Source organism: Nicotiana tabacum, chromosome 4 (assembly GCF_000715075.1).
Source record: "Nicotiana tabacum cultivar K326 chromosome 4, ASM71507v2, whole genome shotgun sequence".
NCBI classification, from domain to species: Eukaryota; Viridiplantae; Streptophyta; class Magnoliopsida; order Solanales; family Solanaceae; genus Nicotiana; species Nicotiana tabacum.
Genome location: NC_134083.1, coordinates 104,352,551 through 104,496,729, shown reverse-complemented (window position 1 = coordinate 104,496,729; position 144,179 = coordinate 104,352,551). Strand labels below are relative to the sequence as shown.

Here is a 144,179-nt window from a genome sequence, read left to right as displayed (position 1 = left end):
CAAACACTAATCGACTTCCCAAAGACCCCACAAGTATTATCTAAGTACAAAGTCATCCTCTTTAACCTTAAACCATTATCATAATCATTCATAACTCACCCTCAAGCATTAGGGTATCCACCTGTTAGAGAGCATTCATAACCCTGTTAGAGAGTCACATAAACCCAAATTTTTAAAGGTTTCAGCAGAGTCTCCTTTGTATATAGGGTATCCACCTGTTAGAGAGCCACATAAACTAACCAAAGAAACATATCCATATTCCATACAAGGCACCATAAGTATAAGTAGCACCAAACACACTATTTCTTACCATTTCATTGTTATAAACATATGTAACTGCTCCAAGCCATGGAGGGGCATATAAATGAGCATAAAACATAATACTCGATAGAAAAGAGCTACCAATAGCATTTACATACTATTACCTTGTTCTCAAATAAGTGAGGATATCTCCTCTTCATATCTTCTTCCGCCTCCTAAATCGCTTCTTCCACATGTTGGTTCTACCATAACATCTTGACGGAAGCAACTTTCTTGGTTCTCAACTTTCGAATTTGTCTGTTAAGGATGGAAACAGGAACCTCAAGGTCAATCCTTCATTAATTTCAACATTCTCCACAGGGACAAGGAGTGACAGATCCCTAATCACTTGCTTCAACATAGACACATGAAACATGGGATGCATGGAGGATAACTCTCGAGGTAATTCAAATTCATAGGTTACTTGGCCTATTTACATCAAGGTTTTATAAGGAGTAATGTGTATTGGACTCAATCTACCTTTCTTAACAAATAACATAACGTCCTCATGGAGAATATCTTGAGAAACACTCATTTATTTTTCTCAAACTCCAAATATCTATGTCGATCATCCGAATAGGACCTTTGGCGACCTTCAACCTTCTACAACCATTCCTTTACGATCTTGACTTTCCCCATAGCTTAGTGAATGAGCTCTAGCCCTATCAACTTTATTACACCAACTTCGGACCATCTGATGGGAGATCTACCTCTCCTACCATACGAGGCACAACACATGATAAAATTCTCGACCACGGCCTTCATTGGCCCTATACTCCTCAAAACATATTATTATATTCTCTCCTTGACCCGGTTGCGATTCGATATACAAAAGTACATGTTATGAACACTATATAACTTCCTTTGTCATATTAGGACATCTATATTGAAGAGACAACATAATCATTATCTTAACATGACCTTGAGTCACAAAACATTGCACGTACATACCTTTGAACCAAATGCATCATTCTTGGAACATCTTTATCACATTTCTCTTAAATGTAACCTCTTAGGAATTGTGCTCAAGATTTTGAGGCTTTATTTATATGGCGTATATTGTGAGGTGTATACAGATCATCAGAGTGTTCAGCATCTATTTAAACATAAATAATTGAATTTGAGGTAGCGGAGGTGGTTAGAGCTATTGAAGGATTAAGAAATATCTATTCTCTATCATTCGGGGAAGGCAAATATGGTTGTAAATGCCTTGAGTAGGAAGGAGGAGAGCAGTAGGTGTTTTCATTCATTCCAGCTGTGGAGAGACATTTAGCTATGGATGTGCGGGCGTTGGAAAATAGATTGGTGAGATTGGATATTTCAGACCCGAGCAAAGTATTTATTTGTGTTGTATCTGGGTCATCCTCATTTGAGCACATTAAGGCTCGCTATTATGATGATCCTCACTTGCTTGTCCTTAAGGATATTATGTATCACGGTGATGCTAAGGAGATTACTATTAGTGATGATGGTGTACTGTGACTCCAGGGTCGAGTTTGTGTTCCTAATATCGATGTCTTGAGAGAGTTGATTCTCAAGGAGGCTCATAGTTCGTAGTATTCCATCCATCTAGGTGCTATGAAGATGTATCAGGATTTGAAATAACATTATTAGTGATGGAGGATAAAGAAGGACATGTTTGGGCATGTTACTCGGTGTGGATTTGAAATAACATTATTAGTGATGGAGGATAAAGAAGGGCATGTTTGGGCATGTTACTCGGTGTTTGAATTGCAAACAAGTCAAGTCTGAGCATAAAACACCGGGTGGTTTGCTTCAGAATATTGATATACCGGAGTAGAAGTAGGAACACATTACTATGGACTTTGTGGTAGGATTTCCATGAAACTTGATGAAGGTTGATGTCATTTGGGACATTATGGATTGGTTGACCAAGTCGGCACATTTCATGGGTCGTGGCTTCCTCCACTTCCGAGCAGTTGGTTAGGATCTACATTAGGAAGATTGTTTTCCTTCACGGTGTACCTGTTTCTATCATCCCATACTGCAATAGTCATTTTACATTGCACTTTTGGAGGGCGGTTCAGCATGAATTGGGCACATAGGTTTGAGTTGAGTATTGCATTCCACCCTCAAATAGATGGGCAATCCGTGTGGACCATTCAGATTTTGGAGGATATATTGAGGGCATGAACTATTGATCTCGTAGGATAGTGGGACTCGTTTCTACCTTTACTATAATTTGCCTACAACGACAGATATCAGTCGAGTGTTCAGATGGCTCCATATGAGGCCTTATATGGGAGGCAATGTCATTCTCTGGTGGGTTGGTTTGAGCCTAGTGAGGCTAGGTTATTAGACATAGACCTGGTTTGTGATGCTTTGGAGAAGGTGCAGTTGATTCAGGAGAGGCTTCGCAATACCCAGTCCAGGAAGAAGAGTTATGCTGATAAGAGAGTCCACGATGTGGCATTCATGCAGGGTGAGAAGGTTCTTCTTGGAGTTTAGCCTATGAAAGGAATGATAAGGTTTGGGAAGACGAAAAAGTGGACCCCGAGGTTTATTGGTCCTTTTGAGGTGTTGGAGAGGGGTGGCGAGGTTGCCTATAGATTTGCCTTATCTCCTAGTCTTTCAGTAGTTCATCCTGTATTCCATGTTTCTATGATTCAGAAGTATCATGAAAATAAGTCACATGTCTTGGATTTTAGCATAGTTCAGCTAGAATAGAATCATGCTTATGAGGAAAAGCCGGTAGCCATTTTGGATAGGTAGGTTCAGAAGCTGAGGTCAAAAGATATTGCATCAATAAAGGTCTAGTTGAGAGGTCAGCCAATTGAGGAGGCGACTTGGGAAACCGATCATGATATGACGAGCAGATATCCTCACCTTTTTGGCACTCCAAGTATGATTCTAAACCCGTTTGAGGATGAATATTTATTTAAGAGGGAGAGAATGTAATCATTCGGCGTGTTGTTTCATGTATTTGAGCCCCGTTTCAACATTTGATGTTTCTTTTAAGCTTGGTTGTTGTTTTGTGACTTGCGGAAATGGTTGATTTGGATTCAAGATGGTTTAGGACTAAATTGGAACCCTTAGTTCCTTTTTTGGCTATTTAAGTCATAAGAGTTGAACACGAGCTGACTTTGTATAAACGACCTTGGATTGGTGATTTGATGATTCCAATGAGTTCTTATGATGATTTTGGACTTAGGCGTATGTTTGGATTTGGATTTGGAAGTTCTAAGGGATTTTTGGCACTATTTTCCAAAAGTTGGCAATTTAAAAGTTCGGAGGGGGATTGCGCGGTCTATTCTGCAGCCTCATAATAGCTCTGCGGATTGGAGACCTACCGCAGACCTAACCCAATCAGCCCAGTTTTTAGGACCATTTCTGCGGTCCACCTTACGGACCACATATCTCTTTTGCGGTCCGGTCTGTGATCGTTGACCCGTTTCAGAGGCTTAAATTTGATGGAATTTTTACCCAAACCCATTTTTATAAAACGACTTTGGGGATTATTTTGGCTGGTTTATACGACCGTTTTAGAGAGAGAGGGGAGTGCTTTAGAGAGAGAGAGGGGAGGAATCCCCAAGTTCTTTGCTTATCAATCCTTGCCCCAATCTTGACGATTCAAGGGAATCACTCACCTGGCCACCATCTACCCGGGTAACTTCTTGTCCTACATCATCCATGCAAGTTTGTTTTGGGTCTAAGTGGATCGAGAGTAGATGATATCGTATGCATATTTCGATAGAGGGGTCTTGGAGGTTGTTGGATTACCCATGATGAATTGTTGGTTGTTATGGGTTGTGGTGTGAAGGAAATCTTATAAGAGAACCTTGTAGTCTAATTTGCACACTTAGTGTTTGATGAAATGCTTAAATGAGCTGAACCCATCAATCTCTTCCTAATTATGGTTCAACTTTGTCATGTCTCTAATGCAAGGGGGTTTCAGAAGGTTGTAGTAATTTAACAAAAGCTCAAGCAAGGTATGTTGGCTAAACATCTCGTGTAGAATCGAATTTCATGATGTGCTCATAAGTTTCAAATATGATTGGCCCAAGTTCTTATTCCTCATGTTCCTAGTCATTCCTAATAAATTCGATTATTCCAAATAATCTTTGTCTCGAAAGATATATATTCAAAATGTGTTCCAAGTGCCCCTATCATATTATGTTCTCCTTGGGGAATGCATTCAAGTATGACCAATGTGTTAAAATGTTATGATTTAAAGTCATGTTTCAGTTGCAAGTTTATTATGCCTAGTTGTGGAAAAAAAATCCAATGTGCTTAAGACTCATATTTTTCATATACATATTTAAATTCTTGATTTCAAATGTTCTTGTTGTTGATAACATATGATGATGCTTGAAACTGAAAGGAGTGAGTATGAGGTATAAATTGTGGCCATCTATCATGCCCTAACCTTGGGGAGCGCGACCGGCGCACAACCGAGATATCCCAGTCAAGCAAGCCTACTCGATGCCATCTACCCGACCTTACCCATGAATAAAGTGAAGATGTATTCCATTAATTAGACAATGAGAAGATCACATGAACAACACCAATTTCATTACCATCTGTAACTTCACTCACGATTTTCCATTCTCACATTCGTAGTTTAGAAGTGGAAACATGTGTTACATGAACAACATTTCTAGTTTAACTTACCCAAAAAAAAAAATACTACCCACACAATGTCTACGAAGCCTCTAATTGATACAAAAGAGTAAAATGATGGTTTAGGTGACAAGGCCCCGGCTATATGTTACACCCTATATTTTCGTATGTAAAAATGCGTCGTAAGCAAACTAATGTAGGACAAAAAAATGAGATAATATTTAAAAGTATATAAAGTAAGTTAATCATGTTACCTCTGAGGTTACAAATATTGAAGATCATGAACAACAAGTACAAAGAGGGTTGGACAGTTCAGAAGCTAAAGCAATTAAATAAAACAATGTTTCATCGAAAGTCGACAAGTTGGGAATGTTATAACATGTACCTTTGGGGTGAGACTAGGGTGATTAACATGATAAAGATATTATGTTATGATTCATATTAGTCGTATTACATCCGTGTGTTATGTTTTTAAGTCAAGCGAGTTGTGGAACAAAAGTCGATGAAAGTCATCACAAGTTACATTCATAAGTTTTACTGAAACTTTGGGTCAAATGTAACTGCAATTTTCTCCCAATATACTTAGAGTTATGGTGTGTTCCACACATCAAATTAAAGATCTATGAGTCTATTTTCCAACGCATTAAACCATTTGTCAATACGACATCGGAGTAGAGAGATATGTGCATTTTTGCAATACTGCGCAAGCTGCTAGGTGACAAGTAGGTGTGTCACCTACTTGCTTAAATGAAAGCCCAAAAATGGGCCATTTCGGGTCGTCCAAAGAGGCCTTTTAAGGGCCTATTTTCTTCATATATTAGACTTAAAATAGAGCATAATAACCAGACATAAGCTCTGCAAAGAATCCTCCCAAAAATTTCCCACAAACCCTAATTGATTTTCTCTCCCTTTCAAGTTCCAATTGGAGGTAAAACTTAGAGTTTGAAGAACCAAGATAGGAGCTGAGTTATCCAACAAATAAGGTGAGTTTACTGCTCTCTTTCATCCATTTTTTCTTCTGTAAATTCATGGTAAGTCGTTCTATACTTGTAAGAACTCACGGGATGGTGATCGGAAGCCGTGAGTTCGAGTTATTCACTTGTAGCGGACTGTTTTGTGGACTGTTTTGTGTTGCTGTTGGGCTGCGTGTTTTATTACTATTTTGTGGAGTTTTGGAGGAGGAAGGGGGTTTATAAACACCATATAAATGTAGGGTGGTTGGCTGGTCGTTCGTCATAACATTTTCGGGTCGTTTGACACTACTACGGTGGTCGTTTTGTGTACGAAGAGATTGGGGTGTGTTGGGCTGTTTTGTAGTATTTGATGGTGTATATAGGGCTGGAAAATGATGTATATATGTTGTTATTGTTCTGTCCTTGTATTGTTGGTGTTATCTTGAAGTTGGAGGAAGGGCATATTATAGGGGAGATGCTGCCCGTTTTAATACAAAATAGGTTTGTCGTTCGTTGTGCGATAGTTGTACCTTTCGTAACTTAACGATAGTATTATTATCATTCTTGTAGATTAAGGTGCGAAGAGGTGAGTTCAACTTGGTGATTGAAAAGATTGTGATAAGGTATGTTAAGGCTAAGCCTTCCTTCATTTTGGCATGATCTCGTAGCTACATGTGTTAGTAATGAGACAAAAAGAGAAGTTCATATTCATGAATTTATTCACACTATTCTAGTCTCATAAGTTACAATATTATTCCTTATCGAGATTCTATATTCAATATAGTATTGTCTTCTTCCATTCCAGAGAGCAGCAAGCCTATATATACAGTATTACAGTATTTTCATTACCATCGAGCTATAATCGATGGGCAGGCCCCTATTGGGCAACCTCTGATCAGATGGAAAGTTATATACCGAGCCTACTGTGGCCGAGCGCCTATGAGCGAGCCCAGCATGGTCGAGATACATAGCCTAGTATGGCCGAGCGCCTATAAGCGAGCCTACTATGGCAGAGCAGTTATATATACCGAGCCTTATAAGGCCGTACAATTATTTTACTTACTATATTGAAGGAGTTGAGTCAGTATCAGCAGGTAAGTATATCTCCAGATCATCTTTGACTCCCAGTTAATTTCAGTTATCATATTATCAGTTCAGTTTCAGATTTCAGTTATTTTATTACCTTACATACTCGGTACATTATTTCGTACTGACGTCCCTTTTTTGGGGGCGCTGCATTTCATGCGTGCAGGTTCAGACAGACAGACGGGTAGACCTCCTCAGTAGGTGTTTTCCGAGTTCCGCCTGATCGGTAAGCTCCACGTCTTTCGGAGTTGCCAGGACTAGAGTTTTGTGTACATCTTATGTATATCTGTATATATGTTATGGGTAGGTCGGGGCCCTGTTCCGATCACAGTACATCTATCAGTAGAGGCTTGTAGGCATATCCTGTTGGTTAGTGCAGTATGTTGGGTTTGTATAAATTGGTGGTTTGTCAACTGTAGTAGCTATGACGGCCTTGTCGGCCTAGCTTTATATTGATATTTAGTTAGTGCTAGTTTCCATTCAGTTTTATATTTTGCTTCGCAAATTGTCTTGCAAGGTGGCCCCATGGCCAAAGTATGACATTATGTGTTCAGAGTCCCTTAGTCGCAATTTGGTATGCCAGGTTAGGTGAGGCACGGGGTGCTTGTCTCGCTCCTAGGTTCGGGGCGTGACACTATACCTCAAAACACTATACATAAGGAACAAAAGACACAAGCCTCCGATATGAAGTGGGGCTCACCAAGTCAGCTGAGAAGAGGGTGTACTTCTATCATTGATTGATGCCGCATGCTGTGGAACCACCTGCATCCATTAAAGATGCAGCGACCCTGGCAAAACGGACGTTAGTACATATGGAATAGTACTAGTATGTAAGACAAAACACCCTCTCGATGAATCGAGTAACAATACAAGGAGAAACAACACGGGATCAATGAGAGTTTTGAACAATATAAAAGTGTCAAGTTAAGAGAGAGATTAATTTCAATATTTTTTAAGTTGGGAGATATTTAGTACCGATACACCACCGTGCTTTTAGCATGGAGTCCGATCTCGAGCCGGTTGGCTAATCCGTCTCAACAAAGACATCCAATCATAGCACCACCATGTGCGCGGCATGGCATCCGATCTCAGCTCAATCGGCTAAGCGGTTTCACCAAAATGCCGTGTGGGTCGACATCACCAAGGGGAATAATCTCAACACATCAATCTCATATCAATTAAGTGGAACAATCTCAACACATCAATCTCATCCCAATTAAGGAGAATATTCTCAACACATCAGTACGGGGATTTACCCCTTAATCACTCCTACACCGGCACATGTAGTTTTGGGGTAAGGTTATTCCAACCCACCCTTCCTCAGTGACTAACGATACTCCCAAACTTTTATTATATAAAGGAGTTAAAACTCATTGCATAACCTTTCGCACATCCTTTCATTCCATTGGCACTATTGTCCATAAGTATAATTTTCATTCTTGGCACGAAGAGCAGTAGGAGTCTTAGGCACATTGAGTTTTCTTCAAAAATTAGGCATAATAAACTTGCAATTGAAACATGATTTTAAATCATAACATTTTGATACATTGGTCATATTTGAATACTTTCCCAAAGGAGAACATAATGAGATAAGAGCAATACATTTTGAGTGTATATATATATATATATATCTTTCGACACAAAGCTTATGTTGAATAGTCGAATTTATTATGACTGACTCGGAACAAGAGAAATAAGAACTTGGGCCAATCGCACTTGAAACTTACGAGAACATCATTGAGTTAGATTCTACAAGAGAAGTTTAGCCAACATACCTATCATATTATGTTCTCCTTCGGAAATATTTTCAAATATGACCAATATATAAAAATGTTATGATTAAAAGTCATGTTTCAGTGGCAAGTTTATTATGCCTAATTGTGAAAGAAAAACCTAATGTGCTTAAGACTCCTATTGGTCATATACATATTTAAATTCTCGATTTCAAATGCTCTTGTTGTTGATAACCTATGATATTGCTTGAAACTGAAAGGAGTGAGTATTAGGGATAAATTGTGGCCATCGTGCCAAGAATAAAAATTACACTTGTGGCCAATAGTTCCAATAAAATGAAATAATGCGTGAATGATTATGAAATGAGCTGTAATTCCTTTATATAATAAATTGTTTTGGAGTATCGTTAGTCACTGTGGAAGGGTAGGTTGAAATAACCAAACCCTGAAACTACATGTGCCAATGTAGTAGTGATTGGGGGGTGACTCCCCGTATTGATGTGTTGAGATTATTCCCCTTAAATGGGATGAGATGATTGCAAGTGGAAGGTGATGTCGGCCCACATGACATTGTGGTGAGACTGCTTAGCCGATCGGGCCGAGATCGGACACCATGTCGCACACATGGTGGTATTGTGATTAGATGTCTTTCGAGACAGCTTAGTCGAATGGGTTGAGATCGGACTCCGTGCTAATAGCACGATGGTGTATCGGTACTAAAGATTTCCCAACTTAATATAGACATTTACTTGAAAATTTATCTTTCTCTTAACTTGACGCTTTAATATTGTTTGAGGCTCCCATTGATTCCATGTTTCTTTCTCCTTGTACTGTTGCTCGATTCATTGAGAGGGTGTTTAGTCTTACACAATAGTACTATTCCATATTTACTAACATCGCTTTTGCCGGGGCACTGCATCTTTAATGGATGCGGGTGGTTTCATAATAGGCAACATCGATCAGTGATAGCGGAACGCCCTCTTCTCAGCTGACTTGGTGAGCCCCACTTCATATCGAGATTTTGTGTCTTTTGCTCCTTATGTGTAGTGTTTTGAGGTATAGACGGGGCCTTGTTGTCAGCAACATCATACTACTCTTTTGTATCAATTTGCGGCTCCGTAGACATAGTGTGGGTTGTATTTTGATTTGGGTAAGTCAAACTTGAAATGTTCTACTTGTAACACATGCTTCCACTTCTAAAACTACGAATGTGAAAAGTATTTTGGGAATTTGTAATGAAATAACTTTTGGTAACAAAATTGGTGTTGTACATGTCATCCTCGTATTATCTAATTCCTGATGTTCATCTTCACTTTATTCATGGGTAAGGTTGGGTAGGCTTACTTAACTGGGATATCTGGGTTGAGCGCCGGTCGCTCTCCCCAAGGTCGGGGCATGAGAAGCTTGGTATCAAAGCCTAAGGTTTTTTAAGTATCCTAGGATGTCTCAGAAGCCGTGTCTAGTAGAGTCATTCTTATCGTTGTGTTGTCGACCACATCTATAATTAGGAGGCTACTTGGGCATTAAGGAATGTCACTCTTCTTTGATGTTCTAGATTGTGCGATAGAGCTAATTATAAGAGTGCTCCCTCTTTAACTCGTGCATTGTTCTAATTTAAGTATATGGAGCATAAAAGAAAACAAGAACTTGCCATGGAGCTAATGCCACATCAAGAGTGGAAGTTGATTCTATACATGATGAGGCAGTTGAGCACCCTAGGGGTGAGGATATTCCCCCAACCACAACACCGCATGATTTTACAATTCTTGCTCAGACTGCACCAATTGCTACACATAGTGAGGGTTAAATGCTTCCTCCTCCAACTGATATTCCAGTTCCACGTCCAACCTCAACTCCCAGTCCCAGTGTTTCTGATATGGACCTTAGGGGAGCCATATAGATGTTGGCTCAAATAGGTGCTTCCCAATCCCAGTGATCGAATGTTGCACCTACTTCTTCCAGCTAACAACGTGATTTTGCTAGTTCTAGGGTGAACAATTTTCTTAATTAGATCCTCTAGTGTTCTCGGGTATTAATCCCGAGGAGGACCCCCAGGACATTATTGATGATATGCACAAGACTCTATGAGTTATGCGTGCTATTGAGATGGAAGTAGTGGAGTTGGCCTGGCACAACCTGAAAGAGGTGGCATGTTCATGGTTTGAGCTGTGGGAGGAGTCCCATGAAAAAGGGGGAGCCCTCCGGCAAGGTGGAGTGAGTTTGCCGATGCTTTATTGATCATTTCTTTCCTACCAAAACTAAGGAAGCCCATGCGAGTTTGAGAGCTCGAAACAAGGTAGTATGAGTGTGTGAGAGTACCATATGAGATTCACACGCCTGTCCAAGTATGCCATTTACATGTTGCCACAATGGAGGCTAGAGTGCGTCGGTTTGTGCAGGGCCTCAGTCTCTTGGTTATTAATGATGCCGCTATGGGTGCCTTGGATTTTGATATTAACTACGGGAAGATGGTGGAATTTTCTTAAGCTACAGAGACCCGCAAATTGAAGAATATAATGGAGCGAGAGGGTAGCAATAAGGCCCTGTACACGGGCAACTTTGGTGGATTTTCAAGTGGTGGTGTTTGTGGAAGTTCAGCATTTAGGGGAGGGTCATCTGAGCCATCCTAGTCCTTTGCTCAGTCTTCAGTTAGTGCACAACCATCAGGGCCCGGTCAGCAGCATTGGAGCCGTTTGAGGCCCAGTATGAGCAACATGGGATCCAACCAGCAGGGTCGGCCTGGTGGGAGATTTCGGCAGCAGCGGAGACCCCCATGCCCTAGGTATGGGAAGATGCATTTAGGGGCCTGCTAAATGGACCTACCCATATGCTATGGGTGTGGTATTATGGGTCACATTCTGAGGGATTGCCATTTGTCCTGCTAGAGTATGGTCCAGGTTAAGGCACATCCAGTCAGTTCTGCAGCTACTACATTCACGGTACCTCCTCCAGCTTGAGGCACTCCAGCACCGGAAGGGCGTGATAAAGCTAGGGGTGGTGCACAGAGCTCGGGAGGACCTAGCCATTTCAATGCTATGAGGGGTCGCCAGAGTTCAGAGGCTTCTCCAGATGTTGTCACATGTATATTGACTGTCCAACCTCATGATGTTTATGCTCTCATAGATCATGGTTCCACTTTGTCATATGACACTCCATGTGTCACTATGGAATTCGGGATAGAACCGGAACAGTTTCATGAGCCGTTCTCTTTATCTACTCCAACTGGTGAGTCTATTATGGCTGTGCGGGTTTATAGGGATTGTGTTCTCATGGTGCATAGCCGGGACACCATGGCCGATCTTATTAAATTAAGGATGGTTGATTTTGATGTAATAATAGGGATGGACTAGATTTATTCATGTTTTGCCAAGCTTGATTGCCGAACCAGAACCATTAGGTTAGAATTTCCAAATGAAGCAGTCATTGAGTGGAAGGGGGAAGACGTAGTGCCGAAATGTAGGTTTATTTCTTACCTTAAGGCTGCGAAGATGATCAACAAGGGGTGTATTTACCATTTTGTCGGGGTTATGGACACCGATGCTGAGGCACCTACACTTGAGTTTGTGCCAGTTGCGAATGACTTTCCAGAGGTCTTTCCTGATGAACTCCATGGGATCCCACCAGACAGGGAGATTGATTTTGGGATCGATGTGATGCGAGGCATGCAACCTATATCTATTCCACCCTACAGAATGGCGCCGGCAGAATTAAAGGAACTAAAGGAGCAGGTGAAGGATTTGTTAGAGAAGGGTTTAATCCGTAGGTATTGTTATATTCTTATTGCTAGTTATTTGATATATTGCACTAGTGCTCTTATTAGTGAGTATCACTCGACTTGAACCTCATTACTACTTCACTGAGGTTAGTATTGATACTTACTGTGTACATATTGTCCCTTACTTATACTACACTTTGGCACATTTTTATGTGTTGGCTTGCCTACCAAGCATGTTAGGTGCCATCATGACCCTGTGGGTTGGGATTTTGGGTCGTGACATGCATAGAAGTCGCAGACCCTTGGAGTTCCCTTCCCTTATTTTCATAATGTTGTATTACTTTCAGACAATATTGTACTTTTTGAGACTCGTTATTTATTCAGTTTAGAACTCATGACTCCATAATACTTAGTTTTAAGAGTTTGACTTATGTACCACTGTATTGGCTTTGTTGGAGCACTTTTATAATATTTATGTTAAATTCAAACTTATTATATCTCATTTCGTTATTTTTATATCATTTTGTGATTGGCTTACCTAGTCTTGGATGTTAGGTGCCATCACGACCATTGGTGGAATTTTGAATCGTGACAATTTTGTATCAGCGCCCTAGGTTCATAGGTTCTACGAGTCATGAAAAAGTCTACTAGAGTCTTACGGATCGATATGGAGGCGTCTGTACTTATCTTAAAGAGGCTACAAGATAGTTAGGAAAATATACTTTTTTTATTCTTTATTGTGCATATTTGTTTATTCTAAAGATTTAATCTTTACTCTTCTATTGTCTCACATATAATGAAGACACGTTCTGCAGAATGAACTGAGGATGCACTAGGGCCCCTTATTAGAGCCGCTAAAGGCCGGGATCGGGGTAGAGGCTGAGGTGGGGCATGCGTCGCACCTAGAGCCCCTGCTAGAGTAGTAGTGGTGGAGCTACCAGTAGCTCTAATTGAGGAGTATGAGGCAGATCACATTGAGAAGGTGGGACCCGTTCGGGCACCTAAGGGGCCTATTGTTACACCGGTGCTTCATGAGATTTTGGCTTATTTTATGAGTATATTCGAGAGCTTAACTCAGGATGGACTGATTGTGGTTGCACCAGCTACATCACAAGCTGGAGGAGGAGTCCAGACTCCTACCGCACATACACCAGAGCAACTAGCTTATGTTTATCTGACACTGGGTGGTATGCTTGTATAGCCAGTAGTTGTAGTTCAGCCCGAGATAGGGCCAGTTGTGTCTGTTGCGGAGCAGATGAGTTTGAAAAGGTTTCGGAGACTTCGTCCTCCTTATTTCAGTGGAGGAGCGTCTGAGGATGCATAGGTTTTCTTAGATCAATATCGTCAAATTCTGCTTACTTTGGGTTTGGTAGAGTTGAACTAGGTTAACCTTGCTACCTTTTAGTTGATGGGGCCGACATACAGATGTTGGCAGACTTATGAGGTAAGTAGGCCAGTTGGCAAATCACTAGTTTCATGATCTCAGTTCTCAGATCTTTTCTTGAGGGAGTTTGTCCAAGATACCCCCAGGGACGAGTTGCGTAGTGCGTTTGAGCATTTGTGCCAGGAAGGTATGATTGTAACCCAGTATGCTATGAGATTTATAGAGTCATCACTCTATGCAGCGCCTTTGGTCTCTACTAAGAGGGAGAGAGTTCGTAGATTTTTTGAGGGACTCACCAACAACCTTTTATTTGGGATGGCATAGTAGATGGAGACTGAGACTGCATTTCATCAAGCTGTAGAGATTGCGAGGAGGCTAGAGTGTATCCATAGACAGAAGAGCGAGGATAGGGAGGCTAAGAAGCCTCATGGTTTTTGAGGATTTAGTTGCTCCTACTATAGGGACAAGGGGTTGAGCTCCTCGACATAGGCTATCACTTTTAAACTTGTCAATAGTGTCTCTCTTTAACACCTCTCTCTCCACCAGAATCAGGTAAGTCCCCTTCCTCTTTTCTCTAATTTTTCTCCTTCTTTTTATTCTCACGCTTCCTTCTTCCCCTATTATTTCTTTATCCTCATATCAGATCATCGGATATGCCCCCCATCTTCCTGTCTCTTCATATTCTCCCTGAATCTGCTTCCTCTTTCTTCCTCATCCCCTATCTTTCTTCTCTGCTACCCCCATTTTCTTTTCTCCACTTATTTGTGTTTTTTATTTTTTATGTCATCGTGCATCACCGCATAGCAGTGTCGCTCGTCTTGGGTAGCTAGGTCTTATTGGTCTTCTTCTTTCTTGTTCGTGCTTACTGCTTGTCAAATCTTTGGATTTGGCAGCGGCGACAGAGGATTCTGTACTGGTGCAATTTTTCCGACGAGCCTTGTGAGTAGCATGAAGCCTATGCGTGGGCAGGTAGAGGCGGGTGGCGCGTAGGAACTTTTAGATTGTAGTTGCTGTTGGTCAACATCACTGTGGCATTTTTATACATTCCAGGTTCTATCATTCCTGCTTAGTATTTGTATCTTTCTTGTTTATGACTTTGTTGCCTGCCTTTTACTCTTGAGTATTGCATTAGTTGCCTGTCTTTATTGCGCGTTTACCGTTCTCTGCCATTTGTTGAGTCACTATATCTCTTGTGCGATTAAGATAATTTTCTAGTTTATATTGAGGCTTTACCATTTGTCTGCATTTGCAGTAGTTGTAGTCTTAATATATATTCCTTAGTTTCTTTATTCATGTAGTGTCTAGTCGGAACGATGGTTGAGTAGGGAAATGTCCTCGGGCGGGCCAGGGGACGGGGTAAGGTATCTAGTAGGCTGAGAGTGGGGTCTTGGAACATAGGGACACTAGGTAAGTCTATAGAGTGAGGGAGGATTCTTCAAAGGGAAAATGGTAAAAAATTGTCAACATTTAACCTTCGTTATGCTTTATGTATATATATACCCCTACCGTTAATAAACATATTACAAATATCCCTAACCCTAATGGAACCTCCATCATCATCAAGTCTCGCCACTCCAACCTTCCTTTCTATTGCCTCCTCCGTTCACCACCCATGTCTCCACCTTCTGACCACCTAAAATGATGAACCGCCATTGTATTCACCTCCAGGGCTCCATCATTTTAGACAGTTAGGCTTACCTCTAGCACTAACTTAATCCTTCAGTTAGACTAAAATCCTTCAACAAACACAGTTAGACCAAAATCCATCATTCTTATTCATCTTCAACCCACATGAGAGAAACTTGACAACCCTCTTCATAAATTCCAAAATCCATAGTCGAGAACACTGTCAACAACCTTCATTTGGAGGGTTTTCTGAAATTTAAAATATCATTTAATCTTGTACGCTATTAAATAAACTCTGAATTTGAATCCAACCCAAATCAAATTTCCGCAAATTTTGATACTTTGAAGAAATTAAATTGTACAATTTTATAGCACTAGTAATATTGGAAGAATTAGAAACAAACGGTGAACAAAACCATATTCACTATAAATTCCTACAATCTCATTTGTCTCTTGAATATGAGAAAAAACTATCAATATGATGCTTATGGACAAGAGATATAAGCATGTAGGGGTATATGCATGTATACAATGTATGTGTAATGACCCGGCGAGTCAAGTTATGTATTACAGCCTCGTTCCCTTATTTGATGTCTCCAGTACATTCTTTGATGCTTCATGAATTGCGGAGATGGTTGGTCTATTTTTGGAAAGGTTTGATAGTGATTTGGAATATTTAGTCTTATTTTTTAAGCTTAAATTGTTATAGTTGACTAAGGTATAACTTTTGAGTAAAAAAATCGGATTGGTGATTTGATAATTTCTATAGGTTCGTATAGTAATTTTGGAGTTGGCTGTATGTTCGGATCAACATTGGATGTTCCTAGAAGATTTTGACTCTATTTGTCGGAAGTAGGATATTTGAAGAATTAAAGAGTTCTTATGCTTGACTAGTAGTCAACTCATGCGCTAAGAAGCTTTGATTATGGTATTGAGAGCTTGGATAGGTCTTAATGGTTTGTATGAACTTGTGCGCAATGTTTGGTTGTAATCCAGAATGTCTAAGTGTGGTTCCGACATGTTCGACGAAGTTGGAATTTTTGAAAGTTTAGAGATGGATTTGATCTTTGATTCTTGGTTTTATTATTATTTTTATGTTTCGAGCCTTGGTACTAGTTTATAATAAGTATATGGACTTTGTGGAATGATTGGACAGGGTCCGAGGGTGCTCAGGTGAGTTTTGAGGTGGTTTCAGACCATTTTCTTATGTTTTGTAATGGCTGATTTGCTGGTGTAGGTCAGTGCTTCGTGATCGCGGACCTGAGTATTGCGATCACGAAAAAGGGGCTTGGCAGGTGAGATTTTTGCACTTCACAATCACTAAAGGGGAGCACGGTCGTGGAGAAGGAAGTTTGGTCGGCTATATTTCTGCAGTGCGTTTGCTGATAGAGCATCGCGATCACATAGAGATTTGAGGCTGGACATCACGTTCGCATAGGTGAGTTTGCGTTCGCAAAGAGGACGGGCCTGGCTGTGGGTTTTTGGCCTTCACATTTTTGAAGGGGTGCTCGCGTTCACGGAGGGTTGTACTATTGGCTTAAATGATCGTGTGGGTACTGTCGTGATCGTGTAGAATGATTTTTAGGTAGAGTAACTTTGTGCTTCGGGATCGTGGTGCAGTGCATCGCGATTGCAAAGGGTATCACTTGGAAGGTCATTTAAGTTGTGAATTTCACAATTTTTGCCCATTCTTTCATATTTTAAACAATAGACTTTCGAGAGAAGAAGATTTTGAAAAGGGATTTCAGTAAAATAATGGAGGTAAGTAATTTCTACATGGATTTGATTATATTTCTTTCCCATGGATTTCTACATCTAAAATATGGAGTTTTAAAGAGAAATTTGTGGTTTTGTCTACAAATTAAGATGATGTATTTAAGGAATTTGAGGGTCGATTCGGACTCGTTTTTGAATATAATTATATATTTGAACTCGTGGGGTTATAGATAGTTGGGATCTACCCCAAGACTCAGGCTTTGACCATGTGGGTCCGGCGTTGATTTTTATTGACTTTTTGAGAATTTATGAAAGATTGAAGCTTTATTGTATGGAATTGATTCCTATAGCTTTATTTGACGTTATTGAGTAATACTTGACTAGATTCCAGTCATTTGGAGTTGGATTTGGATGGATAGGTGGTTGCTATTGATTGAAGATATCTGGTAGAGGTAAGTCTCGTGTCTCTCATTGTAAGAAGGTATGATCCCCATAGGTGACATTATATGCTACTTGTTTCTTGATTTAGGAGCCACATATATGCGGGGTGACAAGCATATATGCATAGTTAGATTATGACCGTATCCAATAGGGTTTGAATTGTGATATTCCTTGTTTGGATTATGTCATAATTATGTTTTTGAAGCATGCTTAAGGTTATGACTTATTGCATTGGGCATAAAGAATTATTTTGTCATGATAAGTTTTATTATTAATCGTAGTCATACATTTGTCTTATTTGCTGATAATTTTGTGGTTATATGGCTTAATTTTCTCATGTTAAGTAATATGATTACACTTATGCATGTTGAAATAGATTATTAAGTCGTTGTGATAAAATTAATTTGTCACGCCCCAACCTTGGAGAGCGCCATCGGCAATCAACTGAGATATCCTAGTCAAGCAATCCTACTCGATGCCTTCTACATGACCTTACCCATGAATAAAGTGAAGATGAATATCATGAATTAGACAATGCGAGGATGACCTTTACGACACCAATTGTTTTTACCATAAGTTGGTTCATTACGAATTCCAAAAATGTATTACACATTCATATTTTTAGAAGTAGAAGCATGTGTTACAAGTACAACATTTGAAGTCTGACTTACCCAAATCTAAATACAACCCACTATGTCTGTAGAGCCTCTAATTGATACAAAAGATTAATATGATGGTGTTGGAAATAAGGCCCGACTATACCTCAAAACACTTTACATAAGAAACAAAAGACACAAGACCCCGATATGAAGTGAGCTCACCAAGTCAGTAGAGAAAAAGGTGTACTGCTATCACCGAGCGATGCCGCTTACTGTGGAACCACCTGCATCCGGCAAAAGGGACGTTAGTATATATAGAATAGTACTAGTATGTAAGACTAAACACCCTCTCAATGAATTGAGTAACAGTACAAACTAAAAGAAACATGGAATCAATGAGATCCTCAAACAATATTAGAGGGTCAAGTTAAGCGCAAGATAAGCTTTCAAGTAAATATCAATATTTGTTGGTTGGGAGATCTTTAGTACCTATACACCACTGTGATTTTAGCACAGTGTCTGATCTTGACCCGATCGGCTAAGCCGTCTCACCCTAAGACATCCAATCACAACACCGCCATGTGCGCGGCATGGCATCCGATCTCAGCCCGATCGGCTAAGTCATCTCACCACAATGTCGTGTGGGTCGACATCACCTTCCGCTAGCAATCATCTCATGCCAATTAAGGGGAATAATCTCAACACATAAATCTCATACAATTTAAGGGGAATAATCTCAACACATCAATACGGAGATTGACCCCTCAATCATTCCTACACTGGCACGTGTACTTTCGGGGTAAGGTTATTTCATCCTTCCCTTTCTCGGTGACTAAACGATACTCCCAAAAAATTTATTATATAAAGGAGTTAAAGTTCATTTCATTGGCACTATTGGCCACAAATGTAGTTTTTATTCTTGGCACGATGGCCACATTTTATATCTCGTACTCACTCCTTTTGCTTTCAAGCATCATCATAGATTATCATTAACCAGAGCATTTTTAAACAAGACTTTAAATATGTATATGAGCAGTAGTAGTCTTAAACACATTGAGTTTTCCTTCCAAGAATAAGGCATAATACATCTTGAATAACTGAATTGAATATATTAGGAAGGACTCGAAACGGGGGAATTAGGGACTTGGTCAAATCATACTTGAATTATATGGGAATATCATGAAATTCGACTCTACAAGAGCAATTTAGCCAACATACCTCGCTTGAGCTTTACTTAGATTACTAGAACGTCCATATACTCCTAGCAATTTCAATCTTTAGGAAGATGATAAAAATCGAGTCATAATTAGAAGGATTCTCATGATATAAGTATCTTGGGAATTTCGTCAAACACTTATTATGAAAAATCGAATACAATGCTCTACAGTGGTAATCCCTTCTTCCCTCAACCAATATCATCAATAATCTACCTGAAATAGTTCAACAAACCCGCATACTACCTTCTATTGGCACATGCATGGCCTATCTCCAGCTCCACAACTTACATAAACCTATAACAACCACATGAAGGTTTTAGGACAAAGTCTTACCCGGATAGTTGATGGTCTAGTTGGTGGCTTCCATTGAATCTTGAAAAGAAATGATGAGTCAAGGGGTTGGAATTTCCTCCTCTCTCTCTAAGATACTCTCATATTTCTAAAACAATAGGTTTTTGCCTTAAAATGAGCCCCAATGACTTTTTATCAAAAGGGGTTGGGTTATAAAAATACAAAATGGACCCCCAGAATTCAAATCTGCAGTCGCATAATGCACCACAGAAGAGGTATGAGGTCCGCATAAGGTACCACAAAATCTTCCTCCAAAACTGGGCTGGTTGGGTAAGGTATGCGGCAGGTCTGCGGTCCGCAGACTAATTTTGCGATTGTGAAATGGACTGCAGAATCACCCTCAGGAATTTCTCATGTTGAATCTGTGATGGAATTGCAGCCCGTGAAATGATTATGCGGTCTCATAATGGACTATGAAATGGCCTCCAAAAATTGGCTTTATTTTTGTTGCACTCTGCGGCGGATCTGCGGTGCACGAAGTAGTTATGCGGCCGCATAATAGACCACAGAAATGCCATGTTCTGCAAATATTATTTTTCCAACTCCCCAACGGATTACACAACCCAAAATTTCCGTACTACGAACCTTCAAACACGTAGAGTACCTCGACACCACAAAACCCCGGGTTCTAGGTAAACTTTTACGGGGCCTTACATAATTACATGATTAGCCAAAGCCATCTTTTAGCCATGTGATCTTTTATCCACATTTCTATTGTTATGTTACAGTGCCACTTAATTATATTATTTCAAACACATATGCATGAGTTAGAGAGTTATATATTACGGAAAGTTTAGGAGTTTAAGCATAATCATGATATTTGGTTGGATTTTGGGTCTTGACAATTTGGTATCAAAGCACTAGGTTCTAAGGGTCTCACGAATCACGATCACGGCTAGTAGAGTCTTGCAGATCGATACAGAGACGTTAGTATCTATCTTGTAGAGGTTATAGGGATTTAGGAACTTCCCTTTTCTTGATTCCTTGTTGTACGTTGATTATGATTATTGTTTCCTCATTTAATCGGTTTAAAAAGATACTTTTAGATTGATGAATCACAGAAAAAAAAACATATAAAGCAACAGAGCCATCATACTATTTTTTAATTCCTTCGAAAGGAAGGATGGAAATTTGATCATTTACCCATTTGAGTATGATAGATTCTATTTTTGTCTTTATTCAAATGAAAGGAGGGGAGTTCAATTTTCTTGTAGAGCCGTATGCACAAAAGATGCTTGTACGGTTGTTCAATTCTATATTTTTTCTTTTCTTTATCTTTCTTTTCTCTTTGCTCTATCATGCGAGATATGGGAAGCTTTTTGTTACACCTCATACTTCAGACGTCAATGTCTTTATGAGATTATCTACTGTAAGTTTAGAAAGGATGAAATCCCTCTACAAGGCTAAGGAAGGTTTATCAAAGTCTTAAGTAAGTTAAAGTGAATGAGACTTGGAAAGACAAATGAGATAATGGATATATAAAATTGAGCTCCTTGCTTACCATGATACTTGCTTACCCGTACTACTAGATTGAGCTACTTAACACATGTCTAAGTGAATAAGGGTAGCATGTGACACCTATTAATTGACCAAAGAGGTGACAAGTAGGAGTGTCACCTACTTGCTGAAATGGAAGACACAAATTAGTCCACCTAAATGGACATGTGTAGGTCAGCCAAGAGGGCCTTTTAGGGGATGAATCAAGACATCTCTCCTCATAATATCCAAGCAGTATAAACATAAATAGAGCAACGAAACTATCTCTCAAATTGGTCTACTCCAAACCCTGAAGAAGATTGTTGATAATCTTCTTCTTCTTTCAATTCAAGTTAAAGGGTAATCTCCAGTCTTGAAGGATCTGAAGTAAAGAAAGTTAGTGGTCATCAAAGTCAAGATATTGCCATTGTTTCATCCCTACAAGATCTGATCTAGGTAAGAAAATCCCCCCTTCTTCGTGTATTTTAGTTTATCTAAGTGCTAGCTAGGTTGTTTGGTGAAGGACTTGTGAAGTAGGGGCTGGAAATGGAGTCGACGTTATTGTGATATTATGAACTATTTGGAGTAGTTTCATTTTATTACTTTTCTCTCATATGTGAGTATTCTCTTGGTCATATTGTGTTTAATTTTATTGGTGCCTTAACTAAGTTGTGAGAGTAATAATTGAAGAGGTAATAATCTAAAAATCAATTTTGAGTGGTTGTAACTTGTGGAACTGTTATGAGCTTGTTTTCATGTTGTGTTATGGCTTAAAATTAGTATGTATAACTTGATTATAGTGTGGCTGTCATTATTGAAGTGTATCAAGTTCTAGCTAAGTTATATGGATGGAAAAGTGCAAATTAGCACTTAGTTGTTGTGTGAGATTGTGTGGACTATTTTGTGATGTATTGTGATGGATATAAGGTTGGATATTGATGTAATATGTTTGTTGAAATTCTTGTCATGTTGGTCTTGTTGTTTGATTTGAGGGAAGAAAAAGAATAAGGGGAAGTGTTTTCCAAATACTCGTGGATGAGCTAGTCGCTCATCTGTGTTGAATTCTAGCTTCCGTAAGCTTAACAATGCTCCCTTATCATTTGTTGTAGATTGAAGTACTAACAGGTTGAACCAATGCCATGAGGTTAAGTAAACAACAAGGGTATATTAAGGCTAAACCTTACCTTCATTTTGGCATGATCCCGTAACTACATGCGTTTGATAACGATACATAACGAGAAGTTTATATTCTTGAATTTATGTACATTATCCTAGTCTCATAAGTTATAGTATTCTCCCTTATCGAGACTTTGTATTTAGTTAAGTATTGTCTTTTACACTCAAGAGAATAGATGGTCTATATATATATATATATATATACAGTATTACAATACTTTCACAACCACCTAGCTATACTCGGTGGGCCGGTATAAGGCCCCGTAAAATTTTACCTAAAATCCGAGGTTCCATGGTGGCGAGGTAGGCTAATATGTTTGGTGATGGTAGGCTAATATGTTTGGTACAGAATTTTGGGTCGAAAAGTGTGCTAAGGAGTTAAAGGAAAATATTGGCAGAAAAAGACATTTCTACGGCCCACTATGCGGCCGCAGAATCACTCTACATGAAATAGAATGGTCGTAGAATCAAGCAGGAACTTGAGCAAAATTTGTGGGCCATTGTGCGGTCTGTTATGCGGCTGCATAATTGCTTTGCGGGCCGCAATTGCATCGCAGGATCGACATGAGGAATTCTGGGAGGAGATTCTGCGGTCTGCTTTGTGACCGCAGAATGACCGCATACCTAGGCAAGGCTGCCCAGTTCCGGAGGGACATTCCGCGGCCCCTTTTGCGGACCGCAGAAGCATTATGCGTCTCATATGCGACCGCAGATTGGGTTCTAGAGCTTCATTTTCCTAGTTTTTATAACCCGACCCACATTATATAGACACTATGGACCATTTCTTAAGTAAAAACCTAGTATTTTGAAAGTGAGAGAGTGCTCTGTAGTGGGAGAGGTTTCCTCAACAATTTGTTCTTCAATTCTTGCTCAAATATTTGAAGATTGATAAGGGAAGCTCACTAGGTCTTCATCCTAGAGGTAAGATTCTACACCCTAACTCTCAATTTCGAAATTCAACTTAAAATAGGTAATTAGTAAGGAAATTCTTGGGCGACAAAGTTGTTCATTTTGCATGCATCTGTTATCAAGGGGTGTAGGAAGATTGTTGAGCTAAATATGGTAGATAATGGGTTGTGGGATAATTGAATCCACCATAGGAGGACCTTGAAACCTTAATGCACACCTAGTGTTTTGATAAAATGCGCAAATGAGCTGGAACCATGATCATCCTCCTTATTTTTGGTTCAATTTGTTATATTTCTGAAATAGATCGAAGTTGCTAAGATTTATGGAATATTTTAGACTTTAAGAAAGCTCAAGTGAGGTATGTTGGCTAAACTCTTTCCTTAAAACTGAACCCCACAATGTCATTGCAAGTCCCAAGTTACTTATTATGAATCGATTATTCCGAATAAACTTTGCGTCAAAAGACTTTTGTGTTCAATATGTATTCCAAATGCTCTTGTTAGGTTATACTACTATTTGGTAATGTGTTCAAAGTATTGGTTGCTTAGTTAAAAGTTATGACTTCAAATTACGTTTCAAATGATAGCTAATGCCAATTGTGTAAGAACTCTTGTTTGCTCATATGTATGGTTATTGTCTTGAACATAAATGCCTTGTTGTTGAAAATCCATGATGATGGTTGTAAGCAAAAATGTGAGCACAAAATATAAAATATGAAATACGGCCAACATACCACACAAAAAGGGGATATTACAATTGTGACCACGAGTGCCAATGAAATAAAAAGATGTGAAAGAGGTATGGAATGGGATGATTGATAGAAAAGGAAGAGGCGGCCTAGCCGATCGGGTCGTGATCCGAGGCCATGTTGCACACATGGTATTGATTGTGTTGGAAATTGAAATTGAAATTGAAATTATGATTGTGGTTGATGTCTCGTATGAGACAGCCTAGCCGATCAGGTCATGATCGGACGCCATGCCGCACACATGATGGTGACTGTGTCGAAAATTGTAATCGAATCTATAAACATATCGGTACTAAAGATCTTCCAACTTAAAATATGGAAATCACTTGAAAACTTGTCTTGTTCCTAACTTGATGTTTTGGGTATTGTTTAAGACTCCCATTGATTTTATGATTGTTCATTCTTGCCTTATCATTCGTTCTATTGAGAGGGTGCTTAGTCATTCATACTAGTACTATTCCACATGTACTAACGTCCCTTTTTTCGGGGACGCTGCATCTTTAATGGACGAAGGTGGTTCCACATCAGGAGGCTTTTTTCACGACCTAAACCGATGGGCTACGACGGGAACCCGGTACCTTACTCAATCGAGTACCAACGTAACGTATCTTTCTTATTACATCATCATATACACGTGACATACGGGCCTAATAGGCCAACATGATCATTTATAAAATCAAAACATAGGCCTACAAGGCCGTACAATCTTCTACGTACACGACATATGTCTACAAGCCTCTAAGAGTACATAAATGTTATAAAGGTCTGGACAGAGCCCTGCCATACCAAACCATACACATATAAATCATACTGACCAAACAAGCAACTCCAAAGCAAATGGAGTGCACCAATATCTTCTACTGAGCTGATTACCTACTTGGAGGACTCTCGACCAGTCTATCGAGACCTGCGGGTATGAAATACAGAGTCCCCAGGTAAAAGAGACGTCGGTACAAATAATGTACCGAGTATGTAAGGTATGAAAATCAATAAATAATAAACATGAGAGAAACATGGAGTAAAAGACACGACATGTACGTCTGCATAGCTTTGTGAATCATTTCATCTTTATAATGTCATGCATATGCGTATAAATATCATACCATGCATAGGTATATGTGTTCATAACATCATCAAGCCTCTGAGGGCATCCCATCATATCATTTCGGCCATTGTGGGCAAATCATCAACGTATATCAGCTGATCAGCTGGTGGTGCGTATATAACGCCATAACCTTTTCCCATATCCCATATACATATAATATACATATATACGCGTATATAACAGCATCTGGTCATGGGTCAATGTATATGTATGAATGCATGAAATGCATAAGAAATACGTTAATAATATTTTCTCGGAATATCATAAAACTAATATGCCTTAAGAAATACGTTAATAAGATTTTCTCAGAATGTCATAAAAATAATATGCCTGTCGGATAAATTTTATCAAATACGTATTTTTCTGAAACCCATGAACAGAAGATATTATAATAATTCACATGGGGAATCAAGAATATAGACACCCCTAATATTTATATGAATAGAGTCATTTATGGAAACTGTACGTTTGCCCATTTCTTTCAGTATCATTTTGGTCATGTCAAAACGAAAGAAGGGATAGCCTTAACATACCTGAGTCGATTCTCTTGAGAAAGATTACACCGTATTCCCTTAATATTGCAAAATCTCCCGTTAATTAAGGTGTTCTGAAATCTCGGGTTTTTTAAGTGTTGAAGACGTTATGGAATATCATACTTTGAATTCCTGAAGATCCATGAAAGCTCACGGGTATTGAATTCTTGATGATCTATGGAAGCTCGTGTTATTAAATTCTTGATGATCCCTGGAATCTTACGTTATGGAATTCCTTAAGATCATACTTTAGCATTTGATATATGCTAAAGTAAAGAAGCCATATATTAAATGGGTGTGGGCCCCACTTCATGTGGTTTATTTTATCCAAAATTGCCTACACATGCCACCTAAATAACAAGACCCAAAGAGTCACAATTACTTCAAGGCCTTGCTGCCACGTTGGAAGATTTAATTCTTATCCAAATATTTGAATTAATTATCCACTAATCATTTGATTAACTTGTTAATCTCCCATTAACCAATAATTAACCAATTACCTATATAGTTAAGAATTATCTCAAATTACTTAAAATACGACCCACCTTTAACATACCTTATACACCTTACTATCATGGTCATGTGGTACCTTGTATGACACTAGTCCATAAATACGGGGTACTATAGCTTGGACCGTATTTTATCCCAAATTGTCAAACTTTGACCAAACTCGTTTTCTTCAATTTGCTTACCCTCTCACCTTCACGAATTTACTTATCACTTGTTTGAAATACCGTAATACTTATAATCCCAAGGTAATCTCATTCCCAAACTTTCATCAATTTACTTATGGCGTACTTTCACGTACAAAAACATGGGGTGTAACATAATTCCCCCCTTTAGAACATTCGTCCTCGAATGTTGACTGATGCACTTATCATTTTCATAACTTATGCCTTCCGAATACTTTAATATTCTCCTTGCCATTTAGGCAACTGTTCTTTGAATAAATCTAAAGGCCAGGGCATTCCCCCGTTTAAGCCTCTTTCTCACACCACGACTTGTAGTCGGAATTCTTCTAATCTCGTAACTGTTGCTACCTTCTATCATGCAGCCTGTACGACTCTAACTTTGTATGTGTGCCTATGTGACTCTTCTCTTCTCTTTCCTACAGCTTTTAGCCAATCTCTAGGCTTCACATTGTGTTCATATATAAAATTACGTCAAGCTATCTTTCTGGGCATCATTAGCTTTACTTCATCTAAGTAGGCCATACTATACCATAACTCTTACCTCGATTTATCGTTACTGAGGTCTGCTATCAAACTCCAGGTTACTTTTGTTGCTTATCCCAAATGCATAAATCCAAGTCTTTTAATGCTTCTTCATTATTGTTCATCTCAAGGATGACAGTCTAATCTCATCTCATACTTTGTGAATTTTGTCCATCCATTGTTGATTCACCTTAATATTAATCTACAATATACTACTGATAACTTAAAACTTTTTACGTAATACCTTGCCACTAGGGCTTATGTGCATCGAGTAATATTTGAAGTGATTTTCCTGGTCCACTTAGCCGATATTGTACTTCAATAACCGTATCTTATAGCTTCCCAATGCAATTCACTTATGTGGGTATTTCAATCCCGTACAATTCATGAAATCCTCTTCAAATTATTACTCAATCGAAGGCCCAAACGTCATCCTTTATCTATCACAATTACACCCTCATTGGACTGTCAGGGCAGCATTCCATCTCTTCTAAATGCCATTAGTCTTAGACTCCTTTGAGCTCACTCAGGCTATACTCAGCTTTCTATAACTTAGAGAGACTATTAGCTCCCTTGTTTTCATGGGCTTAATCCTGAGGACTTATCAATTCTCGCAACCTTCTCACTCGCCCTTTCTTATCCTTACTCCTGCCTTCCTAAAACCTTGTCGCTTTACCATACTTTAGCTTGCGACCTACACATATCTATTCATACTACTCGCAACCTTCCTTCAACTTGCTCGTACCATAGATTTCCTCGTGTTATTCTGGAACATCAAGCGAGACATCATATCATATCTAACTCTTCTTTACTCTTTTAACTAGACCTCTCGATACATAGAAACCATAGGCTGGAAAATATGCCACTGACGACGCCGCTACTATTCCTGTCTACTGAATCCAAGCGCTTCTAGCCTTCTATCTACAGTATGGATTGTATGCAACCTTCTACATTTGAATATCTCATACGTTGTTTATTTTTACCTTACTTACCTTAAAATCTCGCATCACATCTTCTATCTCTTTCATGACCTCCCTTCCACACAGGTATATTTCATATCCACATCTTGGAGTTCTATTATAATAATTGCACCTCTTGTGCATACATAATCCGGTGGGAGCTTCATACTGACTTTTTATGAGGCTGGTACTCTTCTAACTGGCTTTCTCATAGAGCTGTTATAGAATATGGTTGTTGTACTATCTTTCTTGTACCTCTGATATTAAGAGTGATCCTGCAATGTTCTCAATCACGAGGTCTATAATTTTCTAGATCCAATAATCAAATTATTGGTTTACTTAGCTGATGTAACTCTTTAGTTTTATATTTCCTCTGATCAACCTTTATGTAGGCTTACGCTATCTTCTAATCTGCGGCTCATGGTGTTAGTTATTACTTTAGCCTTTCATGGGCGCTATGGAAAACCACGATACAATCTTCTAATGATTTAATCCTTTGTCTATGATCTGGACCCAATTCCTTCTTTTAACTTATACCGGAGACTTCTACGGCTGATCATTAATTGAATAATTCCTTTCGTTCCATCTCCGTTTTCTTCAAACGTAAGCAATTGCTTTTCCTGGTCTTTGCCTATTGTTGCCTGCATACTTAGCTTATCTGAGTTCTCATATATGCTGAGATTTTTGTGCAACTCATATGCTCTCGAATATTAATTTTAGTTTTACTCCCCGCTCATTGGTCATGGTAGGTGCCACTTTCTTATGGAGTGCATACAATGTTGTTGTGAGACTGTTGTTATAAAACCATTCCGTCCTTAGGTCACTGAGCTTAGGTTGAAGCCTTCTTCCTTACTTTCTCAGCTAGTCGTTCATTGTAGTATTTAGGGAGGACCCTCTGACTCTTGTAAAGATGTGAGCTTATTACGGACCTTTTGATGTCCTTCCTTGCTTATAATTATTCGTAGTTACTTATCTCCACGCGCTTGTGCTTGTAGGGTTTCCTCTAAACTAATATTTTGACTATCTTCATAGGGGCACTCTCTTTTATTCCCGTAACATTCGTACGATACCTTTAACTACCCCGACTCCTATTTGAATATATCTCAAGTATTACAATGGCATTACTGCGAGGCTGAATTTACTGTATTGGGTTTTACTATGCTTATCTTGCACGATCTGCTAATTTATCTGTAACCTCCTATCTAGCCATAACTACGCTATTCCTGATCAATTACTAACTACTCGTTGGCCCATTCTCATCTCAATATTCCGCGTAATCTTTCTTGGGTTATTTCCTTTGCCTTAACTTACGCCTCGTATTGGCTCCTTATTTATTAATAACAGCTCGGGCAAGAACCCTTACTTCTCCTCCTTGACGTCGTGCTTGCACAATATTCTAGAATCGTAGCATATCTGTAGTATTTGGATAAGTGCCATATCATTCCTCTTTTATTTTTATCGCATTCTTCCTTTACCATTCCATAGTCACTAGAACCAGTTAATTCTGATTTAATGCAACATTACACCATATTCCCCCCTTTAGGGGAGCACTAAGATTTAGTGCTATGATAATCTACGTATAGATGTTTTACCCTCTCATCTTTGGCAACTTTTCACATCATCGATGATCCTTACTTGCTTCGCGGTAATCCTTCAGTACCAAGGATAACGAAATTCCTCACTCGTGATGGTGACACTTAGTGTAACTGGCACATATATTCCTTTAGGCTTAACTTTACTCACCTTGCTTTCTTTAGGGAAGTGTCTTCCTGAATGACCATTCTCTGAATTTTTCATGAATCTTCTTCTGTTGTCCATTCTATTATCGCCGGAATGAAATCTGAAATGCTCACGATACTGACTATTATCGAATCACTCAGTCACTAATTCATGTTTAGTTTATCTTGTTCACCAGCTCATACTGATTTCTATTGTTCTGGGGTCTAACTTTTCCTTCCGGTAGTCGCGTTGGAGTCACGAACTTATTTCTTGAAATGAGGATATTACTTTATGGCTTATATTCTTTTGTTGTCTCAAGGCCTGTCACCTCTCGTCTTTTCCTTCAATTGACTATAGACTCTATAATACTGTCATCTTTTTGATCCACCGTTGTCATCCATGTATCGTATCTTACTCATAATGCTTCATTAACTATTTTCTTATTTCCCGCTAACATTTATGTCTATCACTTTATTCTGAAAACTCGAACAAGACATTCTTTTGCTTTTAGCCCCTCTTGCTCCATCCACTGGCTCCTCGAATTGCCTAACATTCTCTTTCTACCAGGGATGGGAGCCACACTAAGGTAATAGTTATCCCTTCCAGGCTTCCAATGCTTATCTTTATAGTACTCATATCTAGATGTACTATTTTAGGGTGCACCATCAAGGTGTCTCACGAGGAGATCCATCACCACCTTTGCACTATCCATCGGAAATGTCAACCAACTCTACCAATCTATCAACTATTTTGGGTTACTCTATCCCTAGCCGGATCCTGATAACTTGTCCTTCTCTTAAACTATGTCTGTTAGCTCCCATAAAGCATAACTGAGGTTGGTTTGGCCGATTGTACATACATTTGTCACTGTTAAAGGTAACTCAAAATGGTTATAGCTCTCTTCCTGAATGGTAAATAATGATAATCTTTATTAACTGGGTACTTCGTACCCTTCTTCATCTTACTTCTTTTACTTCTTGAAACTTGTATTTATCTTCTAAATCTCTCATTGCCTTTCACCATAGAGGTGGATAGATATTCTTGCCTTAAAGCTCGTTAACAAGAAGCTTACACGTAAGCTACACACATGTTCTGCTGAAGACCTCACATTTATCCATCATAGGAATGATGCAAACTCGAGCTCCTCTAACTCAACTCTTCCACAACTATATCTCTTACCAACCATCTTTCTGGATGTAGGTATCATCGTATTATGAATAAGATAGAGTTTAGGAAATTGAGTTCTTACAATTGAGCTCTACCACACGATCTAGAGTAAGAAGAAAGAGTGACAATCATATATTCCTTGCATCCTCCTGCTTATAAGTGTGGTGCATGACACACCCATAAACAAGACTCTACTAGACACGACTTGTAGACTCCCTAGGACAGAACTGCTCTGATACCACTTTTGTCACGACCCAAACCGATGGTCCGTGATGGGAACCCGGTACCTTACTTAACCGAGTTCTAATGTAGCATATCTTTCTTATTACATAATCATATACACGTGACATACGGGCCAATTAGGCCAACGTGATCCTTTTATAAACTCAAAACATAGGCCGACAAGGCCGTACAATCTTTCACGTACATGACATATGTCTACAATCCTCTAAGAGTACATAAATGTTATAAAGGTCGGGACAGAGACCCTCCATACCAAACCATACACATCTAAATCATACTGACCAAACAAGCAACTCCGGAGCAAATGGAGTGCACCAATAGCTTATGCTGAGCTGATCGCCTACTTGGAGGACTCTCGACCTGTCTATCGACACCTGCGGGCATGAAACGCAGCGTCCCCAGGCAAAAGAGATGTTGGTACAAATAATGTACCGAGTATGTAAGGAATGAAAATCAGTAAATAATAGACATGAGAGAAACATGGAGTAAAAGACTCGACATATACGTCTTAATAGCTCTGTGAATCATTTCATCTTTATAATGTCATGCATATGCGTATAAATGTCATACCATGCATATGTATATGTGTTCATAACATCATCAATATCTTAGGGCATCCCATCATATCATTTCGGCCATTGTGGGCAAATCATCAACGTATATCAGCTGATCGGGTGGTGGTGCGTATATAACGCCATAACCTTTTCCCATATCCCATATACATATAATATACATATATACGAGTATATAACGCCATCTGGTCATGGGTCAGTGTATATGTATAAATGCATAAAATGCATAAGAAATACGTTAATAATATTTTCTCGGAATATCATAAAAATAATATGCCTTAAGAAATACATTAATAAGATTTTCTCAGAATGTCATAAAAATAATATGCATGTCGGATAAATTTTATCAAATACGTATTTTTCTGAGACCCATGAACAGAAGATATAATAATAATTCACATGGGGAATCAAGAATACAAACACCCCTAATATTTATATGAATAGAGTCGTTTATGGAAACTGTACGTTTGCCCATTTCTTTCAGTATCATTTTGGTCATGTCAAAACGAAAGAAGGGATAGCCTTAACATACCTGAGTCGATTCTCTTGAGAAAGATTACACCGTATTCCCTTAATATTGCAAAATCTCCCGTTAATTAAGGTGTTCTGAAATCTCGGGTTTTTTAAGTGTTGAAGACGTTATGGAATATCATACTTTGAATTCCTGAAGATCCATGAAAGCTCACGGGTATTGAATTCTTGATGATCTATGGAAGCTCGTGTTATTAAATTCTTGAAGATCCCTGGAATCTTACGTTATGGAATTTCTTAAGATCATACTTTAGCATTTGATATATGCTAAAGTAAAGAAGCCTTATATTAAATGGGTGTGGGCCCCACTTCATGTGGTTTATTTTATCCAAAATTGCCTACACATGCCACCTAACTAACAAGACCCAAAGAGTCACAATTACTTCAAGGCCTTGCTGCCACGTTGGGAGATTTAATTCTTATCCAAATATTTGAATTAATTATCCACTAATCATTTGATTAAATTGTTAATCTCCCATTAACCAATAATTAACCAATTACCTACATAGTTAAGAATTATCTCAAATTACTTAAAATACGACCCACCTTTAACATACCTTATACACCTTACTATTATGGTCATGTGGTACCTTGTATGACACTAGTCCATAAATATGGGATACTATAGCTTGGACCGCATTTTATCCCAAATTGTCAAACTTCGACGAAACTCATTTTTTTCAATTTGCTTACCCTCTCACCTTCACGAATTTACTTATCACTTATTTGAAATACCGTAATACTTACAATCCTAAGGTAGTCTCATTCCCGAACTTTCATCAATTTACTTATGGCGTACTTTCACGTACGAAAACATGGGGTGTAACAACTTTGACCGTTTATAGATGAACACCATCTTCCTAGCTGACTTGGTGAGCCCCACCTCATTCGGGGTCGTATATATTTTATCCTTATGTATTATGTTTTGAGATATAGCCGAGGCCTTGTTGCCGGCACTATCATCGTACTCTTTTGTATCTATTAGAGTCTCCGTAGACATTGTGTGGGTGGTATGTCGGTGTTGGGAAAGTCAAACTAGTAATTTTGGTTACTGCATCACACGTTCCACATCAAACTAGGAAAGTGTATGTATTCTGAAAAGTATAGATGATGAAACTACTGATAATGAATTGGTGTTTTTGTTTGCATGAATCTCATAACTGCCTAATTAATGAAATAAATCTTCTCTTTATTCATGAGCGAGTTCGGGTAGAAGGTATTGTACATGCTTGCTCGGCTAGGTTATCTTGATTGAGCACCGGTCGCGCTCTCCGAGGTCGAGGCATGACAACAGACCCCTATTAGACAACCTCAGATCAGATGGTAAGATATATACGGAGATAATTGTGGCCGAGTGCCTATGAGCAAGCCTAGAATGGCCGAGTTACCGAGCCTAGTATGACCGAGCGCCTATGAGTGAGCTCACTATGGCTAAGCAGTTACACGTACCGAGCCTTATAGGGCTGGACAACTATTTTACTTACTATATTAAGAGAGTAGAGTCAGTATCAGTAGGTAAGCATATCTTCAGATCATCTTTGGCTCTTATTTACTTTCAGTTATTATATTATCAGTTCAGTTTCAACTTTCAGTTATTATACTACCTTACATTCTTGGTACATTATTTTGTACTGATGTCTCTTTTGCTGGGGATGCTGCATTTCATGCCTGTAAGTTCAGATAGACAGATGGGTAGACCTCCTCAGTAGGTGTTGTCCGAGTTTAACTTGATCGGTAAGCTCGACGTCCTTTGGAGTTGTCGGGTCTAGGGTTTTGAGTACATATTATATACATATATAATTATTATATGGGTAGGTCGGGGCCTTGTTCCGACCACAGTACAACCATCAGTAGAGGCTTGTAGACATATCCTATCAGTTAGTACAGTATGCTAACCTTGTATGCCTTGTATGTATATTCTTTCTTTGTCAGTTGTAGTAGTTATGACGGAAATAAATTTATCAACTCGGACCAATACATCTTCAATCACTCCCAGTGGCCTTTTCATCATGTGACCGGCCACTTGCAAGACCATATATATGGGTCTTTGTTTCCCAATCCCTAAAATTTGAAAACTGAGTAGGGCATTAAATTGATATTCACCCCAAGATCACATAAATCCATAGCAAAGTCGGTACTTCCAAAAGAATAAGAAATTGTGAAAGCATTGGGAGCCTCCAATTTAGGAGCCATTGAGTGAACAATAGTACTAACTTGATGAGTGACCTTGATTATTTCAAAGCCCATTGACCTCTTCTAGGGCACAAGGTCCTTCATGAACTTGGCATCATTTTCTCCAACGCTTCCACCAATGAAACATTAATAGAAAGACCCTTCATCATTTCAATGAACATCTTGAATTTATTCTCGCCCTTTTGCTTAACAAGCCTTTGAGGAAAAGAATGGGGACTTTTTGACAAAGTTGCCTTAGCCTTTTGCACTACCAGATCCGACCTTTCAATTATATATTCCCTACATGGGGTCATCTCCTCCTGAGTCTCCACCACATTATCATCAATTTCAATCTAGACTTCATCATGTACTCGAGCATCATCTTGTGGAACTTCCTCCTCCTGGATCATTTGGTCATCATCTACAATTCTTTTTCTACTTTGGGTGTGTACATGCCCACCTTTTTCACTTCTTGTGGTAATCTCCATGGCATGTCCCATGTTGTCACCACCCTTCAGATTCACTACCTTGTCACTTATTAATGCACCCTTAGGCCTAGTATCAAGAGCTTCGGATATTTATCCCATTTGAACTTCAAGATTCTGAATAGATGTGGTATGAGAAGCAAGTTGAACATCCGAATCGGTATTCTTTTCCATCATTTGCTTGAACATATGCTTAATATGACCCATTTAATTACTTGTAGAACTCGAACCTTGGGAAGGGTTAGGAGTTGCGTTGCTTTATTGTTGATGCATTGGAGGTCTTTGGAAACCCGAACTCGAATTGGAATGCTGATAGTTTTTCCCCAATTGTATTGACTATTACCTCCCCAATTTCCTTGGTTATTATTGTTGTGCCAACACTCTTGGTTTTTGGAACCCCAATTACCATGGTTTTTTTGACATCGCCATTGGCTTTGAATGGAACCTTCCAAATTGCCCCTTTTTCCCTTGATAATTATTCACATATTGTACCTCTTCATCTTGCTCTCGATAAGAATTAACTTGGTAATAACTACCTTCCTCTTGTGCATAACTCTCCACCTGGGGTTGAAATTGGGGACCTTTAGTCCACTTCTTTGTGCCAAATACACGCACTCTTTCCATGACATGGACTTGCTTTAGATGTTGACTTTAATGTAGTTGTGCCTTAGAAAGTTGAGTCATGGTAGTGGTTTGTTCCGCAATAGCTTGCCCATGATCTAGCAATTCTTTATGAAGGTGAATAATGTTTGGATCACCTTGAGGAACACTGATCCGGGATTGCCAAGCCGAAGATGTCTCCGCTATCTTATCAATAAACAAACATTAAATCTAATAAGAAAACAAAGAAAAGTAATTCTACACTAAAAAAAATGAAGAAAAATAAAAATTAAAAGAGCTCAGGTTACCTCCGAAGAAGCACCTTATTTAATGTCGTGGCATGATTTTGAAGTAAAGGACCGCCACCACGTGGCTCTTACGAACATTTCCCAAGTAATGCTTCACTCGATCACCATTGACTCGAAAGATTTCATTGTTATTTTTCTTTAAGCCTAGTTCACCAAATGGAGTCATGCTACTTTAAATGAACCACTCCACTTCGATTTACGTTTTCCGAAAAACATTCTCAACGTTGAATTGAACAACAATACTAGATCACTGGCCTTGAACTCCTTGTTCCAAATATACTTGTCATGAAAGTATTTCATCTTTTCTTTGTACAAGGTCGAACTCTCATGTGCATGATAATAGAATTCATCCAACTCATTCAAATGTGCAACACGCAAGTTAGCGGATTTATCCCAATCAAGATTTAGCTTCTTCAAGGCCCACATTGCCTTGTGCTCCAATTTCCACCGAACGATGACAAGCATTTTCGAACATCAAGCGATATGGGACATTCCGATGGGTGTTTTGTAAGCCATTCTATATGCCCATAAATTATCATCTAGCTTCTTGGACCAATCCAACCGATTTGCATTCACCGCCTTTTACAAAATACTCTTTATCTTCCGGTTGGAAACTTTCACTTGACCACTTGCTTGCGGATGATAGAGGGATGTCACTTTGTGAGTGACACCATATTTTCCAAGAAAGTGTCAAAAGTCTTGTTGCAAAAGTGCGACCCGCTATCACTTATGATTGCCCTAGGAGTCCCGAACCTTGTGAATATGTTCTTCTTCAAGAAACACATGACACTCCAAGCTTCATTGTTAGGTAAATAAACAACTTCCACCCACTTAGACACGTAATCCACCACAATAAAATTATAGGTGTTACCAAAGGAACTTCCAAAAGGGCCCATGAAATCAATACTCCAAACGTCGAAGATGCCAATCTTCAAGATAGGTTTAAGGGGCATCTCATATTTCGTTGAAATCCCACCGGCTTGTTGACATTCATCACACCTTTTTACTAAATCATTTTCATCCTTGTAAAGAGTAGGCCAATAGAAACCACAACTTAGGACCTTTTCTGCTATTCTTGGTTCCCCATGGTGACCACCATAAGGTGAAGAATGTCAAGCCCAAGAATGTCACTTTGCTCTTCATCTGGTTCATATCACCTAATCACTCCATCTGTGCAAATCCGATAAAGATATGGTTCATCCCAATAGTAGTCCTTGCAATCCCTCTTGATCTTCTTTCTTTGGTTTGAAGTGAACTCTTCCGGAATGATACTGCTAACACGCATAGACTTGCACCGATGAAATACTACTTTCTCTTCACAAACCCGAAAAGTGTGTTCTCTGGCCTCTACATCATAAAGGGCCTTGCCCGTAGCAAGGAATGGCCTTCCAAGAATGATAGGCACTTTATAGTCCACCTCACAATCAACAAACTGAAAAATAAATTTATCAACTCGGACCAATACATCTTCAATCACTCCCAGTGGCCTTTTCATCATGTGACCGGCCACATGCAACACCATAAATATGGGTCTTTGTTTTCCAATCCCCAAAATTTAAAAATTGATTAGGGCATTAAATTGATATTCGCCCCAAGATCACATAAAGCCATAGCAAAGTCGGTACTTCCAAAAGTATACGAAATTGTAAAAGCATTAGAATCCTCCAATTTAGGAGCCATTGAATGAACAATAGTACTAACTTGATGAGAGACCTTGCTTATTTCAAATCCCATTGACCTCTTCTAGGGCACAAGATCCTTCACGAACTTAGCACCATTTTCTCCAACGCTTCCACCAATGACATGTTAATAGAAAGACCCTTCATCATTTCAATGAACTTCTTGAATTTATTCTCGCCATTTTCTTAACAAGCCTTTGAGGAAAAGAATGGGGACTTTTTGGCAAAGGTGTCTTAGCCTTTTGCACTACCAGATCCGACTTTTCAATTATATGTTCCCTAGATGGGGTCACCTCCTCTTGAGTCTCCACCACATTATCATCAATTTCAATTCAGACTTCATCATAGACTCGAGCATTATCTTGTGGAACTTCCTCCTCCTGGATCATTTGGTCACCATCTACAATTCTTTTTCTACTTTGGGTGGGTACATGCCCACCTTTTTCACTTCTTGTGGTAATCTCCATGGCATGTCCCATGTTGTCACCACCCTTCAAATTCACTACTGTGTCACTTGGTAATGCACCCTTAGGCCTAGTATCAAGAGCTTCAGATATTTATCCCATTTGAACTTCAAGATTCTGAATAGATGTGGTATGAGAAGCAAGTTGAACATCCGAATCGGTATTCTTTTCCATAATTTGCTTGAACATATTCTCAATATGACCCATTTCATTACTTGTATAACTTGAACCTTGGGAAGGGTTATGAGTTGGGTTGCTTTATTGTTGATGCATTGGAGGTCTTTGGAAACCCGAACTCCAATTGGCATGATGATAGTTGTTCCCACAATTGTCTTGACTATTACCTCCCCAATTTCCTTGGTTATTGTTGGTGTGTCAATTCTCTTGGTTGTTGAAACCCCAATTACCATGTTTTTTTTGACATCGCCATTGGCTTTGAATGGAACCTTGCAAATTGCCCCTTTTTCCCTTGATAATTGTTCACATATTGTACCTCCTCATCTTGCTCTCAACAAGAATTATCTTGGTCATAACTACCATCCTCTTGTGCATAACTCTCCACCTAGGGTTGAAATTGGGGACCTTTAGTCCATTTCTTTGTGCCAGATACACTCATTCCTTCCATGGCATGGACTTGATTTGGATGTTGACTTTAATGTAGTTGTGCCTTAGAAAGTTAAGTCATGGTAGTGGTTTGTTCCGGCCAAGCTTTATATAGATATTCAATTGGAGCTAGTCTCCATTTAGTTTTATATTTTGTTTCATAAATTGTCGTGCAATGCTTCCTTGCCGGCTAAAGTATTACATAGTATGTTCGGAGTCCCTCGGTCTCATGTTGCTACGCTCGGTCAAGTAAGCCATCGGGTGCGGGTCTAGCCTCCCCACGTTTGAGGCCTAACAAACTTGGTATAGAGTAGTTCTGTCTTAGGGAGTCTACAAGTCATGTCTAGTAGAGTCTTATTTATAGATGTGTTGTGCACGACATTATATAAACAGGAAGCTACAAGGCCTTTAGGATTCCATTACCCTTTCTTCAGATCTAAATTGTGATGTAGAACTACGTTATAGGGAATTTGAGTTAAACTTAAGTATTGGTATATTCATACAGAGATTCCACTGAATAAGAAGACTACGACTAGTCAGAGAAGAGTGCAGCAATGGGTGAGGGGACCAACAGGGTACCCCCAGTAGATGGGGCAGTCTTAGGCCTAGGGTGAGACCCCTTATCAACCATTACCGGCTCCTTCATTACCTGGGGAGATTCTTAGGGATACCACACTTCTAGTTCCCCCTCCACTTCCATCTGATCAAGACTTGAGGAGTGCGGTGCATTTGTTGACACAATTGGTAGCTACCCAGCGACAAGTTAGGGCAACAGCTAGTGCAGGATCTTCTGAGGGGTTAGGGAGTTTGACAGTCCAAGAGTTTATTGCTTTGAGTCCCCTAGAGTTCACGGGGAAAGATCAGAGAGAGGACCCGCAAGATTTCATAGATCAGCTCCAACAGATCTTTTGGGTTATGCATGTCATAGAGAAATAGGCGGTTGAGCTGGTAGCTTTTCGACTCAGAGATATAGCCGTCCTTTGGTACGAGGGATGGGAGAGGTCTGAGGGATGTGATGCACCTCCATTTATTTGGGAAATATTTAAAATGCTTTCCTGGACCATTAGTTACCGTGGGAGGCAGGCTCGTGTCGATCAGTTTCTAGCCTTGAGGCAGGGCAATATGAGCGTTCTAGAGTATAGTCTCCTTTTTGACTCATTGACCAGATATGCTCCATCCATAGTTGCTACTATGCAGGACAAGATCCACAAGTTAATAGTAGGGTTGTCCCTACAGTTGACCGAGGCTTGTGCCACAACTGCATTGCAGGATAGTATGGATATCTCCCGGACGATCACACAAAATATAGAAGAAGGCAGGCATCGGTAGTAGGGTACAAAGAGGATTGAGCGAGGGCTTCATAAGAGGATGAGATTTGCTGAGTCTCAGGGTAGTTATAGGCTCCAGTACTTCGGATAACCACCTAGGCCTCCACCATCTCCATCACAGAGTTACATATTCGACCGATATGCTCAATTGGTGTCGGGTTTCCATTGACAACGAGGTTCAGGGCAGATAGGGTCATTTCCAATGTGGTGTGACATTTGTGGTAGATGGCACCTGGGCCAATGTTAAGCACTACCTCACCTTGGGGTGCACCGTTACTATTTGTGAGGAGGAAAGACTGCTCGTTGAGGATGTGTATCAATTAGAGGTAGTTGAATAAGGTTAATATTAAGAATAAGTATCCACTTCCGAGGATTGAAGACTTGTTTGATCAATTGCAGGGGGCTAGATGCTTTTCAAAGATAGATTTAAGGTCGAGGTACCATCAGGTTAGTGTTCAGGAGAAAGATATTTCGAAGACAGCCTTCTAGGCTTAGCAGGCTTTGACCGGAGGTTCGTAGAGGGTGCTTCTTCCCTTTTGGAACCATTGACGAAGCTGACTCAGATAACAACTAAATTTCAGTGGACAAAGGCTTGCGAGCAATGTTTCCAAGAGCTTAAGAATAGGTTGACCTCGGCGCCAGTTCTAACACTTCCAGAGGATCTAGAGGGTTATGTCGTGTATTGTGATGCCTCAAGTGTCGGGTTAGGATGTGTAATGATGCAACATCTTAAGGTAATTGCATACACTTCAAGGATGTTGAGGAAGCACGAGAAGAATTATCCGACCCACGACCTTGAGTTTGTTGTGGTTGTCCACACACTTAAGATATGGAGGCATTATTTATATGGTGTTCATGTAGACGTATTTACGGATCATAAAAGCCTGCAATATATCTTCAAGGAAAAGGAGTTAAATTTGTGATAGAGGCAATGTCTAGAGTTATTGAAAGATATCGACGTAAACATTCTCTACCATCCAGAGAAACTTGGTGAGAATTAAAGTGAAGAAGCTCCTGATCGTTTCTACCATCCAGAGAAACATTCTCTATATATTTATTATACTGATTTTAGAGATTCCTTGGAAATAAAGATAATCACCATAGAAGCGCAAGAATTCAGGAAGTGTAGCTAGCTCTTCAACAAGGTATGTAAGACATCCTTCTTTTTTGGCATGACTTGATGTAAGCATTTCTTTTTTTTTAATGATCCTTATGTTATGAGCCTAAACTGTTCTAAGTCTTTCTTGATAACGTTATTCATATTCTTGTATGTTCTTTGCCGGTGGCATTTTCATTCCAGTCTATGATGTTCCCGGATGATATCTTGAGGATGTGGAATGTAAATCATTATGAGTCAAATATTAATATTAATTGGAAGATGATCTTGCATTGCACTTATCTATATATGTATCTATTTTACTTTACCGAGGCACGCTATAGTCGACCGGGTACGACACTTATTGTGAAACCACTGATAATTTGGGTATGATGAGACATGATGTGTGATGTGAGGCTACCGAGTCTTCTTGAGGCCAACTATGCCGAGTCCTCTTAAGGCGGTTATAGTCGAGACTTTTTTAGGCCGGATATGTCAAGTCATCTATGAGGCTAGGTATGACGTGATGATATGATATATTACCGAGCCTTTGTGGACCGGGTATGATCGAGCCCTCTTGAGGATGGTTACGCCGAGTTCTCTAGAGATCGGGTATAGTCGAGGCCTCCTGAGGTTGGGTACGATGTGGTGAAAGCATGAGACTTTACCGAGTTCTCTATGAGGCCGGGTACGATATGAGATGATATATCCCAATTAGTGGCTTAACCTTTACAAAACTTGTATACATTCATGATTCATGGTTACTGCAGTACACGCCCCTGATGGCTTGTCTACGGTACTTAGGTCAAACTTATGTATTCGTATCTCTTTTGTTATGCCTTTTGTTTATATACATTATCCTTCTTACAGACTCACTACATCTGTCGTACTGATGCTCCTTTATTCTGTACGTTGTGTATATGCCCACAGGTACTGATAGACCTAGTGACGTCCCTCCTCAGTAAGGTGCTCGTTTCAACTGTTGGTTGTCGCACACCACTTCTTTGGAGTAGCTATACATAAGTCAATAGGTACCGAAGTATATGTTTCATTCATTTTGGGTACGGTGGGGCCCTATCCCGACCAAGTTATGTATCATGGTACTCTTAGAGGCTTGTAAACTAGTATTTGGTGTGTATGTAAATGTTGGTTATAACTCTATTGGCAACAGTTGTGTATATACATAAAATGTTGAAAGTTTCTTCCATAATCAGTTGTGAGAATGTTTTTAAAATTTTAGTATTATACTTCGAGGCCTTGTTGGACCAGATTTCATGTTGAGAGGTCTAAGGATGGGCATTGGTTCGCACGGGCCTTCAGGCGTCTTGTGCCGGTCGAACCTCCCTATGTTGCGGTGTGACAATATCTTCAGTTCTTTCCCATTCATTCGTATGCGATATTGAGTACTCGATATCAGCTAGGCACCAATGAGTTGTGATGATGATACAGATGTGGTGCATGATATTTTTCCCCTATGTTATGAGGATGTACTATTAATGTCACCTTGCGGATGGGCTACCATCTATTGCATACCTAGCGTTGGTGTCGCCTACGGATTGAGGGCCTGATACAGTATATTGTGAGGATTCACGCATTGTTCGTGATGAGGTGTTGGTGTAGAATGGTAGGGTGATTGCTTATTGTTACGACAGTCGCAACCCCATGAGAAGGATTAGTAGGTTCGTGATTTGGAGTTGGTATTTGTTTAAGCGGAGGAGAGGCATTTGGGCTATGGATGTTCAGGCTTTGGCTGATTAGATTTGCGAGATTGGGTATTTTTAAGATTAGTTGAGTTCTCCCTTGTGTTGTTGCAGTCATCCTTGTTTGCGAGATTGGCCTTATACAGTCATCCTTGTCCTTAGGGATGTGGTGTTGCGAGGTAGTACTAAGGAGGTGGTCCTTAGTGTTAATGGTGTGTTGGGACTTCAAGATCGGATGTGCGTTTCCAATGTTGATGGTTCAAGGGAGATGATCCTTGAGGAGGCTCGTAGTTGTGGTATTCTATTAGTCCAGGTGATACAGAGATGTACAGTGATTTGAGGCAGCACTATTAGGTAGAGGATGAAGAAGGACATTATTGGGCATGTTTCACGATGTTTGGTTGTTAGCAGGTCAATAATGAGCATCAAAGATCGAGTGGTTACCTAGGGAGATGGTTATACTAGTATGGAAGTGAGAGCACATCATTATGGGTTTTGTGGTAGGGTTGGCACAAATTTCGAGAAAGTTTGAAGCAATTTGGGTCATTATTGACAATTGAGGGCATTTCATATTAGTGGGGACTTCTCACATTTTGAGAGTTTGAATTTGACGGGAAGGGTTTGTTTGACCTACTAAGGGATTGTGAATGCTTGATTATCATCTTGGTGTGCAATACTATCTTGAGTTGGGTTGTGTTGATGTGTTTTCTAGATTGTCATTGGTGGAATGGAGCACATATTTGCAGCTAATGGGCAAGTATGGATTCAGGAGGATTAATTTATTACATAGCAGTTGCACCCATGGCAGGTCATAGAAGGGTGTTGATATGAGGTCACACATATGGGCTACCTCCTGTGAGAAAGTTAGGGTTTGCATGATATTTTATGAGATTCCTATGAAGAGTTTTACCTTCTATCCAGTGGAATGTGTGTGCTAGGATATGGGTTTAGATCACATGAGGAAGATGGCATGACTATCACAATATTGAGTTTGTATTTGGGCTGATAATTTGGGATGCGTCATGGTTAGTGAGACATGAGCTTATGAGAAATTCAGTTGAGTAACAGTGTGGGATCATGGCCGTTAAAGAGGAACAATCGCTATGGGTTCTTGGGTTATGTGATTTTGGCTTAAATCCAAGTGGGGGAATCTAACATCGACAATTGGGTTACCTAGTCATGTGTTGTTATAGATTCTGGAATAAGGGATGCTTGTGGATTAGATAATATTTAAGAATGATGATTTCAAGTATGATTCGAGCAAGGAATTGATGGGCGCATATTGTATTTCAGTTTTGAGATATTTAGAGGTTGTGGGAGGACTCAAGTTCAATATTCTTTTGTGGGGGTAGTGTGCAAAGGAAAGGATTCAATCGATTATTTTCATGTTTCATTTTCCTTTCTCATAACCCGTGTAAAAACAAATGCATCACTATGCCCATCTGTCAAAAATATGTGAGAAATCATGAATGATATGAGCATGTTAGATTTTTTTCTACCCAAACTCATCCACGAATGAAGATAATACATATTTTCATTAATTAGACAAAAAGGTGTTCATGTTCACAATACCAATTCATTACCAATAGTTCCATCATTTTTAGTCGTCTTAACTAGAACAAGTAATACAACCATAACATAACGTAGTTTGTCTTTCCCAGCACTAATACACAACCCACACTATGTCTACGGAGCCTCTATAGATAAAGAAGAGTACAATGATAATGCCGGCAACAAGGCCCTGGCTATACCTCAAATCGAATACATAAAGTACAAAAGATACATGACCCCGGAATGAAGTGGAGCTCACCAAGTCAGCTGGGAAGAAGGTGTACTGCTATCACTGATCAATATCTCCTGTTGTGCAACCACCTGCATCCATTTAAAGATGCAGCACCCCCGGCAAAAGGGACATTAGTACCGTCGAATAGCACTAGTATGTATAACTAAACAGTCTCTCAATAGAATGACTAGGATGAAAACCTAGTGAGCTTTCCTTCTAAATCTTCCAAAACTTGAGCAAGAATTGAAGAAAATTATTGAAGAACACCTTATCTCTCTAGGGCACTCTCTCTTACTCTAAAATATCAGATTATGGCTCAAAATGGCCCAAAGAGTGTATTTAACGAAATAGGGTCGGGTTTTAAAAACTCAAAAATGGAGCTCTGGAACAGTTATGCGGTCACATATGCGACCGCATAATGGATATGCGGACCGCATATCGGTCGCATAATTCCTGATAAAATGATCAAAAAAGTTATTTGTGTATGTGGTCGCATATATGACCGCATAACTGTTATACGATCGCATAATGCACCACATAACATTTATGCGGTCGCATAGTCGACCGCATAATTGCTTCAAACTAACCAAATTAACTGTCTCACTTTGTGGCCATTATGCGGTCCGCAGAGCGATTCTGCGGTCGCATAATGGACCGCAGAAATGTACTATTTCACCAAAAAATTTCTTTTACTTTCCTATGCATTGTTCAACCCGGCACCATGAAACATTATTATCTTTGCTAATTTTACCGGGCTTTACACTTAAGTTCTTCAAAATTTTCCGAGGTGTTAATAAAAGATTGGCTATGTATTCAGGACTAGGACTGAGTGGCTAACTCTCGAAAAGGTTCTAATGGAATCAAGATTTAATATGTGATATCTAAAAAATTTCAAATTTGTGTTTGACTAAGGATTCGAGATTTGCAATGGATTGTGGAAGAGACTTGGTGCATCTATATCATTATCAGTTTCTACGAAGCAGTATTTGAGTGATGAAAGAAATAACTTCAGATTTATTGAGGCCTTTTCAAAGCAGGTATTTCAATTTGAGGTACTATTGGATGTAGAAGAAGGAATAAGTGGCCTACGAGTATTGGGATAACGGGATCTTATGTTGGGATCACTAGGGATGAGTTTTGATTGAGGTCTATAGTGTACTGGGAAGGAGTAGTATTGTCGTGAAGGGGGTTCATAAGTAATTTGATGAAGTTGGGTCTTCTTAGCAGCATTAGATCAACATGGTAATAGAAATGATTGGTTCCTTAGATAAAATAGGACTTTATAGGTGTTTTTATGATAATACTTTTGGGTTTCGTTGTCTGTATGACTTGGTTTATTAGAGGGATTCAGTTCTGATGTACTGGGTTATGTGCATTATGGTTCCGAAGAGTTGCGATGATTATGACCACGACTTGCATTTGGTGTCTTCTGCGAGCATGGAAATATTATTGCGTATTGTGGTTTTCTCTTTAATTGGACTAAGTTAAAGGTTTTTGGTTGAAGGAGTGTGTATCCTAGTCGTGATTCAGAGTTGATATTCGTATTGTCAAATATTTTCATATTAGCATGATAGTTGCAGTGAGCTATGTGAATTTGGGATTGTATGGACAAGGTTGCAGTGTAGTTTCGAATGGAATATCATGAGTTTTAGATAGTGTGAGGGATTTTAGATATTTAAGGGTATGCTAGTGCTAATTTGTATCTCCTAAGAAGGGTGTGTTTTGTGAAAGATTCATTATGTATTCATTTGTTTATGGGTGACGTGTCAGTCATATATGTGAGTGAGTTAGAGATCATAATGAAGATTCGGGTACTCTCGCAATTTGGAGATTTTATTTTTCAGTGGCAGACTATCCCTCTGGTTGCGGACTATGGAAGTGTGTTCAGGATTTGACAGTTGATTGTATGTGTCATGGATAGGGTCACTATAGACTTTTGGAAGGCTATTGACCTATTTTGGAATGATTCGTTCGGTTTAGAGGTCCATTAGTAAGCCTAATGAGAATGTGTGATTTAAACTAGAATGGATTTTTTTTATTCAACGCCGCATTTATCTATGGATGTATCATCGATCATAATGGATATTATTAATGTCATGATATATTTCATGTGTTACTCTCCTATGCCATGATGGGTTGTGAGACTACTTGATTATCCATACTCATATTGTTGTTCTGTATAGGCCTTGCGGCAATATTTGAGTGAGATGGCTCTTGGATGTTGACTTGTTTATTGCACCATACTCGTGCTTGGCCTTTTTTGTAGCGCATCATGCGATCTATCTCCCCATGGTTATGTTTATGCACTTTATGTGCTTATTGGTGGTACACATGTGTTTAGTGAGTATTAGCATTATGGCTCGAAGGGTATCCCCTTGTGGATTATTATGTTTGGATCTGGTTGCACGTCGCAACAGTATTATTTGTTGATCGGTTGCATGCCCCAACAGGGTTATGTTGGATACTATTCCTTGTTCTTGTTTTGTTTATCCTTTGTGGGATGGATTCATAGCATTATGCTTTTATTGTTTTATCTATTAAACATGTTGGGTAGTTCCCTTTTGGTTATCTTTCCATTATTGATCATATTTGAGCAATTTCTCATTGGCGCACGGATCGCGTCGTGTGATGTTCTTGATGGTATTTGATGTGGCCTACAAGTCGAGCAGCTTGTACTGGGTGTGATGAGGTTACATAAACTTGAATCAGTGTAATCAGATTTGTATAAGGTATGTTTGGAAGAAGAATATCACTGATCAGCTCAGAATTTGGTGATGGTTCTTTTCGAGCGAGAGATTTCCACGACTTGTTGATTTGACGGGTGGTTATGAATTTCTACATGTTTCTTACATCAATAGTAGTGTTGCAAAGTTTTGGAACAAGGTATTATTTGTCATAAGGTATATTCCTGGCACCAGGTTTGGTAGTGAGCAACTATTACAGTCGGAAGATAGTGTTATGGGCAAACGAGCAATGAGGTACATCGCGTTGCTACATCTAGGGAGTATATTTATGGTTTGATACAACTTGTTTTCTTGATACAATGTATATATATAAGAGTTGAATCTCAGAGGATCTTTTGAAAGTTGGAATTTGGATATAAGGATTGTAAGAAAAGGTTGAAAAATCTTCAGTCGGGATTGTGTTAATGGGATTACATAGATTGTGATGACGTGAGACCACCCATGGGTATTTGTATGATGAGTTATATAGTGTTTTGGTAGCTTTGAAGTGAGTCTTGGATTGTTCAAGGACGAACGTATGTTTAAAGTGGGGGAGAACGTAATGACCCAACCAGTCGTTTAGAGCTTTAAGATTCTGTTCAATGGTTTGAGACTTTGAAAATTGTCATAATATTCATTATGATTTGTGTATATGGTTGGTATTGATTTTTGTAAAGTTCAGAGTTGATTTGGAAGAGTAATTCTCAATTCGAAAGCTTTAAATTGAAAAAGTTGACTAAGGTTTGACTTATAAATAAATGATCTTGGAATCATGATTTGATGGTTTCAGTAGGTTCGTATAGAGATTTTGGACCTGGTCACATGTTCAGATTAGAATTTTGATGTTTCTAGGAGGTTTTGACCCTATTTGTCGAAAGTTCTCAATTTGAAGAATCTGAGAGTTCTTAGGTTTGGCCGGAAGTTGACTTCGGTGCTATTGAACTCCTATTGTGTTTTTCAGAACTTTGATGTTTATTTAGTTGATTGGAACTTGTGTGCAAAGTTTGGTTGTGATCCGGAGTGTTTAAGTGTGATTTGGACGCGTGCAGAAAAGTTTGAAGTTTTGAAAGTTAAAAGAATTACTTTGATATTTGATTCTTGGTTTGGATGCCATTTGTAATGTTTTGAACCTTTGAATAAGTTTTGATTATATATTTTGATTTGTTGGTATGATTGGACGGGGTCCCGTATGGCTTGGGTGTACTTCGATGTGGTTCCGGACAATTTCAGTTGAGTTTTCCATAGTTAATGTGCTGGTGTGTTACAGTACAATGCGATAACAGATCAAGGATCGCTGTTGTAGAGAAGGATTTTGGGCAGTTTGGAATTTGTGCATCGCGTTCGCGCGTTAGAGCTCGCATTTGCGGCATGTTTGGTAAGTTGGCTACCCCATTCACACAAGTGGCTTTGTGTTCGCAAAGACTTGGAGGTGGTCGGGCAGTAGAGTTTCGCGTTCGCATCTAGTCCCTCGCGTTCGTGGAGTGGTGAGGCCAGTTGGTCTTCACATTCATGCGATATAGGACGCGTTCGCAAAAAAGTGGCCAGCGGCAATAATTGTATATGTGCCGCGACTGCGATGACTTGGTCACTACTACCTCGGAGATAAATGATTTTCACTTGGATTTGGTTTTATATATTGATTACCCATGGATTTTTACACCTAATACTTGGAATTTTGAAAGGAAATTTGGGATTTGTGTCTACAGTTTAAGAAAGTGTATTTTGGAGGTTTGAGTACCAATTAGGACTTGATTTTTGAAACTAATTATCTATTTGATCCCAACGGGTTATGGGTCATCTAATTTTCATATTGGTTTCGATATTGGGCACGCGGGCCCGGGTTGACTTTTGGAAATTTCTTCAAAGATCGACTCTTTATGGAGGGCTAGAACAAGGTTTTGACACCATTTGAGGTTGCAGACTAGCCCAAATAAGGTAAGTATGTTGCCTAGGCTTGTATTGAGGGTATTAACCCGTTGGCTATGATATTTATTATACGTTGGGGGTGACATATATGCGTGCACCATGGTTATTAATGATCTAGGTAGACCTTAGCCTATTATATTCCTTATCTAGTGATTGTGCCTCTTTGATATCATGTTTCCTCCACTTGTATGACTACGTGAGCCATTTTTCATAATAGAAATCATGTCTAGGTTATTTGCTTATTAGTTTAGACACGATAGAGCTATTTTTGTTATGCTGGGTTATTTGCTTTAGCCGTAGTAATATTTTTCAGTCATGATATTAAATCTGCATGTTAATCCTCTATCTTTGTGCACTTTTATATGTTATCTCACATGTTTTTAGTGTCCTTGTGTGTGATACGATTTGAGCTGAGTTCTGGCACATTAGTATATTCTGTGCGGTATATTGATTATGATACTATCAAATGTTGGCATATTGAGACTTGAGGAGATTAATGATTGATTTTTGGCCATAAAGCCATATTGAGCGGATTGATGACTGATCTTGGTCCATATAGCCGTGTTGATATTGAGTGTGAGGTGACACTTGCGTCAAGGACCCATAATAGGCTAAGTGACATTCATTGTGGAGTATTGATATTGATTGTGAGGTGACGCTCGCATCATGTGCCTTATTGGGCTGAGTGATATTGATTGTTGACTTTTGATCCGATCAGCGTTTGGGCTATATCCGCCCCTCCAGAGTCAGGCGATAAACCATATTACTTTGGGCCCTGTCGGTGTAGACACACGATATGTGCATAGTGAAGGGCTTACAAGCACCCATACAGTGTTGAGTGTGTGTGATGATCCATGTGCATTATGCCAGGCATCGTGAGAGTGTTGAGTGTGTGATGGGCCATTGTGCCTGGCACCGTGAGAGCGTTGAGAGTATGATTGAGGTGTACTTGTCCTAGGCACTATGAATGTGCTGAGATTGGGTATACTTGATGATTAAACCATGATATTGTTGATTTGACATATATATTTGATATGCAGGCATAAAGTTATATTTTCCTCGTGCTAATTGGTATTGATGTCTCTACTTGATGCTTAGAGTTAAAATCAGTGTTTACCTTGATAAGTCTAAGTTATTTATGTGGAAAAACAATTTCCTTGGCTAATATTCCTAAAAAAACATGCCTATTTGTCCTCTTATTGTGTCAGAGTTGAGCTTGTTATTATTTTAGCTGCTTTTCCTTATATGCTATCATCCTGTTGTTACTGCTGTTGGATATTTTTCCAAACTCGCCACTGCTTTATCTGAGGTTAGGCTTACTACTTATTAAGTACATGGAGTCGGTTGTACTTATACTACATTGTGTGCAGATCCAAGTGTTGCTGATATCTATTGTTACTTCTATTTTTTCATTTAGACAGTATTGTATTTTGTTTAGACTTTGTATTTAGTACTTCATACAGCTCATGCACTCGGTGACACCATATTATTGGTGGTTTAAGTTTTATTGTCATTATGACCTACGTTATTTATACTATTCTGTTGTTTAAGACTATTCCTTATCATTGTTAAAGTTTATTTCTATATATGTGTTGTTGGCTTGATTATCAATCGGTGTAAGGCGCCATCATGACTCCGGTGGAATTTTGGATCGTGAAATAAGGTCGAGTTTTGTGACTTATTATATTATTTCCTAACTTTTGTAACTTGTTTTAAGGAGCTTGAAGCTACGGTTTCACTCACAAGCTTGGGGTGACTGATTCTAACCTAAATCTATAGATTATACTTGGAAATATCACTAGATCTAATATCCTAACATGGAATTGAACATGTGAAATTGGGGTTTTGCCTACAATTTAAGAGAATAAATTTGGGGATATTAAACATTAAATTGAAACCCGGTTTGGAATCAATATATGTACTTAAACTCGTGGGGCTATGGGTAGTCGGTATCTACCCCAACACTAGAGTTTTCACCATTTGAGACCGGGCTGACTTTTGTTGATGTCACGCCCCAAACTCGGGGAGCGCGGCTGGTGCTCAACTGAGAGAACCCGGCCAAGCAAGCCTGTTAGATTTTCTTCTACCCAAACTCATCCATGGATAAAGAGGAGATGTACTCCATTAATCAAACACTGAAAATATTTTATTAACCACTTCCTTATCATTCCCATTTGTAGCTTCATTCATAATTTCCAAAATATTACTAGTTATATAATTAAGGAAAAACATGATTTCCAAATACCAACATTTCTAGTTCAATTCCCAACATCAACCACAACCCACAACCTGTTTACGGAGCCTCTAAGTACAATAGAAGAGTAATATAGAAATGTCGGCAACAAGGCCCCGGCTATACCTCAAAATACAGTACAAGGAAAACAAAAGATACATGACCCCGAAATGAAGTGGGGCTCACCAAATCAACTGAAAAAAGTGTACTGCCATCACTGTTCCATGCCGCCTGCTGTAGAACCACCTGCATCCATTAAAGATGCAGCGCCCCCGGCAAAAGGGACGTTAGTACTATCGAATAGTACTAGTATGTAAAGCAAAAAGTCCTCTTTCAAAATAGAATGACCATATAAGAAAAGACAACACACAGAAATAGCAAGTCACAATCAACAATATCCAAATGTCCAGTTAAAACATAATAATTTTCAAAATACAAACTTCATATACAATTTTGGTTGGGATATCATTAGCACCGATATACCACCGTCTTTGTTAGCACGGAGTCCGATCACGCTCAATCGGCTAGGCCATCTCCCCACGAACAATGTGGTTTGACGAGTGATGCGAACGAAAGTTGTTACCAAGAGTAGTACCACCATATGCGCAGCATGGCGTCCGATCTCCACCTGATCAACTAGGCCGCCTTCTCACATATGCCGTGTTGGTTGACTTTTCCAATCCACAATTGTTACCAGTTTCATCCCAATTAAGGGGAATAATATCACAATTTATCCAATATTTCAATTTCATCCCAAATAAGGGGAATAATCACAATCCACCCCTGCACCGGCACATGTAGTTTCAGGTGTGGGCATTATGACCCACCATTCCTCGGTTTTGCTAATGATGCTCCCAAAACATTTTTGATTTGATTTGCACACAAAGGTAACATAAATATAATTGTACTCACCTCAACATCTTTCACATTGTATAAATTCTTATTAGTATTTCTAGTCACTCACAATAACAATATTTCCTTGGCTCATTTGTCCATTCACAAGATTCTTTATTCCTGGCACGGTGGCTGTATTTCATATCCCACACTTTCGCCTCTTTCAATTTCAAAGGTCACCATCAAATATCAACATAAAGAATATTTTTGCAATCAACCTCAAATTTATTAGTAATGGAAACTTTAAACACAAAAGGTTTCTTCCCAAATAATGGGGCATACCGACCAGCAATACAAGCACACATCAAAATCATAAGCAATCAATACACCATTTATTCTTGCAATACTCTTTCCCGGAAATGACAATACACAATTTCAACACCAGAGTATGTAAGAACTCGAATCACACTAGATATATTTGTGAAGCAAAGCATTAGTTAAATCAGTCACTTATGGGCATGAATTGAGTACACACGTTTTTAGGCAAATCTATTTTCAAAATTATTTTTAAACAATTCAGTTGAGGCTCATTTCATATTCTTTATCGCATCCTCTCAAATCATTTGCACTACTAGCCACAATCATAACTTAAATCATTTGCACTACTAGCCATATACTATACCCCCAATTCAATTATTCCATTTCCAATCAACTTTATAGATTATCAACATTAAGACATTTTCAATCAAGACTTTAGGTACACATATGAGCAATTAATAGTGTTAAGACTATTGAGATTTTCTCACACAATTTGGCATACTAGCTTTCATTTGAAATACGATTGAAAGCCATAACATTTTAATGCGCAACGCACACCTTGAAAAGTACGGGTACATTATAGAATTCAATTCTAAGAGATAAAGTTTAGCCAACATACCTCAACTGAGCTTCCTTACACTCTAAAATATTCCTAAAATCTTAGCAACTTCAATCTATTTTGAAAATATAACAAATTAAATCAAAATTGGGAAGATGATCATGGTTCTAGCTCATTTGAGCATTTTATCAAACACTAGGCGTGCATTAAGGCTTCAAGGTCCTTTTGTGAAAGATTCCATAATTACTCAATCCATTCTCTACCAGTTTTAGCTCACAACCTTCCCACATTCTTTGATAACACATGCATGCAAGATAACAACTCCCCACACCCAAGAATTGTCTTTCTAATTACCTTATTTTTGCAAATTTTCGAAATTGAGAGCTAGGACATAGATTCTTACCTTTAGGTGAAGACTTCCTTTGTTAATCCTCAATGATTGAGCAAGAATTGATGGATAATAGGTTGAAGGTTACTCCCCCACTCTAAGAACTCTCTCTTTCTCACTCTAAAAATATCAGAAATGTGCTCAAAATATGGCTATGGCATATATTTTAATGAAATAGGGTCGGGTTTAAAAACCTCAAAAATAAAGCTCCGGGACAGGATATGCGGTCGCATATGCAACCGCTGAATGGATTTGCGGTCCACATATCGGCCGCACAAATTGGGTGCCACAACTTGAAAGGAACTGACTGGGTCTGCAGTCACTATGCAGACATGTCCTGCGGACGCATAATGCACCGCAGAACCTCCCTCCGCAAAACTCCAAGGTTGATTCTGCGACAAGAGTTCTTCCCACAAAATGGTTATGTGATCGCATAATGGATCGTGAAAATGACATCAAAATGACCCAGAAAACTGTCTCACTCTGTGACCATTATGCGCTCCGCAGAGTGATTCTGCGGTCGCATAATAGACTGCAGAAATGCCTATTTCTGCCCAATATTTTCCTTCAACTCCTCAGCGTACTGTTCAATCCAAGAAGTCCGAACCGCGATGAGCAAGCTCACCGTGAAGAATTTCTACTATTATTAACCTCTACGCCTGCCCCGACATCACGGAACCCCGATTTTTAGAAACATTTTTATGGGGCCTTACAGTTGACTTTTGGGGATTTTATTAAAGATTGAAGCTATATTGTTTGAAATTTATTCCTATAGATTTGCTTGACGTTATTGAGTTATATTTTACTATATTCGAGTGGTTTGGAGTAAGATTTGAAAGGAAAGGCGATTATTGATTGATCAAAGCTTACCGGGTGGAAGTAAGCCTCTTGTCTATCATTGTAAGATGGAACATTCCCCATAGGTAATCTATTTGCTACTTTTTGCATGATTTAGGTGCCACGTATATATGAGGTGACGAGCTTATATTCATAGTGCCATGCCCTAACCTTCGAGAGCAGGATCTGTGCTCAAATGAGGTAACTTTCTCAAGCAAGCGTGTGTGACGCATACTATATACCCTTGTCCATGAATGATTCAAGAAAAAATAATACGGGGAGTTCTACTAAGAATATAGAGAAATATGCAACAATGATTTTTCTATTAATTAAGGAATCCGATTAATAGTTGACCAAATGTTACAAGTCAATAATTTTAAATGGAAGCAAAATGACACATAAGATTTTTAATTCCTACATATGTACATGACCCATGATGTGTCTATGGAGCCTGTAAACTATCATGAATAAAATAAAGAAGTATCAGTGACAAGGCCCCGACTCTACCAGAAATATTATTCAAAAGATCAGAATATAACATGAGGGCTTCGGTGTACAGTAGGGATAACCACAATCAACTGAAGAGAGAGTACACTCCTATCGGGAATCTTTGTCGACTGCTGAGGTACCACCTGCATCCATTAAAGATGCAGCATCCATGGCAAAAGGGACATTAGTACATATGGAATAGTACTAATATAAAAAGCTAAGTACCATCACATGAAATGGAATGTCAACATAAGGAGAGAGCATATGGGAATGGGGAGAAATAAATTATTAGAAATAAATATGACATGTTAAAGCATAAGGAAAAAGTGTAAACATGAGTAAATACTTCAAATAAACATTAAAAGTTTAGTTGGGAGATCATTAATACCGATATAGGAACATATAACCACCATGCGTGCGGCATGGCATCCGATATCGGGCTGATCGGCTAAGTCGTCTCACCACAATATCGTGCGGATCGATGTGACTTTGCTAGCAATACATTAATCACAGTTAAGGGGCTATAATATCATCATAGTACAAAGGGGACTTGGTCCCCAATCGCCTTCCTTTGTCGGCATTTATAGTTTTGGGTATAGGTCTTTACAACATATACCATCTCAGTTATATAACAAAACTCCCAAAAATATTTCTTTAACGCATTTCATATAACCTTTCTTTTCATTGTCCATTTTGGACATACATCATCATTCTCATTTTTGGCAAAAATTACCGCATATCATCTTCATTCTTTCATTTCATTCACTTGCCATGGATTTTCGAAAGTCATAGGAATGTATTTAAAACATTGAATAGCTATAGCTACAAACACATGAATACATTAAAGCTTAAACATTTGCTATAAATTTCAAAAAGAAGGGCATATAACATGGATCGAGTTCATAAGCATTTGGAAATTCAATCAATTTATGCAATTCAAAACAAAAAGGAATAAAAACTTTAACATAGCATACTTGGAGTTTATAGAATCTAATTATATGTGAATGGTTTAGCCAAACATACCATAATAAAGCTTACTTAGGGTTCCTACTAGGTTTCACTACTTGTAATACTTCAATCTATTTCACAAAAGTTCAATTGAACCAACATTTATACGTCTTTTAGGCATTCTATTTTTACCACCTCTAGTAATGGTGTTTCTTTATCCTTGACACCTTTTTCATAACCACATTTATACCATAACCATCATTGAGTAGTATGTGACCTCCAACAATACATGCATGATCACCCATCTACACCCAACCCACAACTATATCGAACAACCACATCTTCCTATTCTTCACAACACCCAAACTCAAGTTTAGGAGCTAATGCCTTCTAATCACCATTCCACCATTCTATAAGCTCAAATATCAAAATTCTACCTACAATTACATTATTGAAAATTTCAGGAGAGATTGGGATGAAGCCTTACCTTGATAGAAGAAGACATTGTAAATTTCTCCCCTCCTCCCCTCCCCCAAGAATCTCCAAGAATTGAGCAAGGAATTGATGTGTAGGAATTTTGGAGCCCCTCCCTCTCTCTCTCTAGGATGTTTATCTCTCTAAAAATAGATAAAATCTCCCTTCTAAAACTAACCCTTAGACCCTTTATTATAATAGAGTCGGGTAAAGGTTTTTCCAAAAATACCCCTCTGAATCAAATATGCGGTCGTGAAAGGGACCGCATAAAACTTCGGCAGTATGCAAAATGGACTGTGAAATAGTCCTCTAAAACTTCAAAGTTAACTGATCGAATATGTGGTTGGTCTATAGTATGCATATTGGATGGTAGATTCTCCTTCAAAAATTCCCCAAGTGGCCTGACCATTTTCACGACGGATCTACGATATGCGAACTTTTATGAGGTCCACATAATGCACCGCAAAAATACCCTCAAAACGGACATGCTTCTGACCAATTCTTTGATGATTCTGCAGCCAGTGAAGCTGATTCACGCTCCGCACAATTGACCACAGAATCATCCTCTCAAGTAGCTTCTTCTGCCCACTTCACGACACATTCTGTGGTCGATAAATTTGTAATCCTCCAACCTTCCTAATATCTTATCTTGTTCTTGGCACCTTAAATCCTTAGATCCCTGGCAAACTTCTCTGTGGCCTTACCATAGCTAGGTTATGACCGTAGCCAAATAGAGTCGGACTTATTACATGCCCACATGGACTATGTGATTTGTTATTCATCAAGCTTATCTATGATTATAAACCATGTTAGGATTTATAGCTTATTTATTTGACCAAAGTCATATTCTGGCCTTACTTTATTCCTAATTTAATGGCCATTGGCTTACCTTGCTCATGTTTGATATCATGATCAGATTTAAGAATATTAAATAAGCATAATGAACTTTTATGAGAAGTTGAATTACATAATTAGCCATATATTTCTCTTGTTTACGTAAACATTCATCAACAATTTATTATTAAGTCCTGGTGCGCTTTGATCATGTCATCTCTTATGCATATGCATGAGTTAGATATTGAGAATTGTTGAGGATTTTGACACCAAGGACATTGTGAGAGGATATTGGTTATTGATTATTGATGGTATTATGATTGGATCGAGTCACACACTGCAACGATATTATGATTTGATTAGGTTGCACGCTGCAATGATATTATGATTGGATCGGGTTGCACGCTTCAACAATACTTTAATTTGGATTCATCCCTCCAGAGTCAGGTGACTACCCATGTTACTTGGGGCCCTGTGAGCGTAGGCACCCAGATTGGTGCTTAGTATGGAACTTGGCCAATATCAAGTACATGGATTGAGCTAAGACGAATTTGGAGTGGATCATGAGCATGCATTTACATCTTAGTCTCGTGTCGTAGCTTGTATGTAGTACGTTTATTGACTCATATCACGATTTGAAAGGAATTTAGATATTTGACATCGTATTGTATTACATTTGACTGAAGAGCTTGCCTAAATTTCCAGTTTTTGAGTCCCTTTACCTTTATGCCTATTTAATTATACCATACCTTATTTCTAGTTCTACTTATGCCCTCAATGCTTATTGGACTATTAGTACGTGTCATTGTCGATCCCTTGCCACTACTTCTAGGCTAGACTTGATAATAACAGAGTACCGTGGTCTTGTACTCATACTATACTTCTGTATATTTTGTGCATATTGTTAGGCATGTGCTAGCGGTACCATCTAGCTGCTTAGGAGATTTGATTGGAGACCTCATAGTGAGCTCTCTACTTGATTCAATCTGCAACACATGGAGTCCCCCTTCCTTATTTATTCAGCCTGTCTATTTACTTCCTTCCAGATAGATGTTACTGTATAGTTGAGACAATTTACTCCTTGTTAGATGCTTCTGATATTATGACACCGGATTTTGGGCATTTGAGAGACATTTGTGGTCGTGTTTGGACCCTGTCCTTGACTTATGTATTCATGATATGATATTTAGACTTACTCTTATTTCATGTTTATATCATAACTCTATTAATTGCTAATAATTTTCTTCTATTGTTGTTGTTGAGTGTTGACTTTCCTAACAAGCAGGTTAGGTGTTATCACGACCTTGGTGGAATTTTGGGTCGTGACAAAGGTTCAGGCTCCCCCTCCAACATAGATGTAGTTGGGACCGCATGAATCATCCAGCTTGTGCCAAACCCTCAAAGTAACTCATAACTCAAACGACAGCCTTCTAAAGCATTAGAGTAATAATAAAACACTCGAGAACCTTTGATGGACTCTGTGGAACAACCTGATCTCATACATGATCTACCACTGGAGCTATAGGTTGCTCCACTAAAGCAATCCTAGTATGACCATGAGAAGCTGCGGGTTCTCCCCCTCTCTCAAATGCTACCATATGTGCCCTGGTCTGAGCTCCAGGCGTACCCCAGCCCTTGCCTCTCTTGCCTTTGGATTGGGGTACTGACTCCTGCTTAGCAACTACCGATGTGCGTGTCCTCAACATCTGTAAGAAAATAGAAAAGTAAGGATTCAAACTTCATGATGAAAGAAAGTTGTGTGATAAGGAAAGAAAGAAGGGAAGTTTCCTAAATTCCCTATATCTTCTCGAAGATAAGTATACATGTCTCCATATAGATTCAAAAGACTCTACTAGATATTTGCATGACCCATAGAACCTATAAACCTAAGGCTCAGTTACCAGCTTATCATGAACCAAATCTTACCATGAACATGATAGCACCTAACCTAACCCTCTAGGCGAACCAACATACATAGACAACGGCAACTCGACAATATGATGTAGGTCCGACTGTCAAAATACAAAAAAAATATAAGTAAGTCTAAAATCATATCAAAGTGCAAAAATATGAAGTAGAATACAACAGTCTCAAATGCAATAAGTATTATCCAGAACATAAAAACAGTATAATAGAAAGGAAGGGGACTCCATAAGCTACAAAGATATCACCAAAAAGTCTCCATTGGAGTCATAAGCTGACTAATACCTAGATCTATACAAAAATATGCAGAAGTATAATTTGAGTACAAAAGACTATGTGTGTTTAGTAAGTATGATGTTTAGCCCCAACTAAGTAGTGGTGAGGTTTGACAAAGGATACTAACTTAACTTGGCCAGTTCATAAGCATACACAAACCTAGAGAAATAACCAATAAATAGTGTATGAATAAAACACGGTTTAAGTAGAAGATAATAGGCATGCTTTTTAGATAACATGATCAAAAGTATAAATCAAGGAACCAAATCTACATATAAAGATGATATGCAACATTGGCATTTATTAAATCATTGCTAAATTAATTTTAGTTGTAGTCATGTCTTATATATTGAGTTCAAATCCGCACGTTATTATTTATGTGTTCTTGTGCACCTTATCGATGAATTGTGAGAATATATCTCTTGATGATAAATTGTTATGTTGAATTTGTTATGATTATGGCACATATAGACATGTTGGACGGATTGATTGGGTGTTGGCACGAGGTCTATTCTGTGCGGATATTGTTATTTTGAATATGTGTGGGGTATAAGGGTGGCATTATCAACTATGAAGATATTGCTATGATTATGACATGTGGTTTTTGCCGTGCAGCGTGTGGATTTGGATCCATCTCCTAGGGTTGCCCTCTCATGTTTCTCTCTTGATGGCATACACGCAGATTGTGATTTTGTGGTTGGTGTGAATAATTTTTATGGAGTATAAAGGTGGCATTATTTGATTATTTTCATATTCTTCTACTTCTCAAAGTTTGTGTGACCAATATACTCTTACTCTCGTCAAACTCACCCTTTCTCTCTCTTCAATTCCTAACAGTCCCTTCACAACTGGTGACCAACCAATCGTCGGCGACCATCGTCCCACCGCAGGTAGGTTCTTCCCTCTCTCTACTCTCCCTCCTCTCTTCTCTCTTTCCCATCTCTCTCCTCTTCTCTTTCTTCTTTTTCATGCCTTTTCTTCTTTCGGCCCACTGATCCCATCGCCGCTACCGGGCCTATGACGACGACAATCACCCTATTACTACTTCTCTCTCCATCTCCCTCTCTCCCTCTTTCTGCATCTATTGGTGTGGGGGGTGGGGTTGTGTATAATGAACATGTCCAATTATTTCCAGCAAGATCTAGGCATGCAGCAATGCGTGAATACCACTACAGCTAGATTATGGATCGGGTTCTGCCAATTCGGCGTGTCCCAACACCTTTGGTCAGCTCTCTGGGCAAATCTCCCCTCTTTCCAGCGACTGTAAAACTAGGTTCTACTGTTCCTGTTTGTTTCACTATATTTTCTGTGCTCATTAATATTGATTTTTGTTCCCTATATTTATTCTGCCACATACTATTGTTTTGTGTTTCTTGTTATTCGTCGTTGGGATATTCTCTCCCTGTTCTATTTATTTTAGTTTTTCTATTTTACTATATTTTTTTGTGATCCTCAATATTGTCTTGTGTTCCTTATACTGGTTCTGCCCTTACTAGTGTTTAGTGTTCCTTAATATCATGTTGTGTTTTTCTATATTGTTGTGTGCTCCTCAAATTTATTTGGTATGTCCTATACCTGCTCCACTCCTTACTATTGTTTGTGTGTCTTAGTATTCCTTGTTGCTATACTATGTTCCTTATTATTGTTATTGTTCTGTATCAATGATAGTACTAGATTTGTATCCCTTAGACTATAGTGGTTGGGGTGAATAATGGTAGAGTAAGGTCATGTCCTTGGGTGGGGCAGGGGGCAAGAGGGGTAAGGGAGCCTCGAGCCTGAGAGTTAGGTCATGGAACTAAGGACTTTTAGGAAAACCTATAGAGTTATCGAAGATCCTGTATAAGAGGAGAATTAACATAGCTTATGTCTAGGAGAATATATGTAAGGGGTCTAAGGCATGGGATGTTGACGAGTATAAAGTGTGGTATTCAGGAAGCGTGAGGGGTAACAATGGGGTGAGTATTTTGGTAGATAGGGAACTTAGGGAGCTAGTGGTAGAGGTTTGGAGGGATAAAAACAGGATGATAGTTATTAAGGTAGTTGTTGGAGGGCTTAGTTTAAAAACTATAAGTGCCTACGCACCTCAGGTGGGCTTGGACGAGGAGGTCAAAAGGCGTTACTAGGATAATTTTGACCGGGTAGTGCGTCGTATTCCGCTTTCTGAAAAGATTTTGATATGAGGGATTTCAATGGACACATCGGGACAATTTCTGGGGGTTATGATGATGTGCATGGAAGCTTCGATTTTGGGGATAGAAACCGGGGTGGAACCTCGCTGTTGGATTTTGCTCAAGCTTTCGATTTGGTGATAGCTAACTCGAGTTGTTTTTAAAAGGGAGGAGCACTTGGTCACCTTCTAGGGTGTAGTGGCCATGACCAAAATTGATTACCTACTCCTTAGGAAGTGTGATAGAAGTCTTTGCATGGATTGCAAGGTTATCCCGAGTGAGAATCTCTCGATCCAACATAGGTTCTTAGTGATGGACTTAGAGATAATGAGGAAGAGGAACAAGAGGGATGTGTATGGTCAACCTAAGATCAAGTGAGCAGGCTTGACTAAGGATAAAGCTTTGGAGTTGCGGGATAAGTTGGTGTCTATGGGAGCTTGGCGGAGTAAGGTAGATGTGAGTTATATGTGGACCTCAATAGCGAATTGCATTAGAGAAGCTGCTAGAGAGGTGCTAGGGGTCTCAAAGGGTTACACTGGTAGGCACAAGGGGGACTGGTGGTGGAATAAAGAGGTTCAAGAAAAAGTAGAAGCCAAGAAAGAAGCAAATCTAAAGCTAGTGGAGAGCAGAGATAAGGAGGGGAAGAGGATGAATAGGGAGTGGTACAAAAAGACCAAGAAGGAGGCGAAGTTTGTGCTTACGACAGATATGACTGCAGCATTTGGACGCTTGTATGAGGAACATGGGGACAAAGGCAAGGACAAAATGATATATAGGCTACCCAGGGTGAGAGAAATGAAAGCTTGTGACCTAGACCAAGTGAAGTGCATCAAAGACGAGGATGGCAGAGTATTGATGGATGAGGCACATAGTACACGTAGATGGTAGTAATACTTCCATAAACTCCTAAATAAAGAGGGAGTCAGGGACATTGTGTTGGGAAATTTGGAGCACTCCAAAAGTCGTCGTGATTTTGGATATTGTAGGCATATTAGAATTGAGGATCGAGGGGGCTATGCAAAAAATGATTATGGGGAGAGCGACCGAGCCAGACAAAATCCTAGTGGAATTTTGGAAGAGCGCGAGTAGGGTAGGCTTGGAATGGCTCACTGGGTTGTTTAACATCATTTTTAGGATGAAGATGATGCCCGAAGAGTTGAGGTGGTGTACGATGATTCTGTTGTACAATAATAATGGTGATATCCAAAATTGCAATAATTATAGGGGTATCAAGAAGCGAAGGTGAGGAAGGTGGTGGAAGCGAAGGCGAGGAGGAGCGTGTCTATTTCCAAAAACCGGTACGGATTCATGGCAGGTCATTCGACTATGGAATCCATTCATCTTGTAAGGAGGTTAGAGGAGCAGTATAGGGAGAGGAAGCGGGACTTTCATATGGTGTTCATTGATCTAGCGAAAGTGTCACCCCCCAAACTCAAGAGGCGCGACCGGCGCTCAATCGAGTGAACCCGGCTGAGCAAGCCGGTTAGATACTTTCTATCCAACTCACCCATGATAAAAGAAGGCATATTTTTATTAGCTAAACAGTAGAAGGACCATATGCATACACATTACTAAACCATTTCATTTTTGTTATTTCCTGTTAAGTTTCAAAAGGCATACATTTAGTGATTTAGTGGAACAAAAATCCAAAATACAACATAATCCGTTTGACCTTTCTTGCACCAATTTACAACCCACATAGTGTCTACGGAGCCTCTAAAGATACAAAAGAGAGTAAAGATGGTGCCGGCAATAAGGCCCCGGCTATACCTCAAAATGTGACCACAATATAAATAAAAGGTACAATACTTGACCCCGGAATGAAAGGGGGCTCACCGAGTCCGCTGAGAAGAGGATGCAACACTATCTGTGATCAACACTGTCTGCTATATAACCACCTGCATCCATTTAAAGATGCAGCGCCCCCGGCAAAAGGGACGTTAGTACCATTGAATAGCACTAGTATGTAAAGCTAAACACCAACTCAATAGAATGAATAATAATACAAGAGGAACAATCAAGAATCAATAAGGGCTTCAAAAAATATAGAAACAACAATGTTAAGGATCATATACATTTTCAAGTCAATTTCCGCATTATTAAGTTGGGTGAACTTTATTACCGATATTCCACAATTCACAATACCTCTGTATTCTTACACGGAGTCCGATCTCGGCCCGATCGGCTAGGCCATCTCATTTGAGATATTACAATAATTTTGTTATGATTTCCAGCACAGTACCACCATCTGTGCGGCATGGCATCCGATCACGACCTGATCGTCTAGGCCATGTCATTTGAGACATTACTACAATTTCATCCACAATACCATTGTGTTGTTATACGGTGTTCGATATCGGCCCGATCGGCTAGGCTATCTCATTTGAGACATTACCTTCTTCAGTCAATCTTCTCACATCGTACTTCTTAACAATTACAAAGTCATTCTTGGCACTTGGCCGTATTTCATAGTTGCAGTCCCCTTTTCCACATTCAAATATCATTATCATTATCAACATCAATAGGGCTTCCCATTCAAGACATTAATTCAAAAATGGGCATTTTGGGAAATCTTAGGCACATAGAGGCCTTTCATACAATTTGGCATAACAACCTTTATTTTGGTCTTGACATGAAGTTTTAACATTCCTAACACATATTCCACATTTTGAACATATTCTCAAATGGCAAGATGATATGATGAAGTATTTAGAATAAATATTGAACCAACATCCTTCAACACAACCATATTAGGACAAGCCAATTCAATAATGATCAAGGACTTACTCCAATTACATGAACACCATGGGATTCGATTCTAAGAAGAAGGGGGTTTAGCCAACATACCTCAATTGAGCTTCTCAAACTCTAAAATGATCCGGAATCCTTAGCAACTTCAATATATTTTAGAAATATAACAAGTTGAACCAAAAATTAGGAAGATGATCATGGTTTTAGCTCATTTGAGCATTTTATCAAACACTAGGTGTGCATTAAGGTTCTAAGGCTCTTTTGTGGAAGTTTCCATCAATTCCCAACCCGCTCTCTACCATTTTTAGTTCACAACTTTCCCACATACTTCAAGGATGCATGCATGCAAGACAACAACCCCCACACCCAATAACTGGGAGCTAGGACATAGATTCTTACCTTTAGGGTGAAGACTCCCTTTATTAATCCTCAATGATTGAGCAAGAATTGATGGATAATGGTTAAAGATTGCTCCCCCACTCTAAGAACTCTCCCCCTCACTCTAAAATATCAGAAATGTGCTCAAAATGATCTATGGGGTGTGTTTTAACGGAATTGGGTCGGGTTTAAAAACCCCAAAATTGAAGATCCAGAACGAGTTCTGCGGTCGCATATGCGATCGCATAATGGTTATGCGGTCCGCGAAATGATCGCGAAAATGGGTGCCAGAGCTGGAAAGAAACTGACCTGGTCTGCGGTCACTATGCGGCCCGCAGACCTGTTTTGCAGTTGCATAATGCACCGCAAAACGGTTCTGCGGTCACATATGCACCGCAGAACCTCCCTCTGAAAAATCCCAAGGCGTGATATGCGACAAGAATGCAGCCCGTGAAATGGTTATGCGGTCGCATAATGGCCACGAAATTGGGCATATAAAATGCCCCATAAATCTGCCCCACTCTGCGACCAGTCTGCGGTCCGCAGAGTGGTTCTGCGGCCGCAAAATGGGCCGCAGAAATACGTACTTCTGCCCAATATTTTCCTTCAACTCCCAGTGTATTGTTCAATCCAAAAAGTCTGAAATGTGGCAAGCTTGCGAGCCGCGAAGAATTTCTACTACTATTAACCTATACGCCTACTTTGGCATCACGGAATCTGGGTTTTTAGTAAAAATATTTACGGGGCCTTACAGAAAGCATAAGACAAAGTCCAAGGGGAGGTTCTATGGAAATGTTTGGAGGGTAGAGGTGTTCCTTTGACTTACACTAGGGTGATTAATAACATTTAAAATAGAGCTAAAACTCGAATGAGGACAGTGGGAGGGAACTCAGATCACTTTCCAGTTGTGACGGGGTTGCACCAGGGGTCAACTCTTAGCCTGTTTTTATTTGCATTGGCGATGGATGCACTGACGCGTCATATTCAATGGGAGGTGCCATGGTGTATGTTATTCGCTGATGATATAGTACTGATTGACGAGATGCGTTGTGGTTTTAACACGAGACTCGAGGTTTGGAGACATACCCTAGAGTCTAAGAGTTTCAAGTTGACTAGGACAAAGACAAAATATTTGGATTGCAAGTTTAGTGAAGGGACCAATGAACTAGACGTAGACGTGAGGCTTGATGCACAAACCATCCCTAAGAGAGATTGTTTCAAGTACTTGGGATCTATAATGCAAGAAAATGGGGAGGTTAACGAGGATGTTACATATCGTATTGGAGGGGGATGGGTGAAGTGGATGCTCGCATTCGGTGTTTTATGTGATAAGAATGTGCCGCCTAAACTTAAAGATAAATTCTATAGACTGGTAGTTAGACAGGCTAATGTTGTATGGAGAAAGGTATTAGGTAACCGAAAACTCCCATGTCTAGAAGATGAAAGTAGCAAAGATGAGGATGTTAAGATGGATGTGCGGGCATACCATGATGGATATGATTAGGAATTAAAATATTTTGTCCAGGGTGGGAGTGGCCCCCGTGGTACACAAGGTGGAGAAAGTGAGACTTAGATGATTTGGGCTTGTGACGAGGAGAAGCATAGATACCTTGGCAAGGAGGTGCGAGAGGTTGGCCTTAGAGGATATGAGGAGAGGTAGAGATAGGCCAAATAAGTTTTGGAGAGAGGTGATTAGGCAGGATATGGCATCGCTTCATCTGATGGAGGACATGAACCTTGATAGAAAGGTGTGGAGGTCGAGGATTAAGGTAAAAGGTAAGTAGGTAATCGAGTATATTTTCTTCATATTCCAGTGTTATTAATGGTAGTATTGTATTCTATTACGAGTAGATTTTTATCACTTTATGTTTTTCCTTTTGCTTTGTTTTCTTATTTTTTTGATGTTGTTGCTGCTTGTTGCTACCACTTTACTTACATATTTTCTTGAACCGAGGGTCTATTGGAAATAGCCTCTCTACCTCATGGTGGGGTAAGGTTTGTGCACACACTACCCTCTCCAACACCACCTATGGAATTATACTAGGATAAATTTTCTTTTTGTGGTTATAAGGGCGGCATTCTTGCTTGACGATCAGCGGAGTTCAAGGGTGGAAATCTGATTGATGTTGAGTGAAGTATGAGGGTGGCATTGTATTTTATCATGCAAGTGATTTTCTTATGATTTTCCATGCATTTTACATGATTTCACGTTGCTTTTAACATGCTACTCCATGCCTCAGTTATTGACTGATAATTCTTTTGTCAAAAATTGATTTACCTGTGATGAGCTAATAACTCTTATTTTGTTGAGTAGTTGGCACTTTGTCTTGTTATATTCTTGTTGCCAGTTATTAGATATATTGCACAGGTTCTTTGACTAGTGAGTATTGCATGACTCGAACCTCGTCACTAGTTCACCGAGGTTAGTCTTGATATTTACTGAGTAAATATTTTCCTGTACTCAAACTATACTTTTGAACATTATTTTGTAGATCTGGGTGTTGGTAGCAGCGGACCTCGAGAGTGAGCTTTGATTGTTTGAGAGAATTCAAGGTAGTATTGCATGGACTTCCCGCATACCCTTGGAGTCCCCTTTCCTTATTTCGTACTGTTGTATTACTTTCAAACAAAATTGTTCTTTTGTGACTCGTTAGGTATTCATATCCAGAAGATTAAAGTAGCAAATATGAGGATGTTAAGATGGATGCGCGGGCATACCATGATTGATAAGATTAGGAATGAAAATATTCTGTCCAGGGTGGGAGTGGCCCTCGTGGTAGACAAGGTGGGGAAAGAGAGACTTAGATGATTAGGGCATGTAAAGAGGAGAAGCATAGATGTCTTGGTAAGGAGGTGCGAGAGGTTTGCCTTAGAGGATTTGAGGAGAGGTAGAGATAGGTAAAATAAGTTTTGGGGAGAGGTGATTAGGCACGATATGGCGTCGCTTCATCTGACGGAGGAAGTGACCCTGATAGGAAGGTGTGGAGGTTGAGGATTAAGGTAAATGGTTAGTAGGTAATTGAGTATATTTTCTTCCCATTCCAGTGTTATTAATGGCAGTCTTGTATTCTATTACGGGTAGATATTTATCACTTTATGTTGTTCCTTTTGCCTTGCTTTCTTATATTCTTGATGTCGTTACTGCTTGTTGCTACCACTTTACTTACATATTTCCTTGAGCCAAGGGTCTATTGGAAATAGCCTCTCTACCTCACGGTGGGTTAAGGTCCGCGCACACACTACCCTCCTCAAACACCACTTGTGGAATTAAACTAGGATAATTGTTGTTTTTGTTGTTATAAGGGTGGCATTCTTGTTTCTTGATTAGTGGAGTATAAGGGTGGAATTATGTTTGATGTTGAGTGGAGTATGTGGGTGGCATTGTGTTTGATCATGCAAGTGACTTTCTTATGCTTTTCCATGCATTTTACATGATTTCACGTTGCTTTTAACATGCTACTCTATGCCTCAGTTATTTACTGATAATTCTTTTGTCAAAAATTGATTTACCTATGATGAGTTGATAACTCTTATTTCGTCAAGTACTTGGAACTTCGTCTTGTTATATTCTTGTTGCCAGTTATTAGATATATTGCACAGGTTCTTAGACTAGTGAGTATTGCATGACTCGAACCTCGCCACTAGTTTACCGAGGTTAGTCTTGATATTTACTGAGTGTTGATACCCAATTTTTCCCTCATATATATATATATATATATATATATATATATATATATATATATATATATATATATATATATATATATATATATATATATATATATATATATATGTATATATATATATATATATATAGCGCATATGCATCATCAATTGATTTGCAAGCATACACGAGTATTTTTCATAATTTTCCATAATTTTTAAAGACTTTAAATCAATTTATTTCTGTATTTTATTATATAAATGTCTAATAATTACCCTCCAAATTATTTCTATGATGATTTAATCATCTAAAGTTATCATTTATACCAATATGTGGTTTTAAATTTTTTCAAGGCATTTCTTATAATTACATTTGCATTTTTCAGGGCTAAATTGCACATTTTGCAATAATAACCCATATGCATGTATAATTACATTATTTATGCAGAAAAATAAATTTTTATATTTTTATAATGTTAAATAATTATTTTTAATCATTTTCATGCACAAATGATATTTCTGTTATTTATTTATTATTTTTATAAATTATTTATTTGTTAAAATTGGTTATTTAAAATCTGCCGCTAATTTCATCCTAATTTCAGACCTAAACTACCCCAGCCTCAGCCCAATAATACCTGAGCCCAAACCAAATGACTCCCCAGTCCAACCAATTAATTAACCCGACCCAACCCCTTCTCAAATCCCAGCCGTTGATCAAAAATTATCAACGGCTCACAATGCCTTTCCCCCTTTCCTTATATCACTCGACCCCAAACCCTAACCCCATTCCCTCTAAACCCCGCCGGCTCTCCACTCTCTCCCCTCTGAAGAACCCTAAAGCGCTGCCTCTCATAAACCCCTCTCCTATTCCCTCTTCTTATGGGATTTTCTTCCCATTCACTTACCATATCCGTATATTTCGATTACTTGGTGATTCTCGACGGTATTGCCTAGTACTAGCCTAAACATGGCAAGTACTCTTACTTTGATTCTGTCCGATTGACTTCCACCTCTTGAATCAAGAACGATATTTCGTCCACACACGTTTTTTCTACACCGTGTGAGTCTGATTTGTTCATATTTTGCTAATTCGTATTTAACCCTAAAGCTAGGGTTTATAGATTTTCCTTGATTCAAACCAAAATTGGTTCTAGCCTTTGATTTTAAGTGTTATCTCGTCTATATTCACCCTATTATGTGTAAATTTGTTTGTCTCTGCCGATGTTGTTTACTTACCCTAAAATTAGGGTTTCAAATTCTTTTAAATCGAACCAAATCTGGTTCGATTTTTGAATTTTTAATAGTATTTATGTCATCTTATTCTATGCAGCATGTGATTTTATTTATGCCGATTTGTATACTTTTCTCCTTTCCTTACTGAATTTTAGTGCTTTCCTTTCTAGTGTTTGACTGAAGATTTCCCATGTTTATGTGTTCAATTCCTACACTATATTAACCCCTCTCCTAAAACCCCTCAAGAGGCGGTTGGAACCTCTGAATCCTTACCTTGTTCTCACTACTCCTTTCTCTTACTCACTCACTGGCACACTCAAACTCTCTCTAAATTGTTAAACAACCTCCTCCAGTGCAAACACTGCTCGAAGGACATTCTTGAGGCTCTTGTGAACTCTGAAGCATCGGGGATTTGGGGTTTTTGCTACTACACTCTACACTCTTTTAATTCTGCTACTGGTTAGTGTTTAAACCTTCATAATGTATTTCCTTCTTTCTGCACAGGTATCTGAACTTTGGTTCAATTGTGATGGTGTTCATCTTTGATATCATTCTGTGTTAATTGATGCCTGAGAATAGTCTACTGTTCATGTCATGCTTCACCATAATCTGCACCCTGTGATCTCTTATCTCCTAGTATTAGTTCTATACCCATGTAGCATCTTGACATGTTAATTTAGACTTCAGTATTGTGGTTGTATGTTGTTTTGCATGTAATGCTTAGATAATGCCCTAGCTCTATAAGAACCCCTTTACTTGAATGAACTTTCAATGAATCCTGTGTATATTGGAGTGTTTTAAGACCTATTCAAATTCGTTCCACACTGTCCTGGATTTCTAACTCTATTTTTTTAAGACTCTTGTGATAACATGTTTCCTAGTATGTCTTGATCTATCTGTTGTTCTCTCCTTTCTGTGGTTATCAACATGTGCAACCCTATATTGTGTTCAAGTGTTGATTAATGTGGCATTAGGTTAGACTAAGTTTAATTTAGACCCTCAGATGTCCACTAGTGCAACCTATGTATGCTTACGAACCTGTCTCTTCTCCTAGTTCCTATGATGTTTTACTCTGTTATGTGCGCATTGCTGAACCTACTGACTTGCTTGACTATTTGTGATGTGTGTTCAGTTTAGTGATCTCTATCTACCCTCCATACTTGTTACTTTGACATTCTAAATTCCAATTCTTAGCCGGCTGAAAGCCAAAGCTATCTAGGCTCTATTGTTGGCCTTCCTAGTGTGAGCACTGCTCAGGGTCCAATTGAGACCCTCTTGAACTCTGACACACTAGGGTTAGGCTCTAGTCATTCTTCAACTTCAAAAAACTATCCCTAATACCCTACCTCCCTATCATGTATTGTGTTGATTCTAAGTGATGCAAAATTTGGTGTTGTGGCTCACTAAAGGGGTCTGAACTCCCCTGTGGACCTGTGATCATGTGGCATGTTAGGCCGAATATGTTGAAGGTCCAGCAAGGCTGGGTATTTAGTTTTTTATTTAGGCCTGTTGTAGGCCTGTCTATTTCCATGTAATATTACTATTTTACTTGTTAATCTAGGCTTGTAATAATACTTTGTATAAACAATTGGGGTGTTAGTCAAAATGGAATGGATAGAATTCTATATCTACATGCCATGGGTAGATAACATGTCTATAGGACTTGACAATGTGTTTGCTATATGTTCGATTGCACGAGCCCTATAGAAATGATGATATTAGGAGAAGCACACACACACCCTACTTGTTTACTATTCAGATGCTATGTCTACTGTTGTGTGGTTATTGACAGCATACCCATATGAAGTGAGCACTTTGCATGACTACTCAGTTATTCATTAAAAAGCATGCCTATAGGATGTATAATATCTGCTTTGTCGACTTAGAAACCATGCCTATAGGAAATCACACACTTCACTTAACTTGTCTAATATCTGCACATTATTCAAAAGCATGATCGTTTGACTAAATATTTTACCTGCTCTTATGTCTGTTTCTGTCCGATTATTAGAAATCATGCCTATAGGAAATGAATGCTAATAATAGCCCTTTCTATCTGCATAATGCCCAATAGATATCATGCATGCAGGATTTTAATTACTTAAGTTCGCTATAGCATCATACTGTCCATCTAGAAAGCATGCCTATATGAGCTAAATATGTATAAAATCAGCTCAAACTGTCAACCTTTAGAAGGCATGCTTATAGGAGCTAAATATATAAGAATCAGTCCCAATCGCCAGTCTCTAGCAATCATCCCTATAGGACATCACTACTCGCTCTTCAAATGCGGTTATCCACGCGATTATTAAGAAGCATAAGTAATTTTGAGCATTTCCAATAAGTTTTATTGTCCCTACTGCGTAAATCACCTAGAGATCATGTCTATAGGTTTAATAACTTATAACATGTGGTCTTAGTGATCAACATGTAATACCAAATACTCCTAAACTGTATAGTCGCTTAGAAATCATGTCTATAGGTTCCATAACCCCCCCCCATAATCTCTGCAAATCAGTTAACTTGGGACAGCAGTACCACATATACGATATTGAATTTAGCATCACCTAGAATCCATGCATATAGGACTCTAAGTATCAAATTCTGAAACTATGTATTGCTTAAACTGCCCGCGTGCATTTGTTTGTTCGTGTGTGGAGGCTAACTTGAGCCCTTAATTTCCTTTACATGAAGTCCAACTTGTTTTTTGTATGTCGTCTAGTTTTATCATTTTTGAGTAGCCTAAGTAAAGTCTAGAACTACCCAAATTGATGTCCAAATCCTCCTGGACCGTAGGCATGGGACGGTTAGTGCACGCATAAGGTACTATTTATAATTGAACTAGTACGCTTTAGGTAACAACTTAAAGATAGTAATCGGGTAGCAGGAGATGATAGTCTGTGCCTGCTGAATAATACGAGTAACACCCCATCTGGAGAGAGTTACGAAGTATTATTTATGTTGCACAGGGTGATCCTTTAGGCTAAAAAATGTAGGATCCCCCCCCCTTATTTTCTTTCTTTTCCTACTAGAATCAAAAATAGTTGTACCCTCTTTTCAAAATCTGTTTATATTAAACTTCTTAAATTTTTGTGCTCTCTCTTCGTTTATTTGATCACATAGACAAATTCATATAATTCAAGTTCGGCCGAGACCCACAGTTGTGGACCTCGAAGAGTGCCTAACACCTTCTCCTCGAGGTAATTTGAGCCCTTACCCGATCTTTGGTGACGCAACCGGTTAATCCAGAGTTATCTGCAAATAGGTGCCCTAATGCACCTTAATCCGTTAGGTGGCCACTCTCCCTTTTAACACCCTTCCTTAAAAGAGTTGTCCCATGTCGAAACCCGACTTCGCGAGAAAAGAAGGGGCGCGACAGCATGACGACTCTGTTGGGGGTATATATTATGCTCTTACCATTGCGAACTTGGTCCATATGAATTAGTCTCTCTCGATAAGCGTGTCTTTATTATTTTGCTGATACTTGAACATCCCGCTCCCATTCTCCCTTTTATTGCTACATGCACACCCTCTTCCCTATTTCCCCTTTATGTGAACTCATATGCAACTCTTCGCTTAATCTGGTTACAATATGCATCCCACTGGCTCCAACTTTTTAAATTTTGTTATATCATGACTTCCCCAATCCTTACCCCTTTATTAATTCATTACAATTTTTTACATTATACGAACTAACTTCTTCCCTATTTTTCTTTCTTTTCTGTCTTTACATTTATTAAATACTGCATTTATCACTTTTATCATGTAAAATACTTGACAACGTGTTATTTTATTTTTGCATAAAGCATGCTCTACATCATATTCCACTCGTTCACAATTAATACCATAGCGGCATTTGATGAGTGTTCGCGCTCTTCCCATATTACCTTTTTTAAATTTGGAATGGCTTATTTGCAGTAAAACTAGTCGATCAGCGGTGCAATCGACAGTTCCATGTCTTTCCCTCTCAAGTTGTCCACTTGAGGGTACCTGTCAAGACCCTTCTAGAGACCCCCACTATGATATTAATTGTCCATGCATCATGTCTAAACCTAGTATGGGTTAGAACGCTATCCGCGTAATAACCCCCTAAGGCCAGCCTTGTCCAAAGCCCATCGGGGTTTCCATAATCCCAACGGGCACGATCATGATATGTGCATTATTTGGAGAAAACATGCCAATATGCTAATCATTAATGCATAAATAGTCGGATCCGGAGTGGGAAAGGGCTAACTTTATCTATTTTGCAGAAATGAGGCACGAAGTCCCCAGGTTCGGCATGGTTCGAAGTATCCCACCTTTGTTGCTAGATTGGTAGGAAAATCTCTCGCCAAGTGACAAAAAGCATGTGAAAAGAGATCTCGGGAATTTACCTTCTTTGCTAGACATTCATCCAAACAATGTACTGATTGAGGCCACTGCTATGTTCTGGGATGAGAAAAGGTTGTTTTCCAATTCGGTGACATAGAAATGACTCCCCATCTAGAGGAAATAGGAGGCTTTGCTGGGTTCCCTGGGACAGCCCTGGTCTGTTGGTACCGGAAAATCACACTTCTCGAGGTTTTCTGAAAATGATGGGTTTTATAAGGAATTATGAGTTAGTCTGCCTAGAGAAGTCTTATATACCATTCGACTTCCTTTACGAACGTTATGGGCATAACAAGTCTTATCATCTTTATCATGATGAATTTGCTATCACCTCTCTATGTTGGACTCACCGCCTGGTTTTTGTGTTCATTGTCTGTTTTTTGGGGATGCTGGTATTCCCAATATAAGGAGAAAGGATTCACACTCGCTTAGATATGGTTACTAAGACCCTAATGGAAGGAATTGAGGGACACATTTACACTATTGTCCCAATGATCATAGTGGAGATATACCGAGCCTTGGACCGTTGCAAGAAAGGATATAGGCATTTTGAGGGTTGCAATCTGTTACTGCAAATATGGCTGTTGGAACATCTTCAAAGGGGACAATACCATCAAGAATTTCCGTGGCGACCATGGAATGACCACATAGCTTTTCACCATCTGAAAAGAATGACTTTTATCCCGGATAGGTTTGCACAACCAGGAAACGCTATGGGCTAGGTACACTTCTTTAGCAATTTGACTGACGACAAGGTCCATTGGATGTTTGAGTGGTTCCCTACTAGCGAATTCATCATCAGGTCAAGAGATATTCCTCAGCTAGTGCTAATCTGATTGAGGGGTATCTATCCTTATGCTCCTGAGAGAGGTTCCCTACTAGTCATGAGGCAAGCTGAGAGAAAATAGGTTATACCACGAGTTTCCAAAATGGTTCATTACAAAGCCGATTTCCAAGGGAATGTCATTCCATTCAAGTTCGAGGCACAACACATGTGGCATCAACAAATTATTATGGAGAAAGATACCATCGAGCCAGACAGGTATTATGACGGCCATGTGTACTTCTACACATCATGGTTGGTCGATGACATAGTAGGAGAGGTCAAGCCAGGGGTCGATTTGAGGAATAGGGTCATAGACGACACTGCTGAAGCACAAGTTAAATACAGGAGGTTTCGCAAAAAGGTCTTTGAATCTATGTCCAGGCATTTGGAACAACATAAAGTGGACATGGAAGCAATCAATGAATGGATGGGAATCGCTACTAAATCAACAGAAAGGTTGGAGTATTTGGAGCAGGGTTTGATGGATCTTGAGGGAAAGATGAGGAAAAGGGTCTTGGATTGTCAGAACGCAAAGGGCAATGAGAGAGGACATCCCGCAATGGCGTATTTGCTATTGGACATGTGCGACATGGGGAATCTGATTGATGGGGCTAAGAAGGCCAAGCTTGGAGAAGGCCCCTCTGGGACCAAGTAGATTAAGGGTGATGTTTTCTAGATTCGTTTTAGAATTTGATTGTAATAAGGAAAATTCCACTAGTGACTCTTTATAATTATTGTCGTTTTAGTAGAGATTTGGTCTATTTATCCTATTAATGAAATGATGCAGTTATCGGCATTGAGTTTTATCCAAACCTATATGTCGCTAGGCCTACCTCGGGCACAATGAGGTCCCCAAATTAGGACGCAAATTCCGCAATATGTGTTTAAATATCGTAAATATCCTTTTAATACTCTTTACTAACTTGTTTACCTTTTGTTTTTCTTCTTTTCTCTGTTTATTCCATCCCCTAAGGTTGGTTTGTGCATACTGGCATCATCGGCATATCATACCAGATCTAGAGGTCCTCCACCTCCTCCTCCTCCAAGAGATCCTAAGAACAAAGGAAAGGCTAAGATGGATGATCTAAGCGGTATCAGGAATGACAACGCTACACATGCAGAGAATGTTGAGACTTCGGATGGTCGGAGTACTCCGGCACAGAACGACTTGGTTTTATGACTAGAGCAAAAGATACTGGAGTTACAAGGGAAACTTGAGTAGGTCCATAACTTGGCAAACCTTTCCCTTACCCTGAATATTCCCGACATCAACCAACAAAATGCCCAAAACTCAACACCTCCTCAAAACACACAAAACCAACACCCGCAAAATCCTCCCGCACCTCATCAATATACCATGCCTCCCCAAAATCCTAATCCTCCACCAGCACCAACTCCTCCACAGCATCATCATCATCCGACCCAGTACCCACAAACTAACAGATACCACACTCCTCAGGATGCACCACAACGTACTCCTGACATGCAAAACTCAACGAATGACCACCATTACGCCCAGATTCCCGGAGTCCACCAATCCCATATATGTGGAAACCTTACCCCCACACCCCACAACAGACCCTATACATACCCGAATCCATCGAGAAGGACTTGCTCATCAAGAACATGGCAAAGGAACTCAAGAAACTTACCGGCATAGTTCAAAATGTCGAAGGGGGAAAAGGCGTTGAGGGTTTGAATTATGAAGATTTGTGTATTCAGCCGGACGTAGAACTGCAGAGGGTTATAAACCTCCCAAGTTTGAAATGTTCGACGGAACTGGTGATCCGAAGGTGCACTTGAGAATGTATTGTGACAAGCTTGTAGGAGTTGGCAGGGATGAAAGAATCCGCATGAAGTTGTTCATGAGAAGCCTCGCTGGAGATACCCTGTCTTGGTACATCAGTCAGAACCCAAAGAAATGGGTTAATTTGGTAAACATGGCATCAGATTTCATGGATCGGTTCAGGTTTAACACAGAGAATGCACCAGACGTTTTCTACATCCAAAATCTCAAGAAGAAGCCAATGGAAACTTTTTGCAAGTATGCTACTCGGTGGAGGTCTGAAGCTGCAAAAGTAAGGCCAACGCTGGAAGAAGAATAGATGAATAAGTTCTTCGTCAGAGCTCAGGATCCGCAATACTACGAAAGATTGATGGTTATTGAAACCATAAATTTTCTGATATCATTAAGTTAGGAGAGAGAATAGAAGAAGGGATCAAAAGTGGAATGGTGACAAATTTTGAAGCACTCCAAGCCATAAATAAGGCCCTGTAGTCAGGAGGTATCTTCAAGAAGAAAGAAGTAGGTGCAATAATGGTAGCCCAAGGTCCGAAGTCTCCTCTCACATGCCAAATACCTCCACCCACATATCAGCCTTCACCTCCCAGGTACCGACAACCTGCCACCACTTACCATTCCTATAACACCCAACCCGCATACTACCACTCACAACCAGCCCACCAAAACTACCAAAAACCTAGACCAAATTTTGACCGCAGACCACCCAGACAATACACCCCAATTGCTGAACCTATAGACCAACTGTACAAGAGACTAAAGGTTGCCGGTTATATCACTCCCATTCTCGTTGTCGCCATGGAAAATTCCTCTCAGTGGGTCAATCCAAATAAGACATGTGCATATCACTCAGGCATGAAAGCTCATAATATTGATGAGTGTCGTATTTTGAAGGATAAGATTCAGACATTAATTGACACCAAAGTCATACAGGCAAAGGAGGCTACACCCAATGTCCGTAACAATCCTCTCCCAGATCACATGGGCGGAGGGGTAAACATGATAGAGACCGATGAAGAATGGGACTCAGAGGGGTCAATTGGACTCATTCGAGAGGGGATAATCCTGAAACATCTCCTGTCACTCTCACACCTATCATGGTACAAACTCAGGTACCAACTGAAGTTGATGTAGCTGCACCAACTCTGTTTGAGGTTGAAGTAACAACACCCTTCACCGTGATGGTAGCACCTACACCGCCTTATAAATTAAATGATATACCATGGGATTATGTTACAGAAGCAAGAAGGAAAGGAAAGGGGAAAATGAAAGAAACTAGTGCAGCACAAGGTATGACCAGAACTGGTAGGGTTTACACGCCCGAGCATTTAGGGGGAACAAGTAAAGAAGTCGTTTCCAGGCAGCCCATCATTGAAACTGGACCGGATGATCTTTGGAGAAAGGTACAAGCAAGGGAGTATTCTGTGGTTGATCATCTGAACAAAACCCCTGTTCAGATATCCATTCTATCACTACTGGAGAATTCTGAGGCACACAGGAATGCGTTGATGAAAGTGTTGAATGAGGCTTATGTACCCAACAACATTACCAGTTGAGAGATGGCCAATATGATAGGAAAAGTGTTGGAAAGCCACAAGATCACTTTTCATAAAGACGAGCTACCACCAGAAGGACTAGGTCACAAAAGGGCACTGCATATCACAGTGCAGTTTGAGGATAAGTTCATTGCTAGAATCCTGATAGATGGGGGTTCGAGTCTTAACATATGTCCACTAACTACTCTGAAAAGATTTGATAAAGGCCTGCATGAGCTACAAACAGGAAGTATGAATGTGAAAGCATTTGATGGGTCTCAAAGGGCTACAATTGGGGAAACCAACCTCAGCCTACAGATGGGCCCAACCTAGTTTGATATTGAATTTCAAGTGTTGGACATATCTACTACCTATAACCTATTGTTGGGACAACCTTGGATACATGCCGCTGGGGCCGTAGCTTCTACTCTACATCAGGTCGTGAAGTTTGAGTGGAACCATCAGGAAGTGATCATCCATGGGGATGAAAGTAATCCAATTTACACCAGTCAAACTGTTTTGGTCATCGAGAATAGAAGGAAGTTGGGTGGAGAAACATACCATCGCATCGAGCGCGTCAACGCAATTGAAAAGGACAAATGGTGGAGCAGTAAGATAGAAGGCATATTGGCAAGGACAGGGTATGAACCTGGCAAAGGTCTCGGTAAGAATCTCAAGGGGATCACCAAACTAATACAGTTAAAGCGTCACGGCACAACTTTTGGGCTTGGGTATGAATACACCTGGCACGAGTATCAAAATTGGTCACCACCATGGCATGGTCCTTATTACCCTCTAGAGCAACCAGTACCATATTTGAGCCAGTCATTTCACCAAGCTGACATGATATGGGAGTCCAAAGAAGATGAAATTTTAGCCGGTATAAGGAATCTGTTTTTGGATGATGAAGACATGGATTGTAGTGCGATAGTTGAGGAGGAGGAGGAGGAAGGCCTCATTATTCAGACCGTGGAGAAGGGAGTTGTTCTCAAGAACTGGACTGCTGCACCATCAAGGGACTATCGACTTCTTGGGTAGCCTGGCAGTTAGCATCATTTATTTTAAAAGTAATTTTTATGAGCATTTAAGACATTTTTAGTATTTTGTTTTTAGCATGTTTTGTTTTGAAATAATTGCTCGGGTCATCGAGCCGTACCTATTTGATGTTTTCAAGATTTATCTATATGCATTGTTGTTTTAGTATTTATTATTAATCTTTTTGTTTTTTCTCTACAACATTATTATTACCTATCCCGATGAACCTACGAATGTGACATATAATGAGACAACGCAACATAAGGATAATGATTCAGAGGATCTGGAAGAGGATATAATACCCGAGGAAATTGTCAGAGAAGTGGAAAACTTTGAAAACAAGCCTAAGTCCAATTTGGATGAGACTGAAACAGTTAATCTAGGAGACTCCAAAACAGTCAAAGAAGCACGTGTAAGCATTCACCTGTCACCAGCAGAGAAAGAAGAATACACTCGTTTCCTGAAGGAATATGAGAATATCTTTGCATGGTCCTATGATGATATGACTAGTTTGATCACGTCCATAGTGGCTCATAAACTACCTACCAACCCAATGTGTCCGCCGGTAAAGCAGAAGCTCAGAAAGTTCAAGCCAGATATGAGTTTGAAAATCAAAAAAGAAGTCACCAAGCAGATCAAAGCTAAGGTTCTTAGAGTGGTTGAATATCCAACTTAGTTGGCTAACATCGTGCCAGTTCCGAAGAATGATGGGAAAGAGTATGCGTCAATTATCGGGACCTACATAAAGAAAGTCCCAAAGATGATTTCCCGTTACCCAACATACACATACTGATCGACAACTGCGCCAAGCATGAACTCCAATCCTTTGTGGATTGCTTCGCGGGATATCATCAGATTTGGATGGATGAAGAGGATGCCGAAAAGATAGCTTTTATCACACAATGGGGGGTGTACTGCTATAAAATGATGTCGTTTGGTCTAAAGAATGTTGGGGCCACTTATATGAGGTCCATGACAACTATTTTCTATGACATGATACACGGGGAGATAGAGGTATATGTGGATGATGTCATCATCAAATCCAAGAAAAGTACAGATCACATAGCAGACTTGAGAGAAAATTCTTTGATCGGCTTCGGAGGTAAAATTTGAAATTGAATCCCGCAAAATGTGCCTTCGGGGTCCCCACAGGAAAATTATTAGGATTCATCGTCAGTCGCCTAGGAATTGAGCTAGGCCCATCAAAGGTCAAGGCTATCCAAGATTTGCCACCCCTGAAGAACAAGAAAGACATGATGAGCTTCTTGGGATGTCTTAATTACATCAGCCGCTTCATAGCACAACCAACTGTGATCTGTGAGCCGATTTTCAAAATGTTAAAGAAGGATGCCGCAACCAATTGGACTAAAGACTGCCAGAACGCTTTTGACAGAATCAAAGAATATTTGTCCACACCGCCAGTCCTGGTCCCGCCAGAACCTGGTAGACCACTGCTACTCTATCTCTCCGTATTAGATGGGGCTTTTGGTTGTGTCTTGGGACAACATGACGAGACGGGAAGGATAGAACAGGCCATATACTATCTGAGTAAGAAGTTCATACCCTACGAAGTATGATATTCTTTGCTGGAATGCACCTACTGTGCTTTGACCTGGATAGACAATAAGTTGAGGCACTACTTCTATGCCTATACCACATATCTCATATCAAGGATGGACCCTCTGAAGTACATCTTCAAGATACCCATGCCTACAGGGAAGCTAGCAAAATGGCAAATATTGTTGAGTGAATTCAACATCATCTATGTGACTCAGAAGGCGGTTAAGGGACAAGAATTAGCGGATCATCTTGCAGAAAATCCTGTAGGAGGAGAATACGAACCACTAAAAACATATTTTCCTGATGAAGAAGTATCATTCGTAGGAGAAGATATCACTGAAGCCTACGACAGGTGGAGAATGTTTTTTGATGGAGCCGCAAACTTCAAAAGAGTGGGTATTGGAGCCGTTTTGGTGTCAGAAACGGGCCAACATTATCCGGTATCCACGAAACTCAGATTTTCGAGCACCAATAATATGGCAGAATATGAGGCTTGCATATTGGGGATCAATTTGGCCGTTGACATGAATATCCAGGAATTACTGGTAATTGGCAATTCAGATCGGCTGGTACATCAGGTGCAGGGAGAATGGGCTATAAAGAATACCAAGATATTACCATATTTATATCATGTGCAAGAGATGATGAAGAGGTTCACGAAGATAGAGTTTAGACATGTCCCGAGAATCCAGAATGAGTTCGCAGACGCATTGGCCACTTTTTCCTCCATGATACAACATTCGGACACGAATTTCATCGACCCCATTCCGGTAAGGATTCACAATCATCCAGCTTACTGCGCTCATGTTGAAGAAGAAACAGATGGGAATCCATGGTTCCATGATATCAAGGAGTACTTGGCAAAAGGAAAGTACCCGGAGCATACAAATCATACTAAAAATCGCATGCTCCGAAGATTGTCCAACCATTTCTTCCAAAATGGAGGAATTATGTACAGAAGGACTCCAGACTTAGGATCATTACAGTGTGTTGACGCCAAGGAATCTTCCAAACTGCTCGAAGAGATACACTCTGGAACTTGTTGATCACACATGAATGGTTTCATTTTAGCCAAGAAGATACTGAGGACAGGTTATTTATGGATGACTATGGAAACAGACTGCATCAGTTATGTCCAGAAATGTCATCAGTGCCAAATACACGCAGATATGATACGGGTGCCGCCAAATGAACTGAACGCAACGAGTGCACCTTGGCCTTTTGCCGCTTGGGGAATGGACGTCATTGGACCAATCGAGCCCGCCGCTTCAAACGGGCACAAATTCATTTTAGTGGTCATAGACTACTTCACAAAATGGGTCGAAGTTGTATCCTACAAAGTTGTAACCAAGAAAGTCATCGCAGATTTTGTCAAAGATCGTATTGTTTTCCGATTCGGGGTTCCAGAGTCCATCATCGCCGATAATGCCGCCAATGTGAATAGTGACCTAATGAAAGCTATGTGCGAGACCTTAAAAATCAAGCACAAGAATTCCACAGCATACAGGCCTCAAATGAATGGAGTCGTGGAGGCCGCAAACAAGAATATCAAGAAAATACTGAGGAATATGGTAGACAACCACAAGCAATGGCACGAGAGGTTACCCTTTGCCTTATTGGGGTACAGGATCACAATCCCCACGTCAACCGAGGCAACTCTTTACCTATTGGTCTACGGTACGGAAGCCATCATTCCCGCCGAGGTAGAAATTCCCTCCCTGAGAATTATACAGGAAGCTAAACTCAGTGATACAGAGTGGGTAAGAAGTCGCTATGAACAATTAGCTCACATTGACGGGAAAAGAATGAATGTAGTATGTCATGGTCAACTTTATTAGAACAAAATGTCCAGAGCTTTCAACAAAATGGTCAAACCTAGGCAGTTCTCACCGGGGAAGCTGGTGCTGTAGCGAATCTTTCTACATAAGGATGAAGCCAAAGGAAAATTCTCACCCAACTGGCAAGGACCCTATATGGTTCACAGAGTACTAACAGGAGGAGCACTCATACTCGTAGAAATGGATGGAGAGATTTGGCCAAAGCCTATCAACTCAGATGCAGTCAAAAGATACTTTTTTTAAAGTTGTTTACATTTATACAATTGATGTAATTGAACTACGCTTGACCTGATTCCCGTTTAAGAGGGGATACATAGGCATCCCTGTGGGTTCGGTCACAATTCAATAAAATTCTCATTTTTCTAACAATCAGAAACTGGGGTAGAATTTTGAGGAGGACCCTCAAAATTCCGGGGTAAGCTCAGCCAATGGCACCGTGTGCGGAATATCAAGAAAATCGTCTGAATAACTTGGCCACAATTTTGAGGAGGACCCTCAAAATTCTATGGCAACAAGGTCGCAGTGTCTCTGAAAATGTCACAGTTACTAGTTCGTCTAATTTATTTAATATTATTGTGTTTTAAATAACTATGCACACATATTTTTCAGAAAGTTTTATTTTTAGCCAGATGCTACCCATGGTAACTCGAGCAGGATTTCAATGCAGAGCAAAGCAAAGCAAGAAGGCGGAGGCACAAACCAACCTCCCTATAAAACTCATAATTTTCCTTTGGATATAGGAACAAGGAATAGCCGCGAGTACGTACGCACCTTAGAATCACTATCTTCATAACAACAAAGCTATCGAACGCAAACATATGTCCACCTAATAAATACTCTGCTATCACTTATTATCTATTCATTGTATAAGACTAAGCCCTGTCTCCTCTTCCTGCCTGAGGTTAAGCCCTGCCTCCTCAACTGCATAAGGCTAAGCATTGCCTTTCATTGAATGAGACTAACCACTGTCTCCTAATTGCATGAGACTAAGCCTCGTCTCCCATTTGCATGAGGCTAGGCCCTGCCTCCTCAACTGCATAAGGGTAAGCATTGCCTTTCATTACATGATACTAAGCCTTGTCTCCTCTTCTTGCATGAAGCTAAGCATTACCTCCTCAACTGCATAAGGCTAAGCATTGCCTTTCATTGCATGGGACTAAGCACTGTCTCCATTTTGCATGAGGCTATGCTCTGCCTCCTTAATTGCACAAGGCTAAGCTCTGCCTTTCTTATTGCATGAGACTAAGCATAGTCTCCCATCTTGCATGAGGCTAAGCCCTGCCTCCTGAATTGTACAAGGCTAAGCTCTACCTTTCCTATTGCACGAGACTAAGCATTGTCTCCATTTTGCATGAGGCTAAGCCCTGCCTCCTTAATTGCATAAGGCTAAGCTCTGCCTTTCCTATTGCACGAGACTAAGCATTGTCTCCGATTGCATGAGACTAAGCATTGTCTCCCATCTTGCATGAGGCTAAGCCATGCCTCCATAATTGCATATGGCTAAGCTCTGCCTTTCCTATTGCACGAGACTAAGCATTGTCTCCCATCTTGCATGAGGCTAAGCCTTGTCTCATTGATTGCATAAGGCTAAGCTCTGCCTTCCCAATGCACGAGACTAAGCATTGTCTCCAATCCTGCATGAGACTAAGCATTGTCTCCAACCTCGCACAAGACTAAGCATTGTCCCTAATCTTGCACAAGACTAAGAATTGTCTCTCCTTGCATAACTACAAATGTTGCGCTGTTCAAAACCCGGCATTATTTTCTTCTCTCGGGACTAAGCTCCGCCCCTGGTTCTACACAAGACTAAGCCCTGTCTTGTTTCCTCTCAAGCATCATGTCTTTGCATCTCATGGGCTGAAGCATAGCCAAAAATTTCCGAAGGCGTCATAGTCCGCAGGCATCATCCTCATAGCCGAAAGACACCATGCCATGGCCTGAGGATCTCTCAATATCGCACATCATTATTCAAAGGCATCATAGTTCGGAGGCACCATCTTCATAGCCCGAGAACATCATTTCATTGCCTGCGAATCCCCTATCTCACAATTCATGGCCCGGGACATCACGGTCTAAGGACATCATCCTCACCGTCCAAAGACGATCACCATAGTCCAGAGGGAATTTGTATCATGCTTAAATTTATGAAATAATCTATATGTATTTGTATGCATCGTATTTTGAGTTTGCAGGTGATCCAAGAAATAACAGTTCTCTTAACAGGAGCAATCTTCGCTCTGAGTTCCATTCAACGTTCATGTCTAACAATTATTTCAAACGTAACCAACCACCGTCTGTTACCCATTTCCATCTAATAACCATTAAAATATCCATAACCATTCCCAGATACATCCGTTTACAATCCCGATATCGTCCTATCCAGAATATCTTGTTCGTTCTTACAATAACTCCATCGGTTTATTCCACCGTTAGATCCAGAATTACACATGGCCTGATTCCTATAAAACTAGGGATATGTAGGCAGCTCAAAAACTAGGTCCGGCCTATATTCTTTCAAAATCACCCCGTTCGATCAAAATTGATCATCATTTCTTTACCCGACAACTCTTTCCGGGTAAAGAGGGGCAGTTGTTGATACGCAATTGTTTCCTCATATTTTCCATATATATATATATATATATATATATATATATATATATATATATATATATATATACCTTCAAAATAGCGTATATGAATCATCATTTGATTTGCAAGCATACATGAGTATTTTTCATAATTTTCCATAATTTTTAAAACTTTAAATCAATTTATTTCTGTATTTTATTATATAAATGTCTAATAATTGCCCTCGAAATTATTTTTATGATGCTTTAGTCATCTAAACTTATCATTTATACCAATATGAGGTTTTAAATATTTTCAGGGCATTTCTTATAATTATATTTGCATTTTTCAAGGCTAAATTGCATATTTTGCAATAATAGCCCAGATGCATGTATAATTACATTATTAATGCAGAAAATAACTTTTTATATTTTTATAAATGCTAAATAATTATTTTTAATCATTTTCATGCACAAATGATATTTTTGTTATTTATTTATTATTTTTTATAAATTATTTATTTGTTAAAATTGGGTATTTAAAATCTGCCCCTAATTTCTGACCTAAACTACCCCAGCCCTAGCCCAATAATACCTGAGCCCAAACCAAATAACTCCCCAGCCCAACCAATTAATTAACCCGACCCAACCCTTCCCAAATCCCTGTCGTTGATCAAAAATGATCAACGGCTCACAATGCCTTCCCCCTTTCCCTTATATCACTCGACCCCGAACTCTATCCCCATTCCCTCTGAACCTGCCGCCTCTCCACTCTCTCCCCTCTGAAGAACCCTAACCCACCGCCTCTCGTAAACCCCTCTCCTAATCCCTCTTCTTATCGGATTTTCTTCCCATTCACTTACCATATCTGTATATTTCCATTACTGGGTGATTCTCTACGATATTACCTAGTACTTGCCTAAACATGGCAAGTACTCTTACTTTGATTCTGTCCGATTTACTTCCACCTCTTGAATCAGGATGATATTCCGTCCACACACGTTTATTCTACACCGTGTGAGTCTGATTTGTTAATATTTTGTTGATTCGTGTTTAACCCTAAAGCTAAGGTTTACAGATTTTCTTTGATTCAAACCAAAAGTGGTTCAAGCTTTTAATTTTAAGTGTTATCTCGTCTATATTCGCCCTATTATGTGTAAATTTGTTTGTCTCTGCCAATATTTTTTACTTACCCTAAAATTAGGGTTTCAGATTCTTTTAAATCGAACAAAATTTAGTTCGATTCTTGGATTTTGAATAGTATTTATGTCTATGTTCATCTTATTCTATGCAGCATGTGATTTTATTTCTGCCGATTTGTGAACTTTACTTAAAATTACGGTTTTAAATTTTCTCCTTTCCTTACTGATTTTTAGTGCTTTCCTTTCTAATGTTTGACTGAAGATTTTCCATGTTTATGTGTTCAATTCCTACACTATATAAACCCCTCTCATAAAACCCCTCAAGAGGCGATTGGAACCTCTGAATCCTTACTTTGTTCTCACTACTCATTTCTCTTACTCACTCACTCGCACACTCAAAAGCTCTCTAAATTGATGAACAACCTCCTCCAGTGCAAGCACTGCTCGGAGCCCATTCTTGAGGCTCTTGTGAACTCTGAAGCATCGGGGATTTGGGGTTTTTGCTACTACACTCCTTTAATTCTGCTACTAGTTAGTGTTTAAACCTTCATAATATTTTTCCTTCTTTCTGCACATGTATCTGAACTTTGGTTCAATTGTGATGGTGTTCATCTTTGATATCATTCTGTGTTAATTGATGCCCGAGAATATTCTACTGTTCATAGCATGCTTCACCATAATCTGCAACTTGTGATCTCTTATCTCCTAGTATTAGTTCTATACCCATGTAGCATTTTGACTTGTTAATTTAGACTTCAGTATTGTGGTTGTATGCTGTTTTGCATGTATTGCTTAGATAATTTCCTAGATCTATGAAAACCTCTTTACTTGAATGAACATTCAATGAATCCTGTGTATATTGGAGTGTTTTAAGACCTGTTCAAATTCGTTTCATGCTGTCCTGGATTTCCAACTCTATGTTTTTAAGACTCTTGTGATAACATGTTTCCTAGTATGTCTTGATCTATCTGTTGTTCTTTCCTTTCTGTGTTTATCAACATGTGCATCCCTCTATTGTGTTCAAGTGTTGATTAATGTTGCATTAGGTTAGACTAAGTTTAATTTAGACCCTCTGATGTCCACTAGTGCAACCTATGTATGCTTACGAACCTGTCTCTTCTCCTAGTTCCTATGATGTTTTACTCTGTTATGTGCACATTGCTGAACCTACTGGCTTGCTTGACTATTTGTGTTGTGTGTTCAGGTCAGTGATCTCTATCTACCCTCCATACTTGTTACTTTGACATTCTAAATTCCAATTCTTAGCCGACTGAAAGCCAAGGCTATCTAGGCTCTGTTGTTGGCCTTCCTAGTGTGAGCACTGCTCGGGGTCTAATTGAGACCCTCTTGAACTCTGACACACTAGGGTTAGGCTCTAGTCATTCTTCAACTTCTAAAAAGCTATCCCTAATACCCTACCTCCCTATCATGTATTGTGTTGATTCTAAGTGATGCAATATTTGGTGTTGTGGCTCACTAAAGGGATCTGGAAAAGTGTCTAACACCTTCTCCTCGAGGTAATTTGAGCCCTTACCCGATCTTTTGTAACGCAACTGGTTAATCCAGAGTTATCTGCAAATAGGTGATCTAACACACCTTAATCTATTAGGTGGCGACTCTCTCTTTTAACACCCTTCCTTAAAAGAGTTGTCCCATGTCGAAGCCCGCTTTCGCGAGAAAAGAAGGGGCACGACACTGAGTAAATATTGTCTTATACTTATACTATACTTTTGCACATTATTTTGCAGATCTATGTGTTGGTAGCAGCGGACAACGGAAGTGAGCTTTGATTGGTCGAGAGAATTCAAGGTAGTATTGCATGGACTCCGCAGACCCTTGGAGTCCCCTTTCCTTATTTCATATTGTTGTATTACTTTCAAACAAAATTGTTCTTTTGAGACTCGTTATGTATTCAGTTTAGAGCTTATGACTCTATACTACCTAATTTTGGGAGTTTGATTTATGTACCATTGTATTTGCTTTGTTGGAGCTTTATTCCACTATTTATATTAAATTCGGGCTCTTTATTATGTAAGTCTCTTACCTAGTCTTGGAGGTTAGGTTCCATCACGACCTTTGGTGAGATTTTGGGTCATGACATTCTCTCTCTCTTTCTCTTTCTCTTTCTCTCTGTCTTTAATTTTTCTTTCTTCTTTTCTCTATATATTTCTCCTCTTATATTTCTCCTCTTCTTTCATCTCTTACCTATTCTCCATTCGTTTATGATATTGAAGCTATCAATGGAGTTTCCATTATTTTCTGATTCTTGATTGTAATTCACGAATTGAAATACTAAGAAAAAGAAAACCAATTTGATTCCCAATTTCGTTTCTTTATACCTAAGTATATTATAGACAGAGTATGGTGGGAAAAGAGAGAGAATGAGACAAAGGAGTACATCACAGACACAGTATGATGGGGAAAGAGAGAATGAGACGAAGAAATCAAATAAGCACATCCATTCAAGAAGAGAATTTGGCCTTGATATTGTACCATGTGAACATTGCGAACGAGGCTATATATATATTGACTTATTTTATTCATCCTCCATTCAATAACGATAGTAGAGGTAAATGTCTTTTACATGGTGGTAAAACATGCAGTTGAATGTTGCATCATTAAGTTGGTTATGACAAGCAAGTACTTCCCATAAGTACGCAACTCATTAATCGACCATGGTGTGAGGCTCTCTGTTTTGCGTTTGGTTGTTGGCCTTGAGGTATTGCACCACTCTCTTTAAAGGAGACTATAGTCCATTAAAGTAATAGTAGGATGGACCAAATTATACACCTACAGGCAAAAAGAATTACACAACCAATGTAGTTATATAGAGAAAATGACGTTCTATGGCCCTCTCAAAATTTTAGTAGCCCATATTTTCTCATTGACCCAAAATAGCCTTTAGGCCAAATTTATTGACAAGTTGTAGCCATTATTCCTAATGCACAGATTTTCCTCCTATTGGAACCCCTAAGTACCAATTTTTCTCTATCCACGGTATATTTCCCTTCCTAATGTAACTTTTTTTCTCTTTCTACATCTCCCCCGGAACTTTTCCTTTTCCCCAAACCTTTCACTCCCCCCCCCCACCCCGCATTTGCATTTATATTTTATTTATTTATTTGGTTACTTAGAAGTTAGCAAGTGGCTTTTACTTGTATAAACATGGACATGCATTTGTCCACTAGCTCAATTCATTTAACATCCTTACCTTTCTTTATATTCATTTCTTTCCTTATTGATTCATTTTGTAATTTTTAGCAGCTACTTAAAAAATAGAGAAATACAATAATTTTGTCACGACCAAAAACAAACTCGTCGTGATGGCGCCTATCATGGTACTAGGCAAGCCGACTATTCAGACATTTCCAACAGTTAAATCTTTGAAAGATACGAACCATGGTTTAATTAAAGGAAACAATCTTTTAAAAGCAGAATAGGAAGTCATAACTCAATACAAAATCTCTCCCAAAACTAGGGTGTCACCGAGAACATGAGCATCTACATAATGATATAGTCTGGTACACCGTCTAGAAAATAAAACTAAAAAATAAAATAAAAGATAAGGGAGGAGAGTCAAGGTTTGTACCTCGATGATCCCCGAATGTCCGCACTCTGCAACCGCCATGATCGGAAACACCTGAATCTGCACACGAGGTGCAAGGTGTAGCATGAGTACAACTAACTCAATAAGTAACAAATCTAACCTTTGACTGAAAGTAGTGACGAATTCAGCAAGTGCAGTTCAATATAGAAATAATAGTGCAGAAATGTAGGCATGTTTTCAAGTTCATCAGATAAAAACTCAATACAAGTAAAATAGATCAACTCTAAATGATAGGAGGGATATGAAATTTCTATACCTACATGCCACTGTGCATGTTGTATATGGTATGGAAGCCTCACGTAATCACACTCTCAAGGTACTGAATCACTCTGTACAGTACGAGGCAGGTTCAGCCCAGGGAAATCCATCCCAAATATAATGTATAGGCAACTCCATGCCCAGGTAACTCCATCCCAAATATGAATATATAGGAAAACTCCATGCCATGGAACTCCATCCCAAATAAAATATCTACTGTGCTCACTGTGCGGGTGCAGACCCCAGAGGGGCTCCCCCAGCACAAGCGCTATAATAATCCAGATCTAGGCATAAATGAATGAAAACATGTTGCGGCGTGCAGCCTGATCCCATAGTTATCACTCACGATCAGGCCCTCGGCCTCACTCAGTCATCAATCTCTCTAGTCTCTCGGGCTCACAATGTAATGAAACTAGCCCAAAATGATGATATGATATGCAATGAATGAGTATGACTGAGTGTAAAATTTTAGTTTAAACATATAATTCGACAGCAGAAATGACCTCAATGGGTCCCAATAATTCCAGCATTTGCCTAAGCATGATTTCTAATATGAGTCATAGTTCAGTCTCTATAACACGTGAAAACTACATGGAAAATACAAGTTAATTGACTACTCAGCTCTACGGAATCGATTGAGTCTCAATTTCTACGGTGCACGCCCACACGCCTGTCACCTAGCATGTGTGTCACCTCCAAACAAATCACATAACACGTATAATCAGAGTTTATAGCCTCAGCTCCAAGTTTAGAAGTGTTACTTACCTAAAACCGTGTAAATCTCTACTCCAACACGCCCTTCCCTCATGAATCGGCCTCCAAATACCTTGAATCTAGCCACAAACAGTTTGATACAATCAACACAGGCTAAAGGAATCAATTCCATAAGTAAATACTAAGATATTAATCAAAAATTTAAAAGTTAACTCAAAAGCCGGCCCCTAGGCCCACGTCTCAGAATCCAATAAAAGTCATAAAATCTGAACACCCATTTAACCACGAATCTAACCGTACCAAATTTACCAAAATGCGACATCAAATCGCCACTCAAATCCTTAAATTAAACCCTCAAAATTCCTAGCCTCCAACTCCCAAATTCCACCTCAAAAATACACAAACTAGGTGGGAAATTCAATGGGGATTACATAATTATTGAGCAAACTAAACCACAAGTAACTTACCTTAAGAATAACTTCAAAATCCCTCTCACAATCGCCTAGTCCCGATCTTGGAATGTTCAAAAATGAAGAAAATCTCAGAACCCTTATTTTTAATACACTACCCAACTTTTTCCGCACCTGCAGAGCCTGAGCTCGCACATGCGCTCCCGCTTTTGCGGAGAAAAACTCTCTTCTATGAAACTCACTTAACAGCCGACCAAGCGCACCTGCGGTCCCAGATTCGCACCTGCGGGACCGCATCAGCAAACCATTCCCCGCTTCTGCAACTCCCATGCTTCCTGTCCAAATCCGCTTATGCGGTCCACCTCGCGCATATATGCATCCGCATCTGCAGAAAATTTTTCGTGCCTGCGACCCCTAGTGACCTTCCTCCTCTTTACAATTGCGCAAGCTTAGCTGCTTATGCAGCTCCGCACCTATAGCCAATCCCACCGCAGGTGCGATGACACCAGACACGCAGCACCTCAGCATAACACTTAAGCCAAATTCAATTCGAAAATCACCCGAGCTCCACCCGAGGACCCCGGGACTTCAACCAATTATACCAGCAAGTCCTAAAACACGATACGAACTTAGTCAAGCCTTAAAATCACATCAAACAACGCTAAAACCACGAATCACGCATCGATTCAAGCCTAATGAACTTTTAAACTTCTCACTTCAACATTCGATGCCAAAACCTATCAAATCATGTCCGATTGACCCTAGATTTTCCACACAAGTCACAAATAAGACCACAGACCTACTCCAACTCCCAAAACTCTAATCCGAGCCTGGTAACAACAAAGTCCACTCTCAGTCAAACTTATAAATTTCCAATGTCCACCATTTCAAGCCTAATTCAACTACGGACCTCTAAATCATAGTACGGACACGCTCCTAAGTCAAAAATCAATCAACGGAGATAACGAAACCATCGAAAGTCCATTCCAAAGTTGTTTACACACAAGTCAACATACGATCAACCTTTTCAACTTAAGCTTTCAACCTTGAGACTAAGTATCTCAACTCATTCAGAAACCTTTTCGGACCTGAACCAACTACCCCCACAAGTCACATAACAGGTATAAAGAATAAAATGAGCAGTAAATGGGGGAACGGGGCTACAACTCTTAAATAAACATTCATCCTCGAACGGGTCTAGAAACGTACTTGGAGTCTCAAATAGGAGTGCATATCTGCTACGTATCTCTTGCTCGGTCTCCCAAGTAGCCTCCTCAACTGGGTGGCTTCTCCACTGCACCTTCACTGAAGCTATGTCCTTGGACCTCAACTTTCGAACCTGCCAACCCAAAATAGCCATTGGGTCCACATAATAAGTCAAATCACCATCTAACTAAACCGTGCTGAAATCCAAAACATGAGACGGATCGCTGACATACTTTCGGAGCATAGAAACATGAAATACTGGATGCACACTCGACAGACTAGGTGGCAAGGCAAGCTTGTAAGACACATCTCCAATCCTCTGAAGTACCTCAAACGGCCCAATATACCGAGGGCTCAACTTGCCCTTCTTCCTGAATCTCATAACACCCTTCATGGGTTACACCTTGAGTAGTACCTTCTCCCTAACCATGAAAGCAACATCACAAACCTTCCTATTAGCGTAACTCTTCTGTCTGGACTGCGTCGTGAATCAATTTTACCTTTACCAAAGCATCCTGAACCAAGTCAATAACCAATAGCCTAGCGTCACTTGGCTCATACTAACCCACCAGAGATCGACACTGTCTCCCATACAAAGCCTCATACGGAGCCATCTAAATGCTCGACCGGTAGCTGTTGTTGCAGGCAAACTCTGCGAGCGGCAAAAACTGATCCCAAGAACTCTTGAAATCTATGACACAAGCATGTAGCATATCCTCCAATATCTGAATAATTCGCTCGGACTGTCCGTCCGTCTGAGGGTGAAATGCTGTACTCGAGTAAACCTAGGTGCACGGCTCTCCAAAACTGCAACGTAAACTGTGTGTCCAGATCTGAAATGATGGACACTGGCACGTCGTGAAGGAGAGCAATCTCGCGGATGTAAATCTCAGCCAATCGCTCTGAAGAATAGGTAGTCCCAACTGGAATGAAGTGCACGAACTTGGTTAGTCGATCCACAATCACCCAAATAGCATCAATCCTTGAAGTCCGTGGGAGACAAACTACAAAATCCATGGTGATACGCTCCAAATTCCACTCTGGAATCTCTAACCACTGAAGCAATCCACCCGGTCTCTGATGCTCATACTTCACCTGCTGACAGTTAAGACACCAAGCTACAAACCCACTATATCCTTCCTCATTCCCCTCCACCAATAATGCTGCCTCAAGTCCTGGTACATCTTCGCGGCACCAGGATGAATGGAATACCGCGAACTGTGAGCCTCCTCAAGAATCAACTCACATAGCCCATCTACATTAGGCACACAAATTCGACGCTGCATCCTCAACACCGCATCATCCCCAATAGTAACATCCCTGGTATCACCTTGTTGAACAGTGTCCTTAAGGACAATCAAATGGGGATCATCATAATGGCGCTCTATGATGCGATCATATAAGGATGATCGAGAAACCACACAAGCTAGAACTCGGCTGGGCTCTGAAACATCTAATCTCACAAACTGGTTGGCCAATGCCTGAATGAATGAATGTAATGCTAGCCATGCTCACCGTCATTCTACTCAAGGCATCAGCCACCACATTGGCCTTCCCATAATGATACACAATCATAATATCATAGTCCTTTAGCAGCTCCAACCATCACCGCTGCCTCAAATTTAGATCCTTTTGTTTAAACAAGGGATGGAGGCTCCGATGATCCGTAAATACCTCACAAGACACACTGTAGTGATAATGCCTCCAAATCTTCAATGCATGAACGATGGCATCCAACTCCATATAATGAACAGGGTAGTTCTTCTCATGAGGCTTCAACTGACCCAAAGCATAAACGATCACTCTATCCTCCTGCATCAAGACACACCCAATATTGATCTGAGAAGCATCACAATACATTGCATAAGAGCCAGATGTTGAAGGCATAACTAGAACTGAAACTGTGGTCAACGCAGTCTTGAGCTTCTAAAGGATCTATTCACACTCATCCGACCATCTGAAAGTAGCACCCTTCTGGGTTAATTTGGTCAAGGGCGATGCAATAGACAAGAAACCCTCCATGAAGCGATGATAATAACCGGCCAAGCCAAGAAAGCTCTGAATCTCCGTAGCTGACGACAGTTTGGGCCAACTCTGAACCGCATCTATCTTCTTCGGATCTACCTGAATCTCCTCACTGGACACCATGTGCCCCAAGAACGCCACCGAACTAATCCAAAACTCATACTTGAAGAACTTGGCATAAAGCTTATCCTCCCTCAATCGCTGCAACACAATCCTCAAATGTTGGGCATGCTCCTACTGGCTACGAGAGTACACCATGATATCATCAATGAATACTATGACAAACGAGTCAAGATAAGGCTAAAATACATTGTTCATCCGATGCATGATTGTTGCGGGGGCGTTGGTCAGCCCAAAAGACATCACAAGGAACTCATAATGACCATAACGGGTCCTGAATGCCGTATTTAGAATATCCTAGTCCCGAATCTTCAACTGGTGATACCTAGACCTCGAAACAGTCTTAGAGAGAACCCTCACTCCCTGAAGCTGGTAAAATAGATCATCAATGCGCGATGAAAGGATACTTGTTCTTGATTGTAACTTTGTTCAACTTCCTATAGTCGATGCGCAACCGCATAGTACCATCCTTCTTCTTCACAAACAGAACTAGTGCACCCCAAGGCGACACAATAGGCCTAATGAATCCCTTATCAAGAAGTTCCTAATGTTTTTCTTTCAATTCTTTTAACTCAACTAGTGCCATACGACACAAAGGAATAGAAATGGGCCGAGTGCCCGTCACCAAGTCAATACCAAAGTCAATATCCCTGTCGGGTGGCATGCCCGGCAGGTCTGCATGAAACCCATCAGGAAAATCTCGCACCACCGGAACAGAATCAATAGTAGGAGTATCAACACCAACATCCCTCTCAAAGGCCAAATAGGATAAACAACCCTTCCCAACCATCCGTTGGGATTTTAGATATGAAATCACTCTGCGGGGAACATAATCTAGAGAACCTCTCCACTCGATCTGTGGCAACCCTAGCATCGCCAACGTCGCAGTCTTAGCGTGACAATCCAGCATTGCATGATATGGAGACAATCAATCCACACCCAAGATCACGTCGAAATTAACCATACTAAGCAATAAGAGATCAACTCTAGTCTCCAATTCACCAATAGTCATTACACATGACTGATATACATGGTCCACCACAATAGTATCGCCCATGGGTATTGGTACATGAATAAATGATACTAACGACTCATGGGGCATATCCAGATAACGGGCAAAATACGATGATACATACGAATAAATAGAACCAGGGTCAAATAATATAGAAGCATCTATGTGGTATGCTGAGACAATACCAGTGATCATTGTATCTGAAGCAAGGACATCTGCTCTGGCAGGAAGACCATAAAATCAGGCCTGGCTACCACCTGATCAACCTCTCCCTCTAGGGCGACCCCTAGCTACCTGAGCCCCACCCCGAGCTGGCTAGGCGGGTGGTGAAGTAACTGGTGTTAAAGTCATGGTCTGACCCCTCTGTTGAGCTGGGCCTTCCGAAAGGCGGAGGCAATGTCTCTTTAGGTGACCCAAATCTCCACACTCAAAACAACCCCTCATGGACAATAGCGATAAGTACTAAGGCAGACCCCGAGAACCAGAATAATTATCAGAAGAACTTTGGTACAGACTAACCCTGAACTGATAGTGCACGGGATGAACTCTGAGTTGGAAGAGCATTGAGAGATGACTGGCCCGGATGGGCATTGTATGAACCATGGCCAGATGATGCTCCACGGTGAACTGAACGAGCCATCTGAGCGAGCCAATAAGGATGACCCCTGCTGTAGTAAGACTGTCCCCTAGAATGAATACCACAAGGACCGCCTGAACCTCGAGTCCTCTTGGCCTCCCTCTCCTCACGCTCCTGACTACGGACCGTCTCTATCTGCTGAGCAATATCAACCACCTCATCAAAAGTAGCATCAGATACCCTTTCCCGAGTCATGAGCAACCGCAACAGATCAGTGAGGCCATTAATGAACCTCCTAATCCTCTCCCTATCCGTGGGAACCAACCAAACTGTGGGACGAGCCAACTCGAAAAACCTCATCTTGTACTGGATCACAAACATGTCATCCTGACGTAGCTGCTCAAACTGTCTGTGCAGCTCCTCCCTGTGAGACTGAGACATGAACTTCTCCAAAATGAGAACGAAGAACTCACGCCATGTAAGTGGTACTGCGCCGACTGGCCTGCACCTCTCATAAGCCTCCCACCATCTTAAGGCATCCCCAGTAAACTGAAAAGTAGTGAACGAGACCCCACTTGTCTCCAGAATACCCGTCGTGTGAAGAATCCGTTGGCACCTATCTCTACTCTCTTTACTGGAAGAAGACAATACTCAATTAAATATGAAGTCCCGATAAGGAGAATACTGTAATTTATGAGACTAGGATAATATATATAAATTCGGGAGTATGAACTTCTCTTTATGTCTCGTTATCAAACACATGTAATTACGAGATCATGCCAAAATGAAGGAAAGTTTAGCGTTAACATACCTGAGTCGATTCTCTTGACAATCAATCTAACACACGTTGATTGTGACAACACATAACAGCGGATTGAAGTAGGGGGAAAATCCGTATGATATTTTTGAGAAAGATTATACCGGGCTCCCTTAGAATTGCAAATCCCGTTGCTATTACGTTATGAAATCTTGAGAAAGAGAATTCCATCCGTTATATAATCTTTCTATTACGTTATGTAATATTGAGAAAGAGATATCCATCTGTTATGTAATCTTGTTGTTACTTTATGTAATTAAGCATACTGAGAAAGAGAATTCCATCCATTAGCTATGTATTTCCTCTTAATGAATTAGGGGAGGTTTTTTCTTTTATTAAAGAGAGTGGGCCACACTTTTCAAGCTTGGTGTCACCTACCCTTTTCAAGTGTGCCACCTTTAATTCTCTTTCAAGAGTCATAGCATGGGAAGGGGGGGGTGCTGCAATGTTGGGGAGGGGTTAGGTCTTATCCCAAGGTTATTAATTAATTACACAATAATTTTAATTAACTTGTTAATTCCCTCATTAACCAATAATCCACATAATTAAGAATCATCTCAAATTACTTAAAATACTACTCACTTTTAATACACTTTGTACACCTTACTATTATGGTCATGTGGTACCTTGTATCGCACTAGTCCATAAATACCGGGTATTATAGCTTGGACCGTATTTTATCTCAAAATGACAAACTTTGACGAAACTCATTTTCTTCGATCCGTTTACCCTCTCACCTTCATGAATTTACTCATAACTTGTTTGAAATAGCATAATACTTATAATCTCACAATAATCCCATTCCCGAACTTACATTGATTTAAGACGAAACTTTAACATACAAAAATGCGGGATGTAGCATCTCATTTCCGAGATTCCATCAATTTACTTATGGCGTACTTTCACGTACGAAAACATGGGGTGAAACATCATTCCCCCCTTTGGAACATTCGTCCTCGAATGTTGACTGATGCTTTTATCATTATCATAACCTATAGCTCTTGCGAATATTTTAATACTCTCCTTTCCATCTAGGTAATTGTTCTGTGAATAATTCCAAAGTCCAGGCTATTCCCACCTGTAGGCCTCTTTTTCACACCACGACCTGTGGTCGGAATTCTTCCAATTTCGTAACTCTTGCTACTTCGGTCATGCAGCCTGTATGGCATTTTCCTTGTATGTGCGCTTATGTGACTCTCCCCTCCAGCATTTAGCCAATCTCTTGGACTCACTTTGTAAACACATACAGAGTTTGACAAGATGTCCCTCTGAGCATCTATAGGTATACTGAAGTTCTTCGCTCGGTACTATGTCGAACTTATGAATATTGCTATATCTTATTTCATAGGCCCGGTTATCTATCCGCATGACTTTACTACATCTAAGTAGGTCATAATATACCATAACTCTTACCTTGATTTATCGTTACTGAGGTCTGCTACCAAACTCCAGCTTACGTTTGTTGTTCATCCCATATGTATAAATCTATGCCATTTAATGCTTCCTCATGACTGTTCATCTTAAGAATGACGGCCTAATCTCACTTCATACTTTGTGACTTTTGTCCATCCATTGTTTTGGGTCACTCTAACCCTAGCCAGATCTTGATATCCCGTCCTTCTCTTAAACCATATATATTAGCTCCTATAGGGCATAACTTGAGATCGGTGTGGCCAATTGTACATACCTCTGTTACTGTTGAAGGTAACTCAAAAGGCTTATATTCCTCTTCCTATATTATAAATACTGTTAAACTTCATTAACTGGGCGTCTCGTACCCTTCTTCATCTTGCTTCTTTTTCTTGTTGAAACTTGTATTTATCTTCTGAATCTCTCATTGTCTTTCACCATAAAGGTGGATAGATATTCTTGCCTTAAGGCTTCGTATCAAGAGGTTTACATGTTTTAGTACACACATGATCTATTGGAGACCTCACATTTACTCATCATAAGCATAATGAAAAATCGAGTTCCTCTGACTCAACTCTTCCAAAATTTTATCTCTTACCAACCATCTTTTTGGATTTAGGCATCGTCGTATTATGAATAAGATAGAGTTTAGGAAATTGAGTTCTTACAACTGAGCTTTACCACACGATCTAGAGTAATAAGAAAGAGTGATAGTCCTAAATGCCCTGTAGCCTCCTGCTTATAAGTGTGGTGCACGACACACCCATAAACAAGACTCTACTAGACATGACTTGTAGACTCCCTAGGACAGAACTGCTCTGATATCACTTTTGTCATGACCCAAACCGATGGGCCGCGACGGGCACCCAGTACCTTACTCAACTAAGTACCAACATATTGTATCTTCTCGTATCATGCTAACATAGGTAAATGAGATGAAAAGGCTATCGTAGAATAACTAGAATAAAACATGTAGTACCAACTTATACATAAGACATACGGGTCTATGAGACCAAAATGATCACTCGTACACTAAATATAGGTCGACAAGGCCATACAATCTTTTACGTACATGATGTACGTCTACAAGCCTCTAAGAGTACATAAGTATCATAAAGGTCAGGACAGGGCCCCGCCATACTAATCAACACACGTCCTAGTCATACTGACCAAATAAGAAACTCCGGAGCAAATGGAGCGCACCAACATCTTTCGCTGAGCTGGTAGCCAACCCGGAGGACTCTCAACCTGTCTATCGGGACCTGCAAGCATGAAATGCAGCGTCCCCAGGCCAAAGGGACGTCAGTACAAAATAATGTACCGAGTATGCAAGGCAATTTACTGAAAGCTGAAACTGAACTGATAATATAATAACTGAAAGTAACTAGGAGTCAGAGATAATCTAAAGATATGCTTATCTGCTGATACTGATTCAACTCTCTTAATATAGTAAGTAAAATAACTGTCCGACCCTATAAAGCTCGGTATATATACAGCTGCTCTACCGTAGTAGGCTCGCTCATTGGCGCTCGACCATACCAGGCTCTGTATCTCGGCCAACTGGGCTCGCTCATTGGCGCTCGACCATACCAGGCTCTGTATCTCGGCCAACTGGGCTCGCTCATAGGCGCTCGACCACAGTAGGCTCGGTATATAACTTACCATCTGATCAGAGGTTACCCAATAGGGGCCTGCCCATCGATTATAGCTCAATTAAATACTGTAATAATGTATATATAAGATTCTTCTCTCTTGACTGGAAGAAGACAATACTCAATTAAATTTGGAGTCCCGATAAGGAGAATACTGTAATTTATGAGACTAGGATAATATATTTAAATTTGGGAGTATGAACTTCTCTTTATGTCTCGTTATCAAACACATGTAATTACGATATCATGCCAAAATAAAGGAAAATTTAGCCTTAACATACCTGAGCACGTGAGTCGTCCGTGCAACACGTGAGTTTTTCGTGCGGATTATAGCGCTTGGGCTGTAGGAGCCCCTCCGGAGTATGCACACCCCTAATAAGAGCAGTCGACTATATATATGTGGATCCGATTGCACACCGCAACAGGCCTTGTGGTCATATGTGGATCGGGCTACACGTTGTGGCAGGTATTGTACAGCACTGAGTGATTGAGTGTGCTGAGCATTGAGAGTAGTGAGAGAGACTGCGAGATAGTAAGATTGAGTGAATGTGAGTACATGAATTCATCATTGAGACGCATTGCATTTGACATGCGTACTTGAGATATATGCATAGAGATGCATTTCCTTCTACTACCCGGTTGTGGTGACATTTATGATTTTACCTGTATCATGACATGTAGGTATAGAGACATACTTTCCTCATGATATCTGAAAATGAAACATCTTGCTTATCATTGAAATGAGTTTTGGGAAAAATCACATTTTTCAAACTTACTCGTATTTTGGCATTTTCGGTAAAAGATTTGGGTTTTCACTGAGATACTTGAAAAGAAATGCCTTTTTTATCTGGTACTGTGACCGAACTGAGCATATTATTTCTGAGATACCTCTTTTATTACTTGAACTATGTTGTTATGAATTGTTGTGGAATATTTGTGTACCTTTATGTTAGCTCGTCACTACTTTCAACCCAATGTTAGGTTTGTTACGTATTGAGTACATGGGGTCGGTTGTACTCATACTATGCTTCTGCACCTTGAGTGCAGATATTGGCTGCTGACGTTGGTGTGATCGACGTGAGCCGGAATTGAAGATGTACCTGCATTCCGGTTGTATCTGCTTCTTGTTCATGGTAGCCTTAGATCTATAAAACTCTGTTTATGTGCTTTTCAAATGGATAATGTATTTACTTTATTTCAGCTTTGTAAACTCTATTCTTATAAACTATTACTTCTCTTAACAATCCCTCTAACACATGTTGATTGCGATAACACGTAACGGCGGATCGAAGTAGGGGAAAAATTCCGTATGATATTCTTGAGAAAGATTATACCGGGCTCCCTTAGAATTGCAAATCCCGTTGCTATTATGTTATGTAATCTTGAGAAAGAGAATTCCATCCGTTATCTATTCTTTCTATTACGTTATGTAATCTTGAGAAAGAAAATTACATCTGTTATGTATTCTTCTTGTTACATTATGTAATTAAGCATATTGAGAAAGAGCATTCCATCCATTAGCTATGTATTTCCTCTTAATGAATTAGGGGAGGTATTTTCTTTTATTAAAGAGAGTGGGCCCCACTTTTCAAGCTTGGTGTCACCTACCCTTTTCAAGTGTGCCACCTTTAATTCTCTTTCAAGATTCATATCATGGGAAGGGGGGGGGGATGCCACGTTAGGGAGGGGTTAGGTCTTATCCCAAGGTTACTAATTAATTACCCACTAATTTTAATTAACTTGTTAATTCCCTCATTAACCAATAATCCACATAATTAAGAATCATCTCAAATTACTTAAAATACTACTCACTTTTAATACACTTTGTACACCTTACTATTATGGTCATGTGGTACCTTGTATCGCACTAGTCCATAAATACCGGGTATTATAGCTTGGACCGTAATTTATCTCAAAATGACAAACTTCAACGAAACTCATTTTCTTCGATCCGCTTACCCTCTCACCTTCACGAATTTACTCATAACTTGTTTGAAATATCATAATGCTTATAATCTCACAATAATCCCATTCCCGAACTTACGTTGATTTAAGACGAAACTTTAACATACGAAATGCGGGATATAACATATCATTTCCGTGCTTCCATCAATTTACTTATGGCGTACTTTCACATACGAAAACATGGGGTGTAACATCATTCCCCCCTTTGGAACATTCATCCTCGAATGTTGACTGATGCACTTATCATTATCATAACCTATAGCTCTTACGAATATTGTAATACTCTCCTTGCCATCTAGGCAATTGTTTTGTGAATAATTAAAAAGTCCAGGGTATTCCCACCTGTAGGCCACTTTTTCACACCATGGCCTGTGGTCGGAATTCTTCCAATTTCGTAACTCTTACTACTTCGGTCATGCAGCCTGTACGACTTTTTCCTTATATGTGCGCTTATGTGACTCTCCCCTCCAGCTTTTAGCCAATCTCTAGGCCTCACTTTGTAAACACATACAAAATTTGACAAGATGTCCATCTGAGCATCTATAGGTATACTGAAGTTCTTCGCTCGGTACTTTGTCAAACTTATGAATATTGCTATATCTTATTTCATAGGCCCGGTTATCTATCCGCATGACTTTACTGCATCTAAGTAGGTCATAATATACCATAACTCTTACCTCGATTTATTGTTACTGAGGTTTGCTACCAAATTCCAGCTTACGTTTATTGTTCATCCCATATGTATAAATATATGCCCTTTAATGCTTCCTCATGATTGTTCATCTTAAGAATGACGGTTTAATCTCACCTCATACTTTGTGACTTTTGTCCATCCATTCTTTTGGGTCACTCTAACCCTAGCCAAATCCTGATATCCCGTCGTTCTCTTAAACCATATATATTAGCTCCCATATGGCATAACTTGAGATCGGTGTGGCCAATTGTACATACTTCTGTTACTGTTGAAGGTAACTCAAACGGCTTATATTCCTCTTTCTATTTTGTAAATACTGTTAACCTTCATTAACTGGGCGTCTCGTACCCTTCTTCATCTTGCTTCTTTTTTTTGTTGAAACTTGTATTTATCTTCTGAATCTCTCATTGTCTTTCACCATAAAGGTGGATTGATATTTTTGCCTTAAGGCTTCTTATCAAGAGGTTCACACGTTTTAGTACACACATGATCTACTGATGACCTTACATTTACTCATCATAAGCATCATGAAAAATCGAGTTCCTCTGACTCAACTCTTCCAATATTTTATCTCTTACCAATAGTCTTTCTGGATGTAAGCATCGTCATATTATGAATAAGATAGAGTTTAGGAAATTGAGTTCTTACAACTAAGCTCTACCACACGATCTAGAGTAAGAAGAAAGAGTGACAGTCCTAAATGCCCTGCAGCCTCCTGCTTATAAGTGTGGTGCAAGACACACCCATAAACAAGACTCTATTAGACATGACTTGTAGACTCCTTAGGACAGAACTGCTCTGATACCACTTTTGTCACGACCCAAATCGATGGGCCGCGATGGGCACCCGACACATTACTCAACCGAGTAACAACATAATATATCTTTCTTATTACATCATCATAGGTAAGTGGGCCAGAAGGGGCGTCATGAGATAAACAGAGTAAACATGAGGGAACTTATACATAAGACATACGGGCCTATAAGACCAAAATGATCACTCGTACACTGAATATAGGCCGACAACGCCATACAATCTTTTACGTACATGACATATGGCTAAAATTCTGTAAGAGTACATAAGTATCATAAAGTTCGGGATAGGGCCCCGCCCATACTAAACAACACACGTCCTAGTTATACTGACCAAATAAGCAACTCCAGAGCAAATGGAGCGCACCAACATCTTCCGTTGAGCTGACAGCCTACTTGGAGGACTCTCAACCTGTCTATCGGGACCTACGGACATGAAACACAGTGTCCCCAGGAAAAAGGGACGTCAGTACTAAATAATGTATCGAGTATGTAAGGCAATATACTGAAAGTTGAAATTGAACTGATAATATAACAACTGAAAGTAACTGGGAGTCAAAGTTAATCTGAAGATATGCTTATCTGCTGATACTTACTCAACTCTCTCAATATAGTAAGTAAAATAGTTGTCCGGCCATATATAAGGCTCGGTAGATATACAAGTGCTCTGCCATAGTAGGCTCGCTCATAGGCGCTTGGCCATACGAGGCTCTGAATCTCGGCCAACTGGGCTCGTTCATAGGCGCTCAGCGATAGTAGGCTCGGTATATAACTTACCATCTTATCGGAGGTTACCCAATAGGGGCCTGCCCATCGATTATAGATGGATGGTAATGAAAATACTGTAATATTGTATATATAGGATCTCTGCTCTCTTGACTGGAAGAAGACAATACTCAATTATATATGGAGTCCCGATAAGAAGAATACTGTAATTTATGAGTCTAGGATAATGTATATAAATTCGGGAGTATGAACTTCTCTTTATGTCTCGTTATCAAATACATGTAATTACAAGATTCTCTTGACATTTCCTCTAACACACGTTGATTGCGACAACACGTAATGGTGAATCGAAGTAGGGAAAATATCTGTATGATATTCTTGAGAAAGATTATACCGGGCTCCCTTTGAATTTAATTACATTTTTTATAATAATTGTATTATAAAAAATATATTTATACTCATTTATAATGTATAAAAGTTATATATACTCTATTACATTCTATAAATTTAGTATTGTGTAGTAATTGTTTAATTATCTTATATTCTAGCACGAAACCCATAATTATAAAAATTATATATATATATATATATATATATATATATATATATATATATATATATATATATATATATATAATAACTCCACCCGTCGTTTTGTGTATTTGAGTCTCGTTCCCCCTACTTGATGCTTTACATATGTATATTTACTGTTATGTGTCTTGCGGGTTTGGTTGGTTTGGGCTCGAGAAGGTTTTGGAGTGAATTGTGACACTTAGTCCCTTGGTTGGAGGCTTAAGTTGCAAAGGTTGACCGGAGTTTGACATTTGTTTAGACGACTGCGGAATGGTATTTTGATGGTTCCAATAGGTTCATATGATAATGTTGGACTTAGGCATGTGTCCGTATTAAGATTTTGAGGTCCGTTGATTTTGTAATTTTTGGCAAAAGTTGGAAAGTTGAAGGTTTGAAAGGTTCATAGGTTTGACCGGGAGTTGAAATAGGCTCATTGTGTCGTTTGGGACTTTTATGCAAAATTTGAGGTCATTCCGAGTTGATTTGATATGGTTCGGTATGAGTTTTGGAATTAAAAGTTCATTAGTTCCTTAGGCTTGAACCGAGGTGTGTTTCGTGGTTTTAATGTTGTTTTATGTGATTTGACGCCTCAAGCAGGTCCATGTTATGTTTTGGGATTGATTGGTGTGATTGGACTGGATTCCGAGGGCATTGGGTGTGTTGCGATGTGTGTTTCGGGGTGGTTTCGGGGCATTTTCCCTTGTGATCCATCAGCTGCCTTCTGCCTTCTGTTGTTCATTGCGATCGCCGAGGGTAATTGGTGGAATATGAGTTTTTCTCTAAGAATTTGCAATGTGGACGTCGCTTTTGTGGAGCTTGAGGAGCAGTGGCCTTCGCGTTCCCATACAGGGATTCGTGTTCACGTAGAAGGGAAGGATGGTCGGGCGCGTCAGGTTTTAGCCTTCGCGATCACGTGTGATGGTCCGCATTCCCGTGAGGGCTTTTGGGAGATGGGATTTTTATTCTTCACAATCGCTGGGGTGGTCCCGCGATCGCGATGCATATGCCCGGGCAGACCTTTAAAATATAATTTTCGGGATTGAGTTATGTTATCACATTTTGATATTGGGAGCATGGATTTGGGTGATTTAGGAGGTGAATGTCACGATTTGGATTAGGGTAAGTGTTTTTTACTCAGATTTGATTATTATCCATGATTCCATCCTTGTTTTTAGAATTTAATTGATGAATCTAAGTGAAGAAATTGGGGATTATGGTAAAACAAAAACTTCTCTAAATGTAATTTCTGAGTTTTGTCAGGTTGGGAAGAAGGGCAAGTTGAGCCCGAGGTTATTGGTTCTTTCGAGTTGTTGGAGAGAGTGCGAGGTTGCTTATATATTTTCTTGCCTCCTAATCTTTTGGGAGTTCATCTAGTGTTCCATGTCGCTATGCTTCAGAAGTTTCATGAAGATAAGTCACATCTATTGGATTGTAGCAGAGTCTAGTTAGATGAGAATCTTGCTTATAAAGAAAATCCAGTGGCCATTTTGGATAGGCAGATTCAGAAGCTAAGGATAAAATGTATTGCATCGGTGAAGGCTCAGTGGAGAGGTCAGCCAGTTTAGGAGGCAACTTGGGAGACCGAGTATGACATGCAAAGAAAAATTCCTCACATTTTTGGCACTTCAAGTATGATTCTAAACTTGTTCAAGGAACATTGTTTAAGAGGCGAAGAACGTAACGACCTAGCCGATCATTTTGTGTATTTGAGCCTCGTTTCCCCATTTGATATTTCCCGTATGCTTGCTCATTTTGCAACATTCAGGTAAGGTTGGTTTGGTTCTGGGAAGGTTTTGGAGTGAATTGGAACACTTGATTTCTTTGTTGGGAGCTTAAGTTGTAAGAGTTGACCAAGGTTTGAGTTTTTTGTAAACGACCTCAGATTAATGATTTGATAATTTCAATAGGTTCGTATGGTGATTTTGGACTTAGGCATATGATCGGATTTGGATTTGGAGGTTCTTGGGATGTTTTGGTGCTATTTGTTGAAAGTTGACGATTTCAAGGATTGGAAAGTTCCTAAGTTTGACTGGGAGTTGACTTTGATGATGTCGGGTTCTAATTGTTATTTCGGGACTTTTAATAATTCTATTTTGCCATTTCGGACTTTTGTGCAATGTTTGTTTGTAATCCGAATTGGCTAGGCTTGAATCGGACGCTTGGTTTGAGGTTTGAAAGCTCTTGAACTTAAGAGAAGTTCAATTTGGGTTTTTGGCCTTAGATTTATTGTTGTGATGTTATCATGTGTGTTTAGAGTTGTGGATGGGGATAACATTTATGAACTTGTTGGTGTGATAGGACAGGGTTCCCGATGGCTTGGGTGAATTTCGAATCACCCAGAGCATTTTGGAAATTGCAGATTTTTGTTGGTGCCATGCCCTTCTTAACACTCGCGGAACTTAGACCGAAATCAAGGAGTGCATTTTAATCCGGGAAGATTTTCTTATTCACATTCATGATAGTCGCATTTGTGATGAATGTGGCAGATTGGCATTCACGTTCGCGCCTAGGTGGTCACATTCGTGCAAAGGTGACGCATGCTGGGGGTTGGCTGAAGCTTGGCCTTCGCATTCGCTGAAGGGGGGCTCGTGTCGCGTAGGCCTAGGGAGGATGTGCATCACGTTCGCATGGGTTAAGTTGCGTTCATGAAGGGTTATTTGAGGTTATAATTTTTTTGTGCTTCGCGAACGAGAGGCAGTGACCGTGTTCGTGAAGGGTATCTTTGGGCAGAACTTATAAGTGACTTATTTTATCAGTTTGGCCTATTATCTTATATTTTAGACCCTAGACTTGGAGAGGGGCGATGTTTGAAGAGGATTTTCACACAAGACAAGAGGTTAAGTGATATCTATATGATTTTGATATTATGTCTTATTTCCCCATGCATTATTACACAAAGATTATGGGATTTGAAAGAGAAATTTGGGGATTATGACTATAATTTTGGAGAGTAAGATTTAGGGATAATTTGGACTCTATTTTGGAGTCATTTGGGGATTTGGGAGTTAATTTGGACTATATTTTGGAGTATAATCACATAACTGGACTCGTGGAGTTATGGGTAGTCGAGATCATCCCATGTGGGCTCGGGTTGACTTTTGTTAATTTTTGAGAATTTGATTAAAGATTGAATCTTTATTATTTGGAATTGGTACGTATGGCTTTGTTTGATGTTGTTGAGTTGTTTTTTGCTAGATTCGAGCCGGTCGGAGGTGGTTTCTAAATGGAAGGCAATTTCAGAGGGATGATTTGTCTTGTTTGAGGTAAGTATCTTGCCTATCTTATGTGAGGGAATAATTCTTAGGATTGGACCTTATTTGTCAAATTATAATGTATGTAAAGCGACGTAAATGCGAGGTGACGAGCGTATATGAGGGTGCTATGTATGAAAAACGACCGGACTAGACTCTAATCTTCTCCCACGCCTTAATTTGATTGTGTGCTCTCTATGATACATGTATAATCCTTTGTATGACTGTGATCTTAGCCATGATGGGAATTTGTGAAATCTTTGCTAAATTGATTTTAGTCGTAGTCATGTCATATATCTTGAGCACATATCTGCACTTTATTATTTCCGTGTCCTTGTGCACCTTATGGATGAATTGTGAGAATATATCTCTTGATGATAAATTATTATCTTAACTTTGTTATGATTATGGCACATATGGACATGTTGGACGGATTGATTGGGTGTTGGCACGAGGTCTCTTCCGTGCGGATATTTTTATTGTGATGATGTGTGAGGTATAAGGGTGGCATTCTCGATTATGATGATATTGCTATGGTTATGTCATGAGGTTTTTACCATGCACCATGTGGATTTGGATCCATCCCCCTAGGGTCGCCCTCTCATGATGCTCTCTTGATGGCGTACACGCATATTGTGATACTGTGGTTGGCGTAATTGACTTTTATAGAGGATGAAGGTGGCATTCTTCGATTATTTTCATATTCTTCTACATCTCGTAGTTTTTGTAACAAATTTACTCTTACTCTCATCAGACTCACCCTTTTTCTCTCTTTGATTCCTAACAGTCCCTTTACAACCGGCGACCAACCAAGCACCGACGACCATCGTCCCGCAGTAGGTAGGTTCTTCCCTCTCTCTACTCTCTCCCCTCTCTTCTCTCTTTCCAACATCTCTCCTATTCTCTTTCTTTTTTTTCTTCCCTTTTATTCTTTCAACCCACTGCTCCGATCGCCGCTAATGGGCCTGCGCCGGTGACAATCACCCCACCACTATTTCTCGCTCCATCTCCCTCTAGCCCTCTTTCTGCATCTATTGGTGTGTGTAGGGGTTGTGTATAATGAACATGGCCTATAATTTCCAGCAAGATCTAGGCACACGGCGACGCGTGAGTACTACTACAGCTAGATTCTTGACCGTGTCCTGCCAGTTTGGCGCATTCCTGCACCTCTGGTTAGCTTTCTGGGCAAAGCTCAACTCTTTTCGATGACTGTAAAACTAGATTCTACTATTCCTATTTGTTTCACTATTTTATCTGCGCTCATTAATATCGTTGTTTATTCCCTATATTTGTTCTACCACATACTATTCTTTTGTGTTTCTTGTTATTCGTCGTTGCGATATTCTCTCCCTGTTTTGTTTTGTTTTGTTTTGCTATTTTGCTATATTGTTTTGTTATCCTCAATATTGTCTTGTGTTCCTTATATTGATTGTACCCTTACTAGTGTTTAATGTTCCTTAATATCCTATTGTGTTTTGCTATATTGTTGTGTGCTCCTCAAATTTATTTGGTATGTCCTATGCCTGTTCCACTCCTTACTATTGTTTGTGTGTCTTAGTATTCCTAGTTTCTATACTCTGCTCCTTATTATTGTTATTGTTTTGTATCACTGATATTACTAGATTGCTAATCCTTAGACTATAGTGGTTGGGATAAATGATGGTAGAGTAAAGTCATGTCCTCAGGTGGGGCGGGGGGCAAGAGAGGTAAAAGAGCCTCGACCCTGAGAGTCGGGTCCTGGAACTAGGGACTTTCGGGGAAATCTATAGAGTTATCGAAGATCTTGTTGAAGAGGAGGATTAACATAGCTTATGTCGAGGAGACAAAATGTAAGGGGTCTAAGGCACGGGATGTAGACGGGTATAAAGTGTGGCACTCAGGAAGCATGAGGGGTAAAAATAGGGTGGGTATTTTAGTGGATAGGGAACTCAAGGAGCTAGTGGTAGAGGTTCAGAGCGTAAACGATGGGATGATAGCTATCAAGGTAGTAGTTGGAGGGCAAACGTTAAACGCTATTAAGGCCTACGCACCTTAGGTGGGCTTGGATGAGGAGGTCAAAAGTCATTTCTGGGATAATTTGGATGAGGTAGTTCGTGGTATTCAATTTTCCGAGAGGATTTCGATAAGAGGGATTTCAATGGCAACTTCGGGACGACTTCTGGGGGTTATGAAGATGTACATGGCAGCTTCGGTTTTGGGGATAGAAACGGGGTAGGAACTTCACTGTTGTATTTGCTAAAGCTTTTGATTTGGTCATAGCTAACTCGAGTTTCTAAATAACGGAGGAGCACTTAGTCACCTTCTATAGTTCGATGGCCAAGACCCAAATTGATTACCTACTCCTTAGGAAGTGTGATAGAGGTCTTTGCATGGATTGCAAGGTTATCTCGAGTGAGAATCTCTCGACCCAACATAGGCTCTTGGGGATGGACTTGGAGGCCATGAGTAAGAGGAAAAAGAGGGATGTGTATGATCAACCTAAGATCAAGTGGGCAGGCTTGACTAAGGATAAATCTTGGGAGTAGGGGGAGAAGCTGGTGGATATGGGAGCTTGGCGGAGTAAGGAGGACATGAGTTATATTTGCACCTCAATAGCGAATTGCATCAGTAAAGCTGCTACAGAGGTGTTAGGGGTCTCGAAGGGTTACACTGGTGGGCACAAGTAGGACTGGTGGTGGAATAAAGAGGTTCAAGAAAAGTAGAAGCCAAGAAAGGAGCATATCTGAAGCTACTGGAGAGCAAGGATAAGAAGGAGAAGAGGATGAATATAGAGTGTTACAAAAAGATCAAGAAGGAGATGAAGTTAGCGGTTATAGTAGCTAAGACAGCAGCATTTGGACGCTTATAGGAGGAACTTTGGGACAATGGCAGGGACAAAATGCTATACAGGCTAGCCAAGGTGAGAGAAAGGAAGCCTTGTGATCTGGACCAAGTGAAGTGCATCAAAGACAAGGATGGAAAATGATTGATGGATGAGGCACATAGTAGACCTAGATGGTAGTCATACTTCCACAAACTCCTAAATAAAGAGGGAGACAGGGACATTGTGTTGGGCGATTTGGAGCACTCCAAAAGTCGTCGTGGTTTTGGATATTGTAGGAATATTAGAATGGAGGAGGTCGAGGGGGCTGTAAAGAAGGTGATCAAGGGGAGAGGCCAGATGAAATCCCAGTGGAATTTTGGAAACGCGTGGGTAGGGTAGGCTTGGAATGGCTACTGGGTTGTTTAACATCATTTTAGGATGAAGAAGATGCCCAAAGAGTTGAGGTGGAGTACGATAATTCTGTTGTACAAGAACAAGGGTGATATCCAAAATTGCAACAATTATAGGGGTATCAAGTTGCTGAACTACAATATGAAAGTTTGGGAGAGGTTGGTGGAAGCGAAGGTGAGGAGGAGCGTGTCTATTTCCAAAAGCTAGTCTGTGGTCATGTGGGGTCATTTGACTGCAGAATCCATTCATCTTGTGACGAAGTTGGAGGAGCAGTATAAGGAGAGGAAGAGGGACTTGCATATGGTGTTCATTGATCTAGCGAAAGCATATAGCATTGTCCCAGGGGAGGTTCTATGGAGATGTTTGGACGCTAGAGGTGTTCCTTTGGCTTACACTAAGGTCATTAAGATCTTTACAATAGAGCTAAAACTGGAATGAGGACTGTGGGAGGGAACTCAGACCACTTTCTAGTTGTGATGGGGTTGCACTAGGGGTCAGTTCTTAGCCCGCTTTAATTTGTCTTGGCATTGGATACACTGTCGTGTCTCATTCAAAGGTAGGTGCCATGGTGTATGTTATTTTTGATTGATATTGTACTGACGAGATGTGATGCATTGTTAATGTAAAGCCCCATAAATTTCTGTAGTTTGACTCGGGATATTTATATAAGATTAATAGGGTAATAGCGTCAATCTCGGAGTTCATGCGGACCCACACTAGGGGATAATGGTGATCGGAACATGGTAATGTATGTATAGTTCAAGTTGATGTGGTTGGGAGTGTCAAATTATCAAAAGGAAGTAAAAACATTAGGCTTGAAAAGTTGGTTGAAAATGGCAAAAATAACACAATTAGGCCCTAACGTGCGCTTAGCGCACGAAAGGAAAACAGGATTGCAAGGAACAAACCAACATATTTAGTCTGCAACGTGCGCTCAATGCGCTCTAGGAAATGTTCCTGAGCAGTGATAGCTCGCATTACGCGTGCGCCGCGTGCCCATCGCGAGGTCCTCGGCAATATAAATATACATTAGCGGGGAGAGATAATAACAAAAAGGTTTCAAGGCTAGGGCATTTCTCTCCATCTCCCATCCGACCAAGGCTTTTCATACACACTTAAGGTGAGTTTTTAAGAGTGTTTTTATGATGATTCCACTTCTCAATCACTAGTTACAACAAGGTTTTGTATTGGATTCCATTGGATTTCTTCAAAACCTCAAGAACACCCCAAAAGTTGACTTTCAAGATTTGGCCTTCAAAAGGTAATCTTTCATGCTTAAACCTACATGCTTGGATTATTAGTGAATATATGAGCAAGAAATAAGTATTAGCACTTATTGGATGGTGCTTGGAAGCCATAAATACTTAAACTAAATTATTGGGTGTTGCAGATATTTTGTAATGTGTTAATTAGTAAAATTTGGTGGATGTTAGTTCATTGATGATTATGATGGTGCTAAGAAGGTAGTAAGTGGTCAAATGATGTTGTAGTATCTCTTATTGGTGTTAAGGAGGAATTTTTGGATGAAGAAACACCATTACTAGAGGTAGTTGAATGATATGCACTCTAGGTGCTTGATAAAATGCCAAAATGACCAAAAACCTGGAAATTTTACTAATATTGGTCCAATTGAATTATATTCAAGTAGATTGAAGTTGTAAGAGTAGTGTAAGGTTTTAGTATCACTAAAGAGCTCCATCAAGGTATGTTGGCTAAACGCCTCTTTTAGAGTTGAACCCCACAATGGCCCTTCAAGTCCCGTGTTTCTCATTGTAAATTGATTATTCCGAATAAGCCTTGTGACATGACATATATGCGTTCAATTTGTATTCCAAGTGTACTTGTTATGTTGAGTTACTATTTGAGAAGGTTATGCCGAATTGTCTAAGAAATCACATGTGCATAAGACCCTTAATTTGGTTAGTTGCTCAAATGTCTATTTAGAGTCTTTAGTAGAAATGCCTTGTTGTTGATAATCTATAAGGATGCTTGAAAGTGAAAGAAATGGGTTGGAGATATAAAGTGTGGCCAACGTGCCAAGAATGAAAGTTATACTTGTGGCCAATGGTGCTGAGAAAATGAAATGATGTGAGAAAGTTTATGAAATAGACCTTGATTGAACTGTTCCAAATTGACTTCGAAAATAGATGTGCCTAAAAGCTTATGTACGCAGGTCAAGCCCAAATATGGCTATCTTCATTAATGCTATGCTTTGTAAGTATTTCCAAAGTGTTTTGAGCTCTTATATATTCATGAGTTGAAATTGTGTATTTGCCTTTTTGGGAAAAAAGTATTTCAAGAATGAATGATGTGTTAAAGATTTTCTATTGTGACTTAATTAGGTTATAGCCCTTCTTGGGAAGAAAACCTTGTATGAAATCAATGTAATCAAACACTAATTTCTCATATGATGAAACCTTATGAACCTACTCTTGCTAAGGCCAAACGTACCAAACGGTTGATTGGAAGAGAACCCCTTGTACAAACTATTATCATTTTGGGAATCTATAGTTGTGGTATTGTGATTACACCTCCACCCGCATAAATTGGGGTGAGGCGGTAGGGCCGCTTTATGTAGAGTTGTTGTATTGTGGATACACCTCCACCCGCATATATCGGGGTGAGGCGGCAGAGCCGCTTTGTGCAGAGATTGTGGTATTGTAATACACCTCCACCCGCATATATTGGGGTGAGGCGGCAGGGCCGCTTTGTGTAAGGATTTTTGTATTATGATACACCTCCACCCGCATACATTGGGGTGAGGCGGCAGGGCCGATTTGTGTAGAATTGAGGGTATCGTGATTGCACCTCCACCCGCATACATTTGGGCGAGGCGGCAGGGCCACTTTGTGTAAAGGTGGTTGTAGAGGATCCCCGACTTAAGAATTTATAAATGTTATTGAAAGCTTTTAATACATTTCTTGTGGCTTTAACGGCTAAATAAGACTTTTATTGTTACCATGATTCATCATATTCATGTTGTATTTCTATGTCCTTGAATAGGTGTTTTGGTTTTCATACTAGTACTATTCCATATGTACTAACATCCTTTTTTTTCGGGGGAGCTGCATCTTAAATAGATGCAGGTGGTTCGTCAACAGGCGATTTTGATCCTCGTTAGTATTTACTCTCTATTTAGCATATTTTGGTGAGCCCTACTCTGTTCCGGGCTTCATGTCATTTGACGTTGTACTTTATGTTTGAGGTATAGTCGGGGCCTTGTCGCCGGCACTTCCATTCTTCCCTTCTGTTGTACTTAGAGGCTCCGTAGATAGGTTATGGGTGATGTTTGATTTTGGGAATTAAACTAGTAAGTATTGGTATTTGGGCAAACATGTTTCTCATCATATCTATAAACTTGTAATATTTTTGGAAATAATAAATGAATATCCTTTAGTAATGGAAAAAGAATGTGGAACACTTGACTCTTCTCATGTCTATCACTTGTACTGGTTCTTATATTGTTAATGGGCAAGGTTGGATAGAAGGCATCTAATAGGCTTTCTTAATCGGGGTATATTGATTGAGCGTCGGTCGCGCTCACCGAGGTTGGAGCGTGACAGTTAACGCGAGACTCGAGGTTTTGAGACAGACCCTAGAGTCTAAAGATTTCAAGTTGACTAGGACAAAGAAAGAATATTTGGATTGCAAGTTTAGTGAAGGGACCAAAGAAGTGGACACGGACATGGACGCGAGGCTTGATACACAACCCATCCCCAAGAGATATCGTTTCAAGTACTTGGTATCTATAATCCAAGAAAATGGGAGGTTAACGAGGATGTTACACATCATATTAGAGAGGGATGGGTGAAGTGGATGCTAGCATCCGGTGTTTTATGTGATACGTATGTGCCGCCTAAATTTAAAGGTAAGTTCTACAGAGTGGTAGTTAGATCGGCTATGTTGTATGAAGAAAAGTATTGGTCAATCAAGAACTCCCATGTCCAGAAGATGAAAGTAGCAGAGATGAGGATGTTGAGATGGATGTGCGGGCATACCACGATTAGTAAGAATGAAAATATTCTAGCCTAGGTGGGAGTGGCCCCTATGGTAAACAAGATGGAGAAAGCGAGACTTAGATAATTTGGCATGTGAAGAAGAGAAGCATAAATGCCCCAGTAAGGAGGTGCGAGAGGTTGGCCTTAGAGGCTCTGAGGAGAGGTAGAGATAGGCCAAACAAGTAATGGGGAGAGGTGGTTAGGTATGATATGGCATTGTTTCATCTGACGGAGGATATGACCCTTCATAGGAAGGTGTGGAGGTCTAGGATTAAGGTAAAAGGTTAGTAGATAATCGAGTATGTTTTCTTCCCATTCTAGTGTTATTAATGGCAGTCTTGTATTCTATTACTAATAATTTTTATCATTGCATGTTGTTCCTTTTGCCTAGTTTTCTTATTTTCTTAATGTCATTACTGCTAGTTGATACCACTTTACTTATATATTTTCCTGAGCCAATGGTCTGTTGGAACCAACCTCTCTACCTCACGGTAGGGGTAAGGTCTGCGCACACACGACCCTCCCTCGACCCTACTTGTTGAATTATATTAGGATAATTGTTGTTTTTGTTGTTATAAGGGTCGCATTCTTGTTTGATGATGAGTGAAGTATAAGGGTCGCATTCTGTTTAATGTTGAGTGAAGTATAAACATGGCATTTTGTTTTATCATGCAAGTGAATTTCTTATACTTTGCCATGCATTTTACATTATTTCACATTGCTTTTAACATTCTACTCTATGCCTTTGTTATTGACTGATAATTCTATTGTCAAAAATTGATTTACATGTGATGATCTGATAACTCTTGTTTCGTTGAGTAGATTGTACTTCATCTTGTTATATTCTTGTTGCCAATTATTAGATATTGTCACGACCCTAATTTCCCTCTATAGAATATCGTGATGGCACCTAGTCTCTAAGACTAGGTAAGCCTAACACTTACTGAATTAAATGACAGAACTTAACCCAAACAACTATTAAACATAAACAATATATTTCTACGTAAAGCTAACAATCCCAACATGATACAATATTCCGAAACCAGTAGTACAAGTCATAAGCTCTACGAAGTTCACAATGAAGTTTTTAAGTACAACTGTTCCGAAATAGAAATAAACTGTACAAATTAAACTTCAGAAAGTGACTCTGAGGCATGCGAACGCGATGGCATGTATGCCTTGAATTTCATGCCCCAACCTTGGGGAGCGTGACCGGTGCTCAACTGAATTAACCCAATCAAGCCAGCCTAGGTTACATCAATCTCTCATCATTACTCATGCAGGATTTACCATAACATAATTAGATCTTGACTTTTAAATTAAATACATTCGGCTCAATGGCCTAAATTTCTTCTCATGATGGATACATAGCTTTATAAATATATGTAAATATTGTGAACGTAAATACATGACAAAACTCAAAATGTAAGTACATGACCCACAGTGTACATGGAGCTTCCATGACAATGGATACCTAAGTACATAAAACGAACTAGACTCAAATACCCACTAGAACTGTAGTGGGCTCACCATAAGCTGAGTAGTGAGGAATATCCCTATCAAAGATTTGCATCATTCAGTAGAAACATACATGCACCCATTAAAAGATGAAGCACTCCCGGCAAAAGGGACGTGAATACATGTGGAATAGTACTCGTATATAAGGAAGACATAACAACATATGAAAATATAGTAATTCGAATAAGAGGCAAATGAAGTACATCAAGAAACTACGAAACGGCCCATAGAATCACATGTCAAGTCTTATTACACTTACATCATTCTGAACGTCTTTTGGAATCAAGTGAGCCATATGAACCATGAGTGGTATACAAAATATAATGTAAATGTAACACCATGTACAAACAAGGGCATTGAAAGTGGATCTTATTGTTCATGTTGTCTATGCGTCTCACCAGACCGTCAGAAGGGTTCATCTATACTATACGCCTATGCGTTTCATAGACCGTCTGTAGGGATCACCTATTCTATACACCTATGTGTTTCATCGACCGTCCACAAGATCTCCTACACAATACACCTATGTGTTTCATAGACAGTCCATAGGATCACCTATACAATACACCTACGCATTTCATATACCATCCATAAGATCACCTATCCAATACACCTATGCATTTCCTTGACCGTCCATAGGATCCCCTATACAATACATGTATGTGTTTAATAGACCATCCATAGGATCACCTATACAATACACCTTTGTGTTTCATAGACCGTCCATAGGGATCACCTATACTATACACCTATGCATTTCATAGACCGTCCATAGGATCACCAATGCGTTTCATAGACTGTCGTGGTGCCGAATTGCTTTTTCGTGGATCAGACTTTTTGGGTTGAACAATGTACTGGAAAGTAGAGGAAATTTTTTTGGCGGAAAAGCGCGTTTATGCGGTCCATTATGTGACCGCATAATCACTCTGCGGGCCGCATAATGGCGGCAGAAGTGAGGCAGGAGAGGTCAAGATTTAAGGCAATTCTGCGGTCGACTATGCGACTGCATAACTGTTATGTGGACCGCATAGTGACCGCATAAACAGACAGCTCTTTTGGCTATTTTGTAACCAATTATGCGACCGATATGCTGTCCGCATATTGAATATGCGATCACATATGCGATCACAGACCTTGTTCCGGAGCTCCATTTTTAGGTTTTTAAAACCCGGCACTATTTTGTTAAATACACTCTTTGGGCCATTTTTGAGCTATAATTTGACATTTTAAAGTGAGAGAGAGTGCCCCAAAGTGAGAAGGTCTTCTTCAATAATTGTTCTTCAATTCTTGCTCAAGTTTTGGAAGATTAAGAAGGGAAATTCACTAGGTCTTCATCCTAGAGGTAAGATTCTACACCCTGACCCCTAATTTCGAAATTATCTAAAAATGGGTAATTAGCAAGATAATTTTTTGGCATGAGAGTTGTTTATTTTACATGCATGTAATATCAAGGGGTGTAGGAAGATTGTTGAACTAAGCATGGTAAATATTGGGTTGTGGGATGATGGAATTCTCCATAAAAGAACTTTGAAACCTTATGCACACCTAGTGTTTGATAAAATACTCAAATGGGCTAGAACCATGATCATCTTCCTAATTTTGGTTCAATTTGTTATATTTCTAAAATAGATTGAAGTTGATAAGAATTTCGGAACATTTATAGTGTAAGGAAGCTCATTATCCTTTGAATTCTCATTATCCTTGTAAGTTCCAAGATATTGATTACAAATCAAGTATTCCGATAAGTTTTGTGATAAAGATATATTTTCAATTTGTGTTTCAAATGCTATTATCGTATTGCATTATAAATTGAGGATGTGTTTCAAACTATGGATTGTGTATCCACATGTTATAATTTCAAGTCGTGATTTATGAGAAAGTTATTATGCCAAGTTGTGTAGACATTGGGATTTTGATACACCTCCACCCACATATATTGTGGTGAGGCGGCATGACCGCTTTGTGTAGGGATTATGGTATTGTGGGACTACACCTCCACCCGGATACATTGGGGTGAGGCGGTACAAGCGCTTTGTGTATAGTTTGGTATTGTTGTGGCACCACCACCCATATATATATATATATATATATATATATATATATATATATATATATTAGGGTGAAGCGGCATAGCCGCTTGTGTAGGTTCTTGGTACTGTAGTTATACATCCACCCGCATACACTGGAATGAGGCGGCAGGGCCACTTGAGTAGATTTGTGGTATTGTACTTACACCTCCACCTGCATACATCGGGTGAGGCGGCGGGGGCACTTTGAGTGAAGATGGTTACAGAGGATATCATCTTATTATTGTATCACGGTTATCTATATTATTGTATTACCCCCATGCTTCATCGTATTCATATTGTATTTCTGAATTCTTAAATTGGTGTTTGGTTTTCATACTAGTACTATTCGAAGGTACTAACGTCCCTTTTTGACGGGGGCGCTGCATCTTTAATAGATGCAGGTGGTTCTGCAGCACGAGGTATTGATCAGTGATAGCAGTACACCTTCTTCCCAGCTGACTTGGTGAGCCCCACTTCATCCCGGGGTCATGTATCTTTTGTGCTTTGTGTATTTTGTTTGAGGTATAGCCGGGGCCTTGTTGCCAATATTATCATTGTACTCTTGTTTATCTATAGAGGCTCCATAGACATAGTGTGGGTTGTGTATTGGTGCTAGGAAAGACAAACTATGTTATATTGTGGTTGTATTATTTGTCCATTTGAGACTTTAAAGATGATGAAAACTATTGGTAATGAACTGATATTGTAGACATGATCATGTTTTATCTAATTAATGAAAATTTGTATTATCTCCACTCGTGGATGAGTTTGGGTAGAATAAAATCTAACAGGCTTGCTAGGTCGAGTTAACTCGGTTGAGCGCCGGTCGCGCTCCTTGGTTTTGGGGCGTGACAAACTTGGTATCAGAGCCTAAGGTTTTAAAGTGTCCTAGGATGTCTTGGAGTCGTGTCTAGTAGAGTCCTTATTATCGGTATGTTGTCTACTACATCTATAATTAGGATGCTGCATGGGAATTTATGAATAATAACCTTCTTTCATGTTCTTGATCGTGTGATAAAGCTGGTTGTAAGATTGTTCCTCTTTTAACTCTTGCGTTGCTCTAATTTTCAGTACATGGCACCTAAGAAGAAGGCAAGAACTGGCCAAAGAGACAATGTCACCCCAGGAATGACAGTTGACCCTATAATTGATGATGCAGGTGAGCATCCGAGGAGTGAGAATATTCCTCCAGTTACTACACTGCCTAACTCTACTACAACTAATCATACCACACATATCCCTACACCTACAGAAGGTGCAACGATTCCTTCAATTGATATTCTAGTTCCACCTCCAACTTCACCTTCAGATTTTGGTGTGTCTGATATTGATATTAGGGGAGCAATACAAATGTTGACACAGATAGTGGCTTCTCAGGACCAGAGATTGAGTGTTGGGCCTACTTCTTCCAGCCATCCAGGTGAATCTTCTAGTTCCAAGGTGAACAAGTTTCTTCAGTTAGATCCTCCTGTGTTTACAGGTACTGATCCCGAGGAGGACCCCCAGGACTTTATTGATGAGATGACAAACCTCTCCGGGTTATGCATGTTATAGAGATAGAGGGAGTAGAGTTGGCCTCCTACTGCTTGAAAGGGGTGGCCTATTCTTGGTTTGAGTTGTGAGAGGAATCCCGTGATGAGGGAAGCCCTCCAGCAAGGTGGGCTGAATTCACAGATGCCTTTATAGATCATTTCTTGCCCGCCAAAACTAAGGCAGCTCATGCCGCTGAATTTGAAAGCCTGAAGCAGGGTAGTATGAATGTGCGAGAGTACCATATGGAGTTTGCGCGCCTGTCCAAGTATGCTATTTACATGTTGCCCACTATGGAGGCTAGAGTGTTCCAGTTTGTTCAGGGCCTTAGCCCCTTGGTTATTAATGAGGCCGCTACAGCTGCCTTGAATTCCAATATGAACTATGGTAAGATGGTGGCATTTGCTCAAGCCACAGAGACCCGTAAATTAAAGAATAGAATGAAGCGTCAGAGTCGCAGCAAGGCCCGGTCCGCGGGCAACTTTGGTGGTTCTTCCGGTGTTAGTGGTGGTAGGTCGGCATTCAAGAGAGGGTCATCAGGACCATCCCAATCTTTCGCCCAGTCTTCGATGGGTGCACAGTTATCTGGACCCAGTTAGGGCAACAGGGGATCCCACAAGCAGGGTCGGCCCGACAGAAGGTTTCAGCAGCGGGGGCTTCCATTCCCTAAGTGTGGGAGGATGCTCTTAGGGTTCTGCTTCATGGACCTACCGGTATGCTATGGGTGTGGTGAGAGGGGTCACATTCAGAGAGATTGCCACTCGTCCCGCCGAAATATGGGCAGAGGTGCGGCACAGCCAGCTAATTCTGCAGCTACTACATCCATAACACCTCTAGCTCGAGGCACCCTAGCACCCGTAGGGCGTGGTGCAACTAGGGGTGGTTCACAGAATTCGGGAGGACCTGGCAGATTTTATGCTATGCGGAGGCGTCGGGAATCAGAGGCTTCTCCAGATTTTGTCACAAGTATATTGTCTGTCCAATCCCATGATATATATGCTCGTATTGATCCCGGTTCCACTTTGTCATATGTCACTCCTTATGTTGCTATGGAATTTGGGATAGAACCAGAACATCTTCATGAGTCGTTCTCTGTATCTACTCCGGTTGGTGAGTCTATTTTGGCCGCACAGTTTTATAGGGATTGTGTTGTCACGCTGCCTGGTCGGGACACCGTGGCCAATCTTATTGAATTGAGAATGGTCGATTTTGATGTGATAATGGGGATGGATTGTCTTTATTCATGTTTTGCCAAGCTTGATTGCCGAACCAGAACTGTTAGGTTCGAATTTCCAAATGAGCCAGTTATTGAGTGGAAGGGTGATCATGTAGTGCCGAATGGTAGGTTTATTTCTTACCTTAAGGCCATGAAAATGATCAACAAGGGGTGTATTTACCATTTGGTCCGAGTTACGGACACCGATGCTGAGGCACCTACGCTTGAGTCCGTGCCTATTGTGAATTAATTTCCGGGAGTCTTTCCGGATGAACTCCCTGGGATCCCACCAGACAGGGAGATTGATGTTGGGATTGATGTGATACCAGACACGCATGATATATCTATTCCACCTTACAAAATGGCAACGGCAGAATTGAAGGAGCTAAAGGAACAATTGAGAGATTTTTTAGAAAAGGGTTTTAACCGGCCAAGTGTGTCGCCTTGGGGCGCACCGGTTCTTTTTGTAAGAAAGAAAGATGGGTCTATGAGAATGTGTATTGACTATCGACAACTTAATAAGGTCACAATCAAGAATAAGTACCCATTGCCAAGGATAAATGATTTTTTTTGATCAATTGCAAGGTGCCAGGTACTTCTCCAAGATTGATTTAAGATCCGGGTATCACCAATTGAAGATTCGGGAGCGGGATATTTCTGAAAACATCTTTTAGAACCCGGTATGGGCATTTTGAATTTCTGGTGATGTCTTTTAGGCTAACAAATGCCCCAACAGCCTTCATGGATCTTATGAATCGCATTTTCTAGCCATTCCTCGATTCTTTTGTGATAGTGTTTATTGACGATATTCTTGTATATTCATGCAATCGAGAGGACCATGCCGGTCACCTCAGGGCAGTGTTGCAGACTCTGTATCAACACCAGTTGTGTGCGAAATTTTCGAATTGTGAATTTTGGCTCGAGTGTGTCACATTCTTGGGTCATTTTGTCTCTAGTAAGGGGATTAAGGTTGATCCTCAGAAAATTTCGGCTGTGAAGAATTGGCCGGGTCCTACAATTCCAACAGAGATTCACAGTTTTTTAGGCTTAGCTGGATATTACAGAAAGTTTGTGGAGGGGTTTTCCACTCTTGCCTCTCCATTGACTAAATTGATATAGAAGGCAATTAAGTTTCAATGGTCAGATGCTTGTGAACAGAGTTTCCAGGAATTGAAAGCAAGATTGACTACGGCGCCGGTGTTGACCCTACCAGAGGGTATAGATGGATTTGTGGTATATTGTGATGCTTCAAGAATCGAGATTGGGTGTGTATTAATGCAACATGGGAAGATGATAGCTTATGCTTCTAGGCAACTAAAGAATCATGAAAAGAACTATCCAACACATGATTTAGAACATGTAGCAGTGGTATTTGCATTGAAAATTTGGCGTCATTATTTATATGGGGTCCATGTTGATATATTAACGGACCATAAGAGCCTTCAATATATTTTCAAGCAGAAGGAATTGAATCTGAGGCAGAGAAGATGGCTTGAGTTACTCAAGGACTACGACATTGATATTCTATATCATCCGGGAAAGGCTAATGTTGTGGTAGATGCTCTTAGCCAAATATCTATGGGTAGTTAAGCACACTTGGAGGCATATCAAAGGCTATTGGCCAAGGAAGTTCACCAATTGGCTAGTTTGGGAGTTCATCTTATGGACTCTAGTGAATGAGGGGTAATTGTGCAAAATAGGGCTGAATCATCGCTTGTTGTGGAAGTCAAAGAAAAACAATACAATGATCCATTGTTGGCACAATTGAAAGAGAGGATTCATAAACATGAGACCATGGTATTTTATCTTGGCATGGATGATGGTACACTAAGGTACCAAGGGCGGCTATGAGCTCCAAATGTGGATGGTCTCCGTGAGAGAATTATGACTAAAGCTCACACATCTAGGTATTCCGTGCACCCAGGTTCTACGAAAATGTATCATGATCTGAAGGAAGTATATTGGTGGAACGATATGAAGAGGAATGTAGCGTAGTTTGTGGCGATGTGTCCAAATTCTCAGGGGGTGCGACCGCATAACTGTTATGCGGTCATTATGCGACCGCAGAACAGTTATGCGGACCGCATATACAGACAGTTCTTTTGGCTATTTTGTAACCAATTATGCGACCGATATGCGGTCCGCATATCAGTTATGCGATCGCAGACCTTGTTCCGGAGCTCCATTTTTGGGTTTTTAAAACCCGACTGATTTTGTTAAATACACTCTTTGGGCCATTTTTGACCTATAATCTGACATTTTAGAGTGAGAGAGAGTGCCCTAGAGTGAGAAGGTGTTATTCAATAATTGTTGTTAAATTCTTGCTCATGTTTTGGAAGATTGAGAAGGGAAACTCACTAGGTCTTCATCCTAGAGGTAAGATTCTACACCCTAACCCCTAGTTTCGAAATTATCTGAAAATGGGTAATTAGCAAGATAATTTTTGGGCATGAGAGTTGTTTATTTTACATGCATGTGATATCAAGGGGAGTAGGAAGATTCTTGAACTAAACATGGTAAAGATTGGGTTGTGGGATGATGGAATTCTCCATAAAAGGACTTTGAAACCTTATGCACACCTAGTGTTTGATAAAATGCTCAAATGAGCTAGAACCATGATCATCTTAATAATTTTTGTTCAATTTGTTATATTTCTAAAATAGATTAAAGTTTCTAAGAATTCCGAAACATTTAGAGTGAAAGGAAGCTCAAGTGAGGTATGTTGGCTAAACTCTTCTTTAAGAATTGGAATTCCCATTATCCTTGTAAGTTCCAAGATGTTTATTACAAACCGAGTATTCCAATAATTTTGTGATAAAGATATATGTTCAATTTGTGTTTCAAATGCTCTTATCATATTGCATTATAAATTGAGGAAGTGTTTCAAACTATGGATTGTGTATCCGCATGTTATAATTTCAAGTCGTGATTTATGTGAAAGTTATTATGCCAAGTTATGTAGAGATTGGGATTTTGATACACCTCCACCAGCATATATTGGGGTGAGGCGGCATGACCGCTTCATGCAGGGATTATGGTATTGTCGGAATGCCCATCCACCCGCATACATTGGGGTGAGGCGGTACGACCGCTTTGTTTATAGTTTGGCATTGTTGTGGCACCACCACCCACATATATATATTTGGGTGAGGCGGCATAGCCGTTTTGTGTTAGTATTGGTATCGTTGATGCATTTCCACCTGCAAACATTGGGGTAAGGCGGCATAGCCGCTTGTGTAGGTTCTTGGTACTATGGTTATACATCCACCCACATACATTGGGGTGAGGCGGCAGGGCCTCTTGAGTAGATTTGTGTTATTGTACTTGCACCTCCACCTGCAGACATCGGGTGAGGAGGCGGGACCGCTATGTTTGAAGATGGTTATAGAGGATCTCATCTTAAATCCTCTAAATGTTCTTCATAGCTCTTAATAAGCTTGCTCTGATTTCACGTTTATCTATATTATTGTATTGCCGCCCTGATTCATCGTATTCACATTGTATTTCTGAATTCTTAAATTGGTGTTTTGTTTTCATACTAGTACTCTTCGATGGTGCTAACGTTCCTTTTGCCGGGGGCGCTGCATCTTTAAATGGATGTAGGTGGTTCCACAACAGGAGTTATTGATCAGTGATAGCAGTACACCTTCTTCCAAGCTGACTTGGTCAGCCCCACTTCATCCCGAAATCATGTATCTTTTGTACTTTGTGAATACTATTTGAGGTATAGTCGGGGCCTTATTGCCGGCATTATCATTGTACTCTTCTTTATCCATAGAGGCTCCGTAGACATAGTGTGGGTTATGTATTGGTGCTGGGAAAGACAAACTATGTTATATTATGGTTGAATTATTTGTCCATTTGAGACTTTAAAAATGATAAAAACTATTGGTAATGAACTAGTATTGTAGACATGATCGCGTTTTGTCTAATTAATGAAAATACGTATTATCTCCATTCGTGGATGAGTTTGGGTAGAATGAAATCTAACAGGCTTGCTCGGTCAGGTTCATTCGGTTGAGCGTCGGTCGCGCTCCTCAGTTTTGGGGCGTGACACTTACACAATACACATATGCATTTCATAGACCGTCCATAGGATCACCTATACATTATACCTATGCGTTTCAAAGACCGTCCAAAGGGATCACCTATACAATACACCTATGTGTTTCATAGACCGTCCATAGGGATTACCTATACTACACACCTATGTGTTTCATAGACCGTCCATAGGATCACCTACACAATACACCTATGCATTTCATAGACCATCCATAGGATAACCAATACAATACACCTACGCATTTCATAGACCGTCTATAGGATCACCGTTACAATATACCTATGCATTTCATAGACCGTTCATAGGATCACCTATGCATTTCGTAGACCGTCCATAGGGTCATAACACATCATTATGCATGTGATCATAAATAAACTCAAAGCGACATGATTAATATTACATATAAGGTCGTAAGTTCTCGGATTGTTGGAATACTTCATGTTCATGCTCATCATGGAAAAACACAGCTTATCACATTAACACACGTATGGTTAATCAATAAGTAGATTTCAACGGAGCATGGACCCAATTTCTTTTCTTAAGGTTCATCATCATTTAGCATAGGATATCTCCCTCTCATCTTGTTATGTACTCTCTTGACATCTTAAGGCCATTAGCTAAGTTCATGATTCTTGGGGACATAACATCAAAATCGCTTGCATTTATTGTTTTAGAAGCAAAAATACTATGATTGAAACCATTGCAACATACAATGCCTCATAATCCTCTTTTTGGAAAGCGGTCACATTTCATGTTCATACTATCACTTCCTTTTACTTGTCATGGGTGACCATAGAATATTAAGAACACTTAGGACATTTAGGAACACCATAGCTTCTATCAATGTGAACGTAAGATCTTATAACACATTGGAAACATTTACAAGGAAACTATACCCATTTCACTTGAAACATAAATTTGAATCATATACATTCGTTAAATCAACCTCATTTGAAGTATCTTCGTAGGAGTGAACATGGATAGAAATTGAAACAATACTTCAGCATACCAGCATATGGTAAATCATGTGTTCAAGACAATATAACATGATAAGAATTGGTACCTCGAGCAACCGTACTTGGAGTTCACAGTGAGATCATGGAATCCGATTCTACGGAGGGAGTTTATCCCACATACCTTGCTTGAGATTTTCTTAGATTACTACAACATCCCACACTCCTAGATACCTCAATCTATATAAACATAACAAAATTTAACCATAGTTAGGAAGGTGTTCTTAAATTTAACCCATTCTGACATTTCATCAAACACCTACTATGCGAAATCGATTACAAGGTCCCATAATAGAAATTCCTCTACCATCACAAGGAATTTTAAAGAACCCAACCATTATACAATACCCCTACAACACCCATCAACCATCATTAGTCACATGTATGCCCAACCATTTGCTTCAAACCCACCAAAATCACATTTCTTAGTCTTCAGATACTCCCAAATTCAAGATTGGGGGCTTATGGCTTCCGGTCACCATCCCACAATTCCCATCAAGATAAAATACTACCTAAACCCATTATTAAACATTGCATTAAAGCTAGGGATGAAGTATTACCTTATAAGTAGAGGGTCTTGTGAGTTTCCCTTTTGAATTTCCAAGGTTTTAGCAAAAATTGGAGAGTATAATTTAATAGAGCTTCTCCCTCTCTCTCTTAATTGATACTGTCACTCTAAAACATCAAGTTATATCTTATAAAATGACCCCCTAAGTCCTTATATCAAAATAGGGTCGGATAAAACAATTACCAAAAATAACCCTCCGAAGTCAATTATGTGGTGCAATTCCGTGGAAGCAGAATAGATATGTGGCCAGCAGAATGGCCACAAAATGGTATGTCAAATTCGCGATGCGGTTTTGCTGTAGCAGAATGGTTATGCGGCCACTAGAATGGTTATGTGTCCCAAAAAATAGTTTTCAAATTCTAGGTTTGGTCTGGTCTATTCCGCGATGCAATTTTGCAGTGGCGGAATGGTTATGCGGCCCAAAAAATGGTTTTCAAATTTGAATTGCTTCTGATTCATTCTGTGGTGATTTTGTGGTCAGCGGAGCAGATCCGCTATAGCATAATGGACCACAGAATGGTCATTTTTTGCAAATTCTTCTACCAACTCCACGATGCATTGCACAATCAAAAAATCCTTTTTGTGGCACATTAGCTTACCTTTGCACCATAAAAACTTAAATTCTTGGCAAACTTTTGTGGGGCCTTACATTGAAGTCTCTACCACAATGCCTGATTAGCTAGCTAGCAATCAACAAACTACGAAGTACGTGGATCTGCACAAAAATGTGCAGAAGTGTAGAATGAGTACACCATAGTGGTACCCAGTAAGTATCAAGACTAACCTCAGAGGAGTAGTGACGAGGAACAGTCAAGACACCTACTAGACCTAATAACTTGTACAAGTATGAATGTGAGACTAACAGGACACAATATCAATGTAATGCTAAGCATGGTAAAAATAACAAAACAAAACTTGTAATAGAAAACTAGAGCCAACAATTAGCATCAAGTCACAACTAGTAATAACGTCGTAGAGTACGTTGAATACAGTTTAAGTCTGGTTAAACCAAGTAACAAAAATGAGTAACAACTCAATAAGAACAACCGCTTTCATAGAAGATTTATTCAAGAATTTCCCCAAGATACAACACCTCAGAATCACAAATCACGGGTCCCAATTCACGAACCCTATTCACTTGGCATCTTATGCCCACATTACCAGTCACAACCCCACGGACAACTCACATACCAGCAATGACAATAACTCGTAATCGCACCGACAGCTCACGTGCCAACAATAACAATAACTCATAGCCTCACGGACAACTCACGTACCAACAATAATAGTCCGCCAGGGTGCGGGCAGGGGCATGGCACAGCCAGCCAGTTCTGCAGCTACTACATCCGTAGCACCTCCTCCAGATCGAGGCACTCCAGCACCCGCAAGGCGTGGTGCAGCTAGGGGTGGTGCACAGAATTCGGGAGCATCCAACCGTTTCTATGCTATGAGGGGTCACTAGAGTTCAGAGGCTTCTCCACATGTTGTCACAGGTATATTGACTGTTCAATCTCATGATCTATATTCTCTTATTGATCCTAGTTCCACTTTGTCCTATGTCACTCCTTATGTTGATATGGAATTCGGGATAGAACCAGAACAACTCCATGATTCGTTCTCTATATCTACTCCTGTTGGTGAGTCTACTGTGGCCGCGTGGATTTATAAGGATTGTGTTGTCATGGTGCATGGTTGGGACACCATGGCCGATCTCATTGAATTGGGGATGGTTGATTTTGATGTAATAATGTGGATAGAATGGCTTTATTCATGTTTTGAAAAGCTTGATTGTCGAACCAGAACTGTTAGATTTGAATTTCCAAATGAGCTAGTTATTGAATGGAAGGGGGATGAGGTGGTGCCGAAGGGTAGGTTTATTTCTTACCTTAAGGCCATGAAGATGACCAACAAGGGGTGTATCTACCATTTGGTCTGGGTAACGGACACCGATGCTGAGGCACCTACACTTGAGTTTGTGCCAGTTGTGAATACATTTCCGGAGGTCTTTCCTTATGAGCTCCTTGGGATCCCCCCAGACATGGAGATTGATTTTGGGATTGATGTGAGGCCAAGCACGTAGCCTATATCTATTCCACCCTACAGAATGGCACCGGCAAAATTGAAGGAGCTAAATGAGCAATTGAAAGATTTGTTAGAGAAGGGTTTCATCCGGTCGAGTGTGTCGCCTTGGGGTGCACTGGTCCTCTTTGTAAGAAAGAAAGATGGGTCACTGAGAATATGTATTTCCTACCGGCAGCTCAACAGGGTCACGATCAAGAATAATGTTACACCGCAGAGTATTACGTCGATGTTACGCTCCGCAGTATTAAATTACGATGATGTTGCACCCTGTAGTATTGTACGTTAAATTTATCATAAGGTAATTGACATAAGTCCAAGGAAAAGATTATTTGGAGATTATAAGTATTATGCTATTTCAAATAAGTGATAAGTAAATTTGTGAAGGTGAGAGGGTAAGCGAATCGAAGAAAATGAGTTTCATCGAAGTTTAACAATTTGGGATAAAGTACGGTCCGAGCTATAATACCCGGTATTTATGGACTAGCACCCTACAAGATACCACATGACCATGATAGTTAGGTGTACAAAGTGTGTTAAAAGTGAGTAGTATTATAAGTAATTTGAGATAATTCTTAATTGTGTGGATAATTGGATAATTATGGATTTTTAAGTGGGAGATTAATTTGTAAATGGAATTTTTGGATAAAGCTTAAGGGGGACAACCCCCCCTCAACGTGGTAGCAAGCATAAAAGGCTTAATTAAGCCTAATGTGACTAAGTTAGTTTTGAGATAAGGTGGCAAGATTGGAGGAGTCTTTGTGGCCAAGTCATCACATAGTGGGGCCCACACTAACTAAGAATAAAAACCCCTCCAAATCACTTAAGAAAGGTGTTTGCATCTCTACAATGAGGTAATAATGGAAAGCTTCAGCCAATTCTTACAAACTATATGATAGCAACGTGAATTTTCTACAACAAAATTCATACAAGACTACTTAGTACTATAGCAACGTGAGATTTGCGATTTTAAGGAAGGACGGTGTAAACTTTCTCAAGAATATCATACGGAATTTTTCCTACTTCGATCCTTCATTACTTGTTGTCACAATTGACGTGTGTTAGAGGGATTGTCAAGAGAATCGACTTAGGTATGTTAAGGCTAAGCCCTTCCTTCATTTTGTCATGATCTAGTAATTACATGTGTTTGATAACAAGGCATAAAGAGAAGTTCATACTCCCGAATTTATACTCATTATCCTAGTCTCATAAATTACAATACTCTCCTTATCGGGACTTCATTTTTAATTGAGTATTGTCTTCTTACAGTCAAGAGAGCAGAGAGCCTATGTATACAGTATTATATTATTTTCATTACCATCGAGCTATAATCGATGCGCAGGCCTCTATTGGGCAACCTCTGATCAGATGGTAAGTTATATACCAAGCCTACTGTGGCCGAGTGCCTATGAGCGAGCCCAGTTGGCCGAGATACAAAGCCTAGTATGGCCGAGCGCCTATGAGCGAGCCTACTACGGCAGAGCAGTTATATATATACCGAGCCTTATAAGGCTGGATAGCTATTTTACTTATTATATTGAGAAAGCTGAGTCAGTATCAGCAGGTGAGCATATCTTCAGATTATCTTTGACTCCCAGTTACATTCAGTTATTATATTATCAGTTCAGTTTCAGCTTTCAGTATATTGCCTTACATACTCAGTACATTATTTCGTACTGACGTCCCTTTTCTGGGGGCGCTGCATTTCATGCGTGCAGCTTCAGACAGACAGACGGGTAGACCTCCTCATTAGGTATTGCCCGAGTTCAGCTTGATCGGTATGCTCCATGCCCTTCGGAGTTGCCGGGTCTAGAGGTTTATGTACATCTTGTGTATATATGTATATATGTTATGAGTAGGTCAAGGCCCTGTTCCGATCATAGTATATCCATTAGTAGAGGCTTGTAGACATATCCTGTCAATTAGTGCAGTATGTTGGGCTTGTAGGCCTTTTATGTATATTTTGTTGGTTTGCCAGCTTTATATTGATGTTTAGTCAGCATTCGCAATTGACTTGCAATGTGGCTCATGGCCAAAGTATGACATTATATGTTCAGATTCCCTTAATCGCAAGTTGGTACGCAAGGATAGGTGAGGCACCGGGTGCCGGTCTCGCCCCCTAGGTTCGGGGTGTGACAAATAAGTACCCACTGCCAAAGATAGATAACTTGTTTGACCAATTGCAGGGTGCTAGGTACTTCTTGAAAACTGATTTAATATCTGGGTATCACCAATTGAAGATTAGAGAGCAGGATATTCCAAAAATAGCTTTCAAGACCCGGTATGGGCACTTGGAATTTTTGGTAATGTCTTTTGGGCGAACAAATGCCCCAGCAGCTTTCATAGATCTTATGAATCAAGTCTTCAAGCCTTTTCTCAACTCATTTGTCATAGTGTTCATTGACGATATTCTTGTATATTCACGAAGTCGAGAGGACCATGCCAATCATCTTAGGGAAGTTCTGCAGACTTTATATCAACACAAGTTATATGCGATGTTTTCGAAGTGTGAATTTTTTCTTGGACCTGTCACATTCCTGGGTCATGTCATCTCTAGAGATGGAATTAAGGTTGAACCTCAGAAGATTGCAGCGGTAAAGAATTGGCCTAGACCTACAACTCCAATAGAGATTCGCAGTTTCTTGGGCTTAGTTGGGTATTACAGAAAGTTTGTGGAGGGGTTCTCTACTTTTGCCTCCCCGTTGATTAAATTGACACAGAAGGCAGTTAAGTTCCAATGGTTAGATGGTTGTGAAAAGAGCTTCCAAGAGTTGAAATCAAGATTGACTACGACACCGGTGTTGACCCTACCAGATAGTACATATGAGTTTGTGGTATATTGTGATGCTTCAAGAATCGAACTAGGGTGTGTATTGATGCAACATGACAAGGTGATCGCTTATGCTTCTAGGAAACTGAATAATCATGAGAAAAACTATCCAACACATGACTTAGAACTTGTGGTGGTGGTATTTTTATTAAGGATTTAGCGTCATTACTTGTATGGGGTCGATGTGTAAATATTCACGGACCATAAGAGCCTTCAATATAGTTTCAAGAAAATGAATATGAACCTGAGGTAGAGAAGAAGGCTTGAGTTACTCAAAGACTACGACATCGATATTCTATATCATTCAGGGAAGGCTAATGTTGTGGCGGATGCTCTTAGCCAGAAATCTATGGGTAGTTTGGCTCACTTGGAGGCATATCAAAGGTTGTTTGCTAAGGATGTTCATCCACTGGCTAGTTTGGGAGTTCGTCTTGCGGATTCTAGTGAAGGAGGGGTGATTGTGCAAAACAGAGCTGAATCATCGCTTGTTGTAGAAGTCAAGGAGAAGCAATACGACAATCCATTATTGGTACAGTTGAAGGAGGGGATTCATAAACATAATACCACAAATTTTTCTCTTGGCATGGATGATGGCACACTAAGGTACCAAGGGCAAATATATGTTCCAAATGTAGATGGTCTCGGGGAAAGAATCACGATCGAGGCTCACAATTCTAGGTATTCCGTACACCCAGGCTCTACAAAGATTTGTCATGATCTTAAGGAAGTCTACTAGTGGAATGATATGAAGAGAAATGTAGCAGAATATATGGCAAGATGTCCAAATTGTCAGCAAGTGAAGGCCAAACAACAAAGGCCCGGTGGGTTAGCACAGAACATAGAAATTCCAATGTGGAAGTGGGAGATGATCAACATGGACTTTTTGGTAGGACTACCTCACACTCCTCACAAGTTTGACTCGATTTGGGTGATTGTGGATTGACTCACGAAATTAGCACACTTCTTACCTGTTAAGGCTACCGACACAGCAGAACAGTACGCTCAGTTGTATATCAAGAAAATAGTCAGGTTGCATGGCACTCCACTTTCTACTATCTCAAATCGAGGGGCACAATTCACGGCTAATTTTGGAAGAAATTTCACCAAGGTTTGGGTACTCAGGTGAATCTTAGTACAACCTTTCATTCACAGACTGACGGACGGACAGAGGGGACCATTCAGACGCTCGAGGATATGTTACGCTCTTGTGTTCTTGACTTCAAGGGTAGTTGGGATAATCATTTGTTACTCATAGAATTTTCCAACAACAACAGTTATCATGCTAGCATTCAGATGGCACCGTTCGAGGCTCTGTATGGTAGGAGATATAGATCTCCCATTGGGTGTTTCGAGACTGGGGAAGCGGAGTTGATACGGCCAGACCTCGTGCATCATGTTATGGAGAAGGTTAAGCTCATTAAGGAATGGTTGAATACAACTCAGAGTCGCTAGAAGTCCTATTCGGATGTGCGTCGCAGAGATATGGAGTTCAAAGATGATGATTTGGTATTCTTGAAGGTTTCCCCCATGAAGGGTATAATGTGGTTTGGTAAGAAAGGGAAATTGAGTCCGAGGTATGTCGGACCATATAGAATCATTCAGATGATTGGTCAGGTGGCTTACAAGCTTCAGCTACCTCAAGAGATGTCCTCAGTGCACCCAGTGTTTAATGTGTCTATGTTGAAGAAGGTAGTTGGAGACCCGACACTCATTATTCCGGTTGAGAATATTGAGGTAAATGAGGAATTGACTTATGAAGAAATTCCAGTTTCCATTCTCGATAGGCAAGTCCGAAAGCTGAGAAATAAAGAGATTGCCTCCGTGAAAGTGCTACGGTGAAATCAGCAAGTTAAAGAAGCCACCTGGGAGGCCAAGGAAGAGATGAAGAAGAAGTACCCTTATTTGTTTGAATAAATATATATTTAGGTAGTTGTGTTCTATGAAAATGTAAAGAGCTTACCTTCTATGAATTATGTATCACTTGTACAGTTAATGTTAAGGGTGTTCCTTTCTGGTAATATATTGCTTATGAGGCCACGGTTGGTGTTGTTCTCATGTTATATTATGTCATTGGATTATGTATATGCTATTAGGATTGGTTTCTGGGATTCTCTGGCAGGTGGATAGGCCCGGTTATAGGGGAAACTCTAGCGAAATATTTTGAAATTTAAGGAGTTAGACAAAATTTGGAACTGCTGGTGTGTGAAGTAATAGTTGAGTAACATTGGATGCTAATTATGAACTTTAACCCTCATTCGAGGATGAATGATATTAAGCAAGGGAGGATGTAAGGCTCCGTAAATTTTTACTAGAACCCGGGGTTACGTGGTGCCGAGGTAGGCTAATGTGTTTAAGGTAAAATTTTACTGAACATGGCATTTTTGCGGTCCACTATGTTACTTTAGAACCTTTTCGCGGACCGAAGATCGGCCGCAAAATGCAACAGATTTTGAGCAAATTTTTGAAGATCATTTTGCTGTCAAGTATGCGACTGCATAATCATTTTGCGGGTCGCACAATCCATCGTAGAACCAACATGAAGATTTCTAGAGGGAGATTTTGTGCCGCATTATGCGACCACATAACCATTCTGCGGGCTGCATAAAGGCTGCAGACCTGTCTAGACCTACCCAATTTTTATAGACTAATTTTGGCGGTCCATTTTGCGGGCAGCATAATTGTTTTGCGGAAAAGGTTGCAACTGCAGACCCGGCTTCGTAAGTTTAAGTTTGGGAAAATGTCACTCGATCCTATTTTTATAAAAAGACTTTTGGGGTGATTTTAGAAGGTTCAAACTGCTATTTTAGAGTGAGGAAAGTGCTCTAGAGTGAGAAGGAATCCCTAAGCTATTTTTTCATCAATCCTTGCTCAAGTCTTGGAGAATTCACAAGGAAACCATGCTAGTTGTCTTCTAAAGAGGTAAGGTTCTAGACCTAACTTTCCATTTCGTATTTGGGGTAGAAGATGGGTAATGGGGAGTGTGATTCTTGGGTATGAGAGTGGCATTTATGCGTGCATGTACCATCAAGGTTTGTGGGAAGGTTGTTGAGCTCAAATGGGTAAATATTGGGTTGTGGATGAAGGAATCCACCAAAGAAGAACCTTGAAATCATAATGCACACCTAGCATTTGATAAAATGCTTAAATGAGTTGAACCTACGAATATCTTCCTAATTATGGTTCAATCTTATCATTTGTCTAAATAGATCGAAGTTGCTAGGATTTCCGAAACATTGTAGTAATTTAAGGAAAGCTCAAAGCAAGGTATGTTGGCTAAACCTATCTCTTAGAATTGAATCCCGCAATGTTCTCATAAGTCTCAAGTATGATGGGCCAAGTTCTTATTTCTCATGTTCCGAGTTATTCACTATAAATTTGACTATTCCGAATAAATTTTGTGTCGAAAGATATATGTTCAAAATGTGTTCCGAATACTCTTATCATGTTATGTTATCCTTCGGGAATATGTTCAAAATATGGGTTGTGTATCAAAATATTATGAATTCAATCATGTTTCAATTGCAAGTTATTATACCAAATTGTGGAAGCAAACTTAATGTTCCTAAGACTCTTATTTGCTCATATGTGTACTAAAAGTCGTGATTAGAGATGCCTTGGTGTTGATAACCCATGTTGATGTTTGAAAGTGAAAGGGGTGAGCATGAAATATGAAATATGACCGACATGCCAAGAATGATATAAAACTTGTTGCCATTAGTGCCAATGAAATGAAAAGATGTGTAAGAGGTTATGAATTGAATTGAAAATCCCTTATATAATAAATATTTTGGGAGTATCTTTAGTCACCAAGGAAGGGTAGGTTGAAATAACCTAACCCCAGAACTACATGTGCTGGTGTAGGAGTGATTGAGGGGTAAATCCCTGAACTTATGTGTTGAGAACATTCCCCTTAAATGGGATGAGATTGATGTGTTGAGATTATTCCCCTTAATTGAGATGAGATGATTTCTAGTGAAGGGTGATGTCGATCCACACAGCATTGTGGTGAGACGTCCTAGCCAATCGAGTCGAGATTGGACGCCATGCCGCGCACATGGTGGTGATTGTGATTGTGATTGGATTTCTTTGGGTGAGACGCCCTAGCCGATCGGACCGTGATCGGACTCCGTGCGAAATTCATGGTGATATATCGGTTTTAAAGATCTCCCAACCTAAAACATTGAAACCTACTTGAAAACATATCTTGCTCCTAACTTGATGCATTGGTATTATTTGAGGCTTTCATTTGGATCCTATAATTGTTTCTCATTGTATTGTTACTCGTTCTATTGAGAGGTTATTTAGTCTTACATACTAGTACTATTCAATATTTACTAACGTGCCTTTTGCCGGGGGCACTACATCTTTAATGGATGCAGGTGGTTCCATAGCTGACTTGGTGAGCCCCAATTCTTCTTGGGGGCTTGTATCTTTTGTCCTGTATGTATAGTGTTTTGAGGTATAGCCGGAGCCTTGTTGCTGGCACTATCATTTTACTCTTTTGTATCAAATAGAGGCTCCGTAGACGTAGTGTGGGTTGTATAGGAAAGTCAAACTATAATGTTGTATTTGTATCACATGTTCCACTTCTAAACTATGAATGTGTAATGTAATATTTTGGAGACTTATAAATGATGTAACTAATGGTAATGAAATGGTGTTGCTCACATGATCTTCTCATGGTCTAATTGATGAATTATATCTTCTATTTATTCATGGGTAAGTTCGGGTATAAAGTATCTAGTAGGCTTAATTGACCAGGTTATATCAGTTGAGCGCAAGTCGCGCTCCCCGAGGTCGGGGCGTGACATAGAATCACATGTCAAGTATTATTACACTTACATCATTATGAACTTATTTTGGAATCAAGTTGAGCCATATGAACTATGCATGGGATACAAAATATAATATAAATGTAACAACGTGTACAAATAAGGGCAATGAGAGTGGCAACTATTGTTCGTGATGGCTATGCGTCTCACCAAACCGTCTGTAGGGTTCATCTATAGTATACACCTATGCGTTTCATAGACCGTCCATAGGGATCAATTATACTATACACCTATGCATTTCATACACCGTCCATAGGATCACCTATACAATACACATATGTGTTTCATAGACCGTCCATATGATCACCAATACAATACACATATGCGTTTCATAGATCGTCCATAGGATCACCTATACAATACACCTATGTGCTTCATAGACCATCCATATAATCACCCATACAATACACTTATGTGTTTCATAGACCGTCCATAGGGTCATAACACAACATTATGCATGTGACCATATATAAACTCAAAGCGACATGATTAACATTACATATAAGGTTGTAAGTTTCGGATCATTGGAATACTTCATGTTAATGCTCATCATGGAGAAACACATCTTATTAAATTAACACAAGTATGGTGAATCAATAAGTAGATTCCAATGGCCCATGGACCCAATTTATTTTCTTAAGGTTCATCATCATTTAGCATAGGAAATCTCTCTCTCATCTTGCTATGTACTCTCTTATCATCTAAAGGTCATTAGCTAGGTTCATGATTCTTGGGGAATTAACATCAAAATTTTTTGCATTTATTGTTTTAGAAGCATACATACTATGATTGAAACCATTGGAATATACAATGCCTCAAAATCCTCTTTTTGGCAAGTGGTCGCATTTCATGTTCATACTATCACTTCCTTTTATATGTCATGGATGACCATAGAACATTAAGAACACTTAGAATATTTAGCAACACCATAACTTCTATCCATGAGAACGTAAGAGCTTATAACACATTGGAAGCATTTACAAGGAGACTATACCCATTTCATTTGAAACATAAATTTGAATCATAGACATTCGTTAAATCAACCTCATTTGGAGTATCTTTGTAGGAGTGAATAAGGATAGAAATTAAAACAAGACTTGAGCATATCAGCATATGATAAATCATGTGTTCAAGAAAATCTAACATGATAAGAATTGGTACTTCGCGCAATCGTACTTGGAGTTCACAGTGGAATCATGGAATCCGATTCTACGGAGGAAGTTTAGGCAACATACCTTGATTGAGCTTTCCATAGATTACTACAACGTCCCACACTATTAGCAACCTCAATCTATAGAAACATAACCTAATTTAACCATAGTTAGAAAGGTGTTCTTAGATTTAGCCCATTCTGGCATTTCATCAAACACCTAATATGCGAAATTGATTACAAGGTCCCATAATAGAAATTCCTCTACCCTCACCATGAATTTACAAGCAGCCAACCAATTTACAATATCCATACAACACCCATCAACTTTCATTAATGACATGCATGCCCAACCATTTGCTTCAAACCCACCAAAATCGTATTTCCTAGTCTTCACATACTCCCAAATTCGAGATTGGGGGCTTATGGCTTCCGATCTATAAAGCCTCATAAATTTTCGTAGTTGACATGGGATATTTATATAAGATTAATATGGTAATAGCGCCAATCTCGGAGTTCGTGCAGACCCACACTAGGGGGTGGTGGTGATCGGAACATGGTAATGTATGTATAGTTCAAGTTGAGGTGGTTCAGAGTGTCAAAATATCAAAAGGAAGTAAAAACATTAGGCTTGAAAAGTTGGTTGAAATTGCCAAAAACAACGCATTTAGGCCCTAACGTGCGCTCTGTGCACGAAAGGAAAACATGGTTGCAAGGAACAAACTAGCGGATTTAGTCTGTAACGCGCGCTCAACGCGTGCTAGGAAATGTTCCTGAGTAGTGATAGCTCACGTTACGCGCACGGTATGCAACCCACCGCGAGGTCCTCTGCAATATAAATATACGTGAGCGGGGAGAGAGAAAAACAAAAAGGTTTCAAGGATAGGGCATTTCTCTCCACTTCCCATCCGACCAAGGCTTTCAATACCCACTTAAGGTGAGTTTTAAAGAGTGTTTTTATGATGATTCCACTTCTCAATCACTAGTTACAATAAGGTTTTGTATTGGATTCCATAGGATTTCTTCAAATATCTCAAGAACACCCCAAAAGTTGACTTTCAAGATTTGGCCTTCAAGAGGTAATCTTTCATGATTATGATGGTGCTAAGAAGGTAGTAAATGGTCAAATGATGTTGTAGTATCTCTTGTTGGTGGGAAGTAGGGATTTTTGGATGAAGAAACACCATTACCAGAGGTAGTTGAATGCTATGCACTCTAGGTGCTTGATAAAATGCCAAAATGACCAAAAAAACTTGAAATTTTACTAATATTGGTCCAATTGAATTATATTGATGTAGATTGAAGTTGTAAGAGTAGTGGAAGGTTTTAGTATCACTAAAGAGCTCCATCAAGGTATGAAGGCTAAACTCTTCTTCTATTATCAAAATTCCCTAATCCTTACAAACTCCATCATGTGTAGTCGAACTTGAAATACTGCTGAGGTGGGATGTTCAATTAGTAAATTGATTCTTAAATTGCATAACGTGTCTGAAACCTCATGTGTTAAAAGATTTTCTATTGTCGCTTATTTATGTTATACCCCCTTTGGGAAGAAAACCTCGTATGGAATCAATGTGATCAAACACGTATTCCTCATATGATGAGACCTTATGAACTTATACTTACTAATGCTAAAGGTGACAAATAGTTGATTGGAAGAAAACTCCTTTTGGGAATATAAATTGTGGTATTGTGAATACACCTCCACTCGCATACATTAAGGTGAGGCAGCGGGGCCGCTTTGTGAAGAGTTGTGGTATTATGAATACACCTCCACCTGCATACATTGGGGTGAGGCGGCGAGGCCGCTTTGTGTACAGTTGTGGTATTGTGAATACACCTCCACCCATATACATTGGGGTGAGGCGGCGGGTCCGCTTTTTGTAGTATTTTTGGTATTGTGATTGCACCTCTACCCACATACATTGGGGTGAGGCAGCAAGGCCGCTCTATGTAAAGGTAGTTTTAGAGGATCCCCAACTTGAAATTTATAAATGTTATTGAAAGTTCTTAATAAATATGTTATTACTTTTACGTCTATCTAAGCCATATTATTGTTACCATGATTCATCATATTCATATTGTATTTCCAAGTCCGTTAATAGATGTTTTGGTTTTCATACTAGTACTATTCGACATGTACTAACGTCCCTTTTGCCGGGGGCGCTGCATCTTTAATGGATGCAGGTGGTTCCACAGCCGGAGGCATTGACCAGTGATAGCGGTACACTCTTTTCCCAGCTGACTTGGTGAGCCCCACTTCATTCCGGGGTTCTGCATCTTTTGTTCCGTGTGTATTATGATTTGAGGTATAGCCGGATCCTTATTGCCGGCACTATCATTGTACTCTTTTATATCTATTAGAGGCTCCGTAGATATGGTGTGGGTTGTGTATTGGTATTGGTAAATTCAAGAGAGTAATGAAGTATGTGGATTCCATGTTCCACTTCAAACTATGAAAGTGTATGTATTTTGAGACTACATAAATGAAGTAATTAATACTGATGGATTTAGTGTTGTTCATGAACCCTCTTGGTGTTAATTAATGAAGTTTATCTTCTCTGTATTATTAATGGGCAAGGTTGGGTAGAAGGCATCTAGCAGGCTTTCTTGACAGGGGTATCTCGGTTGAGTGCCAATCGCGCTCCCCGAGGTCGGGGCGTGACAAACTTGGTATCAGAGCCTAAGGTTTTAAAGTGTCATAGGATTTCTCGGAGCCATGTCTAGTAGAGTCATTCTTATCAGTGTGTTGTCAGCCACATCTATAATTAGGAGGCTACTTGGGCATTTAGGAAGAATATCCTTCTTTGATGTTCTCGATCGTGTGATAAAGATGATTGTAAGATTGTTCCTCCTTTAACTCGTGCTTTGCTCTAACTTTCGATACATGCCGCCTAAGAAAAAGGCAAGAACTGGCCAAGCAGCCAATGTCACCCCAGGAGTGGCAGTTGATTCTATATTTGATGATGTAGGTGATCACCCGAGGTGTAAGGATATTCCCCCAATTACTACACTGCCTGATTCTACTACAACTGATCAGACCGCACCTGCCCTACGCCTACTGAGGGTGCAACGGTCCCTCCAACTGATATTCCAGTTCCACCTTCATATTCAACTTCCGGTCCCAGTGTTTTTGATGGGGATATTAGGGGAGCCATACAGATGTTGGCTCAGATAGTGGCCTCCCAGGCCTAGAGATCAAATATTGCACCCACTCCTTCCAGTTAGCCAAGGGATTCTGCTAGTTCCAGGGTAAACAGGTTTCTCCAACTGGACCCTCCAATATTCACATGTACTGATTCTGAGGAGGACCCCCAGGACTTTATTGATGAGATGCACAAGACTCTCCGAGTTATGCGCGTTACTGAGACAGATGGAGTGGAGTTGGCCTCCTACCGTCATGTACTAACTTCATGTACTAACGTCCCTTGGCCTATTCTTGGTTTGAAATGTGGGAGGAGTCCCGTGAGGAGGGGAACCCTCCGATGAGATGGAGTGAGTTAACCGATGCCTTTATAGATCAATTCTTGTATAACGAGACTAAGGCGGCCCGTGCCGCTAAGTTTGAAAGTCAGAAGCAGGGTAGTATGAATGTGTGGGAGTACCATATGGAGTTCGCGCGCCTGTCCAAGTATGCTATTCACATGCTTCCCATTATGGAGGCTAGAGTTCACAGGTTTCTACAGGGCCTTAGCCCCTTTGGTTATTAATGAGGCCGCTACAGCTGCCTTGAATTCTGGTATGAACTATGGGAAGATGGTGGCATTTCCTCAAGCTATAGTGAATCATAAATTAAAAAATAGAATGGAGCGTGAGGGTAACCGCAAGGCGCGGTCCGCGGGCAACTTTAGTGGTCCTTCTGGTGCTGGTGGTGGTAGGTCGACAATTAGGGGAGGGTCATCTGAGCCATCTCAATCATTCTCCCAATCATCGATGAGTGCACAGCCATTCGGGCCCAGTCAGGGCAACAGGGGACCCCACCAGCAGGGTCGGCCTGGCAGAAGATTCCAACTTCAGCGGAGGCTCCCATGCACTAAATGTGGGAGTATGCACTTTGGGGCCTGCTTCATGGACCTAGCTATATGCTACGGGTATGTTGCACGCTTGTGTATGCAGTTCAAACATATCCACGAGGAAGAAATGAAGAAGAAATACCCTCGTTTGTTTGAATAACCATGTATTTATTAAGTTGTGTTCTATGAAAATGCTAAATGTTTACCTTCTATGAATTATGTATCATTTGTACAATTGATGTTAAGGGTGTTCCTTTTTGGTTATATACTACTCGTGAGGCCACGGTTTCCGTTGTTTTCATATATATTGTGTCATTGGATTTTGTATATGTTGTTAGGATTGGTTTCTGGGATTCTCTGGCAGGTGGATAGGCCAAAATACAGGGGAGACTCTGCCAAAATATTTGGAAATTTAAGGAGTTAGTCAAATTTGGAATGTCAGTTCATTATGCGACTGCAGAACTGGTCTGTGGGCCGCATAGTGACCACAGACACCGACCGATATTTGCCAGTTCTAGACAGCAATTATGCGACCAATATGCGTTCTGCAAATCGATTATGCGATCGCAGACCTTGTTCCGGAGCTCCATTTTTGGGTTTTTAAAACCCGACCCTACTTTGTTAAATACATGCTTTGGGCTATTTTTGAGCAAAAATCTGACATTTTAGAGTGAGAGAGAGTGGCCTAAAGTGATAATGTGTTCCTCAATAACTGTTCTTCAATTCTTGCTCAAATTTTGGAAGATTAAGAAGAGAAACTCATTAGGTCTTCATCCTAGAGGTAAGATTCTATACCCTAACCCTCAATTTCGAATTTTATCCAGAAATGAGTAATATGCAAGATAATATTTGGGCATGAGAGTTGTTTATTTTACATGCATGTGTTATCAAAGGGTATAGGAAGATGGTTGAGCTAAAAACAGTAAAGATTGGGTTGTGGGATGATGGAATCCTCCATAAAAGGACCTTGAAACCTTAATGCACACCTAGTGTTTGATAAAATGCTCAAATGAGCTAGAACCATAATCATCTTTCTAATTTTGATTCAATTTGTTATATTTCTATAATAGATTGAAGTTGCTAAGAATTTTGGAACATTTTAGAGTTTAAGGAAGCTCAATTGAGGTATGTTGGCTAAACTCTTCTCTTAGAATTGGATCCCACGATATCCATGTGAATTATGTAAGTCCCGAGTGGTTCATTATAAAATTGGCTATTCCGAATAAGATTGGGTTGAAACATATATGTTCAACAAGTATCCCAAATGCTTTATTTATGTTATGTTATCAATTGAGGATGTGTTAAAAATATGGATTGTGCATTAAAAATGTTCGACTTCAAGTTAAATTCAAATGAAGGCTATTATGCCAAATTTTGTGAAGAATCCCTATGTGCCTTAGACTCTTAATTGCTCACATGTGTACTACATGCCTTGATTTGAATTGTTGTTATTATTGTTGATGATTTTGATGTTAGAAAGTGAAAAGGTAAGCATGAAATACTAAATACGGCCAACGTGCCAAGAAAGATCTTATAATTATGGCAATTAGTGCCAATGAGATGAAAAGATATGAAAGTAATACGAAATGTGATGATTGATATAAAAAGGTTGATGTCTCGAAAAAGACAACCCAGTCGGTCGGGTCATGATCGGACACCATGCTGCACACATGGTGGTGATTATGCTGGAAATTGTAATTGAAATTGTGATTGTGGTCGATGTCCCTAATGGATAGCCTAGCCGATCGGGTCGTGATCGGACTCCGTGTTAAAGATGGTGGTATTGATATTGAGAGTAATTGTGGTTGATGTCTCTAATAAGATAGCCTAGCCGATCGGGTCGTGATTGGACTCCGTGCTGAGAGTACGGTAGTACTGGTATTGTGAATAATGGTATTGTGGACAATGGTATATCGATACTAAAAATCTCCCAATGTGAGATATGGAAATTAATTGAAAAACTGTCTTGATCCTAAATTGAGGTTTGATGTTGATTAAGGCTTCCATTAACATTATGATAATCTTCTTTGTATTATTTGTCATTTTATTGAGAGGGTGTTTAGTTATACATACTAGTGCTATTCAATAGTACTAACATCCTTTTTGCTGGGGGTGCTGCATCTTTAAATAGATGCAGGTGGTTCCACAGCAGGAGATATTGATCAGTGATAGCAGTACACCTTCTTCCCAGATGACTTGGTGAGCCCCACTTCATCCCGGGGTCATGAATCTTTTGTACTTTGTGTATTATGTTTGAGGTATAGCCGGGGCCTTATTGCCGGCATTATCATTGTACTCTTCTTTATCTATAGAGGCTCCGTAGACATAGTGTGGGTTGTGTATTGGTGCTGAGAA

The 144,179-nt window shown here is 39.8% G+C and overlaps 1 protein-coding gene across 1 annotated transcript; it reads left to right on the top strand.

Annotated features, from left to right (window-relative positions):
• The first annotated feature begins 61,631 nt into the window (after positions 1-61,631).
• LOC142180064 (uncharacterized) lies at positions 61,632-62,090 on the top strand. Its single transcript, XM_075250984.1, has one exon. It carries the CDS (start codon positions 61,632-61,634, stop codon positions 62,088-62,090), a length of 459 nt encoding a protein of 152 aa, XP_075107085.1.
• Positions 62,091-144,179: the final 82,089 nt, after the last annotated feature.

Excerpts from the sequence above, each read along its gene's own strand:
- LOC142180064 (XM_075250984.1), top strand. The coding sequence starts at position 61,632 with ATGGGAGCTTGGCGGAGTAAGGTAGATGTGAGTTATATGTGGACCTCA.